The 144179-nt window shown below is 38.1% G+C and overlaps 1 protein-coding gene and 1 long non-coding RNA gene across 2 annotated transcripts in view; both read right to left on the bottom strand.

Annotated features, from left to right (window-relative positions):
* The window catches only part of LOC139719401 (uncharacterized), an 18460-nt gene extending 9623 nt beyond the window's left edge, over window positions 1-8837 (bottom strand). Inside the window, exons 1-2 of the long non-coding RNA XR_011710101.1 lie at window positions 8722-8837; window positions 4207-4251 (exon numbers count right to left, since the gene is read on the bottom strand). This is a non-coding gene — a long non-coding RNA (uncharacterized lncRNA). The remainder of the gene's footprint in view (window positions 1-4206; window positions 4252-8721) is intronic.
* Window positions 8838-31169: 22332 nt separating this feature from the next.
* Window positions 31170-128468, bottom strand: LOC139719412 (dual 3',5'-cyclic-AMP and -GMP phosphodiesterase 11-like). The gene is made up of 3 exons (XM_071630828.1): window positions 127327-128468; window positions 51905-52072; window positions 31170-31286 (listed from the first exon to the last, which is right to left on the bottom strand). The coding sequence occupies exons 1-3, from the start codon at window positions 128107-128109 to the stop codon at window positions 31170-31172; spliced, it is 1068 nt and encodes a 355-aa protein (XP_071486929.1). The 5' UTR covers window positions 128110-128468.
* Between the last annotated feature and the right edge of the window lie 15711 nt (window positions 128469-144179).

Here is a 144179-nt window from a genome sequence, read left to right as displayed (position 1 = left end):
TTAAATAAATGACAGTCATGCCTTTTGTGTGCAATCAAGATTATATGGGACATACCTGTATATAATCAACCTTCTCCTCCCCCTCTCCTCACACTGTGGGAATTCAGCTAATAATTTTGCAAAACTAGGCCTTTAACTCATCTTCACAAATTGATTCACTGAAATCTCAGTACCTGTGAACCCTCTTCCAGCATGCAATCATCCATCTGTTCTTAAGACTTTAATTGCAATTGACATTCACAAGCCACCTCGATTACCTGCAGCTGAAGTCATTATTGACAATTACAAAAGAGCTGTAACATCTTAACCTGCAATTAATTTCATGGGGAAATACACACATTATAGGCTTACTGATTATCCCATTCATTTCTCCCATGGCATTGTTAGGGGAAATATATGCATGACAGACTGATTTCCTTCAAACTGAATGAATTATTTTTGAAGTACTTCCCATTTCATCTGCCGAGTATGATTATCTGTGAATTCTTTCATTTCACAGCAATTTCACACATGCAGCCACACAGAAGGTAGCTGCTTTGTCACAACCTCGTTGTAAAATAATCAATACTACTTCACAATTACTGTTGTCACCACTAGTATCTCACCAAAACAAAAATTCCAGACATAAACATTTGGTATTGTGAAATATAGATTCAAGTAAAAAATGGGGGATTGAACTGCAACAATATACAAATTTTGATAAGTCTTGCAGATCGCTTCAGTTTGGAGGTTTCTATCCTCTTAGCTCAGACCTTGTTCTCTAGCTCACAGTTTTTTATCTTTGAAATAAAGACATCATCACAAGATACACTTCTTCCTTCAAGACACTGAACATATCTAACTATTGATCATGCCCACCATTGCTCCTAAGCCCTTGTGTAATTAGAGCTGAGGTATTGAGGTGACACCCCTCCTTTGATAATCAATTGATCAGCAATGTCTGGAAATTGATTTCCTTTTGATACTACTATCTCCTCTATGCCTGCACTGGCCACAGAACCACTCCACTCTCATGGAGCAAACATCTTGAGAGATGGAAAGGTAGAATCTACATACAGTCAAGGGAAAGCCTATGTGAGGAAGTCTGAATTCTATTTGAGATGTCTCATGTTATACAGATTAGGCAGTAATTCAAAAAGGAGCATTCTGTGGTAGAATTCATTATGTTTGTCATGCCATACCAATGGAGACTTGTGTTGCACTCGGTTTTCCAAGCTTCTGTCTTTTAAGGGATAATCTGAAAATGTCTGTGAAGTTCACATACATTAGTCACATCAAAAGAAAAAAAGAAAAAAAGAAAGCAATACTTAATGTTATGGATGTATCTGAATGACATGCATCAATAAAAAGTAAAAATGCAAACTCAACTTCTTGACATATCCTACAGCTGTTTTCATAATAGGGGAGTTTACAAATGGTAACAATCTATAACTATCCCGACAAAAGGAACACAGACCTACTGTGAGTCCTTGGAACAACAACCATGGCCTTAGGATGGATGTTTGTGTGAGAAATCAGACTTTGAACATGTGTGAAGAAAAGAGGGTCCTTCGAAGGTGTCATGTGGTAACTTTACAATCATGCCACTGTCATGCAACCAAGGTGTCATTTCTTCACACCAGTTGGAAACCTATGACTTATTGCCTGGACTAATAAGCAAGTCTTACCTGGACAAAAAGGCAGCATGTTGCATAACTGCTTACCATTTTAGCAAACAGTTTTAACCATTCCTATCATTGTGTCATGACCACTGCATCTCTCTCTGTTCATGACCAATGTACCACCAAACTGACCGATTCCACTAGGTATGTGGGACAGATGACAAACCTGATTTCTACTATATCTGGCCCAATAGCCAGGGTCCAGTAACAATGGTATGAGACCCATAAAATGACATGTAGGGTCAGTTTTGTTGATCCACATCATGACAGTATTTGAGTTATGTATTCAAATCATGATTATGTAATCTAGCATTCACTCCACAAAGTTAACATTTTGAAGGAAGGCAGATGGAATTGCCTTCTTTACCAGCATTAGTAGGGAAAGTTAGTTCAAGCACTTATTTTGCTGGATGCCATTAGAAGCGGTTTGAATAAGATTAGGCTCAATGAGCTCTGACACAAGCTGCTACTTCACAACCAGCACATATTTTTACCACCAGCCACTGGGGTGGATAGAACGGTGACACTAGTGATTAATACCAGCTGATATTTAAGGGTAAGGGTCAGATGAATCAGGTGCAGTATCACATCATCATATCCATGTTATTCAATGGTCCATACAGGAGCTTGTGCGATCAAATTGTTTGTGGATTAATCTTCCCACGACCAGTGCTGCTGCTAGCTGAAGCTGCAGAAAATAGTCATGCTCATAAATGCCTTCAAATGTGAAATGTTGGAAACACACACACCAGGGATGCACACCAAACTTAGATATCCATAGTTTGTTGGCTCATTTTCATGGTAGAATGTGGCTTGACACAATAATTAGAATCAGAATTTATTACCATTTGTATAGGTTTCAAAAATCTACACAGGCAAACTTGATTCACAGGATGAATTTTCTGATTTCAATCTGATAGCTTGAGGGTTATCATTCAAAAAACTAATTTTTACCTTTTGCCTGCAGTTAAATGGTTGGTGTGAAACCCAGTCTGTGAATATATCCTCATTTGAAGGCCTTTATAAGTACTTGTATATTTGTGTATGTGTCTGCTGTGAAAACATGCATTATTGTACACACTTCCAATTACACACACACACACACACACACACACACACACACACACACACACACACACACACACACACACACACACACACACACACACACACACACACACGCGCACACACACACACACACACACACACATACACACAGACGCATGATACGAGAATCACAAGCATGGACTACGCATTCCAAGAGCATTCATCTATGATGTCATTCTCTATTCCCTGTCTATCCCACCAAGGAATCTGCACAGGTGGCACCAAACTTTGCCCACACACGAGTACGTGTACGGTGTATGTCAGGCGCGCAGACTGACAAGGCAGAGGTTAGTCTGGTTTGAATTTCCAGGGGTTGCTAAAAACAGAGAACTCAAAACATGCTGCTCAGTTGGAGTGACAAATTTGGGTGGACTGTGGATGCCAGTATGAATTGTGCCTGCACAGTCAAACATAGCTCACTGACAAGCTTTTTAGGTCATTGATAGATCATGGCCATCTTCCCACCAAAGAGTGGGCAGAATAAAGAAAAAGAAGTTATTTCAACTATCTGTAGAATGTGGCAGCAACAGGACAGAATGTAGAGATGAAAGCATTGGTTGGAAAGGGGGGCTTGTTAAGGATAGAGGAGGCTTCAATGGTTGGATGCAAAGATTGATTTCGCTGCTCCATCTCACAGTGGCTATTTCCACGATGGTTGGTAGCCAGTGAACTCAGACAGGGGCAGAGCAAGAGAAGACTTTCAAAAGAGAGAAATAGTTTCTGGGACTGATTCTACATTTTCATCAGACACAAAACCAATCCCCCCCCCCACACACACACACATACATACACACATACACTGTCTCACTATACAGTAAATGTCAATATTTTCGCAGGATTAATTTTTCATGCTGAGAGGGTCAAAAAAGATATTTGCGGGTTCTTGTGTTCGCGCTGTGCAATTGTCAACCCATTCAAAGTATGCAGGGAAAATTGTCAAGATATTTTTGCGGGTCTTAATATTTGCACTAGCCAGAAGTAGCGCGAAATATGTGAAAATAAATGTACCACGAAAATTTATTACATTTACAGTATGACTCATTCACTATCCCACCATGTCTCTTTCTTTCTCTTTCTCTCTCTCTATCCTCACATTATACTCACATCATAGTCTTATGTTCCTCTTGTCTTATCCTCTCTTTTTTTCTTTGTTACCTCTCTCTCTTTCATCTTTATCTCTCTCTCTCTCTCTCTATCTATTTATCTATCTATCTATTTCTCACACACATATGGCAGATTTTTTTTTTTTTTGTCACTTCCTTCTTCATGTTGCAAATCCTTATCTTCCACTTTCACACAATATACCAAAGCCCATTTGCGGGGTGGTTCTAATCAAGCGATTGGGGAATGAGAGTAGAGGAAAGGCGAGGAGGCAGCTGTGGTGAGGCGACAGGCCAGGCAGACTTTGGATGCAAAGTTTGGCGAGGAGTGGACTTACCCAGTCCTTCGTCTCAGCTTCCAATCTCATTTTGGGCACATCAACCTTGGATGAACGGAAGTGGGGGGAAGTAACAAGGCACACTCATCAACATCGAGGGGAAATAATAACGTCAATTATTCACTGCCACGTCTCGCATGCATTCAATGGCAGAATATTCCAAAGGTGTAGGACTGAACTGATACTTAATAAAATAAGGTAGCTGTGTTAACAGTGAAAGTTGTGAAATGCTGAAGGGAGAATACAGATACAGCATTGTATATATGGGTAGGAATTTGGCACAAATATGGCACTTTGTGGGCATTTTATGCTCTGCATGCACTTCTTTTCAGGGTAACAGCAGTGTACAACAGTAGCATTGCATTAAGAATGCCAATACACAACTGGATTATAATAGAATAGTCAGGAGCAAAAGGGCACTAATTCAATCGAACTTGCATTATATCAACACCCTTTTTTTATTCAGCAAGTACAATGTACTCATATCTTATATTTTGTGGCACGGTTCAAGGAATCCAAATTTTCAAGAGAAATACGCTGTAAAAATAAACACAAACAAAATACATCACACACAAGAAAATGAACGGTGAGATATTGTATATCAAAATGAGAGATACATAACACATCCATCAAATAAATATGTAAAGCATGCTTCATCTACTCTCTGATATCAATATGTTCAAATTCTAAGCCCTCTCGGCATCCCGTGTCATGGTACGAGGTACACACCAATGTACTCTCTTTGTCTATTCCACTTTGAAACATCACTCACTCCCCCATCAACAAATTATTTGAATTGAAAAATATTACACTCTCTATTACTGCAAATCTCATCCTCATCCAAATCTCAATGATCGAAATAAAAAAAATGCTTTACCATGCTTTTTGAAGAATAAGCAACAGAACATTCTCTTGAGTGTCATGACAGAAAATAAAGGTCAATCCTGCATGTGCAGGCATCATATTCAACTCATATTTACTCCCATTTTCAGAAATTACATGACATTCCCCATGACAAAAAAGAAATCATATCTTTCATTTGACTTGAATATGTTCTCATAAATGTGCAGATTACAGTTCACTGGTACGGTAGGAAACAAAAGTACAGTGTATGTGTCATCATTTACAGGCTTGCAATGCACAGTGAGAGCTTGGTAATAAAAATCCCATTACCAAAGGAAGTCATTCCCATCCGGCGTGGGTATATATCAGCTATCACTAACACCCACACAAAGAACATTGTCGGACTAGGGGCATCAGGAGGGAAGCATAATATATGCACAGACACTGTACCATTAAGGGTGGATGGGTCAAACAGGTGAACATTTCATAGTAAGTTAGGGTTTTGATAATGCCCATGGGGCTAGCAGTCATTTCTAGGAGTGCTTCATTTGAAATGGAATCTCATCACGTCGGGCAAAAATTGTACCCATTACACTCCGGAATAGAGATTGCTGCCTAATACTGGGTACCTCTTGATTCTGAACTTCAGCATTTCAATATGTCATCACAACTCATTTTCAGAAGTGTGATTTTGATTTTTAGGCTCAGGACTGCCAGTAGTTACAAACCCGAGTCCTCATCTTAATGAGATAGCTGCATGGTGCTATGTAGGATATCGATAGCAGGGTGCAATTAACTGTGTCTGGACAGATGCATTCTTCCTCATACCTTAAAATGAAATAATACTTGAAATTCTTGAACAATGATTTGCGCAAATAGGCTAGTTTTCTAGTGAATTCAAATTCATGGAGATTTTTCCTCTTCGACCAAGTAACAAGCTATCCAGTCTACATGTACATACTAAATGCACTTCAAAGTATTTGGAATGCAAAATGCCTACATTAGCTGTTGCTAAACCAGGCAGGCCTTGAGCAAGCCTTGGGCAAGCATGCTTGTCGTTAGGAAAATTCCTTGTAATAAAGGTATGCGTAAAATTTGAACATGTCAATAAACTGGTCTATATGTTGAAGATTTCAGTACGAGGGAATTGAGCATAGTTGAAGGGAATTGAGGATACTTGCACAAGTCAAAGCTCAAAAGAGAGAGTTCAATCAATATTACTGTTACCTTTCAGTTGGCTTATTCTATCCACTAATCCTAATCTCTCTCATTCTCACACATGTACACAAACACACATACACACACACACACACTTTCAATGTGTCCCTCTCTCACACGAACACACACACACACACACACACACACACACACACACACACACACACACACACACAAACATGCATACAAATTAATATGATACAACATCTCTTTGTAGATGTGATGGGTAAACTGCACAAGGTCTCTTATCTTCTCTCCTTATCACTCATTCTCTCCATAGGAATTCCACTGGCCCACAATATTCATGTCAAACTCACTAAATTGTATGTATGCTGGCTCTTTGGATTGGGTGTATTCACTGGAAACTTACTGTTCAGAGTCCAAAATTTGGATATACCCCATAGAAAAATGATTCAATTCTGGCAGGCAGACACATTATCTCAGGTAGGATCACATCAACTTCGACAAAACACACTTTTTGATATCATTTTGTGGAACAACTTTGGACTTTCTCTATGAGGTGATGATACGATGTACATTCCCTGTCTAAAGTGTAAGCCATAATTTCTCACTGGAAAACTTTGAATAGAATGCATACTTTTGGAGAATTAAATATGGTTCTTTACAAAGCAAAAGAAAAAATAGTTTATCTTGTATAGATTCTAAAAATTCCAAAAAGTCACATAAGCACTACAAGACCACTTTTACTTCTGTCCCATGTTTACTAGCGAGTATCAACAGAAGAGAAGATGTCTAAGATAAGAAATGATGTCACTGTAATGGCAGGAAGATGAGATAAAATACATAGAATACATTTTGCCCAATATCCAAACCATCCATGTAAAAACTTCCAAAAATACTATTACATACCATATGCTGTACAGAAGACTCTTGAATGAACACATTTCCATAGAATTTAGGGTTATAGTGACTGTCTATAGCACACACCACTCAAAATGGACACTTTGATACCTTTGTGCATCATCATTTGAAGAGTGTGCAAATTCTCATTAATCCTTTTAACCCTTTTTCCCCACAATTTGTATGAATATAAACATCATGAGCCAGAGATATGACATAAGATGAATCATAACTAATTTACATCCTGACAATTAGCCAGTGACAAGATTATCCTTTTCTCTTGAAACACGGACCCCAATATAAAACTTCATTTAAAAGTCCTGTGCATCAATAGTCATTTCAGAAAGGGTTAGATGTGAGTCTCTAGACTTTGAGGAAAGGAAAGGGGCAAACATTCTAATGAAAGTATCTAGTGAATCTCAACTGGCGAAATAGAAAAATCTTTGCACATGGATAATATGAAGACAAAGAAATATAGAAATATTTTGCAGGATGATATGCATTACATGTGGTGAAAAAAAAAGTAAAGGGGCCCCCAAGTGGCACACCTGGCTACATATATCAAATATATCCTCTCTCTCTCTCTCTCCATGCACAGAGTCTGAAGAGAAAAGTTCTCAACAAAGATCCAGATTAGGATTAAAGCTCTTACTGTCTGAAAAGCTTCAAACTTGCCGAGTTAGATTGGTGCATAGTCCTTCCTCTATGTAATGCACATTCCCATTTCTTACCTCCTTGTACTGAATGGCATTCAAACATATAACCTGAAAGCCCATTAAATCTGTTAGCCTGACAGATCACCATTTTGTTGTTAAGTAAATTCTATTAGTATTGATTTTATTGACTTGGGAGAACCATGGAGGGCGGCTTGCACATTTGGACATAAATGGCATGGAAGATTCTTCAGGCAAGGCAGGAAAGTTCTGTGGTATTCTTTCTCGTATTTCTTTTTTATTCTTACTAGACACTCTATTCATGAAAAGAAGAAGAAAAAAAAAAACATTTCTAATGTGCTACCTAAGTGAGTAGCTATCAAAAAGTGATCATTCAAAAACCTATTTTTGCTATCAAGGTAAAACTAACAAATATATCTTCTTCATGATCTAGGATTGTCTTCTCACTCTTTTTTTTTTCAAAATAGCTATCATTGCCTTTCTGTTTCAAAAAAAGAATGAATAAATAAATGTCATTCTATCACAACATTGATGGTTCTGCCAATTTTTCTCTTGTTTGCATTACAACAGTTTTGAGAAATCACCTAAACCACACAAGAAACTAACAATTATTCAAGTAAGGGTTTTATTCATCTTTCATAACATCAGACTATCTTCTGATGTAACAATACAATTGCATGAGATATCAGCGATAAAAGTCACAAGCACTTTAACGACCATCTTTTCATGGGAGTAAAAAAAATAAAGACAAGCAATGTACAGTATCGCTGGAATATCTCCCTGTAACCTGAATATGGGCATGAATTTGCGCCAGGTTATGGCAGCTCAGCTGGAAACAAGATGAAAAGGCAGCCAAGAGGACAAACAAGTTTTGAGACAGCATGAGATACATGGTGTGAGCAGCGCCATGGCAACCTACCTTAGATGACTCATCCACCATGAGGATGGAGCATCGCTCGCATCTCAGCAGAGAGAGGAGGAGCTCCATTATCCGGCGGACGATGCTGGACAGCGTGCTCTGCTCCTCAAACAGTGTCTTGGCAAGCTCAAGCAGAACCTGAGTTTCAACAAGCAGATAGGTTTACATTGGTAAGCACTTTAAAAATGGCAGTGATTATTGTGAACATAATTCAATCTTGAGAATTTACTAAAAAAAAAAGAAGACCATTCCATGTGGCACATAGCTAAAAAATGTTGTTCCCGAAATACATTAAGCTACAGACTGGACAGCAATGCATATATATAGGACATGAGACATTAATGAATAAGATAAAGAAGACATCTGAGACATACAGTGGCAGCTTCTTCTGTTACATAAACATCTTACTCATTAATAATGCTAAATACATTTGATTATGATAGATGTCTGATAACAGACACAAAGAAACTGACATTGATTAACAACAACAACAACAAAAAAGGCTTATGGTACTTCGAAGATGAATACGCCATGTATAGAAATTTGATGCTTTACAGATACTGACTGCATGAGAAAAGGTGAATGTTCAGTATCCACTTACACTACAGTGCCGACCGCGGGAAACGTCACGCAAACCCCTAGGGCAAATGCGGGAAGCCCTTTCGTCCGGGCGTACTAGTTTATACGCGGGCGTTTGGACGCGTACAGACGAGGGAAGTCGCCCGCACTTTCACGCTCGTCTAAACACCCGCATTTGCCCGAGCGCTCCAGCGCGGAATTAATGATATGAAAATCAAACTCTCCCGTCAACCATCGGCTACATGAAGGAAATTAGCTGAAATCGATCCGCGAAAATCTTCTGAAAAGTATCAGTAATTTGCTTTTACGTTCGAAAGTAAAATAATAACCATGACATTCAGCTCCCGAATATGCTAAAGCAAATGTCGAATGATCCCTTTGACGTTTGGAAATGAATAACAATAATACTCCGTACGATGATTAAATAAATGTCGCATGTTTGCTTTTACTTTCGGAAGTAAATAGCAATAACATTCATCTCCGGAAGATGCTAAAATAAATGTCGGATCTTTGCTTTGACGTTCGGAAATGAATAACAATAATATTCAACTCTGTACGATGATAAAAATAAATGCCGGATGTTTGCTTTTACGTTCAAAAGTAAATAACAATAACATTCAGCTCCGGAAGATGCTAAAATAAATGTCGAATGATCCCTTTGATGTTCGGAAATTAATAACACTAATATTCAACTCCGTATGATGATTAAACAGATGTCGGGTGTTTGCTTTTACTTTCGAAAGTAAATAGCAATAACATTTGGCTCCGGAAGATGCCCAAAAAATGGCAGATGATTGCTTTTTACGTTTGGAAGTGAATAGCAGTAACAGTCTGCTCCATATAATAAAATAAATGTCGGATATTTGCTATTACATTTCGAAATGAAGAACAGTAACATTCAGCTGCGTTTGATGGTAAAGTAAATGTCTGATGTCTGCCTTGACGTTCAAAATGAAAAACAGTAACATTCGGCTCCGTACGATGCTAAAATGATTGTCGGATGTTTGCTTTTAAATTTGGAAATGAATAACGGTAATGTTCTGCTCCGAACGATGCTAAAATAAATAACAGATTGTTGCTTTTACATTTGGAAATGATTAACGGTACTAATCGGCTCAGTTAGATGCTAAAATAAATAGCGGATGTTTGCTTTCACGTTTGGAAATGAAAAAGGATATCACTCAGCTCCGTAAGATGCTAAAATGAATGTCGGTTGTTTGCTTTAACATTTGAAAATGATTAACGGTAACATTCGGCTCCGTAAGGTGTCAAAATACTAGTAAATGTTGGATGATTGCTTTTACGATCAGAAATGAATAACGGTAACTTTAGCCTCTTTACAATGCTAAAACAAATGTCGGATAAATCAGATAATTTTGCTTAACATTCGACGTCGTGCGATACCAAGTTGATTGCATAAACCTTCGACACTTCGTTGCTGCTCAATTTTATTTGATCTCGACATTATGGACGCTATACCTATTTGATTTAATTGTCCTTATTTTATCAACCTTCGACATCAGCCGCTACTTTATAGTTTTCTCGATCACTGACGTCGGACGGTATGACCTAATCAACTTTGGTCATTGGTCGCTATTTAATAATTTCATCAACCTTACACATCGGTAGCTATTATTCCGATGTTCGTTATTCCGAAGGCTCTCTAGTCCGAAGATTCGTTATTCAGAAGGTATATTGTTCCGTTAATTTCATTTTCGGATTCATGAATCTTCGGAATAACGAACCTTCGGAATAACGCCACAAACGTTCGAATTAACGAACCTGTAGGTTTAGGGAATTTGTGTGTTTCGAATTTAACGACCCTTCGGAATTACAAACCTTCGGAATATTACGAACAGCACCCATCCGATTATCAACCTTCGACATCGATCGCTGCTTACTGATTTTATCAACCTTCGACGTCGACCGTAAATAACGTATTTGATTGACACTTTCGACGTCGATCGCTGCACATTAGATTGGCAAACCGTCGAAGTGTCGATTGCTGCCTATTTATTTACTGGTTCCCCAATATCTGACTTAGTTACTGATTTAATCTACCTTCAACATCGGTCGGTCATTATATTGTAAGTGGCCACTTATTGTCTCGAGCTTGATATTTCCCAATGGCGTCCACGTCCACACACACACACACACACAAAAGAAAAAGATCTGAGTCTTAAAGGTCTAACGAGGCGTGAAAGTCTTTGTGTGATGCTTTTAATTGTGTCATTCACAATAGTGTCACGGTCCCTAAGATGGATGAAAGAGGCGTAGATCTTAAGAAGCCACTTGAGTTGAAGTTTAACACTGTCTGTCTATTCTTAAAGTACACGATTTGTAGGGAAAAAAGAAAAAGACAAAGAGAGGGAGAAAACAAAGAAAACGTAGGAGAGAGAGAAGGGTATGGCGAAACCACCAGAGTGGCATTTTTAATCAACAAAGCTGCGTTTAACCATGGAGCTACTAACAGAATAGCTCCATGGTTTAACTTTACTCGAGTCCCCGAGAAGTGGTACTACACGTGCATGCATAATGTTTATCTTGGATACATGTACTGTAGGTACCCTTCTCTCCTTTCATGATAAATTGTTTATACGTATCACATAACTATATCAATGCATGTTTACGTCGCAATTTGTCCAATCGGGGTTTTCCCTCTTTAAGGAGTGCTTGCTTTCCAAGAAAAAAAAAAAGGATGAAATGATTATGAGCAAAACTGAATGCATTTAAGCAGCGGAATCGCGCTACATCAATAGCACTCCAAAATCTTCGAGTGATCCCGGAGGTCACTCCGAGTGAAAATGAACATTTTCACTCAAAATTCACTCCAATTTCACTCTAAATTGACTCCGTTTTAAATGTATCCACCCCTTCAAGTGTGAATGTTTTCATTTTTTTTAAGAGAGAGAGAGAGAGAGAGAGAGAGTAGGCCTACTGTGCATTGGAATACGAATCTCTGCTGTGCAGCGATATTATGATCGCTATAAAAACGATCAGTTCGATGAGCAAAGCACGTGCTTGCCCTGCCAGCAGTGAGTGCGCCATGTGGTTCCAACATACTCATCTTGTGTGCCCAGCGTGTTTTTATCACAGAACTCTTGTGTGTAGAGTTCTGTCGTTTTTACGTTATGGTCAATTCATGACGTGTGAGTGCTTCGACTTGAGGCCTGTGAGATTGACAGGTGCCGTTTACAAGAATAAAAACTGTCAGTAGTGACTATCAATCCCAGAATCAGTTGCTATAGTAATCAGACTAATTACTTAAGTGTAGAGTTACATGTAGTTATGTATTTCGAATGACAATGCGCACATCCCCTTTATCATCACACTTTTGATACGGCGGACAGAAGGCCGTTAAATTTCATTGCTCTCAATGATTCGATACAATCATAGCTTTTAAAAGGTCCAATTAAACAAATCGGATATGAAATCACGGTTACAGCTCGTTATTCCGAAGGTTCGTTAGTAAGGTTCTTTAGTCCGAAGGTTTGTTAATCCGAAAATGAAATAAGGTTCGTTATTCCGAAGGTTCGTTAATCCGAAAATGAAACAAAGCTCGACTTACTTCGAAGGTTCGTTACGGACCCTATATTATTTCGGATCCTATATCATTTCGGATCAACGAACCTTCGAGATAACGAACCCTATTTCATTTTCGGATTAACGAACCTTCGGAATGACGAACCCTATGTCATTTTTGGATTAACGAACCTTCGAAATAACGCCGCAAATGTTCGAATTAACGAACCTTTTTTCGTTTTCGGATTAACGAACCTCTATGGTTTAGGGAATTTGTGTGTTTCGGATAAACGAACCTTCGGAATAACGAACCTTCGGAATAACGAACAGCACCCGAAATCACGTCTTTATCTTGTTAAGATATAAGACAAAAAAAAAAGGTCTTTATATGGCAGTGTCAAACATTCTTTACGAGACGCTGTTGCCCCGATTTCGTTGCTGTTCCTACGGCCCTCAGTTTATGAACTTGCGATGTTTCTTTATTGCGTGTGTTTCTAGCTTGTATTTGGCACTCACGGAATGAATGCGCGTACAGTATGGTAGGCTACATACTCGTGCTCTTGTTGTTGCTGAACATTTCCCCTTCACAGTGATTGTGTGGCATGATCGTAGAGTATGTTCAGATGGTGTTAGTGCGTTGATTAAAATGTTACCACAATAGATGCACGTGTGCTATATTTAACAACGATCTGAGGTCTTTGCTCCGCGCTGCTTTCTTGTTTACAAACATTGAATCTTGGTGAACTTAATTCACTATCGTCCCCATGCTAACATGCAAAAGAAGAAAACGCTTTTGTTCTTGTTTATGTGTACCATGCAGTGAACAGAAGGTAGACCTGTAAACTGTGCCGCTAGGCCCTAGCTGTAGTTTGCACTTTGACGGATTGTCACTGCTCGTCTACTATTCGAAGCGAAATGAAAATCAAACTAGAACCGGAATTTGTCAACACTGACAAATTAGGTGATCCGATCTGTTCGGAAATCAACTGTTTGAGTCTCCTGATCCCAATAGGCATGACCATACCGGTTTCATCTGTGTTTAGTGGACATTGGCCGTGTGATGTTTGGATTCTCATTTAGAAAAGGAAGTCAGATCTGCCATCTAAGGTGCACAATTACGTGTACACTAACGAAGATACAGAATGAAGTATATTTGACCTTTGACCCCACTTTCCACGGACAAGATGACATCTGAGCAAAAAGTGGTTATTGTGTGAAATGATCCTTGAAACATGGTCTTTACGTGTACAAAATATGGGAAAGAAAGAACATGTACTCACCAAGATACAGGATGATACATTTATGACCTTTGACCCTAATTTACATACCCAAGATGGCGTCCGATCAAGTAGTTGTTATTTTATGAAATAATGTACGTGACATGACCTAAACATGTGCAAAATATGGTGGTGATAGGGTATGTTTTTCTTGAGTTATTGCAAAGAAAATTGCAAAAAGAAAGGAATATGAAAATACATCGAAGATAAGCTTTAATTTCAACCAAGTTTTTGGACGTGATCCCGACAACGTATGAAAAATTGAAGGGCACATTAACGATAGCCCAAAGTCTCAGCTACAACATATCAAAATCTTGGAGAAATTCACCGAAGCATAAGTGAGCTAGTGCTCGATAAAAATAGTAATGTCAATTTTCATTTCCATAAAAACTGCACTCCCATAGAGATTACACGTAAACTGGTCAAATTTGACAAGGTTACTTTTAATCCACTTTTACGAGGTGATGCCGTCATCCAATTAACATTATGTTTTCATATTTATGAAAGAACATTTCATAAGCTACAACATATTGAAATTTGGGTGAAAATTGGCAAAGGATAAGTGAGATACGCTCGAGTGAACTTGAAATTTGATGACGTCATTTTGAAAATTTACTTTTTTTACTTTATTAAGAAATTTGATATCTTTTAATCATTTTTCTGCACAGCCAACCCATGAAATAACATGTACAACTCATCAGCTTTCAGAATATGTCAAGAAAAGGGGGGGTCATCGTCCATCCTGACGAGTAAAATCCGATTTAAAATTGGCGGTTTTTTGGCATAGTTGCACTGTGTATCCCCATTGACGCACGCGCGGAATTTTGAATTTGACGGGCCCGTATGACGTCATATTGAGTCGGATCGACTTGAAACTTGGTAGAAATATTCCTTGACATTTCAGACATCCGATCCGTGTAAAAAAACTGAAAATGTCTATTGCATATGAGCTGTGTGTGCGAATATGTGTGCGCGCGTACGCGTCCGTCCAATTTTTTTCAATTTTTCAAAAAATACTCTAAATGGTCTGAAACGTGTGCAAAAAAATTTTGAGCTCGATTTGAGCATACAAATATTTCAACGCGCGCGTACGCGCGCGTTCTAGGATAAATATGAATTTTGACAATATGAGTAGAATCCGCTTGACTTGAAATATATGTGACGTAAATTTCATTGAAGAATTCTATTCTGTTAATGAGATATGGAGGAAAATGTGTTTTCATATAATGACGTCATAGTGACGTCACGGTCGACTGATCACTATGATTTTATAAAATTTTTCGTCTTTGGGACATGATACATATATGGTATGAGTTTGAAATTGATACTGTGAGAACTTTCTGAGTACGTAGATACACAACTTTTGTCCAGAAATAAAGAAAGAAGAAGAAGAAGAAGAAGAAGAACTAGACTTGGAATTTGTCAAGACTGACAAATTAGGTGATCCGATTTTTTTTAATCAATGATTTGAGTCCTGATCGCAATAGGCATGACCATATAGGTTTCATCTGTGTTTAGAGACATTGGACGTGTGATATTTGGATTCTCATTTAGAAAAGAGAGTCAGGTCTGCTATCTTTGTTACCAAATTCGGTATACACTATAACGAAGATACAGAATGAAGTATATTTGACCATTGACCCAACTTTGCACAGCCAAGATGGCATCTGAGCAAAAATTGGTTATTTTGTGAAATGATTCTTGTAACATGTCCTTTGCGTGTGCAAAATATGGGAAAGATAGGACATGTATTCACCAAGATACACGTTAAAACATTTATGACCGTTGACCCTAATTTACATACCCAAGATGGTGTCTGATCAAGTAGTTGTTATTTTATGAAATAATGTACGTGACATAAACTAAACATGTGCAAAATATGGGGATGATAGGGGCTGTTTTTCTTGAGTTATTGCAAAGAAAGTTGCAGAGAGAAAGAAATATCTCAATACATCGAAGATAAGTTTGATGTCAACCAAGTTTTTTGACGTGATTTCGGCGTCGTATGAAAAAATGGAGAATCAGTGATGATAGCCCAAAGTCTGAGCTACAACATATTAAAATCTGGGAGAAATTTACAGAAGAGTAAGTGAGGTAGTGCTCGATAAAGACCGTCATGTCAATTTTTATTTCCAGAAAAATTCCCTCCCATAGAGATAACACGTAAACTGGTTAAATTTGACAAGGTTACATTATATCCATTTTCACGTGGTGAAGACATCATCCGATTAAAACTTTGATTAACCAAACTTAAAGAGTATTACATTGGCTACAACATACTCAAATCTGGAAGAAATTCACTGAAGGGTAATTGAGCTAGTCGTCGATAAAGACAATCATGTCAATTTTCACATCTAGAAAAATTCCCTCCCATAGAGATAACACGTCATAATGAAGATAAAGAAAGAAGTACATATGACCTTTGACCCTACTTTGCACAGACAAGATGGCGTCTGAGCAAAAAGTGGTTATTTTGTGAAATGATTCTTGTAACATGGTCTTTACGTAAGCAAAATATGGGAAAGATAAGACATGTATTCACCAAGATACAGGATGAAACATTTTTGACCTTTGACCCTAATTTACATACCCAAGAAGGTGCCCGATCAAGTAGTTGTTATTTTATGAAATAATGTACGTGACATAAACTAAACATGTGCAAAATATTGGGCTGATAGAGCTTGTTTTTCTTGAGTTATTGCAAAGAAAGTTGCAGAAAGAAAGGAATATGAAAATACATGGAAGATAAGCTTTAATTTCAACCAAATTTTTGGGCATGATGCCGACTCCGTATGAAAAAACGAAGGGCACACACACGATAGCCCAAAGTCTCAGCTACAACATACTAAAACATGGGAGAAATTCACCGAAGCATAAGTGAGCTAGTGCTCGATAAAGATAGTCATGTCAGTTTTCATTTCCAGAAAAACTGCACTCCCATAGAGATAACACGTAAACTGGTCAAATTTAACAATGTTACTTTTAATCCCTTTTTACGAGGTGATGCCGTTATCCAATCAAATTGTTGTTATTATATATCTGAAAGACCATTTAATAAGCTACAACATATTGAAATTTGGACGAAAATCAACTAAAGAATAAGTGAGATATGCTTGAATGAACTTGAAATTTGATGACGTCATTTTGAAAATTTACTTTTTTAACTTTATTAAGAAATTTGATATATTTTAATCATTTTTCCAGCATTGCCAACCCATGAAATGACATGTACAACTCATCAGCTTTCAAAATATGTAAAGAAAATGGGGGGTCACCGTCCATCCTGACGAGTAAAATCGGATTTAAAATTGGCAGTTTTTTGGCATTGTTGCACTGTATATCGCCATTGACGCGCGCGCGGAATTTCAACTTTGACGGACCCGTATGACGTCATTTTGAGTGGGATTGACTTGAAACTTTGTAGAAATATTCCTTGACATTTCAGGCATCCGATCTGTGTAAAAAAAGTGGAAATTTCTATTGCATATGAGCTGTACGTGCGTATATGCGCGCGCGCGTACGCGTCCGTCCAATTTTTTCAATTTTTCAAAAAATGCTCTAAATGGTCTGAAACGTGTGCAAAAAAAATTTGAGCTCGATTTGAGCATACAAATATTTCAACGCGCGCGTACGCGCACGTTTTAAGAGAAAATATGAATTTTGAGAATATGAATAGAATGTGCATAAATTGAAGTGTATGTGACGTAAATTTCATTGAAAAATTCCATTCTATTAATGAGATATGAATGAAAATGTGTTTTCATATAATGACGTCATAGTGACGTCACGGTCGACTGATCACAATTATACATTAGATTTGTCGTCTTTGGGACATGATACATATATGGTATGAGTTTAAAATTGATACTCTGAGAACTTTTTGAGTAAGTAGATACACAACTTTTGTCCAGAAATAAGAAGAACCAACAAAGAATCCGTACAGATACAGAAGGTGATCCGAGAGGATACTCGGATCACCTAACAAAGAATCCGTACAGATACAGAAGGTGATCCGAGAAGATACTCGGATCACCTAACGAGAGATCTCGTGCTGTATACTTTCTCGTACTGTGCACTATATACCATATTTAAAATGCAATTTGTGGTAGTACTTGTCAACGCTGTGTTTTTGGCTCAAACTTTTCTCTCTCAAACTTACTTGGTTACGCAGGGGCGGATCCAGGGAGGACCGCAACCGGCGCCCCCCCCCCCCTTTATATATTTTTTGTTGTTGAAACAAAAGAAATGTAAAAAAAAAAATGGGGGAGGGGTGCGTGCGCCCCCCTTTAATTTTGTAAACGCGCCCCCACTTTACGGAATTCCTGGATCCGCCCCTGTTACGGGATAATACCTATCAGAATCTTCATGTAGTATTTCTTGTGATTTTGGTGCAAGCTGCATGGCAGTATTGATTTTGAGACACTTCTATGGTCCGTCAGCACCTGATTCTCTTTATGCGACGATGTGCACGTGAAAAGCATTCAAGCTTTCCCATGTTTTTGCTCTTGCATTAAAGGCGTATTAATTCACCACGTACATGAAACAAAACCCCCATAGTTCTGAAATGTGAGTTATAGGGATAGAAACAACCGCTGGAAAAAAAAAAATTGAATCCGTATGATCGAAAATACAGTACACAATGTGAACGGTTACAGTTCGCTATTCCGAAGGTTCGTTAATCCGAAAATATGAGGTTTGTAACTTGTTATTCCAAAGGTTCATTTATCAAAAAAAATGAAATAAGGTTCGTTATGCCGAAGGTTCGTTAATCCGAAAATGAAACAAAGGTCCTAATTCCGAAGGTTCTTTACAATCTATAAGAGAAATACTGATATCTCCTTATATTCTAGGCTTTATTACAAAAAAAAAAAAATATGTAGGATGCTTTGCACAACGGACCTATTATGCATCACATGTGATATCTAAAACATCTTTTAAATCACTGCTCCCAAAGGTAAACATATGACCTTTGTGTATCTATGTGATCTGTGTGTATGTGTGTGCGTGTGGGGGGGGGGATAGTTTCCTTCTTCTTTTTTGTTAGAGTTTATCTTAGTTGATCTTGATACAGTGTACCTCTTTCGGTGCGCCCTTTCTCTTGTTACGTCACTTCATCTGTTTCTACATTTTGAAGCAAAGTAATTTGTTCAAGCATTGTGTATGTCCTCGTAACCGTAATGTGTCATTTTGCGGCGATGAGTTGGTTCTAGTAGGCCCTATTATCGCTGAGATGTAATTTTTGTAATAACGTGTAGAGAATAACAGATTTTTGTTTCTGAACGAAAGGAAAATGACGGAATTGTTTTGATAACCAATGTGGATGACGTGTTGAGAATTCTGATTCCTGTTTCAGAACGAAAGGAAAATGACAGAATTATTATTTTGATAACCAATGTGGATGACTACCTTCTAAGTGATTTTGGTGTGAAAAGAGAGTTTGCTCAAAGAAACGCTTCTCATGAATGGTCAACGAAACAAAATACATCATACAATGCAACGTGACTCGCGTGCATTTAGCAAACGAAATGTCTAGACCTTTAAGTTCAAGTAAAATGCATAAAACACAGAATAAGAAAGCAGACAAACTAACAAATACGGAATTAATGACCGCAGACGTAACGTAGGAAAACCTGACACCTATGCTTGAAGAAATTCCCAAAAAAGCAGAGCGCGAGATAAAAGAATATAATATGTGCGTAGTCCATACAGGTCGTGATGCGCTCGGTCGAAATGCGTATGTCGCAGTAAACGAAATTTTAGGCATGTCTACACATGTATATATAAATACTTGAATTCTACATACATTGTATAGTTTTATCTTTACAATAATATATAAAACAACCCCTTTCCGCATCCCTAGAAGTCATAAAAGAAAAAAAAAAGAAAATCGCCCTTAAAGTTCAGGTTATGTTCAAGCTCACAACCCGTTCCCCCCCCCCCCCCCCCCCCCCCCCCCATGATGCAACAGTCCTGCTTAGCGACGGCGTTAACGCTTCATCGCACACACATAAATGGCGACAGCTTGGGTGTGTGAGAAAATTCATTCTTAAATGGATGCACCCCCATGGCACTCAGGATTATCACTGACCCTCCTATGCCTTTTGTCTATCCACCCTCCTGCTTTAATCCCCCTCCCTTCACCTGTTGGCCTCCTTGCCCATGACCTCCCATCCTCTCCTTTTGTTTTCTTTGTTCCGTGTCCCTAGCCTGTCCCTGACTGTTCGTGTTGTGTGAACTTCTTTATAATGTGATTGCTTTCCCTGCCTGATTATCATTTTGCCTCTGACGAATATTCTTCTGGAATCAAAAGCTCAGGCCCCTTTAGAGTATAGACTCCATTTTACTCCTTTGGCACGCCACTGATATTCGATAAGCAGTTTTCAGCATTTTTGTGTTTGTTTGTTTTTGTTTTTGTTTTGTTTTGTTTTGTTTTGTTTTGTTTTTGCTACAGATAATTAGTCAATCACAAGACAGATATAATTCGATTCTAACCAATACCAAAATACGGTTGCCTGAATGTAAACTTTGGTGTGTTTGTGTGTGTGTCGGCTGCAGTGTAGTTTGAAACAACAGAAACAGAAAAAAAGAAAGAGGCACGCAATGTGTGCTATATACGAAAAGCCTCATTTACCGAGAAAGTTGATCGCTTCCATTCTCCTCCCATGTTGTTGTCAATGGAAGCTAAAGAGAATGCTTTTAGCAAGTATACCATACCTAAAGAGGACCTGAGGAACCCGTTGTTTTGAATGCTGTGCTCGGTACGAATTCAAAACGCAGTCGAAGTTATCAGAATGCCATTATAATAGAACTGATAGCTCTATAGAAAACTTGTTTAGGTCAGTAAAGGTTGCCGTAATGCAATCTTTGTGGAATTGACTCATTACATCTGAGCATTTTGAAAAACGTGTAGAGTACTTTCGTTTTGCATATAAATGTTAAGAAATAGTTTGAACTATGAAAATAAAAAAGTATGGTTACTTCAACGATGTTGAATAGTTCGATTAGCCGTGATGCATAAAGTGAATTCATGAATTCATCTGACTAATCCTTACCGATTGATGATCACTTCTATAAGCCAACAGTTAAGCTGAACTGCTTTGGAGTGATAAGACGCCAACTAACGAACAAAATGCCACATAATCGCGCGATTTTCAAACATTTTTGTGAGCGTCACCCGACCAATTTCAAGTGACGAATGTAACACTATTATATTACTGTATAATAGCAGACTGCTTTACAATTTGTAAATATTACGATCAACTGTTAATAAAAAAATAAATAAAACGATGAGGCAAAGATGAGGCAAAGTACGGGTAATTGCGTAAGGGTGTATTCCCGCCTTTTCTAGACAGGTAAACGATGAAAACTTGGTACATGTTGTATGCTATTATAATTATTATAAAATCCTGTAGCCAGAACTGATTTTACGATCATCTTTAACCTTTCAGAAAGTTCCAGTTTTCAACTTAAATAGTAGCGATAGCTTGTAAGAGTAAATTAGCATCCCTCTGACTATTTTTGGTCAATATGCATACTCTTAACCCTATTTTAACTGGGGGGGGGGGGGGGGGTCAAATTGACCCCCCCCCCACGTTTCGCGCCACGATTCTGCAACGCGCAAAGATTTTGCCGCGTCGTTTCACAACTTTTTTCATTGAAGTCTTCTGCATATTTTGAGACCAAATTTGCGACGTCTGAGTACACCGTTCTGAAGTTACGTAATATTATGCAAATGCATGTCAACCGGAAAACAGCTCAAATTCATGATATCGTGTGCAAATTGAATGCAAATTGTGTTTTTTGGGTTAAATTGTTATAAATTAGAGTATTTCATCTTTGAACCATTGAAATTAATCAATTCTAGTGTAGATAAGCCTGAAAAAGTGCCTGCAACAAATTTTGAAAAACAACAGAAAACAAAAGGTCGAAAAAACAATAAAATACATAAGAAATTAACAAAACAATAAAAAACAAAAGAAATTGATTTTGATTGTGCTTTATTTTTAAATGAAAATTGGTTTGTATGTCTTGAGGAATTTTGACACAAAAATTTAGCAATACTTCAGTCTTTTTTATGGAGTTATAGGTGAAAATATGATTTCATGCACAACTTTGCATAATCAATTTATTAAAAATAGAAAGGCAATATTTTTCTATTGTATGACCATGTAATCTTGTAGTTGACATCCAGCTCTATCTTCAGGAAAAATTTCGCAGCGATCGCGCGATCGGTGGCCGAGATCTGAAGGGGGGGGGGGGGGGTCACCCCCAGTAAAAACTCCTCCCAGTTAGAATAGGGTTAAGCCAGCTGGACAGAGCGATCAATGGGCGCGATTATCACCACGCGTGGTTAACCTAAACAATGCTCGGCTGGCTTGTTCGGTTTCAGTGTTGTTTTTTTGTTTCTATTTTCCCCTTTTAAAAACGAAGGTTCCTTAGTCCAGCTATTGTTTTCGCTTCCTGCTCAAGACATTGAACAGTTCAGCAAAGCTGAAGTTTAGATCACTAAACGGCGACATGAACTCATGATGATAATAGGACTTAGATCACAGCCGAAAGTGCGCTCCTTCATTACTCTAGAATGAGAAAGAATACCCTGTCTGTGTTCAAAGTTGGGTTACGGACGATGAAAAAAAAAGGTTTGAATCATGAATTGTCGGATGACGTCGACAGGTTGATGATATAAATATTAGCGTATCATGGGAAAGATTAAGTAATGATGAGCCCAATGATATCGCAGGGCTCCAAACTAATTTTTATTTTTTGACCACCAAAATCATTGATTTCTATTTTTTTTTTTTTGGTGGCCAAAAAAATCAAGGAAAACATAGGAAAAACTAAATCGGTCCTGCTAAAAACAATTATTAAACATTACTGACGTGACAGGTACCCATGTCTGAAATAAATGAATACAAAAGTAGATCATCTTATCACCATTATTCTGAATTCTAAGATTTAGCAAATAGGCTTATAGATAATTATAAAAGTTGATGCCTATTAGGTGGTCATAGCTTACTTTTGGGATGAGAAAGTGGGAGCATTTCCAGATAGTTTGTTTTAGCATTGTAAAGAGCCGAAAGTTACCGCTATTCATTTCTGATTGTAAAAGCAATCATCCAACATTTACTATAGTATGTTAGAACCTTACGGAGCCGAATATTACCGTTAATCATTTTCAAATACACTGTATAAAAGCAAACAACCGACATTCATTTTAGCATCTTATGGAACTGAATGTTACCCTTATTGATTTCCGAATGTGAAGCAAACATCCTCTATTTATTTAAGCATCATACTGAGCCTATTTATACCATTAATCATTTTCAAATGTGAAAGCAATAATCTGTTATTTATGTTAGCATTGTACCAGAGCTGCCAACCGTTCCGAAAAATTCGTATACGAAAAATCGAAGGGAATACGACAATATGAAAACGTCCTTAGAAAGTACGAATTCACAGTGGGGAAAAATAATGGGTAAAAATATAGCAAACGCACGTCGCATGTGCCATGTTATCTGTATTCAGCTGGGATATCGATGCAACGCGTACGCACCGTATGTGGAAAGCGCTGAATAGAAAAATGTGCGCACACGCATATCGCTGCTTGCGTACTGTGTACACCGAACAGAACTTCGCGCGCGTGAATCCCTGTCGCCTACGGACCCTGGATGTTTACATGGATCGCCGTGGTATCCCCATGTGTGGGGCTGGGGATTGTCTACACACTGTAGCCAGCTGCCACTACAGTACCGTATGAGGCGGGGTGAAAGCGTCCCGTTGTGCAATGTCTGCTTCTTTTTCTCTTCTTTTCATCCTCTTGTCCCTTGCCTCCCAAGTACGAAATGATTTTTAGAGTGTTGTGTGTTTTTTTTATAACGCTATTGCATCATTTTCTGCGAGGAAGTTGTAGAGGTGAGTTTCTGTTCGTGTATTGATGACTGATGTGCACTGCCCTCTGCAGTATATATGTGCAGGTGAAAAGCGTTCGAACTTTCTTTCCCGAGTATCGTGGAAACTCGATTATTTCTAGGCCTTTAAAGGAGATCTCATATAACAGAATACTTATAACAAACTATTTTCCGGTCAAAATGAATCAATTTCCTTTGTTTTGTATCGTTTATTGACTTGATCCCATAGGATCTCGTCGCAATACCGAGTTTTATATGTGTGTTTATTTTCGCGTAGCTTTCGGTGCTGCAAAACTTTTGCTAGGGCCTAAGCTTACTACTAAACTTCGTTTTATTTCCGTCGTTTCTCACACCTCGTTTAGTACGATTTCTTCCCTTTTATATCACTTTATCCGCTCCCTTTATACTTTGAAGTATTTAAACGTAATTCTCTTAGTGTCTCGCACTGTTATTTTCGTAACGGCGCTTTCTCCGCTTCGCTGCAATCGAAGCGACGGAGTTTGATCCCAGCCGCTTCGATGTGCTATTTGTTGTCTTTTCTAAATGTTTGTGTCGTTGGGAGGTGTTGATACTTTGTATTTATTATTGAGTTTCCTAGATATTTATCTCGAGGGATTATGCGTGTTTCTTAATGTTGATCATAGGAAAAGGCTAAAATGATCTTGAGTGATGTCTGATAGTGATGATAACTATGCTGGTGACTGGTGTAAAAAGACGGCTTCCTGTGAATGCTTAGCGTACGTGACGTTTGTTTTATTTCCCTTTCCCTCTAGTCTTCTTTCCCCCTTACTCTTCTTTCCCCTCTCAAGAATGATTTAAAAAAAAGAAATTACGTACACCTCACAACAAAACGAACCATGTGCTATAGCAACTTTCGTAAAGTTAAATCTAAATGTTCAATATCAGCAAAGAATAAGGCGAAAACACGAATTACAATAAATAAAAGCGAAGAGATTGTGTATGCAGTCTCTTCGGCTCGAAGAAACTTGACACCCCACCCCTCTCCCTTGTGGAAATTGCCACAAAAGCAGGTGCCACACCCAGGTGCATGCCAGACGAAAGAATGCGCGCATTGGAATAAACAGCGTGTAAGTATCCTGGAAATATCGATCGAAGAACCAGCTCATTAGTTGAATTAAAGGAATAATTCCAAAGATATCATGATTCTATGTCTATAGCCTTGCTTTTGGCGCATAGTAGGGAACATCGAACAGTCTATTATAGTGTACTTGATCGAATATCTAATGTTCCCTGAACAATAAAAAAAAAAAGGATTGATTATTCAGTCAATTAAAAATGCAATCACAGAAATACATGAAAGGTCTCGTATGCCCAGACAAATTCACTACGAGAAGGTCCAATGAGATGCAGTCATCACCTGGTTAGACAGCAAAATACAACGTGTAATGACAATTAATTTCAGTTCACGCGCATCAAAACTGCTTATTACTTTTCAAAGTTTTGGCTATCAACATTCGTTCGTGGGTGTATTTTGTTTGTTTGTTTGTTTGTTTTGTGTGTTTTTCCCTCGTGAAAGACGTAATGATTTCTTCATATCGAACGTAAACTGCATGTTTACCGTAAACAAGCCATTCAGCTCAGCTCAGCTATGGCGCATTCGATCCATCGAACTTGCAGTAACCTCTTATAGGCAGGAGCACATGGCGCATTCATTTAAACTTGAAAATGAAGCCACGTGTTTGCACCACATCGGCGCTTCCACACACAGCGCGGCATTTTGCGATCATCGTTATAGCAGACTTTCCGATTCCAGTCAGGGGAAAAGGAATTGGAATACTTCGAAAAATACTGATGTTTAAAATCCAATAAAATGAAAAAAGCCTGAAAACAACGCATGATTATGTTTTGATAGTACATAATTGGAAACACAGAACAGAGTTTTGCATCTGCTCACACAGAAGCTCTCTTGAGAAGATCAAGCATTCCCCGTCCCCTGCTAGAAAGTGGAAGCTTCCATAATCAGCCCAGAAAGTTTTTGGAGGTACAAACTTGCACTTGTACACATTGCGAGAAAGCAATCAATCAACGCTGAACATTGCGTAGTTTAGAATCTTTATCGTGCTGGTGACCAGCTGGATGCTTCGGCATGTGTCATAACGTTATGTTTAGAGCCTGTAGGCCTCATAGCAAAAAGAGGGAGATTGAAAAAATACGAATTCTGGTGGAAAATACGAATTTTGGAGCTGCTGAGTACTAATTTGTGCTTCGAAAGGTTGGCAGCTCTGTCGTATACGGAGCAGAATTTAACAGTTAGTCATTTCCAAATATAAAAGCAAACATCCGACATCTATTTTATCATCGTACGGAGCCGAATGTCACTGTTGTCCACTTGCGAAAGTGAAATGAGTCATCTGACAATTATTTCATCATATCGTACGGGGCCGAGTTTTGAACGTCAAGGCAGACATCAGACAGTTTTTGTGTGTGTGTGTGTGTTTGTTTTGTGTTTTGTTTTTTTTGTTTTGTTTTTTTACCATCAAACGCAGCCGAATGTTACTATTCATTTCGAAATGTAATACACATGTAGCAAATATCCGACATTTATTTTAGCATAGTACGGAGCAGAATGTAACTGCTATTCACTTCCAAACGTAAAAGCAATCATCCGGAGCCGAATGTTATTGCTATTTATTTGCGAAAGTACATAGCAATACAAATTATAAGCAAGCATCCGACATTTATTTAAACATCGTACGGAGTTGAATATTATTATCATTCATTTCCGAAAGTCGAACGGAGCTGATTGTTATTGTTATATTTCGAACGTAAAACTGAATATCAGACATTTATTTTATCATCGTATATACGGAGTTATTTTGGTTATTCATTTCCGAACGTCACAACAAACATGCGTTATTTATTTTATCATCTTCCGGAGCTGAATGTTATTGCTATTTACTCTTGAACATAAAAGCAAACAGACATTTATGTTATCATCATATACACGGAGTTGAATATTATTGTGTTCATTTCCGAACCATCGAACGCAGCTGAATGTATAGTGTTATTCATTTCGAAATTTAAAAGCGAACATCCGACAGTTATTTTTAGCATCGTATGGAGCAGAACATTACTGCTATTCACTTCCGAACGCAAAATCGTATATACGGAGTTGAATATTTTTGTTATTAATTTCCGAACGTCACAGCAAACATTCGACATTTATTTTAGCATCTTCCGGAGCTGAATGTTATTGCCATTTACTCTTGAACATAAAGGCAAACATCAGAAATTCATGTTATCATCGTATACACGGAGTTGAATATTATTGTGTTCATTTCCGAACCATCGAACGCAGGTGAATGTTACTGTTATTCATTTCGAAATTTAAAAGCGAACATCCGACAGTTACTTTAGCATCGTATGGAGCAGAATATTACTGCTATTCACTTCCGAACGTAAAATCGTATAAACGGAGTTGAATACTTTTGTTATTCATTTCCGAACGTCATAGCAAACATTCGACATTCTATTTTAGCATCTTCCGGAGCTGAATGTTATTGCCATTTATGTTATCATCGTATACACGAACTTGAATATTATTGTGTTCATTTCCGAACCATCGAACGCAGCTGAATGCATACTGTTATTCATTTCGAAATTTAAAAGCGAACATCTGACAGGTACTATAGTATAGCATCGTATGGAGGAGAATATTACTGCTATTCACTTCCGAACGCAAAATCGTATATACGGAGTTGGATATTTTTGTTATTAATTTCCGAACGTCACAGCAAACATTCGACATTTATTTTAGCATCTTCCGGAGCTGAATGTTATTGCCATTTACTCTTGAACATGAAAGCAAACATCAGACATTCATGTTATCATCGTATACACGGAGTTGAATATTATTGTGTTCATTTCCGAACCATCGAACGCAGGTGAATGTTACTGTTATTCATTTCGAAATTTAAAAGCGAACATCCGACAGTTATTTTAGCATCGTATAATGGAGCAGAATATTACTGCTATTCACTTCCGAACGTAAAAGCAATCATCTGACATTTATTTTGTCATCTTCCGGAGCCGAATGCTATTGCTATTTACTTTCGAAAGTACAGGCAATCATCCGTCATTCATTTTATTATCGTAAGAAGTTGAATATTTTTGTTATTTATTTCCGAACGTCAAAGGGATCATTCGACATTTACTTTAGCATCTTCGGGAGCTGAATGTTATTGCTATTTACTTCCGAACGTAAAAGCAAACATCAGATATACATTGTATATTTTATCAACGTATATACGGAGTTGAATGTCATTGTTATTCATTTCCGAACATCAAAGCAATCATTGAACATTAATTTTACCACCGAACGCACCTGAATGTTACTGTTATTCATTTCGAAATCTAAAAGCAAACATCCAACAGTTATTTTAGCATCGTATGGAGCAGAATATTACTGCTATTCACTTCCGAACGTAAAAGATCTGACATTTATGTTAGCATTTTCCGGAGCCGAATGTTATTGCTTTTTATTTTCGAAAGTAAAAGCAAATATCCGTCTTTTTATTTTATCATCGTACGGAGTTGAATATTTTTGTTATTCATTTCCGAACGTCAAAGGGATCATTCGACATATAGCCTACTCAAGCATCTTCCGGAGCTGAATGTTATTGCTATTTACTTTCGAACGTAAGAGCAAACATCCGGCATTTATCTTATCGTCTTACGGAGTTGAATATTATCATTCACTTCCGAACGCCAAAGCAAACATTCGGTATTTATTCCAGTATCATACGGAGTCAAATGTCAGCGTGATTCATTTCTAAAATCAAAAGTAAACATGCGACATTCATTTTTGCGTCTTACGGAGCCGACTGTTACCGCTGTTCATTTCCAAAAGTAAAGGCAAACATCCGACTTTTTTTGTAGCCCGATTGGGCCACCGAATTTTCAGCAATGAAATTTTGGTGGCGCAGGTCGTTAAAAGTCGTGAATAGCGAGATGATCGTAACCGATGTCGATATGTTCTAATAATTACTGATACTTGAGTGATGAACGCATGTGCACAACTTCCGCAGGTGTACTTCTTTAGAAAGTAGCGAACAATCAAGGCAGTGGACATCAGAGTGTGATTAAATCGAAAAGAAGCCCCTGAAATCGGAATTTGATGAAAATGGGCAAAGTCGGAACTCCATGAAATGTATTTTGATTGAGCGGTCAAAATAAAGCTTAACGGGAATGTGCCCTTGAATACCCTCGTCCACCCTCGTCCACCCTCGTCCAACCCGCGTCAATCGAGACGCATATTCCCGAGGACGGATTTTCCGTGCGGGCGGATGGACTCGTCCACTGAACGCGTATACCCGCGGGTACCCGCGGGGATACGCGTCAGTGGCCTCGTCCAGATCTCGGAAAAGCGTGACGTTTCCCGCGGTCGGCACTGTACTTTAACACCTCTGCAGAAGCTCACGCTGAAAAGATTAATTGAAGCTTTGATGCATCTGGATAATTATTAATATAGTGCATTTTGTGTGAGTGGAGAGAGAGACATAGAAAGCAATGCTGACAACTGTTGCAACATACACATTTGCTGTACAATTCTATACATTATACCATTGCTCTGTATCTTAGATGCAGAGAATTTGTCTTATTCTTCGTCATCATTCCTGTAGACATAGTAAACTACATACCATTTCAGCAACTATTGAAAAATGTAAAATATTTGCTAGGATCTCGACATTCTCCTTACTGATATGAGGATCAAACCAGATGGCATTTACCAATAAACAGCCTCCAGGGCATTCAAAACACTGCCTCTATATCACAGGCTTCATTAAAAGAAGGGGGAATCTTTCATCAATCTGAGATAGCCAGTGGACCATGCAACGCATACAATACACAATCTATTGATTATACTACCTTATTACATTGGGACACATGCAATCCACACAACGCACAATTTATTGATTACACCATTTCATTACATCCGACCCAGTACATATATTCAACATGGAAAACAAAACACAACCATACAAAAGAGTGCATGTCGTGTTGTATAAGGGAAGATGACCATGTAGAGAGAGCTGAAAACGGAGCAGAAAATGTGCAGTACATTGTTCCTCTTGTATTCGTTTGATGTTTTCACTGGAAGCAGAAAAAATAAGGGGCAGAGCTGTTGACGATTTGTCACATTCCAGTGAAGATCTCCTCTGGCATTCTGGGTAATCTGTGCAGCTGAGACTGCTCAGGCATATAATGCTCTTCTTCCATATAAGGGAAAGTTTTACATGCAGACATACCCTGGTAGACAGACAATGTGCAGAAAGAAGATTCTCTTATTCTCTGTGCTGCTGCTTCTGTTTTCTTTGCCACTGTTCTGCCTTGCTTCTTTCCTTCTCACTTTGCTACACTCTCATGCTTTCATTTGCACACATGGGAGATATATCAGAGCCCAAAATCAATACTTGCCTAATATTTATAGTACCAATATCAATTCAAAATAAAAGAAATTCTTTCAGCAGACTGAAACTATGAAATGCACTTGATGATTCAAATACACAATGATTAAACCATTCATCTAGATGGGAAACATTTGCCATGTTCATCAATGACTTCATTGAAACATGTACTGTATATGCCATATATTTTGCAAGTCTAAATTTTCACAAATCGGGAATTCCCAACGATTTCGCGAGTGGTTTAATTCGCGATCATGGAGTCCTGTACTGAACGGAGAAGTGCATGTACGCACGTACGTCACATTAACATCGGGATCAGAGCCAATATTTTTCGAGTGTCTTTAATTTCGCGAATAGCACCTGACTTGCGAAATTCCTGTAAACAAAAACCTCGCGAAATATTTAGTACCTTTAGTACCTATTTTGGTACCAAAGGTTTTGTTTTGTTCTGTCTTTTTTTTGGGGGGGGGGGAATATATTGAAAAATAGGATTCCATCTTGTTCCTTCCAATAAATGATGTGGGCAAAGCTTTTTTCAAGAGCATTCCTTTCTAACCACTGGTTTGATTGAAAGCTAATCTTTCCATGAGAGTCAGATAATTCTATGGTTTTATTCTGTTATCAGTGTGTGTGTGTGTTTGTAGATTTGTTTTGAAAATACAAAAAGCACACTGGAAATCTGCTGTGCAAAGTCTACTGTCTTAAAGCATATTCTCATATAAGTGTAAAGATCATTAATAGTTCACTGCCACCGTCTTTACCTGGTTTCTCCTGATTTCTAGTGTTGCTCGTTCATATAGCCTTGCATTGTTGATGCCAATCCCACAGAACTGGAGATACTGTGCAAACACCTGCAAAGATCAAAGTCAGAAACAAAGTGAGCCTTGGAATCAGGACTGGAATCATAGATGGGTGTGTCTATTCTAAAAAAGCGGTGAGAATTGATACATTAATCTGATGGCTACGGTAGGGCACAGTGATGAGGTAATTAAGGCTCTGTGATCAAGAACAGTGATTTAAGACTGGGAAATTTAATCCAATAATCTGGTTCCAATGCTAATGTTAAAACCAAGTTTAATCTGACTGGGGCACAAAATCAAGGTGAACCTAACTGAGGCCACTGACATTTTCTTTCCAAAGTGAATCATAAATCAAAGTCACTTCATGAAACAGAAAATATGGTATAAGCTGGAGCGACAGGATGGAGGGTATCCACTTCCTATTTTGACAGAATACTGTGTGACAGAAATAAAGTATCTGCCACACCTTATCAAACAGCTTTTATTTACTGATGTCCTTTCAGCATTTCATTTGGTAACAGTTCCACATCCAAAGCTAAAGGTCAAATCAACACTATGTCCTAAGTTATTGGATAAACACAACTACAAAATACATACACATGTACAAATAAAAAGAGAGATTTATTGATAAGTGGAGACATATTTCTACTTTTTTGTGTGTAAAAGTTGATCATGAAAGAAATACATATGCCGGCTGATGCAAAACGCTCTAGGGAGGGACGACCTGGACAGATTTTACTGTTAATTCAGTGAGGGTATCGTCTTGGCCTAGGATGTCAGCACTGCGGTCTGGTTACCAAGAAACCTGACGATATAACTCATCAGGGCTTAAAGAATCACTGCCGGTAGTGGCTGGGTTTATTTACTGGGAGGTGCTGAAATTATGGGTCCTGCCCACAAAATGTCAACAATGGCAAGTACAAAATGCTGCTATCAATGACAAAAAATAAAGAAGAAGAAAGGGAAAAAAAGTGACATCTCTCTGCAGAGTGGACCTGGTTTATTCCCCCAGGATGTGGCCCATTAAATGAGGCTGGAAATTTGGGGGAAATCCCACTGCCATAAACACTTCTGCCACCTTGCTACCTTCCCAGCGCCAAATTGGGTACTTGATTTGATAACGCTGCCATCCCAGATCAGTTTCACATGTGCTTCTGGCAGTCGAGTTCTAATATTGCGGCTCATGGGAGGAAAAAAAGGCTTAGAGCTTAAGCCCAGATACCAAAACATTGCCAACTCCAGCCCCTTCCCCCCCCCCCCACAAAAAACAAACAAACAAAAAACTATGATGCTTTGACAAAGTTGACACAAAACACTTGCATATAATCTTATTTTCCCCCATTTTCTTTCCCATCAAGGAAATTTGTGGAATTGTTTTAGCACTTTCTACTTTCCAGTCTCTATCCTACTGCTAGTCGCCAAAGGAATTGTCAATTAATTCAGCACGTTTATCTTGCATCATGGCATCATTTTTTACCTAAATTCTTCCTTTTCTAAAAGCTCTGCCATTTCGATTGATTAATTTCAAATGATTAATTTCAAGAATATGTGATCAATTTTCCATGTAACAACTCCTCTTCCTGGATGTAGTTCAGCTGATGTCTTCCTTACTCACATCAGACCAGGAAGATATTGCCTTCATGACCCATGTCACCACCCACAGATACCTCTGAATCATTACCACTGACAGAAACATTTCTCCCTGATTTTAGTGTAAGTGTAATAATATAGAGCCACAGCACATACTTGTATTTGCCTAGAAATTTCACGCATAAAGTGGTAAATGCATGCAGTTTTCAGCAATCCAATATTCTTTGTGTCAAAAAAAAAATCTAATTGTCTTTATTGTAACAACAGGCACAGTTTAAAGAGAGCTCCCTAGAACTTTAAATTACATCATTTGACCATTGGCCTTTCATCAACAACAACAACAACAACAGCAACAACAACAACAACAACAACAACAAATGATACCCTGAAGCTCTGCATCTCTGTACTTATATAAACGATCCTGTCTGCAAGCCAAATAATAATCACCTTGGTGATAAATCCTATATTCCAACAAAGATTTTAGACAACATAATGATGGCACTGTTTGGTGCATCACTGGGTAAAAACAAAATTTAGTTGATTTTTTTTTTGGCAAAAGATTCCAGGAGGCCTATATGTTGACTTACATGATAGCAATAGCTCTGCCCTGCCCATGAACCTCTTTTTCACTCGACTACTGTAAAACGAGGAATGTTCGCGTGCATTTTAATTACGCGAATTTCGCGAGCGCCAAGATTCGCGAAATTAAAATGCACGCGAAATTTCTTGTCTACACTATTATGCATTGAACGCCAGTGGCAATTTGCGAAAATTTCATGCCACGAAAAAGGCCGTCGGCTCCAATTCGCGAAAATTTCGTGCCGCGAATATATCATGTTTTACAGTATGTTTGGTATGCTTTCAATTTGCAGGCCTAGAAACACACTCAGGCACAAATAACACACAGAGGCCCCAAAACTCACAAAACACTATGGAGTCTGTGTATTAAAGAACAAGTTCACCTTCACATGCATGTGGATTGAGTGAATGCAGCAATATTAGTGGTACACATCAGTGAGAGTTTGGGGAAAATCAGACAATCCATTCCAAAGTTATGGATTTTTAAAGTATTTGCGCAGTCCCTGCTGGATGAGAAGATTACTACAGTGTATGATGTCACATGCGTACAACGATATAAGGAAAATAAAAAGAGAATTTCACAAAACATTACTTTTCGAATAAAGTGCACATTTCTTTGACTTGTTACTGACGTATGTTAAGGGTAATATTATTCCCCCTGCCTTCTGAAAGAGAGAAGTCGAGTGTTCTTTTGGTATGCCAAAAAAGTGAAAACATGTTGAATTTTCTATATATTCTTTCATTCGATCGTTGTACACACGTGACATCACAGGCTATAGTAGTCTTCTCATCCAACCGTAACTGAGTAGAAAGTTCAAAAATGTATAACTTTTGAACGGATTGTCCGATTTTCCTCAAACTCTCACTGATGCTTTCTACTAATATTGCTGTATTCACTCAACCCACATGCCTATGAAGGTGAACTTGTCCTTTAAAGTATCACATCATCAGCTGAGAACCAGAAGGGTGCTATCACATTCTAAGATTTGAGCATAAATAAAACTGAAATATTCAATTTTCATGAAAAAAAAAATCATTTAATCAGAAGTGGGTAGATTTATCAGCATTGTTCCAAATATAGGGTAAAAAAACACCCTTGTGGTCTTTATTTTGTAACATTTAACTGAAAATGAAAATAATTCAAAATTGACACCATAATGTAGAAAAGATTGAGCTCAATACAGCCAAACATTGTGATAAAGCCCTTCTGGCTTTTAGCCAACAACATGTGAACTTCCCCAGGAAAATTTGACATTTTGATTTCCTCTTGTAAAGTTGTGACAAAATTAATTGAAGTTTGATAATACTTCACTTAGGTCCTATTTGCCTTCACTTGAAGTAAGAGACTGATACAATATATAATACTAGTAATGGTACATACACACACAAACACACACACACTTGCATCATATAAGACCTTCCAACAAAGAAATGATACACTGTATAATAGCAAGCACATGCCAGCTATACTCTTGTAGTGCATAATCTCTAACATTATTTAAAAAGTTGAATTGCTGAACATGACCAAATGTAAGAAGACTGCATAATGCTAAAAAAAAAAAAAAAAAAAAAAAAAAAAAAAATCCTTTACACAGTGTCTACTATGCTGGCAAACAGTGGGAATGAGCTGCCAAAGCCTTCACGATCATCACACCATGTCTTAAAGGTGCATGGTCCCAGTGTTTTCGTCAAATGCGTACGCGGGCGCACGGCGCAAGTTTCCTATAGAGACCCATGCTATCGACTCCTCTTTGGTGATTACGCTGTGGCCCACTTCCCCGAGTCCGAAAAAGTCCGATCCACTGTAGTCAGTGGTCCGATCACAGTTTGGCTCATGATTCGGCTGAGGGGGATGACAGCTTTAGCAAACTTCTTTTGTGATGTCATGATAAGAAGCACATATGCACGCAACCTGGCATTACTACAGACTGCGTGATGCGCAGAGAAGACAACGAAGGCAACATTACTTAGCAACACCTATGCGCTTTACTCTTGATGACAGCTCAACTTCAGCAATCTTCATATCAGTGCTAATGGTGATTGGCAGTATCATCAACAGCGCCCTCTACACTACCGGGACTATGCACCTTTAATACAGAAGATGATGCCTGCCATTCATGACATGGGTTGCTATCAGCTGTAGATGTAAACATACTTTCAGGAATGGCTGAGTTAAGTCAATTAACCCTTTACTTGCCAAAGGTGGCTTTATGGACATCATCACTAGCCTGACTTGCAATTGTCAATATGTGCACAGATCATGAAATTGGCAATGTCATAGTAGATAAATATAAGTTATCTACATATTGTGCATTCAAGCGTGTGAGTATAAGTGTGACTGTGTGTGTATAGTAGAAAACATAGTGCTTAAGTCATTACTGCCCCTGATCTGCTCAAAGACACTGTTTAAAAAGAATAGTGGCATAATCTACAATCATGGAACTTTGCTGGTTGAGCTGTGTAATGATGTTCCAATAAAAAAAAGAACAGAATATAAAGAACAACACCTGAGAATACTTAGACCTGGCATGATATGCTGTACGAAATGTACAGGTGTAATTATCAATGAACAAATCATCATGGTATGTGCCTAAAAGAATGATGCGAACGCACAAGAGGCGCGGTAGGTATTTCACGTGCCTCACATGCAGTCCTAGGCACACAATTACATATCACAAGGCCATTAAAATTTAGGTAAAAGCTTATTCTGATACTATTGTCTGTAGTTCTCCATTACCATGTTAAATGCAGTCACTGACAGGTTGCATACTTTCTGAAAATCCATTGCCTCCCATTTTCAGACAGTATTGGAGGCCCTGGTGGCATGCAAATTCATGCAGCTCAGATACTTACACTGGCAACATCACTGGATTTTAATGCCCCTGTCCCCTTCAAGACTGAGGCATTACAGTGCCTTCAAGTTTTGGTAAGTCATCATCACCCCTTGCCCCTTCTCTATTCTCCTTTTATTTAAGATGTGTTCATGCATTTATGTATACCCTGTGTCTCCAACACAAGCACACAGACACACATAAAATGTATTGTTACAAAGAAAAATATGTTGTAACTCTCTTCCTCTCTATGTGTGTGTCTCTGTGTGATTATGTATCTATCAGTCTATTTATCTGAGTGTTTATCTTTCTTGATAAATCCACATTGTCTGAAATTTCAATATTGGCTATCAAGTGCGACAGAAAATGCTGTGCAGAGAAATACAAACAGAAAAATAGCTACTAGTACCAATGGAGTAGACTCCTTTTCTTGAAAACTCTATAAAACTGATGTGAGGATCACTCAGAAACAACCATGGCATATGATAGTGGGAAGAGGGCATGAACAGATTCTGTGAAATAATTGACAAAAACACAAAGTTGCCAGAGAAGATATCATAAACATAAAGACACCTCTAAGGAGCTAATGAAAAGATTTGATTTTGTATATCACACACTGAAAAATTGTTGCCATAAATTTGAAAAGCTTCCAGCAAAGGGACTGCTTGATATGAGAGGGTTGTTTTGCACTCAAGAATTTATTATCCAGGTAGAACAATCTGCAGGAACCTCTGCAAAGGCTGCAAACGACACGCATATACAAAAGGGAAGCTCCGAGACGGTGGAGGCAATTTGTCATGGAGTGTATGCCTGTCGGTCTCCAGTCCTCCGCGACAATCAATATTGCATGTCCCTGGGCTGTGTTCACACTGTCCTTCCCAACGCTCTGATTCACTTTCTGACATGCCCTACACAAAGGGGTCTATCTCTGCCTGCCTAGCCTTCTTACTAACCCACTTGACATATTTCCAGCATGATTATGCAATGTTTAGCCATTCCATGGTGAACATGATCTGTTTGTAATTAATTCTAATTGACATGATTTAGGCAGAGATTAAAGTAACATATTGTCTGAGTTTCCCACATAAAAACATTTCAAGAATAGTCACTTGACCCATCCATATGCCTCTTTGCATGTAAGGATGTTACTAGCTTCAAAGCAAATCAAATATATTCCTTTGTTTCAGTGGGACTTTCTCATACTGCAAGCATCTTTCAAAATGAGCATTTCAGTTTACTTACGAGCTAAGCTCAATATTTCCAGCATTCTTACCAATTTTGGTTGAAACATAGGGTATCTGTTGATGGAATTATTGCTACAGACTGAACACTATGATGTTACTACATACAAGCTTTACTTTTTAAATTATCATTAGCTTTCATTTATGTCACTCTGACAATGTTGTCACAGATTCTAACTCTATTATGCAAGCACAGCATAACTCACAAATTAACAACCTCTTATAAAATGGGTTCCAGAATGTAGCCAATAGGAAGGGCTGAAAGGAGTCATGTGTGCTTTTGTTATTTTAGTCCCATTGCACTGCGTGTTAAATCCTATTGCCGATCGTCTGTGCACGCGGCGGCTCCTTTGAATTGCATGCATACGCGCTGTCAATCCTGTAAACAACAGCCTAGTTCGGGCCGCCAGCCGGCAGGCCTTTCTTGTGCATAACATGTGTGGTGTACGTATACTCTTATCCGTACAGTACTTATATGTGCGGGATTTTGGGACGAACATCTTCGGACATCTTGACCCACAAAGGTACGTGAAAAATGCTGTTAGTTTTCGACCCATTTTATAAAACAAATTATGCACAGGATTATTTCGTGGCGTTAGTGGAGATGCAGCTCACTCTCGGGTATTTACAATGTAGTGCAACATGCACTCGGCTTCGCCTCATGCATGTTTCACAATAAATTGTAAATACCCTCGAGTGCGCTGCATCTCCACTAGCGCACTCTATCCTGTGCATCATTTGTATAACATCAAGCAGTCTGACTCATGAAGGATTATGGCAAGAAATCAAGGAATCCTCCGTATTGCTGACATCCTACACACGATGATTCTATGTGGTGATGGCAATGTGATATAAGCCTGAGAGTCAAAACAGACAATTGTTCCACTTGGCCAGTTACAGACATTGGCTGCATGTCTGCAGGCAACGAATGCGTGTGCGTTTCTGACTTGGATTGCCCATTCACCTTGTGATGGTTGAGACCCCATTATATCAATCACAAATGCTTGATCCAGAAGACAGGGATTCTAGATGGAAATAGGAGAAGTGGAAGTCTAGAGAAGAAGTGTGAAGCAGATAAGAGAGATAAGAGAGGGTGCTGAAAAGAGAGAGATACATGTAGGACGATAAAGGATAGTTGAAAAACATATAGGTGAAATATATGAGTACGGTATAGAAACAGAATAAGGAAATTGTCACAGATGGGAAATGACATGGAGAAGGAAAAGATTGTATGATAGCAGGGAGGACACACATGTACGCAGGCAAATGTGAAAACGTATGGTGCAAGAGCGGACGCAGAGAAACAGCGAGGATGGGGGAAAATAGATATGTGAGAAAAAAGGGTGACTTGAACGAGAGCATGAGAATATCAGCTCATCTACTGGGCTGAAAGGAGGCACGCAAAGTTGACGCATTATGTGGTCGATATGTCAGGACAGGTCGTTTGGGCAAATTTATCTCATGCCGAAAGAAGAGGGAGCTCCTAGTCTAGGATGCACTGCGACACCTGTACCTGGCTCCTCGCGGCAGTTCGGACGTCGAACAAGAAGTGGCAACACTGCCCTCAAGGCTGATACGTTGCAAGTACTCGCAACTTCTGGCCATCCATCACTGTCCCTTCCCTGTCTTCCACTTCACAAATCTGATTAGCTGTGCTGGGGAAATTTGAAGTCCACATGTATATAGTGGTAAGTTGTATACCAGCAAAAAATGCTGATCACACTGAACGGTTTGGTGGTCTTGCAATACAATCAGTGAGAAATTACAAGGACAAACTTTGAACATATTTGATGAAGGTTCAATGCATTGATGCACTAGTGTATTTGCCTTGATTGAAAATTTTATCTCCATCATTAATCCACTTTAGTGCCAGGCTCTTGCTTCATAATTGCTTGACATTTACACTTTATCAGTCTTAAGATACGATAAGAGGCAGTCACGGGAAAGAAGCTATGTTTTGAGCTGGTGACCTTCACACATTATGATAGAATGGGACACTAAAGCACACATGACATCAATCCTTCCCAGCAAGGTTCTTACAAAAAATCTACTAAGAATATCTTCGATGCCTGCCTCCCTCCTACTAAACAGGAAGGCCAAAACAGTTGAGCAAAGGGTTACAGTTTCCATAATATGCTGATTAATTGAATGATGTCATTACAGGATCACAATGACAACAACATCGCGTAAAACATTGTCTGCAATGGTGTCATCGCCTAAAGTTCTCTGGCACTTATCTTTTGACAGCCAGTTTGCACACAAGAAGCCAAATCTGTGTGTAATGTAACCATCCTAGGGCTCTGCTTTGATTAGTACTGTAAAACGGGGTGAAAAGGGACAATTTTAATGTTCTCGTGATTGTAATTGTTTTCATGTAGCCCAAACACTCAATCTTATGTGGGGATTTCATGTCCACCTAAAATACCTTTAATTTGGCATTATGAAAAAAAAATATTCAGGGGAAAATCATGTTTTTTAATAAAATGGCGCTGTCCCTGTTGTTCCCGAACTCGGGGTCTAAAGGGACAACACTAGTTTTGATTTTTTAAAAAAGCTGTTTAGAGGCAGTTTTTCCAGTCCATCCAATAGATTGGATTAAGGGAACACCTCGAGAGTTTAAAAAGATATACAAACATTTCAGAGTAATTTATTCCATCATTAAATCAATCTTTAAAAAAAAAATTGCAACAGCCCAACAAAACGAACTGACACACAAAAATGTGACCCATCAGGTCAAAGGTTAAGATTGGAAAGTAAGTCAAAACTCTACTAATCCATTGAATTGCACTCAAATATCAACCCACTTCTTCTTCAAGAGGCAAATCATGATGTGCAATGTTATTCATACACTCTAGATTCAGTGATACTTAACTCTAATGATGTTGGGGTATTTTGAGAGTTCTTACAGTAATTGTAGTCTGGCACCTGAAGTATGGGTCTGACCCAAACAGATGTGTTAATGGCATTAAAACATGTAGTCGACAGAAAAAAGGGTCATGAAATACAAGTGCAAAAGTCCTAGCCTGTCTTAGGCAGTGAAAAAATTTCCCAGAGGGTGGGGGGTGGGGTTCCCAGACCCTTCCTGCTCTAGTTAGGGTTAAGACAGCAAAGTTCACTCTCGTCTATGAATACAAAAGTGAAGCCACATATCCCAAGATCTTATTGCTCTCTTGTCAAGAGATTTAGGGAAAAAATTCACACTTTTGGAAATAGCTGGACATAACAAACATTTCAGGGCAATTTATGACATCAAAATAATTAATCATACAAAAAGTTTAAAGGGCCAATCAAACGACACCATGGTGTCCCTATTCACCCCAGTTTAACTGATTTTTTGCACAAGAGAAAAAAAAAAACATATTGTCATCAATTCCTGTTGGAATAATTATTTCAAATTCAAACTCTAAGGTGTGCTGTAGGACCTAACAGGCTAGGTTCATGCACATTTTCAGCAAATTTCATTAATCAATGGCCACAGAGCAGAAAAGTTTTGACCACCCTGATTTTTTGTGATATTTTTGAAAAAATTTTATTTGGACCTCCTGTACCCTTCAATAATTTTTTTCACTTCAGGTGGACCACTTTCTGGACACTGTTGGATAGTCCTTCCATCCTATGATAAAAATAAGAAAAAAAGTTCAAGCATATATGAAACATGCAGATTCAAAAAACTTTCCTCGGTTTTGCCCGTATTCACCTCGCCGTCCCTGTCTATCCCGTTTTATGGTACCCAAAATTAAGTTTTCTTTGATTCTACAGTAACTGGCATACTTCATATTTTGTTGAAGGACACTACGACAAGCAGAAGACAACTGACTGACACCACAGAAAACCAATAATGTTAGATGCAAGGCACAAGACATACACCAAAATGTACCAGAGGGACTATTGTACTGTAAAGTGAGCTCACATCTTCACAGTAGGCATGCTGTTTTTTACCAAGAAATAGCTCTCATCTCCTCACCATGATTCCAACATTTTCCCAACCCCTTAACTGCACTTTTCCCTACTCTAACCCCCAGGAGTTCCATCCATTACTTATGCCAAAGCTGCATTTATTGCCGCAGAAATTCAATCTCCCCCCGAACACATTTCTTGGCAGTGCCACAAAGGCTCTTAAACATGCACACATACGGCGAGTCGCTGGAGAATGCTCGGAAGCAAACAGAGCCCCAGATTCAGGCACGACAAAACGCTCATTCAACAGTTACCCATGATGCTGTTTTCATAATGGACTCTGCAAATATTCCAGACATTTTCTTGTCCAGCAATGTGCTGCACCCCAGTCAGATTTGAATCAGCATCCTCCCCTGTCTCAACAACCAGCCCCCCCCCCCCTTTCCCACCCCCTCCAGTAAAAAATGAAAATTGAAATGAGAGGAGGAAATAAGGGTCTCGAACATCACTGAGGCTCTCCAGTTGAGCCATGATGGAATCTTGCACTAAGCAGTCACACACAAAAGCTTTTGAAATCTTGGACAAGTGCAGAGACTATTATTTGAGCAATTGTAGTAAATAAACCTTCAATTCTGAAGAGAATCTATAAACTTACGTTTCATGTTTCTAATACTAAATCCATACAGAAAAAAAAAAATAGCAGTCAATCTGAGACAGGTGGCATAGATTTCACCATGATTCCTGCTGATTGTACATTCATGTCCTTGGCTGTTTGTTGGTATAACATTCCTGGCTTATTCCATGAAGAAACAAGTCCTGCTCTTCAACCTTCCCCCCCCCCCCCCCCGCACTCCTAATCCACCACACCTCTACATGCACACATGCATACATACACTCATATTCATAACAACACCTACTGTAAGCCACATCTAATCATATAACACATAGCACAGCATACATAGACTATTGTTTTTTGTAAGTTAGTTCTATGATGGGGTTCCACTATGTAATACTTACAATTACAATATACAGCCACATCAGTTAGCTATGAGTAAGAGGTCATACAGTCATCTTTATTCAGGATATCTGTGCAGAATTTTTTTTCCCCTTTGTGAGCATCAATTTGACCTTATCATGCTGAAGTCATAACAAGATATCTGCTTCCTGGACAACTGGGTGGATTTATTCTTTTTGACCATAATAGATGTTACAGGAAAAGGATGAAACACTTCAGAGTGAGTATCTTTCTGAAAGTGAGTGAAATTTTTGAGTCAATATGTGAAGTTGAACCTAAAACTTGTTACTTAAACTTGTACTCTTTAACAAAACTAGGCTCAAGATTAAAATGAATGACCGCGCTTAGAATCATTAGCAATGATTTCCGGTGGATCTGGTAGATAGTGAGTAAAGGTCATGCATGGATTTTACATTAAGGCCCCATCGCACTAGGTTGTATCAAGCCACTGGATGTCCAACGAATTCAAAAATTTCGAGATGTCTTAGCATCCGTTGCTAAAACTAGAATAGGCCATACATGCTTGATGTTCTTCATATTCATTAGCTATTCATAGGGAAATGCAGAGACATGCTGGAGTCAAGTTTTGATTTTGGACATGTTCAAAATTATTTAAAAAAATCACCTCCCACATACTTCTGCAAATCTCTACGAATAGCTAATGAATGCAAAGAATGTCAAACATTTAATGACCTATTCCAGTATTAGCAAAAGATGTGAATGCATCTTGAAATTTTTGAATTTGTTGGACATTCATTGGCTTGATACGCTCTAGTGTGACAACAACTTCAGGCATGAGTCTCTGGCATATAATGATAATGGTATAATATCCAAAGGAAAGTTAATTTGTTCAATTTAGCACTGGTACTAGTATAACATGACTAGGGTCTATCTAAAATGTGTTTTATGCACATATATTCAAGTTGGTAAATCAATATATATATTTTTTTTAAGGAATGCCTCCAGCATCCTATAGGGTAGAGGCACTGGGAATATTTTCTGGGGATTTTCCACAACAATATCCAGGATATGATTAAAATTCCTACAGCAGCAACATTGATTTCTGTGACTGCAATGCTATGGCCCCTTTTGAGGGTCGTTATGTCATATCTAACTATTGGATTATAGAAAGGTCTGGTTCACTTGATCCCGTTCCCCCTTTCTATGTCCATAAGCGTGAATGTTGAGGCTGGAAGGACATAGCGTGGATGGAGAAAGTGCATGTTGTGGTGCAAGATTGTGTGTAATGTATCCAATTAACAGGAGTTATTGCAAATTGTAGGTTGTGACTGATGCCAGGGTCTGATCAGGGAGGTGCTAGAGAAGGAGAGACAACTACTGCTCTCCTTTGAAGTCATGCGTTCAACTACAGGTGTTACCCATGTGCTTCGACAAAAGAGAGCATCAATAATCGGGACTAGCACTCTCACATCTAGAAATACTTGCCCCTACTGCAATTCGCTCTCTCTTTCAATGTGATATGGCAACGATGAATTCGTGTTCCTTGAATTGGAGCAGCGAATCAAAATGCAGTGTAAAACTGACAATTTTAACAGCAATTAGTTTAAAAGCACGCTGGAACACGCTTTAGCAGAGTACTTTATTTGAAAGATCAGAATATACCAGATTAAAAGATAGAAAACTAACATGGGGAAATGTGCGTATTATAGAAAATATTAGGTTTTTAAGAGGGCCTAATTTTCATTTCATTTCGATTTGCCCATTATGAAGGAACTAGAAATACATGTTTATAATATTGAATTCTTTCCTAAACTATTCTAAATCAATTTGAGCATTTCATTTAAAATTTTACGGTGATATAAAGCTTGTAATTCAATGAAAGAAGAAATGCGTTCTTTATCTCCGAACTTCGTCTTGCAACTAGAGCGGTGCCGAGCATGACTTCAAAGTGTAGTGGAATGCTAGACATCCCATTGTAACGCCTTGAACCCAAACATGTGTTTGCATGAATTAAGAAGAGTTGTCACTCCATCTCTGTAACACCTCCCTGGTCTGATTAAGTAAAACCCCATTATAACCTATGCCTGTAGCCTGCACTCAGGAATGGAAACAGATCATACAAATTCACCATCCTTAACCACATTGTAAACAACAGTGTCGTTGATGCTTTTGTTGTTGGTTTGTTTTTGTTTTTGTTTTTTAGGGGGATTTTCTTGGGGGGAGGGGCAAATCTATTTTGAACATCCTGCATTTGTAAATCACTGTACATTTTTTGGTTTTTAAATCCAGGAACCTAAAAGCTCATACAGACTAACAATTTGGACATACAAGAAACATTTAATTCACATATTTGCCTTTGAAATTCTATACAAAGACAACTGTGGGAGGCATGTGACTGTATGCATGCTTCTAAGATCCATGTACCTTGAAGTGCTTTGCATGCTTGGAGGGAGCTTCTGCTAACACAAGCACATGAAGGGAGGGTAAAGACACCCATGGGAGTTCATGTCTCAAAATGAAACCATTCCCCATCAAGGGTTGCCCAGGTCAGAAGGCTCAGTGGGTATGCCCTCATACAATAACCCTGGGCTGAGAAAATACCTTCATAGCAACCACACCATTTCTCGTGCCATGATTGGCTGAATGAGCCAGCTTGATAAGCTACACACTTTTTGCAAATATTGAATCCCATTTTCTCAATCAGTTTTTTTTCTATGCAATGCTTTATAATTGATGCACATATACTAAATTAATCTTATCTTAAACTTTCTAAATGATATCTTGCTATGAAACAGAGAATCAGAAACATATTTGATTATCACCATGCCAATGAAAAAAAAAGCAGCACACAAATGAAGATGTTCTGAAGAATTTCACATCTTGAACAGTCGTGTGTTGGGCTTTATATGGTGCAACAAACACACTGTGACAAACAGAAAGTGTTGTTCACTTTCGCAGTTTTCCCTCATATATCATGGAGGCATTTTGGGGTACACACTTCCCTACAGCTACACCGTCTGTCCGTCGCCAGGTACATAGCATGGGAGATGCATGCACAATGTGTCTATCACCAATAAGCTTATTCTGGGTTGACAGTTTGAGAAAACAAAATTCCACTGCACGCATCTCTTCGTCAATCTTCTGACAAAGAAAGAAAGGCAATGATATTGCATTCCAACTAGCAGTGAAGGAGAACGAAAAAAGAATGACGGCATGATTTTTTTTTTCTGGGTCATTTGTAACTCCCACAGGGCGAAATCCCATTTATGGAAGTTGCCAATTTGGGCATGGGGGAAATACGGTCAAGCGAAGGTGGGTGTCGGAGCGCGAAGGCAGCACCACCTTTGGTGAAGATGAGAGCCCCCAACTGTGTAGCCAGCGGCACAAAGAATGCCAGCATGGCCACGATTAAAAGCGACTTTGGATCACACCCAAGCAGTATTCGCCTGCCTCTGGTACACCTCCCTCTACCCAAGCTGGTGCTAATTACCACGATACCATGGGTCCTAGGCCCGCTAGGATCAGAGACACCCACACCTGAGTCTGTGTGATGGCACTGCCTGCATTGAGCTTAAAAAAGACAGAAGGTTATGTCATTTCTGGTTCAACTTTCATCCTTTTATTTTGTTGCCTAAGACACCTTAGGTACAAATCTTTAACACTAACAAGTCTCTACAATCATGGCTGTATCAATGTACTTCTGTTTTACTAATCTCTTAGTAAGTGTAAATGCACCAAAAGACTTTAGGTTGAGTACAATTGTAACAAAGAATGAAAAAAAAATCATAGTTAGGTTTATTATTTTTGTGGGTTTGATGGTTTCTTGTTTTTTTCTTATCAAGTACAAAATGCTTACAATACCCTGGCTACATTTGAAATCAGAACTGGAATTGCTCTATTGATGTGCAAGGATAAAAGTTTGGACATTAATTCCCATGGCAATCCTTTTTTTTTTAAATAAAATAAAACATAAAATGCACATCCCTGAGCTGAATGCCTGCTCGAGGCTGCTATAGGAGGCTTTAGAGCCCCCTTTTTTTTTGCCCAGTGAGGTGATGTTGTCAAGCAACTTTACAAGATACCACTGAAATGAGATTCAACAACTAAGACAGCAACTGAAGTATTCAGCAAGCTCACCATCTGCATGAAATCTATGCATTATTCAGGTGCATCATACTTGTGCAATTTTTGGCTGCAATAGTCAACTCTTTGCTGCATTCATTGTTGCACACTTGCCAAGTATTTTTCACCATGGGAAAGAAAAGCGTCAATAGTTAGCACCTCCAACACCAAGACAGGGACAGTTATTCCTCTGGATTTTTATTCTATTCACCAAGCTTCATTCTTTTGCTTTCTACAAGGTATTGTAAACAGGAGCAAAGAAAACACACTGCCATGGAAGTGACAAGTTTTTTGTTCACAATCAATTGAGAAATAATATAAATTGGTGGCATATCTTCTCCTCATTGAATGCCTGGTTGACTCACAAAAGAAAACATAATATACACTCAAACACAATTGAAAGGCAAACTTCTGTGGGTTTATGTTACATGACAAACCACCATAGCACCCTGTTAACACACACACACAAAGCATACAATGTCTCTGAACTGTAGGTAGTTCTTTACATTCTCAATGTTCTCCACTAGATAGACCCAACAATACCTCTGATGACTTACTGACTCTTCAGAATCCACGACCTGACATTAATGGGAATATCTGTCCCCTTTTGCAAGCCTCTAAATTAATATTGGTCCTGATCTGCAAAAATATCTGTTTGTCGCACAGTTTGTAATTTTTTTTTAATACACTGTACATTGCACTTGGTAATAGGAAAACACAAGTATCACGCCCTTACAATATATTTCAAGGTTGTTGGCTGTTCATTCCAGTGTCATGTAGCAAAGTTTTTGAAGTAATGGGGTCTATATGTGAGTTTAACTTGTGGCACTCATGAACAATAGCTATCCAAAATTCTGAGAATACTGAATATAGTAATGAAGATAGCACTGATATTGAAGACTACATTACAATGGCAGTATTTTGATCATAACAATGATGTCTAATGATCTTCACCATCATCAATTATTGCATTACTATAACCACCAGTATAATCATCGCTGATATTTTTCCTTTACCATAAATATCACCCATCACTGTTTTCAGCATTATCATCACCATTCTCATTGAAATTACCTGACAATCATATAACAAGGCATCACCATCCCTGGTGATATCACTCCACATTCTCATTACAAGCTATCAGTGCCACTAACTGATTGGTGCCCACAATGTTTATGATGATGGAGGCATAAAAATTGAGCTAAAAATGATTGAACCTCAACCCACTCCCCCCCCCCCCCCCACATAAACACATACAGCTAGCATCTGTAGAAGATGAAGCGGCTAAAATCATTGAACCTCAAACCCCTCCCCCACACACACACTTTGCGCGTGTGTACACACACACACACACACACACACATACACATACAGCTACTATCTACGGAAGACGAAGGGCGGCTAAACTAATTATATTTCTTTCTGTAGAAGATGAAGAAAGAAGCTAAAACAATTGAACCTTAACCCACCCCTTATAACAGAGACACATACAACCAGCATCTGAAGAAGATGTAAAAGCAGTGCAGCCCTCCTTCACAGCTAGCTCTGCCGTCATCAGTACCCGGACAGTGGCACATCGTGTGCTTCAGTATATCAATTCTCAGCACAAGTTTGGAGCTTGCATTAAAAGATTTCCCCAGTGGACAAAAGAGATATCATTACTTGCATGGGATGAAAAAAGGTGTCTATTCCAGGCAGGAAGATTTACAGGATGGCTGGGTCATTCCATGTATACTGACCATCCCCTCCTCTCCTTTCCTGTCTTTCCTTCTGTCTGTCATCCAGATCTGCCCTTCTCTATTGTCACTATCTCTACATCTTTCTTCTTTTCCCTCACAGTGTCAATCTCATTGTACTCTTCTTGAGCCATCTTAAAATTCTCCCTTGGAACGCAATTATTGAAATTGCTCAATGTGTCCCAAATTGGCAGTGTGGTAGCAACGGCCAGCTGCAATTGCGTTATGTGCGAATATGTGTGTGCATGTACGTGTGTGTGTGCGTGCATGTGGGCGTGAGTGTGCGTATGGAGTGCAGGTGTGAGTGTGTGTGCAGGTGTGCGTGTGTGGGGGAGGGTAGGTGAGTGTTTATGTGTGTGCATTTTCCACAGAGTTCACTTACTTTGGAGTGTGACCAAACTTGCCTCTTAGTATAGCTTTGCTTCATTTCTTTTTGAAGACTACTTTCCAGCATTTTAATCATACAACCAGCCATTAGAAACATACCAACAAACAAACAAACAAACAAACAAACAAATCAACCGAAGAAATTTGTCACCGCATAAGCAGCCAATAAGTAGAGTATATAGACATATATATCATATGTTCAAAAGCTACATTCACACTAGTCCCAAAGTGAAATTTGCCATGCACAAAAAACCACTAGAATTGAAATTAAAATTGGCAATAAAGTAATTACAGAATTTCTATGTGCTCTTGAAGAACACAGGACAGCCAACTGCAAATGTATCCAGCTATCATATTGTCTCCAACACAATAGCGTGATGGAAGTATCGCCAGTTTAAATTTATTGATCAGCAGAAGTCTTGAAAGGAATTGGGCTACTTTACACAGTAATCCAAGTGCTGCATGTACCCACTTTGGACTAGTACTGCACATTGGTAACTCAGGCAATATTTATTGTAAAAAACGTACACCCACAAACAAAGCAGAACATCCTGTATGTGAGTTGGACATCAAAGCAAGCTTTGATACCGCAAGGATCTCCAGGCACATTTCCGCATCACTTGCTCAGACCATACTCCTATTGAGTAAGTCGTAAGACCCACCAGTCGTCCGTGAGGATAAAGTGTCTTAAAGGACACCTCATTTCATGACATCATTCACACTAGCCATGACTATCTCCACTTTTAGAATAGAGACCACCCTGGGACTGACAGCATGCACTAACCAATGCACTATGAGATTTTGGAATCTACATTTCGAAGACTTATCACAAGAACAAAAATTTTGGTAAGAAATGGGTTGATTATCTAGTCCAAGAAGTACGTTTTTATGATTTAGTGCTGCAGCTTCTTGTAAGAAGATTATATCATTCATTACTACTGTTTTATTAGGTAGAATACAAATTTTACTTCAATTGAGCCCTCAGTTCTTTACATTACTTCTTTTTTTTTTCTTCAATTTAGGTTCCAGAAACTGAGATAGCCTTGTATTATCTGGACTTGGACCTACTGGTAACCCATTGTAGAAGATCAGAATTCCTGTATCTTTTTCAATGTGACAAATTTATGAAGAATTCGAATTTCATGCATATTAATGGATTTTAGATAGTTCCATCTTAGAATCTTTCTGTAATATGATATACGAAGAGAAATTCAGAAAAGCCAGTTAAATGACAAGATGAAAATTTCTGCACCAAAACTCTGCCCAGGCAGGGTAGGTTAGTAAAGAAAAAGAAAACAAAAACAAAATAAATCCTGGTTTGAGAAACTCCAAATTGCTACAGTACTGTTGTGGTCATGAAATTTGAGTAGTGCACAGAGTAGTACAATTAGTTTGCACTGGCTATAACTTTTTCTGTTGTCACTATTCCCTCAATAAGATATTTCAACAAAGTAGTAGCACAAAGCATCTTTGCACTATTCCATGATCATTCATTCAGCTATGTGTATTCTATCATATGGTATATTTGGACACATATTTGGAATTCTGGGTTCCTTGTATTACATTTTCTTTTATTACTAATTAAAAGACACACAAACATGAACAATCAGTGAAAGCAAAAATAGACATATTTTGACAAGAATGTTGAAATATAGCCAAAATTTTTATGATCAAATTTAAAGCATATCATTCTATCTCAGTAACATATTACGACACTCATGCCATCCATACTGTAAATTGGGCTCTTACAGTCAGCATGCCTGGTCTTTTGTAAGTTTTGTAGTCTGTTTGTATTTTTCTCATCTGAAAAATAGATAAAGAGAAATTAAAATATGCTGCCATTTAGAAAAAGAAAACACACCCAAATCTGCTTAATGACAGGGTATGGTGGCTTTATTTGTACTCTTCTAGAGAGCTTTTCTCCATACCTTTATGAAGCTAAAAACTTCAAAGTAACAGGTTTCATAACACTTTACTGAATTTGCATAATATTTCTGCCTACAGGAAAGAAAAAATGTTACATGAAGTGTTGTGTGTCACCTGAATGTAAACTGTAATGACTGCTACATCATACTGTAATGGCGGGTTCATTTTTGAAGGCCTTGTCGGAAGCTTCATAGGCACACGGCCATCTCATGCCAGGTAAAGTCACTGATGTATGGCTTGGAAAGCGTATGGGTTAAGGACGGATGTCCATCAAACATGGGCATCACGACTGGGAAACTCAGACCTGGTCTCGGAAGCACTCTTTAGGGAACGCTTTATTCGCGACACGGGTCATGATCAGGTGAAAGAGACCACAAATTAGAGAGGGGAAGAGGACCGGTTGGACTGGGCAAGGACACCCCCGGGACTAATTGGATAACAGATTCTTTCCTCTTTCAGATATGTGCTCAGCTTGTGAAGAACTCGTGTGAATATTTGATCAGAGCTGACGGAATTCTCTCCACCTTTTAGCAGGCAAATTTGCCTTTTTACCGCCAGAGTGTGGGACACTAATGGGCCAAGGGATAGATTTTTTTCCCTGTGCACTACTTCCTTGCTTCCTTCTTAAAAAATGTCACCTCTTCTGACATAACAGACAGGCAGGGCAACACTATGGAATCCTTACAGAGCCCACCAAATTGTGTGACAATGACTACAGACAGTACTATGGGTGGCACAAGTTGTCTACCCACGAACAAGTGATTAGGTTCCAATAGGCATAGTTTTCTCATTGAAGTACTAATGCAAATGAATTGCAAATGTGTGACTATTCAGTCATCAGTTAACTACTGTTGAATACAGCAAAGAGAACTTGACACCAGCAAAGGAAATGATGACAACAGGTATAGAAAACCTTTAAAAAAAAGTTCACCTATAGTTTACTGACAATTTAACCTTCACATCCTTGTTTATTTTGCTGTAATTTGCCAAAATTCATAATAGCATTTGGCCAGTCTTCACAAACTTGACCCTAATAAACTATACAAAGTAAAGAATCCCACTCAGGTGCAATACTATCACAGTCTGACATAAATGTCACGGTGATACAGTTAAGGTTAAGGAAATTACTTAATTCCTTTTCATCGATGATAATATTCACTGTATATACATTTTCTGACTGGCAGAGAAAGCAAGCCAGCAGATGTGGAAAATGATAATAGGAGCAGCATGAATTTAAAGGCAACCTATCCACCAGCCACTTTATAATCTTATTCAGTTTTCCATCACAATTACCACTGGATATGTCCTTTGTCTATTCTAGTTCACCAAGTTCCATCATGGGAAGGGGGGTAGATATTGTAAGGGAAAGAAGTCAAAGGTTCACCTTCTCATCACTTTCGTTGAATGCCTCATGCTGGTCCTTGCTGCCAATCTTGTTGATGACTTGAGCCACACCCAAGACCTCTCCACCGGGCTCCTTGATAGGCATGGACAGCATGCTGCGTGTCTTGTAGCCAGTCTGTAGGTCGATCTCACAGTTGAACCTTGGGTCCTGCAGGATGGTACAAACAACCAACAAACCACAGTAAGGTAATCAGATCAGAGACCACACAAATTAGCAAAGAAAACTTGCAGCAAGTCTATTGCTCTCTCTCTCTCATCAATAATTTGTTCATATCAATGAGTGTGACTCCATATAATGGCTAAGTTACTGTAAATGCAGAAATTTTCATGGCATAATAATTTTCGTGTATTTCGCACTACTTTTGGCTAGCGTGAATTCTAAAACCTGCAAAGATATCTTCAAAATTTTATGTGCACATTTTGAATGGGTTGACAATTGCAAAGCGTGAATTCAAGACCCCACGAATATGTTTTTGAGCTGCCCAGTGCAAAAATTAATCATGCAAAAATATCAATGTTTACAGTAATCAAACATCATCTTAAAGTTCACTTTGTCTCATGGTACAAGGAACATTACGTGACTGTCAGAAGGGTTTGATCACTTTGTCTCTTCTTGCTGGGGGGGGGGGGGGGGGAGAGGTTGATTCATTGATATACTTGATCTTCCCTACATTACAGTATTACCCAACTCTTATGCTAATACTTGAAATTACCAAAGAAAAGATCAATAACATTTTGCTAGCTGTCATTTTGAACCTAGACAGAAAATAACCCTGACCATTTTAAGCCAAATAGGCACATATGATATTGTACACAAAATATGTCAACATAAATCACTATAAAAATGACACTGTAGTACAAAAAAAAAAAGCACCGATAAAAATACATAAATTACATTATCATCAACTCAGTTGTTGGTTGTTGTTTTTTTCAAACATAGAATTGTTTCCTCCTCCAATGAGGAATCATTAAAGTGAGGCAGTCCTCACGAATTTGAAAAAAAAATTACTTTGCTGTTGGTACCTCTAATGAACTACTTTCACCAAAAAAAAAACTTTCAAATCACCAAATAAGCTCGTAAATTTTGGTTGAAAAAGTGTGAATCTGCATGGTGAATATGCTAATGAGCAAGTCTTGGCGGAGAGTCAGACGTCACTGAGGCACAACAAAATCTCTTTCTTCCCAGCCGTGTTCTGCTCGTTATGCATACACTCCCTAGTTACCCGGATGTATGAAGAAGGCGATGGCTACTACAAGTAGTATTTGACGTTGTTTTTACGTACTGAGCGTGTGAGAGTGTGTGTGTGTGTGAGTGTGTGTGTGTGTGTGTGTGTGTGTGTATTGTGTATTGTATACTTGTACAGTACACATGTGACGGTACTACTAGATCTATGGTAGATACCCCGTTTGCCCTTCGCGTGTTTACAGCAAAGACGCTTATCTTTGGTTTCCAGCAAAGATAGTAGAGAGTAGAGGAAGATAGGAAGGCGCGTGATAAAAATGGAAACAAAATGGCTACCCTACATGCCGATACAAAAGAGAGCTAAGTACAAACTCAGTACACCTAGAAACATCATTCATTTCAAAAGGTAGTGTATCTTTATCATCTTAAAAAGATTTAAAAATTATAGTCGTAGCATTTTTTCGATTAAGGGGATTATTTTGAAGAACGAGATTTTAAAGCGATAAGAATTATATTGTGGAGGTAAAAATTTGGCAACAACATGATCTAAAAACAATCAAACACACTTGATAAACAACAACAACTTCAAAGACAGCACATCTCCGGCAAAGACGCACATCACCTGAGATGCGCTGTCTTTGAAGTTGTTGTTGTTGTTTATCAAGCGTCTTTGAGTGGTCTCAGGTGATGTGCGTGATGTGCTTGAGGACCGAGCACTGCCCATTTGATTTGTACAAGATTAACGTGCAGTTTCCTGTCTTTTCAGTTAAGCATCTTTAGTTTCCAGTCTATCACAGCGCAGCTCCAGCGCTGTCGCGCAGCCCTGTCGCCGTGCATGCAATTACTAAAGTAGCTGTGTATGTTCTAGTACGTACATGTATGTACTGTACGTAGAAACGGTTCTACACATATATTTACACTAGAGGGGCAACCACATTCGGCAGCGTCCGTCTGGTCGGGCTATCATTCATCATACCGATGTGTCAAGCAGTATTTTGCTCGAATCATAGCATAAAATTGAAGAAAAATTTTTTTTTTCCATCCAGACCCAAAAAAGGATCGTGAAAGGTGCACCGTATGGCTGAGAAATCTCAGTACTAGAAGCCTAACATAAAAACTTACAAGCATTCTCGATATCGTGTTGTAGGCCTTATATGCGAGGACCTTTTTGAGAAGCATTGTTTTGACGTGGACAGGCAGGCTGTAAACTGAGAAAACTCCAGAAGCCAGATGCAATCCCGACCATATTTGCTCATATGAGTTATAGGCCCTAAAACAGAAACACCTCGAGCATCGACTTCAAAGAGAACCCAGGAAAGGAAGCGTAGAGAGGTAAGGAAAGCGGCTAGCTATGTTTCATTTACGGTGGGGCTGCAGCCAGGAATCGACTGCAGTGCCACTGCCAGTACCGACTGGACCTGCACGGCAAAGTGGAGCGAAATCATATCCCTGCAACCCCCTGTTTTTACCCTGTCCGGTAGAAGTCATATTCGTTTGAAATATGAGTACTTACAGATATATCGAGATAGAAACAATATTTTCTTTGAAGAATTCGAGTCTCTTATGCCTAGGTAATCTTCTGTTTGAATGCCAAACTCAGTTAGACGGTGTATGACAAGAATGCGCGCGAGAGTGGTTTGTACGCAAAGTAGTATGCGACACGGACGGAAGCTCGAAAAGGACAGTGCCTATTTGATGGTAAATTTGATTTTTAAATATTTATGAATTCATGTTTACAGCATTATTTTATATCAATTTTATGTAAATGAGCTTGACATATTTGTTTAAATAATAAAGCCATATATTGTCACATTTTATGACAAAATCATATATGATCACTTTGAACACTTAAATTGGTTTTCTGAGGCACGGCTGTCGAATTGGTGAGTTGGGCATCACTGACATTGCACCTTTTTGCAGGATCTTACACAATCGCTTGCAGGAATTATTTTTCAAAAATCGCGTACGGAGACAGTGTTTGATTTCCACACGTATAAACTGGTGAAAGGTTATATTTTTCACTCTTCTTAATTATCAGTACAGTGAAAATTCTCAGGACTGCCTCCCTTTAAGTTCTCATCAGCACTACCACAAAATATTCCAACTTTAATTCTGTCTGGACCATTGAGAAAGTCATCTATATGCAATGCAAAGGCACTCTGAGATTGCAGACTGAAGTTGATTAAACATGTGTTATTAGGGTCATTTCAGCTGAAAATATACAGGTGCTTTTTTATGTATGTGGTGCAGTGTGTATTAAAAATAGAGAATGTATTACTTGATTGAAGAATACATACTCAATCATGTCATAATAATAATAATAATCTATAGCTAGTTGTTACATTTGCTGGTATTGATTCGTAGTGTGAGAATACATTCAGTGGCTGACAGGCCAGTTAATGTTTTCCCCCCTGGTGGCCTCTGTTTAATGAACAGCTCTCTACACAGCTATTCCCCGATCAACATTTGCCTGGGAAATCGGGGTAAAGCGGTGATCAATAACTCGGGAAAAATCTCCTGCAGTCTACGTGGTATGAATTCTGATATTCTCCATCACACCACAAAATACATCAGAAAAAAAATATCAGTGGATCACTAAGTTGAACTCCAAAGCTATTCAGCCGCTGAAACCAATTCATATCAGTCTATTTCTCCATATTGCCAGTTTGATGAGCTTGCAGAGTATGTTCACAAGCGTTTAAACTTAGAGGAGGTATTCATATATCTTTGAAAACATTCATTTCAATGATTTCTGTTGATTGCTGGATAACTCGCTTTCTATCCACTGTAAAAACCAAACTGCATACAGAATGGTCTTTTAGCAAACACAAATATTGCACATATATTCTCATATGCATGCAGGCACATAACATACATTGATATCTATTCTTAAGTACATATTACCTTAATGAAACTAATGGTTCCACACCTTTCCTCTTTTAGTCATATAGTTTTTCACGATCTTCACCCCTTTCCAGAACAGCATATCTTGTTATCTGTTAGTCGAATGCTGAGGTATCACTGACCAATATCTTTTTATTCCCCGTTCTCATGGTTAAGTTCGATAGCTCTATCAGTATTTTATCTTTTTGCACTGAGCTACCATATTGTTTTAGTCTGTGTCACTAAAAGAAGCCCTCCCCCCCCCCCCCACACACACACACACAGACATCTGTCTACATCGGCCTCCCGCAGCCTTCAGCCGCTGGGGTGGGGTTGTTCAAAGCCTCTCTAAACACACTGGATAGACACTTGATGGGATTCTACTGTAATGAACTTCCACAGAGGGACTGCACGTTCCAGCGTACGCACAAACACTGGAAATTTCTCCATCGACCTTCAGTGTTCATTTAATATTCTTTCCCTGCAATCCACCATTCTGTCTGCATGTCTGCTTGTTCATTTCATCCCAGCGGCAGTCTCATCACTGCCCCCCCCCCCATGTCTCTTGGTCAACAAGCCACTTTTTGATTTCTTTCTAATGTCTGTCTGTCCTCTACCAAGCATTCCATTCTTTGGTTTGAGTAACCATCCTCCTGCTTTGCAATCTTCTCAGTGCATTGTGTGTTGGTAGGTGTGTGTGTATGTGTGGTGTTTCTTCTTGTGTACTGTCATTTGAGAAGTAGAACAGCATTAATGTTGCAGACCTTGTACGATGTTATTGCCCTGCTGGTTCTCATCTGACAATTCTACAGCCCTGCAGCATCATTAAACCTCAATTTTCTCAATCTTCCCCATGCATTGTACATCTCTACAAGACAACAGAGCATTGCATTGAGGTAAAAAGTTAGGTGTGTGGGAGAGTTTGACTACTTACTTGTTTGTTTGTATCGGTGTCTGTATCAGTTATTCTGTGGCCATATGAATGTGTAGAGCCTTAAAGTCTGCGCTGTTCTCTAACTTTGGTTGGACTTGAGCTGATACTACTATGGTCTGATAGTCTTGTTTTCTTTTGTTTTGTTTGGCTGTTTTGTTATCACACTCTCTCTATCCAATGTGTGCCCTCTCTGCTCTTTCTTACACCAAATCTCCCACCTCAATTGGAAAAGTACCGGTATTCTCAGCCTTTCTTTCTCCGTCACTGTCTGCTCTTCTGTGTTATTGCTTCTCTATTTTTGTCCCTTTCCGTCTTTCACTAAGCTCTGACTCACTCCGCCCCTACCCTGGCAGCAGCAAACAGAGGGAGGCCTGTGCTTCCCGAAATCTCACTAAGATGTGAATAAAATCCTGCCACGCAGGCTAATTCCACTCAAGTTACCCATTCCCGCTCAGAAATCACATTACAGACTGTAAAGTAATTTACCACAGCTTGGCCACATCTTTCTATCTATTTCTATCTTTCTGCCCATTACTTCCGTCTGTGACAGGGTAGCACATAGCCGTCTAGCTGGGATAAACTGGTGTTTGCAGCCATGTGACCTTTCTTGCAAGGTTCAATATTGCCCCTTCTATCTTCTTGCCTGAGATTGACTAATACCCTCCCTTTCTTAATGTGTAGGACCATTTTATGAAGTGGATGAAATCGCATTATGCTCACGCAAAGTGAGATTGGAGAGGCGACATCACGAACAGCATGTGAACGTTTCTGCTAACTACGCCACGAAGTGCATTTGCAGCACTGCTACAAGCGCTTCTCTTCTGCACTAAATAAAGTGAGTTTCATATTAAAGCACCATTCCCAAGTGGAGCAAATAGGCACGCTGATTGAAGGATTCGATCACAGCTTCTTGGTTTACAAGAGAAAAGACATGCATGAGTGATTAAGAGGGCAAACACGACAAGGTGTAGCGCTCGATGAAGTGCACTATTAATCAAGGCAATCGAGACAAATCAATGTTATTGGTTGCCCTGGAGGGGAAGCAGGTCCCAGGTAGGATGTTGACTGGACAGAGCGCTGCAAGAATGCAAGCATTGCCATACCCTGCGCAAACAAAGGCAAAATTGTTGCCATTTGCAATGCTAAATATGGAACCAAGAGATGAGTGGAAATGGAGGAATTCTAAGCAGTAGAAAAACTCTATCCAGCACGCTTCTCTCCATGCCAACGTGCCACTACGTAAGCTTGCAAAATCCCTTGAGGAACACTAGATACATCCGACCAAAAATGCAGCAAAGCTCTCTACATCTATCTGGTAAAACATTCATTCAATAGACATTCATTTTGTGAGGTAAAATGGGAAGAAATTTCCCTCTCCACAGCAGGAATGCATCAATTTGAAGACACAACACTCCAAGAAGCTTAGATCTGTCGCCCCCTTTGGCAACTCATCAGCAGTGGGGCTTTACTTCCAGAGCTGCTGCTAACTGTGTTACTGCACAAGACTGCCAAAATGAACTATGATGAATGCACCATATCTGGTCCTCCTCAATTCTCATCTCTCTTCTGGCATGCAAAGCAAATGGTGCAGTTTAGAGTTTGCACAAATGCTTCCTATTGGCGCGCAAGCTGTCGCATTGGATTACCCATGTAAAGACGCAGTATTCTAAGATTTCATCCCCCCAGCATAAGGAATACCTTGATGGCTTATGAAGCTGCCACTACCAGACAAAGAAAATCCTTTTCCCCTTTGTTTTGCCTTAGTTTCAGGGGGAGGTGGATGGGGGAATCAAATAAAAAGCGAGCTATATGTTGCTGTGATTTGATACAAATACCAGCTGGTGTAATCCATCATTTAGTTTACCAACCATAAACAGATAGTGAGGTACAGAGTTTAAGATCATGTCACCAAAATTGAGGCCCCATGCAATTTCCAGCAAAACTCTAAGGTCCACAAGGGATATGCTACGGGGCAGAAAAGATGTTAATATCACAAATTGAGAGAATATTTTTGTCATAGTCCAATCACAAACATCTGCAGGAATAGCATGAGACTATTGATATCCTTGTTGGCAAATTTCAGCCTTGCATGATCGTCTAACCAGCATCTCCATATACAACATCTACACTTGTGGAGCACAACTGCAGGTTAACATACACAAATTATTACTTAGGGTTCTTCTCCCTAGGAGGACATTAATGTGTATAAAATTCTTCTGCTACTACAGATATTGCTTCAAGTTAAGAGAGAAAAGATATTTTAATCTACACCCTTCAACACTAACATGAACATTAGGCCACTTCACACTTATAAGGAAATACTGTGCGTACTATTTTGTGTGGTAATTTCGTAATGTGAATGCAAGTACTTCAGAAATACCTCACAAAATACAGTGTATAACTGGTATTTAGGGTGGTAATTCAAATTTCTGCAGAATATGATGCAAAATTTTGAGTGTAAAAAGTGTCAAAATCCAATCAAGTTGCAAAAGTCCTCCTGATAATGAGTCCTGTGGTTGCACATCTGACATTCTAATTGAATTCAGGTTTATGGAGGCAAAACAGCAGCAAATATTGCCTAAACTTAAATATCATCTACTTGCTTGATACACTTTAATCATTCTGTAGAGGCAGTATCTAAGGGACAATGTACAACTTTGCTTTCCTTTTTTACAAAGAATCAATCAAGATTGGAATGAAGAGCAAACCCATTGAACTTTAGTACTTCCAATACCCTCACCTCAATTCTTATACCGCACAAAATCTGAGCCATCTGATTAAAAAGAAATAGTACAAGTTGAGCACATTTGCCTTTATAAAATGGATGAGGCAAATAATATTCACAATCCCATGATGTGCCTCAAATTAAATTCAAATTGTCAAATGAGTTTATATTCTCTGGCTGCTTAGTAAAAGATGCTTTCAGTATTGCAAGACAACAATTTTTTCTCAATGCAGACAAGAGGTACTTATCAAAAGCAGTAATTTTTCAACATTTTTGCATACTGGCAGTACAGCAACAATAACTGGATAATCCCTTTGAGTGTGGAACAGTTCTATTTGTGTCATGAAAATATATGGCAGATGTTCACATCTACACTTTTGCAACTTGCGTGTCAAAATGGGGGTGGGGTGGGGTGGGTACTGGTACAGAGGTGAATTACATGGCGCCATCAAAAAACAACCCCAGGAATGAAACTTAGCTGGTGTGCAGGAGGCGCGGCACAGCTCTGCTTTCAAGGAACTGCGCCTGTTGCGGCACCAACCAATACACTCAAGTTTCGCCCGACATCAAATTTGGTCTCAGCAAACTCATCAGCCATGTAGACCAAATAATTCGGGTGAGTTCTCCTATGTCAAAGACTCAGGCCTCCCCTACCATCTGGGATGGAATCATCTGAAGATAGAATGCACCAAGAGAATTACAGATGTGCATTTCACATTAAAATATCTGCTACTGTCACACTGGCCATCTTTTGCAAAGCATTGATCCTTGTACTAACTGCTCAAATACTCATTAAGTGTGAAGAGAAGGAAAACTGATTTCAATTCAGCAAGAGCACTTGTCACTGGGTGATGACAAGGAGTGGACAGCAGCCTTACAACAAACAATACATTGAGAATGATTTGGTTTTCAAACTAGCCACTTCTCGCAATCACATGCCATGCATTTTCATTAAACATTTAGGCTTGTTCCCACAAAAAGAACTGCCCTACGGGAAACCTAAAGTACATATTGATTTCTATGGCATTTGTCTTGATGTTACTTTCTGGCAAGCAGAATCTACATGACTCACAAATCATAAAGACCCCTAGAGCCCCGTACAGGGGCATGCTACTCCTAAAAACATTTATTTTTGTTCTTCTTTTTTCCCCATCTCCTTCTTCACTTTCTTTTCTTCCTCCCCATGAAACTCACAGGTATGCACCCATCCATACACAATCACCCAAAAGAGGCATTTCAGACTCACACTTGTCCATCATGTATCTCACATGCACTCAAAATAGCCTTAGACCAAGACATCAGATATTTTACAAGGAAACCCAACATCCCCCATCCCTCTACAGCCTGCATTAGTGTCACCTAACATATAGATCCTTGTACTAGTCAACACACAGACCCTTTTCCTTCATACAAACGATTTATGTTTGAAGTAACCTTAAGATGAAACACACACACACACACACACACACACACACACACAAACATAGTTTGATGCTGGTCTATACCTGCTTAAGTGTAAAATCAAAAGTATCTTTTTAAGCTGGTATCATGTCTTCCTGTTTAGACTACATTCAAAAGGAGCATACATGCAAACACGAATATAGACAGGTAAGTCACAACAACCAATACATATCAATCCGAACATCAAAAAAAAAAAAAAAAATACACCCGCTAGTAATAACGATATATAAGTTATGCTGAACTATGCCAAAACTGATGAATTGAAAACACTCACCCCATTCCACAGTTTATGTTTAAAGTTTCTGCGCAAGTTATATCATACTTTAAGAAGTTCTGCCTGTGTTTAAATACGGTCTTGTTGGACCATGAGCCTATCCTACAGATCAATATTTCAATAAACGTGCCAGAGACATCTGCCACATGTATTTGGTCAGCTGCTAGACTTGTTTAGCCTCTGAGAACACTTGAGATTTGATGGATGAACAGCTTGGCACAACCTCACCCATGCTGTGACATTGGGACATCCACAGCAGAAGCCAAATTGACCAGTACATATTACTGGACGATAACGATATTACTGGAAATACAAAACACTATGAAGATGGACCAATTATTCAATTGTGAAAAGAAGACCATCCTTTCTAATTTAAGCAAGTTTGGAAGTTATATATCTACACATATTTGAATTATCTATTTCGTTTTTTCTTTTTTGGTTCAAATGTATTTAGATGCCTTTTAAGGCTGTGCCTCCTTTGCAATCAATTTAGTTTGTTTTTCTCATTCTCCCCTCTTCCTCTCCACTTCTCTTTCTCTTCACAGTTTCCTTCTTTTTTTTATACTTACTTTATGTTTGTATTTCTGTACATCTTGCTTTTTTTTTTCTTTTTCTTAACTATATTTTGTTCATATTTGTTTTATTGTACTTATATTGTGCATTTCAGAAAGCAATTGGAATATATTATTAATTGCTATTATGAAATATATTTCAATGTATCTGTTTTGGACTCTAATACCCAGAATGAGTTGATGAGTATCAAAATAAACTTTCACACTTTTATGTAACACTCAGATAGAATAACCATGCTATACATACATGTAAGTGTTAACTGACTGTTCCTGGTTATACCATACCTACAATTGAAACACAAACCATGAGCTCTTGATAGGAAAAATAGCATCCACTGCAAGTCATAAGGATGGTAATCAATAATGCATGGTTTTAGGTCAAACGTTCACATTGTCTTGCTTGTTCTTGGAATTCTATTTCTCAACCACCATGAATACACAAATGCAGCCACAAGTTCACATTTTGTATTTAAAAAAAAAAATAATAAACTGCACAGAGAATTAATATCATGACATAAGCAGCTCTCTCTTTCTCTGCAACAAATGGTAACTGCTCTTGCTCTAGTTGATCTCGGGGTACGAACACCCCGCGGGGGGTAAAATGGAATACCAGCATCCCACGCTGTCAGCAAATTTCAAGGCACCAACAGATGTGAGGGTACTGCAGCAAGAACCATGCTCCATCAACATAAACAGGAGGACATCCTGTGTCAACGGAGTCCAGCATCTGTTCCTCCCTGATTACCGCAGCATGGAGACTTGTGATGCCATCTACACTGCAATACTTCTCATGCAATCTGAAGACGCTCATACATACACATATCAAAAGATGGCTCGAAACTTTTTGAAATGTTCATGTTTACCTCTCTGGATGAATTGATGATACTGTAACAAGATGAAACTTCCACACAGAGCTGTAAGATATTCACAATGACTATGAGAAACAGGCAAAGGGAAAATTTTCTTTACATCATGCTTCTTACTATGATCTTGAATACTTTCGATTATTCCTTGCTTCTGAATAACTACCAAATTTAAAATGTATAATCAACAACAAAAAAGAAACATGTGTTCAAGTATGTGCTGCAAGTATTTTGAACCCGTTCATTCATTTTAATCAAGTTTGGTTTACCCTGTAAGGATCTTAAATAAGAAGGGGCATTGTATTCCAAACTCAATTTCTTCACAACCTGATACACAGTAAGTCCAGAATACATGTCTTGGCACTCTATCAAATTGTAATTAAGCCTGAATAGGAAAAATTGCACAAAGGTAATTGCAAAGGTACTACAGTTTCCCTCCCCCCTTCCATGCAAACCAAATTTAAAAAAAAAAGCTTGTGGATGAATAGCATTGGTTGAATTTTCTTTCACAAATCTCACAATCAAGTGCATATGTTCCTTGCGCACACTACATGTTAAATCAGGATATACATAGAGAATAATTTAATAGTGCAAAATGATTCCACCAAACCTAAAGCTGCTGAAAGTGTACTCTTTCACTTGGGGAAGTTGAAGTAGAGCATTTTTCTTACAAATGAAGTATAGAAGGGTTGAAAATAATGAAAAAAAAAACCCTTCTGAAAAGGTGTCCTTTGACATTTTCAGTCAAACAGAAATTACCCTTTTTAAGACACTATATCAAATTCCCTCACTGCCCCAGCAAGCATTTCTGCTGAGGGTTTTTTTTTCTGCGTGAACAAAGAGCTTCACTTCCATGTGCATGAGCGATTATCAAATTAAACCATTCAGCAGGATTAGACGGTCAAAATTAAATTATGCCTTAAAATTCACACATTTTGCATGTTTGCCTAAGAGACTATAAGTGTACATGTGTGCATGCGTGTGTGTGTGTGTGTGTGTGTGTGTGTGTGTGTGTGTGTGTGCATATATGAAAGTGTGAGTGCATGTAAATGCTTGCGTGTATAATGAATGTAGTACATACGTGTGTGTGTGTGTGTGTGTGTGTGTGGTGTGTGTGTGTGTGGGTGAGTGCATGTGTATTTGACAAGGAGAATGTGAGTTTGTGTGTGAATGTGTATGCATGAGAATGTGAGACCTAGGGTGTGTGTCACCTATGCAACAGTACTGCAAACTCTGTGTGCCTTGTGCTTCCACCAAATGACATGCTCACAGCCCCTTGCTGCATTATACCACATCATTACCAGCCTGCCTGGTGGCGGAGTGTGTTGAACAGAATGCGGTGCCTTCTGGTAATGCAGCCATGCCTCACACACATATACATTGTATCACACCAGCATGGTACCAACACAGCCACTATCTTCCAACCTGTCCTTCTCTCACTCTCTCCCTCCACTCCCCCTTCCTTTTCCCTTCTATTTCTCTTTTGCTCTCTGTCTCTTTCTCTCTCTGTTTCTTGCTTTTTTGATATGCTGTGAGGTATCTGTAGCTAAGATGTTTGGGGTTTTATAAATGTATTACCTTTCCTTTTCTTTCTAATTCCATTTATCTATTGCTCTCTTTCCCTCATACATCATGCATCCTTTTCTTTGTCTCTACATCAGAACTTTTCTTTAAGAAGTATTATACTGTTCTTGTTTTCCAGATTTTAGCTGTATCATCAGACGTATGTTCCATTATCCTTCACTAGATGAACATTAGAGCCCAACCCTTCCATACCATACCATACACATAAATATGCACACACATTCAGATTCACACATATCAACTCCATACACATTGCACAAAATGATGTCAACGTTGATGAAAATTTCTCAAAAGAAAATTCCTGAGCACTTCTTTCCACTCTAGCTCAAAGGTAAAGTATAATGTTGCAATGACTTAAGAGGGATTAGAATTTTTAAAACAATGCACATTGATTCAATGCTCTGGTTTAAAAAAGAAAAAAACAATCCTCTTATGACTTTGTATTCAATGCCACAGTTTCAATTCAGTTCCTAGAATCTTGCATGAACAGGAGAAACTAGTTTCTTGCTAAATACAATACTATTTCCATTTCCACACCATTTGAAAATGCAACAAAGCAGCCATAAATTTGAGTACCCTACACACAAAATTCATCACCAACATGACAATGCAGAATGCTCATACACATTTGGAAGGACAAAATCTTACAAATGGATTTGTCATGTAAATCTAACACATTAGAAAGGAAGGCAAAACTACATCTTGCCTGGGTAAATAGTAAACCATTTAATTGCTTTTAACTATAACATTGGACAGGTCACATAATACATTTGCAAAACTGTAATAGAGATTTTGTCTTTAAGGCATATTACGAGTAGCATTCACCTAATGAAGCGCACACCAATCCCTAATAGCTGCCATTATTAGTGTAAATATTGTTTTCTGAAAAAAGAAACTCATTAACTTGCGCCAAATATCAATAAGTCACTATTACATTGGCATTATTCCATTGTGGAGCTATTCTAAAGAGACAGGTTTTGGGGGATTTTTTTTTTTTTTTTTGGTCAAGAGGCCACTTCAGATAGCTTTTCTTTTGTGAGATGATGAAAAACCATTTATATAATTTTAAGAAATCTAGAAAGTGATTTGATTTATTCATTTATTCACCGTAAATTCATGCAGAAAAAAAGAGTACAGTAAAAGTATGACAAGCAATATCACAACATATCATCAACAGAAGAATATATGCTTAAAACATAGAATGGCATCAAATATGGAAAAGGGATGAAAACAAGAGAAAAAATAAGCAGTGAATATGTACGGTTAGGATAGCCCATTCAGCTCAGTCTATGAAGACATGGCTATATTCTTCCATGGGGTCCTAACATGAAATTGATATTGATATCAGGATAAAAAGATTCACACTGTAAAAATATGTATATCATTGACAAGAGAAAAAAAAAAGTATATTGACTGAGCTACAAAGAAATAAACTTCAACTATGGAGGGATTATAAAAAATCTGGAACAAATGATATTAACTTACTAGAAAATAAAGCAAGACTACAAACAACTTTTAAATTTGGAGGGAGATTGTTATATTGCACAGCACCCCTATAATAAAGAGTTCTTTTACAATATTCTGTCCTAGGTTTTGGCAACGTTTAGTTACCTGTTGACCTAAGTGAATAGTTAAAATGACAATATTGAAATTGATCTTTTAAATACGGAGGTTGCAAAGTCATTTAATGCCTTAAAAACTATGGTGTGCAAGTGGCAACAACGCCGAGCTTGCTAATGACTTCCAGCCTTGACGTGCATGCAGCTCTCTGACCGACATATGTCTATACTGACTTTGAATATTCCTAATATTATTCGACATGCTCTGTTTGGAATTTCTGTAATAACATTGTATGTTTAGCACTGGTTGCACCATATATGATATATCCTGAATCAAAAAATAGGAAGAATAATTGCATTATTAAAAAACGTTTAGATTGGACGAATTAATTGTATGTCGTAAACGGGATAACAACCATACCAAATTACTTAATTGAGTGCACATTTTATCATTATGTAGGTTCCATTTCAGACATGGATCTAAGATCATGCCAAGATATTTCGCAGAATGTACCTGACAAATAATATTTTCATTTACCAATAAATGCAGTTTATTACACTTTTTTAACTTCATCTGAGAGCTGAATAACATACAAATAGATTTATCTTGATTGAGGCTCAGCTTAGATGTACACAACCACTGAAAATGTTCTGTAGTCAGAATTCAAACAGACACAATCATAGTGATGTCTGAATGTGAGAAATAAATAACAGTATCATCAGCGTATAAATGTATTGAACAAGAATGTACTTGTTTGACTATGCTGTCAATATATATGATGAACAAGAGCGAGCCCAAGACTGACCCTTGCGGAACACCGTAATCGATATTGGCTTCCATTGATGTTGATGATCTAAAAGTGTAATATATTCTGCAGTCAGTTAAATAACTAGAGAACCATGGCAAACAACTCTCAGCAACACCTATAGCAGATAACCTTTTTAACAGAATGCAAGGATCAACAGCATCAAACGCTTTGCGTAAGTCTATAAAGACTGCACCGGTGTACTGACCGTGGTCTATGGCGGTCAGCCAATCATCAGTTTACTTTTAGTAGAGTAGAAATGGTTGAATAGTTTTTCCTAAAGCCCGACTGAGCTTGGGATAAAATGCTGTTATCTTTCCAATAATTAGTCAGTTGGACTTGAACAAGCTTTTCCAATATTTTAGATACCAAAGGATTTCTTATTACTCATTATTATAGATTTCTTATTACTCATTCCCAGAAATGTCTTCATTACATCATCTTCCGTTCAGGTACTAGATTAAATTCAAACATGAGTGCACAAAATTAATTTCAACAGTATTATTTCTGGAATCAGGAATAGTAGCTGCTAGTTCAGATCCTATATTTGCTAAAAAAATCATTGAATTGATTATCCAAAACTGATCAGTGCTGTTGTTAACGAGTTCTTTTGACGGTAGGAGTGGTTTAAGTACCGACCAAACGTTTTCGCTGGAAGAGCAATTAAAAGCATTTGATAACTGTTTCGAGAAGTAATCTTTTTTTACCAATCTGCATTGCTTTGTCACTAAGTTTCTGATTTTGTGATACATATTCATAATATTTTCATTATTATATTTTGAGGCCTTTCGTTTCAGATCATCTCTCTTCTCATTAACGTATTAATATTTGCGTTCATCCAAGGGGCAGGCTAATTTCGAACGCGTTTCTTTTTAACAGGGGCAAATTTTTCAATCGATTCCATCAAATATGTTTCCCAAAGTTCAATTGCTTCATCAATAGTTGTGGCTGCTGGTATTTCATGCCAAGGGTGATTAGACAGATGAATACGAAAAGCTTCCAAATCTACATTTTTGAGATTTCGGTAACTTATAATCCTAGGACTTTGCACAAATTTAAAATTCAGAATCAAATAACATAAATTGTGATCACTCAGTCCAACATTAATTACATCATGAGCTTTACTATATCAATCGCATTTGTCAGCATATGGTCTATTAAACTCCTAGTATTATGTGTGACTCGAGTAAACTGCGTGGTATTTATTTGCTGCAATGAAAATAATGTATTAATTTCTAAACGCTTCAAAACATTCGACTTATATTTCTTGCGAATATCACAATTTATATCTCCCATCACAATAATATTTAATCTGAAAGTATCAACAAAGGTTAAAACATTTTCATATATATTCATAATGTCAATTTTGCTGTCAGGAGGGCGGGGTACCAGGACATAAACAAAAAAGGTGTACAAGGTTTCGGTCGGACTCTGATCAAAATAAGCTCCAGCGAATCAGTTACATCAGAATTTATCACCTCATAAGGAATTGAACTGCGAATATAAATAGCGACACCACCGCCATTAAGATTCCGATCTTTACGGATTATATCGTAATGTTGAATACATATTTCATTATCACTTATAGAATCATCCAAAAGTGTTTCATTCAAGGCTAAAATATGAATATCATTATCACATAAAAAGAGTTTTATTTCTTCAGCATTATGATATAAACCAGGAATATTAAGATGAGTACATTTAAAATCACTATTTTTAAAGTGGTCGTGTTGTCGTGATACATCAGAACTATCAAACTCATTACCGAAACTCGAGCTCACTGGAGGTGTGATGAAATCTCTAGTAGCAATATTTGACTTATCGGGTATACAATCAGCAAAAGGTAAGTACTGAAAAATGCATTTTGTACATCTCCAGTCCAAAAATTTGTATTGTACATCATCATAATGTTCATTTTTTACTACTGCACATATTGTGTGTGACCAGACTGAGCATTGGGTGCATTGTAATCCCCTTTGGTTGTTTCTGACTGCTTTAGTGCATTTAACACAAGGGTATTGCACAGTCATGTAGCAAAGATATGAATTAAGAGATCTGACTGAAAAAGGAAAACACACAGAAAAGTATTAAAAAAAAGATTGAGGTTACGCAAGATTTGAAAAAAAAAGGAAACACAGTCAATTTACTTAGTATATAGAACAGAGTTGAGAATGCATCATAATTACTATTACATGTATTGGGAAGCAAGCTCTATTACAATATGTAGTAGACATATTGTAGATTTTCAGTTTATGCCTTCTCTAGATAATGATTATAGATATCAAAGTATGGGTATGAATAATTTATTGCATGATTATGTATTGAGAAAGTTAACAATTCAATGTTACTAAACCTTAATTTCCCATTTCTGAAGCAGAGATCAAAGTCATGTGCTACATCCTTGGACAAGATGTTTTTACCCACCATGTCCCTCTCAACCCAGGTGTAAAAATGGGTACCTAGCAACGCTATGGTAATAATAATAGAAAGGCCCTCTGGTAGAGCAGTGGCAACACTGGAAAGGTTACCCTGGATAAAAAAGACATTACTATTATTATCATTATTATTGCCTCTAAATAAATTGGAATAAGAGTCAAGAATTAAGTGCGATGAAAGGTAAGTCAGAACAAAAAGAAAAATATTTCACAGTGTGGAAATTTACTCGAACTTTGCATTCCACTAGAAAAAAAAGACAAAAAAATTTGTGGAAATGTAAAATACTCCCATTCAACCAAGTGAAGTTCACTGAAAATGGCCAAGTGAGTGAAAAAATCAATCATGTCAAACAGTCACTTTAACATAACCACCTTGATACATCATAATCAGAGTCTGAGATGACTGGTGGAGAGGTATGTTGTGTAGGGATGAAAAAGAGGTCCTGGTACTTATTGTAATGAATTCCTGGGACACAATTATTGTACAGCATGTTACTATGTACAGCACATTTTTGTCTCTGTGTCGTATGCACGTGTTTTGTCAGCGGCAAGTAGATAAGTATGGGTGATAGAGGGGAGAGACAAGGAGAGAGAGAGAGTCTGCCCAAACTCCTTGGGGAGTGATTTGGAAAGTCTGAACCACGATAAGAAGAGATGTCATATGGTCAAGGGGTCAAGAAGGCTTATATAGCGGGTGGAAAGAAAGCTGTTTTGGCTCACAAAACGCAATGACACAACCGCACTGCGAGTTGAAACCGCAGATGGTGCTTGTCACTTTATCAGTCGTGTTGGTAGATTTTGGAAATGTTAACATACAGACTGTAACTGCTACAAATTTCTGCACACTAAACTTGAAATTTTGTGATCAATTTTAAACTTTCGTGTGAAACTAACAAACAGGGATATCAACATTTTCCATCCTAGGAGCAGTGTCATTCACTATTCTTCAAATCACTGGCAAGTTCGAACCCTTACAAGACAACAACATTATGTCCTATTTTAAATATTCCCTCACAGTGTTTGCATGATTTTTTTTTTAATGAAGTATTTACAGAAGTTTCTCATTCGTGAAATAAACAGCCAGTCAACTGACCAAAGAGGGCTGAAATGATTTGTTACAACATCAATATCGTTATTACCAGATTTTCAGTTGATTTATTTTGCATTGCTGTCAACAGTGTGTGTTTGTATATGTTTGTGTTTGTAAAGAGAAATGGATTTGTATTACCCAACACAAAAGCATCAATGTCATGTGTGTGACACATGACAGTGTACAGAAATAGATATGCAAAGGCTGTTCACAGCTAGATCATCAAGAACACATTTCAAGCCGTAACACAGCACCATGGCATAATAATATATGGCTTGTTGGCTGGAAATGAAGCCTTAATTATAGGAAAGACAGGTGCATGGCATTGATCATGCCACAAAGACCAATGTCTGGTTCTGGTCAAAAGAAGTCTAACAAAGGTTTGCTAGGCCTGTCGCACAGGAGGGCGGTTATTACCTCTCACCTGGGCTGCTCTGTGCTTGCAGGGAGACAGAATTATCTCATAACGAGTTCAGATGTGCCAAAACAGACACCCAAGGTTGACAAACATTTACTGTCCTACCTCGTGGTCTTATTAATCTCTCATTTACTTTCCAATTCCAAGTTTCATCTAGACAACATTGTCCAGGATGTTACTACTCCCTTACTGCTGAGATTATCTGTATATTTTCATTGTCATCACTTTATCATCATTTTCACTCTAAGTATTACCATTTCTGTCATCATCATTACCAACTCGAGGTAAATCATCATGAATTGTACTTGTTTTGTATAAGCTTGTATATAATCTGTATTATGTAATTTTACCTTTTCACATTTATAATACACTGTATATATATTTTGTAAAATTATTTGTAATTCAGCCTCTGGCTGCAATGAATGATTGGAGAAAATAAAGATACAATCAGTAATAATAAAAATAAATGATGATATATTGTTCTACAGGGTAATTGTAAGTTAGACTTAGAAATGAACCATGGCTTCTGGATCAAACATCCAGCTGATCTATAGTAGATATGAACACAATGTAGAACAGGGCTAGTCATCACAGCTAACTCTGGTTTCTATCTCCTTTTTTACTCCTCCTATTGAATTCCATCACTTAAGATTTAAAAAAAAAATGGTTACTTGCATGCTTCAACAGATTTGTATTACTTCTCCCTTCCTGGGAATATCGTATGAAGTGACGCATTCAAACTATCCCAAACCCATTATACTATATGAGATCCTTATGCTTAACCACTTTCATGTATTATGGAATGCCACTTCACAGGCAGGGAACGTTATCCAGTAATTGGCTTGACTAGTGCATTATGTGGCAGCCAACAACATTATTGATAGGCAGCCACCATCCTCTCAAAGAATGATGAATAAGTTGAGGTTGCTGTGACATCTCCTATAGCCTCCCCTCCAGTCACTCTGTGCAATTTCCAGCCTACGTTCCCCAGAACTGAATTCCACCTGTCCTCCGTAAGCATTGTAATATCTATTCCCTCAACAACTTTACAATGTGGAAGTACTGTTGATACCAACAACTGAAGTACTGGGTATTTTGTACAGAAAATTGTGTCAAAATATATTGTACACATCATCTCTATTTTATAGAATAAAGATGGTTATCAGAGAAAATATACTGTGTAAGCTTTCAAAGTCCCCTTCCATACTACTCTGTGTAGGTACTGCTGATCAAAAAGCCATCTTTTTCACAAGCACACAGAAATGAAGTGCCTGCATACAAAACATTCATTCTTTTTTTTTCTTTTTCTTTTTAATGATATGGCAATCAGAGCTTACTTCAGAGAGAACATACAGTCTGCATCTGTTCAAATGACACGAACACTTCTCCATTCTGGGGAAAATGATGAATGAAACGCCAGGACCGAACATGGCCCACAAAAAGTGCATGTTCCACTGCTCAAATTACTAAGCAGATGCCATGGTATTCCACATGCAGCCATCTGAAAATATTTGAAGTGGGTAACCCAAGCCTGGGAGCCTACATCCATCAAAGGGCAGACCAGTAAGAAGTGCTCTGGCTCTAAGACTTTCATTCATGTAACTCTACCTAGTAATGGGTCAAAAGCAAATAATATGCACACCAGGGTGGGGCATCTAGAACTTCCTCCACCATCATTCCAGTCTTCCCCTTTTTTCCTGAATATCTCGTGTTCTCTTTACAGCACATTACAAAGTCAATTTCTTCTGGGTCTACTTCCATAAATGACTGAAATACTGCAGTTGAAATTTTCTTCCATCGAAAGTCAATGTTCAAATATGTATTCAGCTACACAAAACAATGAGAAAATATATCAAAGAATCTTTAATCAATAAGGAAAAAATAATCTACGACACACTTTCAGGGTTTGACATGGTTCTTTCCTCACTAAGGTAAAGTCTGAAAGTGCATTGCATTATCACACAGGCATGAAGTGAACCTACAGACAATGACTCACTGCATGTGCAAGGTCTGTACCTAGGATCTGCTAATGTTTGCAAAACAAAAAGATCGTGCTGCTTTTTATCATCAAGAAAGAGAGAGGAAGGGACAGGAAAGGACAATGATGACAACATGCAGACAGACATACAGACTGACACACTAAAGGACAAAAGGACTCAAAGAGAGTAAATGACACAAAAGTAGATAAAAAATTAAAAGTTCTGACTATTGATTAGTATATGTGACCCGCTACAACAAAATGATCCTAAAGTCGGGTGAGGCCGATTATTTGAAAATTGCATGACACAATTCCCTAATCTTTCTGCTTTAAATTGATATATAACACATCTTGTAAAAATAATCGGCTGTGGAGATATCGATGTTTAAAAGAGAGCATGTCGAGACGTCTGGGAAATCACTGTTTCAAGAAAAGCGCCCTAAAAGTTCTCCTTGCGACGCAATCACGATCAAGGGACACGCAAGTCAGTATTCACCTCTGGACAATAGAAGGTAAGCCCTAGCAACCCCCGAAATGCTCATTCAAACACAGCTTCGGCGGTCTCCTCACCGACCAATCAGTGACCAGGATGCCAGGAGAAGCGGCTGGGCATAGCGCACCCTGCCAGCACGCACCAGTCGACTAGGCAGTGTGCAAGCTTCAAGCTTCGGTTAGCGGCAAGCAGCAAACTGACCAATGAGATCACTCTGGTCGTTGTTAGGGGCGGAGCCTATCTGTGGCGCTCAATCCAAATGTTCGAACCAGTTTCTGCTTCGTTGAAACACCAAAAAACATGGCCCAGAAAAACGCTATTTTTTGGTCTTTCCTTTCATCATTTTGCTTCAAAATTTCGACAGACGATAGAAGACATGTCAGACTCTAATAATATGTCAAATTCAGAAAATCGTAAGTTTTGACCAATTTTGATGCTCTGACTTCAAACTCGATTTTCACGGCTTTGACCGTGCACGACTTTAGGACCATTTTGTTGTAGCGGGTCACATATATTGCAAGGATCACCTCTTAAGATAACCTACGTGTCTCCCTTATCCAGCTAATATATTGTATTTTCTGCATGCATGAACACTGCATTTTGTTATTAATATCTTATTAGCATCCATGCATGCATATAAAAGCATTATTCATATTGAAAACATCTGCAAGGCAAATTTACGAATAATATCAATAGGAATACATGCAAGTTCTCTATAGAGACAGAGTGATAGAGAAAGACAGAAAGATTGGGAGATCAAAATAAAAGGAAATGAAGGGGGAAAAAGAAGATGATCGGACAATGAAAATCAGAAAAAAACAGAGAACATAAGAGAGGTGACAGATGAGGTGCTACTTAACACAGCATGAAGAAAGAGAAGAAAAACAAAAGAACTGCCAGACGATTCATTTCATCTTAGCTGGCACACAGCTTTTGTTGCATTTACTATGGCTTCCAGCAAAGCCATAGTGGTTTGAAGCAATCGAGGACCTATCATCTCAAAACCATCACTGGAAAGTGATTCCATATTCTTGCTCCAACATCACAAGATTTGACTTCTGTACATCCGGGGTAATTCTTTCCTCAAGCAGGAACAGTCATCATACTGTCAGCAATGTGTCGTTCAAAGATTCTCTCTCCCTTCCTCTCTCTCTCTCTCTCTTTCCAAATAAAGCATGGCGAAAAAAAGTAATAATCACTGTAAAGTAAGATATATTCATGGCTTAAAATTTTCGTGAATTGGAGCTGAAGGCCTTTTTCACAGCATGAAATTTTCACCAATTGCCACTGGCATTCAATGCATATAGTGTAGATAAGAATTTTGTGTGCATTTTAATTTTGCAAATCTTGGCTCTCGCAAAATTCATGAAATTAAAGTACATTTCTGGTTAGTGGGGCAGATATATGAAAAACATGCTCACTTCCAGCAGAGAGTGCGAAATTCTGTATATACAAGGGTATTTGGGGTACTGATTTCAGAAATTGCTGAATCTAAGAGATCTGACCACTGAGTCAGCCATCATCTTGAATTCAAATATTCAAATCAAATATTAAAGGACAAGTTCACCTTCATAGACATGTGGGTTGAGTAAATGCAGCAATATTAGCAGAACAATTCAATGAGAGTTTGAGGAAAATCGGACAATCCATTCAAAAGTTACGAATTGTTGACGTTTCTGCTCAGCCACGGCTGGATGAGAAGACTACTGTAGCTTGTGATGTCACATGATATAAAGAAAGAATAAAGAAAATTCAACATATTTTCACTTTTCTCCCATAACAAAAGAACACTCAACTTATCCCTTTCAGAAGGCAGGGGGGATAAAATTCCCCTTAACATACATCAGTGACAAGTCAAAGAAATGTGCACTTTATTCCAAAAGTAAAGTTTGGTGAAATTCTCTTTTTATTTTCCTTATCATTCTACGCATGTGACAACATACACTATAGTAGTCTTCTCATCCGGCAGTGGTTGCACAGATACTTTAAACATTCATAACTTTTGAACAGATTGTCAGATTTCCCCCAAACTTTCACTGATGTGTTCTACTAATATTGTTGCATTCACTCAATCCACGTGTATATGAAGGTGGACTTGTCCTTTAAATCAATCCATTGTTGAATTTAGCATGTCAAAAAACCCTTAGGTACCAAACATCAGTGCCATAGGTCATTTAGAACCCAAGATAGGGATTTTTCATGTTTTGTCATGGTGGCCATATTGGAATTCTACGTGGCGCCAACCCAGTGGTCAGATCTCTTGGATCCTGCAATTTTTGAAATCAGTGTCCCAAAACACCCCTATGTACAAAATTTCATACTCTCCGCTGGATGTGAGCATCTTGACCAATTTTTGCTACAAATCTGCCTCACTATTAGCATTCAGAACTCATATATCACAGTAACTGTAAACCTTGGTAAATTAAAATGCCCTTTAAAGAAATCTCTTTCCATCAGTTTAATTTACCTAAGACGGGTAAGATTACAGTAGTACTGACAGCATAAGATAAGTTTAAAACTGTCTTAAAAACATGAGACAGTACACAGACCCACACAATGGGGCCATTTCTCACTAACATGCTGCCAGTCATTCCCATTACTGCAAATCAATAGCAATGATTAAACTCAGCAAGGCTTCTCACCATCTCATTAATTCCTTGCAGATGACAATCAATGTGCTGATAGCTGATACAAACTCATTCTTGGTTGCATTCTTGTGATGGTTTGGTTCGGCATGTTTTTTCTTTTCTGTCTTTTCAGACAGCTCTGTAAAATCTGGGGAAGACATTTTCAGTTCAATTTTGATGCATTAAGTTTGTTATTGTTGTTTTTGTTTTGTTATAGATAATCATTTCCCCCTTGATATTGTGCATTCTGCACCATTCATTTTTTTTTTTTTTTTTGGGGGGGGGGGGTTTAACCCCTGAAAAACTCCAGTATTTTTGTTTGTTTGTTTACTTCTTGGCTTGGATTATGCAGTGTCTAATGCTTGCCACATTTGTATCAATCGATAACTTAATTTCCAACTCATTTTTTATATGGCCAATTGAATAGTGCTGCTGGAAATATGTAGTGCTAAATGAATGAATAATTAATAACCTCCTAAAGAGATTTACACTACAAATTCAGACATACATTTTAGACATATGACATCAATAGGCTCATTTACACGCACTGAAAAGCATAACTCGAATTGCATTTTATATTGCTCTTTTCTGTCCTCTGGTTCACACTTACACTTAGCAACAACAACAAAAAAGTGATCCAAACTGCACCAGTTCAAGAAGAAAAATCTTGACCCAAATCACGCCAGTGCAAGAGAGGCCAAACTGTGCATGTGTGAGTCTCAGAGTTTAACCAGACTTTGACCCAACTGTCCCAAAGTGTCCAACACATGTCTCATATATGACACATTATAATATAACATGATAAATTCAAAGAGAAATTAAGACTGATCAATGTTTGTGTAGATAATATATACAATTACAAGAGCCAAGTCAAATATCAGAAGCTTTCAGTATCTTTTTTTTTTTTTTTTTTTGGGGGGGGGGTAAAAAATAGTACTAGACCTCGCCAGTAACATACAATAATCTAACAAGCATTTTAGCTATTTTTTTTTATTAAAAAAAAATCATCATTGATATTTTTCATTCCAGTTGTTGAAGAAGAAGTAAATGACATAATAAATATCTTAGATATGAAACAAGCTTGTGGTTTTTATGGTATAATACGTTTTCTTAAGCAAGCTGTTCATGAAATTAGTTTTCCTTTAACATATATCTTACATATGTCCTTACTGCAAGGCATAGTTCTAGATGATATGAATATCGTATAAGTTATTCCTATTTTTAAAAAGGGAAATTAAAAGAATTTAGTAATCATCCTCCAACCCCAAAAATATACTTGAAAAATAGTGTACTCATGCACATTGAGATTTTAAAATGAAAACATAGTTTTTATTAATATGCAGGTTGGTTTTAGAAGAAAGATTCTACCATGCATGCTTTACTAACTTTTATGGATAAGATCGCCAATGCGATCAATGCTCACTTTCAGTGGGGCGTATATCGCAATTTGAATCTTACTGATTGTTGTGATTATTACATCCACTCACATACCCCCCCCCCCAAAAAAAAAAAAAAAAAATGGTTTTTGCATCACGATTCAAATTGCAACACAAATAATCGCGACCATTGGTGGCTGTGTGAATGGGGCTTATGTGATCCATTGGCATAACTGTCAGCAAAACGGAGGGATAAGAGTGGGCAAGAACTCAAAAGAGGTAAATGATGGAATAGTTTGAGTGAGATGGAATGACAACCAGACAGACAGACCAACATACAGACAAACAGACAAAATACGAACCGAAGAGTAGATGACAGAAGGAGGGGAAACCCAATGCCCATAGGCAAATGGTTCTGAGTCAATTTTCATTCCACAACACCTCGCCGCCTTGATTAATGTGCTCACATGATGAATGTACTGACCCTACATCAGAACAAACCTCTCTTCTGCTCGTCCATCTTGCTAGATGGGTGCCTATTAGGCTAATGACAAAGACAACACACACAGCTATAGTCAGCTGTGCTTTCAAATGGCTTTTGATGTGTTCATTGTTTGACCATACCTGGGTAATGTCATCAACTTGGCACCTCCCAACAAACTGGACTTAGTTCTTTTGCCAATGAAAATCTAATGCGTCACATGTAGCTAAATGCATACATTGAAAGGAAACATAAAGATGTGTTATATAAATGTACACACAAACATATATCCATGTACAGAGATAAACAGACAGATAGACAGACTGAAGACATACATACACACACATATATATATATATATATATATAAACATAAAATTAAAAAAAATAACTGCAGCTACATATCTATCACAACCAATCAAATTCCTAAAAGTGTATTGTCATCTTATCTAAAGAACAGTATTATGCTTACGTACAAAATAATCATGAAGATGGAGAAGTGAACAAAATTTTCAAAATGTGATTCTAATTTTGGTACAGAATGAAGTATTACTTCATAACCTTGAATGAAATAGGAAAAAGCTTACAGGGAGAAAAACTACAGTAATTGTAGTGGTAGATGTAATATGATGCAATTGTAACGGTAATGATACAAGCAATAGTGGTAATACTAACAATAAAATAAATAAGAAGTAGTACAAACAGTAGTGGCAGCAAAGGTACCTGAAGCATGGTATTGGTGTACAGTTACAGTAGTAACAGCTGCTGTTGCAGTGCAAAGTGTGGTAATAGTAGTAGAAATGGAAAAAATAGTAGTAGTAATAGTCATAGTAGTAGCAGCAGCAGCAGCAAAGGTGGGAGCCATCTTTTATTAGGATCACTTTGTTTTACTTTGCCTTTACGTATCTCAACCATTTCAAAACTGATATGTCATCAAATAAACTCTGAATTCCTCTTAAAATTACATGCTCTATAAGATTTCACAAAGTGGATTCTATTAGGTATTTTACAAAAAGTAAAAAGCTGTGTCCTCACCTCAACCAATACTACACCATTCCATGAACTGATTTTCCTGAATGACTCAATCCAGTGATCACTATTCAGCAATATGGATATACATAATATATCAGTTCACTGTAAAACTTAATAAAATATTCACACAAACTTTCTTTACTCTCTATGTAATAGGAATCAGATCAAGCTTACACTAGAACTCAAATAAGGGATTAGGCTACAATAACAATTTTTTTTTCATTTTGGAGTAGTTTTGCAATATTCACAATACATGGAAGTCTACTCAAACTGGTTGACTATCAGAGAGCAACTTTAAGAGTTGAACTGTCTTTAGTCTGAAACATCTCTGTGCACGTCCTCAGCACGTAAATATTTATAATTGACACGTTCACAGTCTGATCTTGGAAAGCCAGGCAATTCACGTGTCTCATCCTCCTCTCTGCCCAAACCACACACTGATACTAACACAATGGCTCTCTCCTTTAGTGCAGGCACCACGAGGCTAGTATATATTGTGCTGGCTATTCAGTGCTAAAGTTTACATAAGAAATGTTAGAGAGAATTAATGTGGTGTAAATCTATCAGATCATGAGATGACTATCTTGATATTTGCTTTGGGGAGAGTTACCTTCACTCGCAGAAATGCCGTTTCAAAGCTATAGACTATATAAAGTAGTTAAGTATAAACACACACACACACACAGAGCTAATTGCAAAGAAATTTAATTTGTCTTACCCAGTCTTCATAATGCTCAGTACACATGGACTTGTTCAAAAATGGTCTTTTCTTCATGCTTTAGTATCCTTAATGAATGTATTATAGGTCAAGTTCTGAGATACCTCTCTTAACCTTTTCACTATGCAATTTTCAAGTTCCCACTGATTTATACAGGATTATTCATGTTTCCACAGCAGGGGTTAAAAATAAAAACTAACATGCGACAATATCATACGCAGATACACTCCAGTAGTTCCTTTTTTTTTTTGTCCTTCAGTGTACCCACAATTCCTTGCCATGAATCCAAGGGGGCTGAATTCAAACAATTCACAAATTACATTGGGCTTGAGATATTGGATTTTAATGCTACCCCCAGCAATTTCTCCTCTCGGATTTGTTTTCCCTCTCTCCTTGCCAAGATAATTCTGGGTGCTAGCTACTTCGCTGTTGTTTCTAGGTTAATCGCATCATTTCCGGGAGGTTTATTACAACACCACCACCTTCCTTACAGGCATCTTTTACCCCTTGGGGTCGCACACACACACATGGTATGTGAAGAGCAGATTGTCCACTCACAAACACATCCACAGCAATGCTATTGTCCCATCAACGACAGACTGAAACAAAAAGACACATACAAACACAGCCATACCGATTCTGCACCACAAACTTGTCACCTTGTAAATGTTTCTTGCATCAATAAAACTTCAGTCTCCATCAGGTAACATCAGATTTCTCTCTGGATAAATACAGAGAGAAGGGCTGTTGGTCATGAGCAGTACGTCAAGGCTATAGACAGTTATAAGTTCAAATCCTACCTGGTGCTGATACCTTTAAACTAAATATTCTACCCATAATGTTCCTCAATGTCCCAGCATAAAAATAACTACCTAGCAATGCAGGGTAGTGATATGGAATCATTATCATCATGACTGATATAAGGGCACTATATCTTGGGGAAACCTCATTCATCCCTGTTGGAATGGATTGTCAGATTTACTTTCATTGCATTGCGGTATACTAATAGTGAACACAAATTACTCAAGAAACTGCTGCATGTCAAGGTTAACATTACACAGCTATAAGGCTACAAAACACAACTATAGCTTCCATACAGGCAGTATCATAATCACACTGTGTGCATTACCATATTTTGTGGGCATTTCTAACATTGATATATTTCATGAAATGAATCGAAGGCACAAAAAAAAATTACATGAGAATTGAATGGATTTTCCTAGCATCCCAAGTCATATTGTTCTACTATTTTAAAAACAACGCTGATAACAACAATAACAATTGAAATAGTGATACACTTTGAGCATCTCCTAAAACTATGCAGCTCTACAGCATCACTGAATTCTGAAGTATACATGCAAAGAAATACATACCGATAGCTGAAGAATTATCATTTCATGTATTTTATACCTAACCCACACCAGTAAACCTCCATGATCACATCTTCTCTAACCTAAAGGTCCTTTCAAAAAGGAAATGATTCACAAGTGACCTTCTTACTAGTGAGGAATCTTAGACTAAGCTGTTTAATAGAGAGTGAGAGTGATTGCTGTTTGTGCTTCCTTCAATGTCCTTTACCTGAGGTCCAGAGATAACATATTGCAATGGTTTTTATCGTAATGGAGATATGATTAGAATGATATCATCATTCTTGCATATTGCATCATGCCTTTTGGTTTCGTGGATCAAATAGGAGAATAAGACAGTGGCAGGTGCAAGCAAAGACGACAACTGCATGTAACAGCATGGTGATAACACACATTCTGAAGATGAGGTTTACCGTTAAACTCCTAAATGAACCACTCACTTATGCTCATGCGATAGTACGCACTTTGTGATTTCTATAAAGTATTTGGGAACAAAGACACCATCACCAGGAAGGATCTCTATCAGGGAATAGAAACAGTGATTATGTAAGGTCTCTCAAAGCATATTGATGGGGGAGAGTATTAAGAGAAGCAGCCAAGAAATCCCATAACTGTTGCCCTACCCTATACTAGCTTGATGGCAAACACACAGGGCATCACTGGGATGATAATGGGTTAAACAAAGTGAACCCATAATTTGACCTCACCTGTCAGCTCCTCTTGGCTCTGCTGACAAAATTAAAACAAATGCCATATGTGTCTATCACCCTTTGAAGGAAGAATTCATAAAGGAATTTTGGGAGGGTTGTCAAACAAGAAATGTGCCAGGCACTTGCTAGCCTAAAAGCATCTTTCATGGATTTTTCGATGTAGTATGACATTTAAATCCACCTGAACCTGATCATTGAATCTACTCTGAAAATATGTTGCATAAAACAGAAATCAACCATAATGGAACTTACATGGTCCGTCAAGAATACCAGGAAAAGAAGCAGAAAATTCACAAACATATACTCCGAATCTTATTGAATAGAGATATGCTTTGCAATCCATCCTGACACACATACACACACAAAAAGAAGAGGAATATTGAGCAATAAAAGGAAATGAGGGAGAGATAGAGTATCACGAATGATCAATGGAGCTAAATAAATGAATGACGGTGTAGTCACAGTACACCTACACCTTGTGGACAGGCATGGCAGAGAAATATTGGGGTTGAGCAGATGAAGACTACTCGTTTTTGGTTGGAAGACACGAAACAACACTGGGAATATTCTATCTACGTTGCCTTGTCCTGGACCAATCCAGAATCCTAATCAGTGCCTTGATTACTGAAACAGCATGATAAATTGTCAAGGACATGGAGCAGCATGATGATGGCTGCCTGGCCGGAGATAATGAGAATATCCCCATGTGGTCCCATGTGGTGCAGGTATCAATAGCGTTATTGGGAGAGAGAGAATGGAGAAGGAATGAGTCCATTTTTTTCTCATGCAAAATTAGCCAGAGACACGATGGAACATGACGGACTCATACCAATTAAATCTTCAATTCATGACACGACATGGCAATCAAAATATAACAAAGCATTTCGATACCCTGAGTAACCATTCAATTTCACACAAATCTATTGTCTGATGAGCATTGCACATTTTCTTCCCTCGCAGATAACAGAATATTAGAGGGGTACAGCAGGGGGCAAGCTCAAGTCACAGACTCTGAAGAATTGGATGAGGTGTGTAAATATAATGTACAAATGCAACATTACACAAGTTCCACATACATAATTCTGTGTCAGCTTTTTTTTCTTTAAAAGAGGCTTGCTGTGGTATTCGGGGAATGTGAAAACATACCCCTACACACACACACACACACACACATTGCATGCCAGCATAACACAATTGGCTTGCCATGAAGGATAATGAAAATACGTGGTGCTGGAAGCAATAGCCATGAACATGGCATGAATTAGAACACACATCATTCCTACCAAGGCAAAAATCATTGCTTGCTTCAAGTCTTATGAGAACCATGTGTGTCTGTTTTCATAACACCTGGCTTACATCACGATCGTGCGTGATCAATATGTCCAACATTGGTTGATTTCTCTAACTTGTACCGGAGACAGTGGGTGCATTGAAGCGCTCTCCTACAGAGTACCGTACCATACCATACTCACACCAGAGAAGTGCTAAAATGCTTCCATACCAAGCCAAAAGTGGACCACTCCCCGATGTGCTCCAAAAGCTTACCATGCTAATGCCAGAGAGAGCAAAGTGGACCAAAACAGCTGGTAACATGAGGAGAATGCGCATAACACGTAATGTACTACCGATATATTTATAATACAAGGAATTGATTCTCTTACTGTAGTCGCAAGAGGTGAACATGTTGGTTGCTACAAAACACGTAACCTCTCTCATTTAGTCCAAAAATAGCTCATGAGGTACGCTAAATCCTCCCAATCTGTTTAATGGTATGGTATGGTATGGTACGGAATGGTTTGCTTTGCTTTGCTTTTGAGTGTATAAGTATGTGTGTATAGGTAATGATGATATTGGTAGAGCGGGACTTGACTTCTTCTGCTTGGCTGCTCTCTAGTCTAACCCTTTTTGATCTGGTGGTTACTATCATGAAAATACATATGTAACTCAATATAAGCACTGATATGGGTTGAAAGATACAATTTAGGAAAAACAGGGTTGTCAAACGTATGGAATAAACTCATGGCTGAAGATACTGTACTGTTTCATACCTTCACGAGCAATATGTACACTGGAACAGATTATACACTGTATGCATTAACGATACAACAAATTATTATTTTGGGTTTTTTTAAGTATTGTGGAGAGTAGTCCCACTTGCCAAAAGACAATGTATCTTTATGCCAGAAAGTCTCTGTTTAAATACTTATGAACAGTATTCCCACTTAACAAAGGAAAAGACAAGAATTTCTAACATGTAAAACAGTAGCATTTATATCTTTCATTCATACAATCCTGTTCAGTGATTGGTCCATGCACCAACTTGTGACCAAATATAACACTGCTATAATGTTCATGAGACAAAATGCCTAAGGAGAAATACATGCTTTATCGTGACATAATATTCATGGTGTACCGGTAGTACATTTTCACATGAACATTCTGTCACCGATGGCATAGATTGATCAATGGTTTTTCATTACCATTGTGTGAAATAGCCATTGGTGTTGAGTTCATAGACCTCTACGTATAATAACATGCACCTTAGTACACTGATCATCTGTGCTGCAAAATGGGGGGGAAAAGTATTTGAACAGTTCTATTATTTCTTTTAATGGAGGGATTAACATCAAATATATCATGTATTGTTTCGAGCCACTAGTGAAATTATGGATTCCTCAGTGACAGAAATTGTATAATTTTCTCCAAGGGTGCCATTCCTGCCATCTCAGAATCCATAATTTTGACTAGAGCCTCTCAGTGCTTCCATTCAATTCCACCACTTATAGCATTCTACGAAGCAGGATATAAATGAACGCATAGCACCATATCAACATTTATGTGTAATTCTTCCCTAGTACACTTTCAAACAAAAAGTCATTTCAGTGCAGAGCAAAATTTTGCCATCTCTATCGTGTGCATTCTCTTTTTCATGTGGGACTGCATCTGAAAATTGCCACAGATAAGATGCATGCTATGCAATGTACGCATCACCTTTCTAAGCCAGTTGGCTCGCTGGGGGTGATTATAGCTGGAGATGTATTATGCATGCTGTGTATCATATTCAAGGACATCCCCTAGTTCCCCTTTCCTGAAATACAGCTAGAAGTGCAGCAAATTTCTCACAAAACGACCTGTTTGACAAGTGCAGTGGTATTACAGACACAGTGGTCTGGTTAACCTAATAATCCCCAAGTCTAATAACATGCCTTTCTGTTGGACGTTAATTATGCGACACAAATTTCTTCTGACCTCTATATGTTCATACACTGACATCAGCTTCCAATAAAAATACATGTAGCTATTCTGGGGATGAGTTCGACGAATTGTAGCAGTTAAAATTGAATGAGACTGGTTAAAGTGAATGACTAGACATGGGAGACACGGGAGACAAGGGATTCCGTTAGTGTCAATGGCAGAGACACATTGACTTACAATCGATGTGTGTTTTTCACTGCCATGCCCTGGAATGTGGGCCCGTTTACTTGGCTGCCAGGCCACCTCTTCGCGCCTGAAATTTTCATTAACAAATGCTGACAGATAAAGTAATCAAATATTAATGGACTCAAAAGCTGGTATGCATGGACGAGGTTATTACACAAAGATGAGCGCACAAGTGTAATGTAATAAACAAGGTCAGATGTGATGTCATGTCACTGATATGTCTCTCTCTCTTCCCCTCTGCCATATGATTACATTATTTCTGGTTGGAGCAACAACAATTTCACACTGAGACAAGTACAAGTACACTAAGTCTGGCTTTCTATTAACAAGCCATTTTGGGGATTCCACCCATATAGGCAATTAACATTCACAGTACGGTTCAAACATCTAATTTTCACCACACATTGACATCCTGGCTGTATCCAGGGTACAATAACACTTCATTGGTTTACCATCTGTGATGCCTGCTTTTTAAACTCTCACTTCATGTGTACATGCATTTCACAATAACGCCATACTGTAATTCACCAGCTTTGGCAAGAAAGAGTTATTCAAGTAACCAGTTTAATGGAATATTCCTTAGATGACTTCGATAAAAAAGTAAAACATAATCCACAGCAAAAGACTCGCCTTTTTCTTTTTCTACTCAGAAATGTACCCTTTAACAGCAAGCCATCAGCAAAGCATTACTCAGAACCAAATGGCAATAACAGTTTTGATTGCATATGAAATCCCTTGCACAGAAGAATACCTATGATATCATTGTATGGGGTCAAACATTTGCCGTATCCACACATCCAGTGAACTTGACTGGTGTAGCACTAATTGATTCAATATCTACTACTAATGTGATTCAGTCTGCACTGTCTTTAAATTGTGTCTTCCGGGAAGAATTGTGTGATCCGGTTTAAGACAGCCAAAGTAATGCTTATCTACAGTTGTATCTTATTATGATTGACATGTTCTCTCTCACTTACACATTTTTTTTTTCTCTCTAAATCTTATGATGATAACATATGTATTATATACTCATGTTGCATCTGTGTCACATAATTTGGGGTTGGTTTTTGTTTTTGTTTTTTGTGTTTGTTTTTGCTTATGGGTTTTTTCATTGTAACTTTCTACTGAGTACTTCAGTATTTGATTTTTAGACACCTTCTTTTTTTTTCCTGTGAACATGTGGCAAACCATTACATAGAATTTTTTTTCAAGTCACTTTCATGTGAACTACGTAATGGTGACATTTGACCCCATAGCAGTGCGAGCATATGCACACATACACACACTCTATAAGCCATGTCAAAGCAATGCAGCCCACACGTTTCATTCACCACGCGCATTTCATGCCAACTGCCTCCTCTGACAGTCAAACAGCTCAATGCAGTTGCCTGTAATTACAAGTTGCCTGCCGAGTGATGTGTAAGTGTGGCTGTACTTGTCATATTACTTGCTACAGATTGACAAATATTTGTAGTGTGCTTCTACTCCTCAGCCAAATGAAGCTCTCCACACAAGACAATATGTCTGTGGTGCGCTCCCGCTAGCTGATGTAACAGTTTCTAGATATCCACTATATACCTCTTGAATATTGGCCAATATTTTTATGGCTGATGAGTTCTTTTTGCTCCTATTCATCACAATATTTGTACTGTAGAATATGTGACTGTGAATGACTTATTGCCAGAGAGAGAGAGAGACAGAGAGAGAGCTAAAATGTACATGTACTAATAAAAAGGGATATTTGGACAGTCATGATAGAATTTCTGATTATTGATAAAGCTTTGTAAACTTCTATCATAAAAGTTGTTACTGGCTCTTTGTTGTTGTCATGGCTGCTGTTCCACAACCTGATCTCACCTCAAACAACAGGAAAAGTGTGTGGTAAGAAATAATCAACCACTGATATCAGTTTGTCATGCAGAAATCACTTCACAGAGACGGAATATGAGAGAAATTCATTCAGAATTCATTCATTCATTCATTCATTCATTCATTCATTCATTCATTTTTTCCCTTTCCAACAGAGACATATAAATATCTTACAGAAATTGAATACATAAATTACATCACAATACATGATAACAGATGAGTTTATAGAATATTTTAAGTACATACAGAAATTCTGGAAATTGGAGGAATGCTAAAAATCAGTGCTTGTAGGGTTAGAAATATTATCTCCTGGTAAGTCATTTTTTAAGTGAAATCTTGAGAAGATGTAGACCTACTACTTTTAGCCTGATATCATTTTAAAACTCACTGCTGTATTGCAAATGCATTTATGATAGATAAAAAAGCTCACATCCAGGAGCATAATGGGGTACCTACCAAATAATGATTTATATCCTAATCTGGAATTTTGTATTGGTTTTATTTAAATTTTAGATGTTTAACACAATTCTATCAGTCTCCACTGGGGACACATTTGTGGCCTATCTATTTGTTATGAAAATAGGATGGGCACTTAGTAACTGACAGAAAGTATAAGATTGTACCATTAGCAATATTGTACAAAATGTTAAGTGTAAATTTGCATGGTGTTAATAACACATACTGCCCTTGATTTTACTGGTGATGCAACTGCATCATATGCACAACTGTCAACTATGGTACATGTATTAGGCAGGTCTTTTGTACTGCTTTCTCTCACATAAATATCAGCTGTTACCACATGGGATTCAACATTAAATGTTGTACAACACCAAAATCATTCTAGCTACCCAATTGGTTGACTAATAATAATATGACATTCTCTAAATTGCATCACTGCAAGAGCATGCAAAGGCTTTCCTATAGTTTTGGATACTGCACTAATAAGTAACCACCAACCATGTACAGTACTCAATGGGCTCTTTATCAAACTCACTGCTTGTAATTCACCTTGCCCTGAGAAATGTTGTTGTTACTGTACTCAGGCCATGGCTTAGAATCCTGGTAAGAGAAAAATCTAAGTTCATTTGAAGCTACACTAGAAGAAAAAAAAAAGACCAGTGATACCGACGGATGGCTTACTAGTACCATAAATGTGACAAAGATAGAGCTGGATGACTCATCTGATACCTAATTATGAGGTCATTGGATCATGGACATTTCATGAACTTTATACTGAACATAATTTCATGGATCAACATTTTCTGGAAGATCTTAATTTCTCAAGTAGGGGACAAGAAAGTCACTATTGAAAAAAAAAATATATTCTGCTCATGTACATTAAGTCAAGGCTGAAGGTTTGTTGGGCAATAACTCAACAGATAATGATTGGGGGAAAAAACAGACTGGACTGTTTATTATGAATATGACATTAGCTATGGTTGGAGGGTGACTGATGCACAATGCACGCATCATTAGATGAGAAATGGATTTTACACTGCTCCGTCAGAGCATCAGGAGGACAGTTAGCATATAACACCCAGGAGTAACCTTCAACGAGGAGTCACACAGCCAATAGGAGTCAAGGAAAAATATGAACAGTGTTGTTTGCTTAACCACTAAATGTCAACATTTCTCATTGCATACACACATGCACAGCTGTATTAACATTTCATATTCTGATGGTTGATGATTTGCATACTGGAGGAATGACAAATTCAAACTCTCAAATATTTCATAGAGAGGCTACAAAATACATTACATCCTCTGTATTACTGGCCAATTTTTTTTTTTTTTAGTCACTAGCAGAGTGAGGCATTGCTCTATTTCAAACTGACTCGAGATAGATTGAAGCCAGATAGACAAGAGTAACTACATGTCAGGACCTCTGATTGATCTGAGTTAGTGGTCATTTGTATGCTGTCAATCTCGACTGTCACTGTCGCAGCCACCGAGTGACCCTCTATGCCTCAATGGTCATCTGGGAAGTCCCTGCTTTAGATGGACCATGATTTATGCTATAACAAACATTTGTATTCCGTCCAGCCAGCCGATCACATTTGCCAGGTCTGGTCAGAAAGACACTGCACACAGAGTTTGATTTAAAACAATGAAATCTGATACAATTCACTGAAAACCAAAGACTGCTTGGAAAATGAGACAGATTGTCGTTAACCTACAGTCAAAATTAACTATCTATTCATCTAATATTTCTGCTTGAAACCCCTGGGATATCATCTTACATGCTGCACATGCATGGTCACTGCAACCCACTTACTGATCCCTATATCAAACTGCTACCATAAGGATTCTTCTTCTTTTTAAATAAACTTAGTCTAATCAATTTTTCACAATGATTTTCTGATGGAATCAGATAAGTGAAAGGAAGTAATACCAAAGGGTGAATAATACATAACAAATATGATGAAGAATAGCACTATATGTAGTCATAACCCCAAGCAGAAAAATATCAGGCATATTAGGGTGCGAATTACACAGTAAGTACTATGTACATGTGACAGTAAAAGTTCACTGATTTTGCTTTGGTAAACTAAGAACTGCACTCAACTATAAATCACATCTGACAAATCTACAAATACACATTTGGGCATAAGGATTAAGACTTACAATAAGTAGCATTAACTCAACTGGTGTTGAAATCTCCTCTGTAATTAAATCTAATAGGTGAATATATGTCTGCATCATCAATTTGGATGAATACTGTGAAATTTATCTCATACCAATGCCAACTTCATCTCATCCAAATCTACAATCAATATAAATAATGCTTGGGAGTCAACTACACATGGCTTGAGCTCTTCAGGTACATGAATCTCTCTTCAAATGTGGCACTTTCATCTCCTTTAAACAAGCCGAGTGGGAAGGGGGTAGACTAATACATTTCCATGATTCTATCTGCCATGCATTTTATTTCTTCCCCATGCCTTGGAGTGAGCAAAAATCAGCAAGCCGTGGAGTCCCCTGATACCAGCTAATCAATATGCACCCGAGCCGGGCCGATATTTTTGACACCTTCCATACTGCTGAACTCTCCTAGTGGAGACCAGAGAACAGAGCTCCACCATAAAAGCATGACTCATCCCGTCACCATGGCAACATACTTGACGGAAACATTTTGTTCGCGAACAATATTAATAGGACCAAAACCTTCTTCATCTTCAAGCTAAATATTTGCTGATGTATTCGAAGAGGGGACTGATCATTTCAATTGGAGGAGGATGGCACGGCGAAATGTCACCTCTGTCTACAGATGCTATCACATCTCTGCCTTCTATAGGCAAATAATTTTTGTGGCGTCACATAGCAAGATTGTATCTAGACACTTCTAACCAGGATTTATAGGAAAATTTTAAAGCTTCAAAGATGAAAACTCAAACTACACTAACAATGCATCTTTCTCAATCTTTAGCACTACATGATTCCTTTTGATCGTGGCCAATAATGTCTCTCACAAAACTTTGAAAGGAAATAAGAACAAAACAGCTGGAGTTCCCTTTCCTTTTGGTTCAATTCCAATATCCCTTTTGTATTTTTATGAGAAGAAATCTCAACCCTATTTTCTATAATGCTTCTTTCCATATTGTTTTCTGAACCCACTTTCAAAGATCTGAATTACAGTTCCTGAAGATATACATCTACCTTCTCAAATAAAGTAAAATTACTTTGTCTGAAACCAAAGTTCTCCCCTTGTCTGGTTATCATATGGGGTCGATGTATTTCTGTAAAGTGTAAATGTATAAAGTCACTGGTAAAGTGGAGAAAGAGGACAGGAGAGACCGTATTTTATCATGTTCCTTCCTTAGTAAAATGAAACTTAACAGACAATAAAAAGTTCTTGGTTTTCACTTATTTCATAGGTAAGGCTCAAACCATGACCTATAAACCAGCTACTTTTTATTTTACTCAAAAAATACTCTACACTATCAGCAAAGTTGAATGACACCATGGAGCTATACAGCTCCATGGTGACACCATGTAAAATAACACAGAGTATGTGGGTTTACGACCATAGCTCAGACGGTGGCACAAACAATGCTTTAGTTCCATGCGCTCCAGTTCGCCCCCAACCTTCCAAACTGTGCCCCATACGCTCCATGAATAAAACACAAGTATAGACTCCAGTCGACAGCAAGGGGATAGTATAGATGGCTTTCTCTGGGACCCAGCGACGGGTTCATTTCAGACAAGCGGTTATTACAACTACCATGGCAACAGCAAATCAGGTCAGGCCATTTTTTGTTGTTGCCATGGCACTTGCCATTATCAGTGAGCTACAATTGCCAGGGTTTTTTTCTTTTTTTTTTTACTACTGTTGCTTTTAATGTTACAGATAACATAAATACATCCTCCTGTGAAAAAAACAACAACAAACAGATGTTTTGAGTGCATTTCCAATGCACAATCTTTTATAGGGAAAGGCAGCATCTTATTTGCTTTGACATTAAGAGAGCAATCAACACACATAACATAATACAGCATGCAACATGAAGTTTAATGTTGACGTGTAATGGTGACATTTATGATATATAGCATTTGCAATGAAGAAAAAAATATATAGTCAGTACTGCCAGCACATGTACAACAGCACAATGCTTGATTTTGCATAATTCATAAGAATGTTGAAAATATGCCATTCTGTTTTAGAAACAGATGCACACATTAATACTCAAATGGGATCCAACATTTGATAAGGCCACAGCAGCTCCCCACAGTAAGTAGAAAGGCCTGCAAATAATAATAATGACGAGCAGCATATGCCGCTCTACTACCCGGTCTCTTCCATTCCTACTGGCAGAGAGTCGCCTGGCGTGTCTTGGAGACAAAAATAAGACAGCCAAGAAGAGTAAGTGAGAGTAGGAAGGAGAGAGGGAGAGGGAGAGAGTAAAAGCAAGAGGAGAAAATGGTTCCCAAACAGCAAGTATCATAGCTAAAGGTCACAAGCATGCTACAGGCCAGGCTCTGTGATCATTCAAACATATGTGCCATCAAAAGCGCATCTCTATTTCTTTGCATGTTCTATGGGATGGCGAGGTATTTGTCTATATGCATGCCAGCATGTCGGGGAGTGCATAATTATTTCTTGGGATGATCACAGGCCGTTCTCAACGCATGGACACATTTGTGGGGTGTGTGTGAGTGTGTGTGTGTGTGTGTGTTATCCTTGTTTGTGTGTGTGTGTGTGTGTGTGTGTGTTTGTGTATAACAGAGCGTGTGTATGTTTGTGTGTTTTTGTTTGTGTCGTGTATGTGCGTGTATGTGTGCGTGTGTATGTGTGTTAGATATTTTGTCAGGAGATTGTACGGACATGTGTGCCTGCGTGTGTGAGTGTGTGATCGTGAGCCTGAAAATTGACTGGAATAAACTGTTGGTGAACTTTGTATCCTCAGCATCGCCTACAGACACCGGATCCTGCAAACAAGATGAGCACCACAGCACAGATACACCCACAAGACACAAACATATCCAATGGCCTGAATTTTCTGCCGGCTTTCTCTGCGGCATGCGCTGTAATAATGCAGTTTGAGGGTGGATTTACCCAAAACATCTATGTGGATAAAGTGAATGCAGAAATATTAGTTAAAGAGTAGCTACTAATACAGTCAATAAAACAGAAATATAGATTTTCAACAAAATTTTCATGCTGCATGCTGTGAAAAGTGTAGATATCAAAAAGTAGGAATACAGCATTTGGCAGGTGACTGAAGAAAAGATTCCTTCCCTTCATTTTGAAACCAGCAGTGCACAATTTGACTGCATCATGAAAAGATGGTTCTAGTAATAACCTGCACACTTTTGAATTTGTATGTCACATAATTCAACTTCTAGCATCAAACACACTTCTTGTGAGTAAAGTGCACTGCATGCTGTTGTTCCCTTTTCCTGTAAATATTACAGATATAGGTATTTATGTGTTTATGCATGTATGTATCTGATAACATATATTATCAAAGATGTTAGAGTCAAATAAAAACATGCAGGAGCCAAAAATGTGTGGCTCCTGTGTTGTTTTCACTTGACTCTAATTTCTTTGATATCTATCTATTACACATGAACCCGTAATTTTCATATTTTGTTTAGATATATTACTATTTATTAAAATGATGAAACCGATGGGACTATCTACCACTCAGCTGGATAAACACTCTGCCTTTATGACACTCCACCGGAGGCAAATCATTTCACAAAACTTCAGATTTGAGGACTGCTACATGCTGCTTGGGCAACTTAACCACCAAATTTGGGGTACTTTGAGCCCCATCCTAGGGGTACCAATTTGAGTATCAACACCATAATGTACAAATTATAATCCTCTGCCTCTACTAATGATTCCTACAAAGTGTGTTCCAAATCCAGCCACCAGTTTTTGGGAAGATGAAAATGTCAAAAATTACAAAAACATGCTAATTTGGGAAATTTGGGCCCAAGCCTGAGGGCTCCCATGTGGGGCACCACTACCATAATTTGCATTAACTATGATTCCCTCCCTACTGAAGATTCCTGTCAAGTTTGGTCAAAATCTAGCCATCTGTCTCTTAAAAGATAAAAATGTCAGAAATCGTGAAAATTAGCTCACTGAGGATAGGATATCTGGGCCCACCTAAGGAGCTCCCTGGGGGCACCATCACTTTTTGCACCAACTATGATTTTCCTCCCCCCCCCCCCATTCATTCATTATTCCTGCAGCATTTGGTCAAAATTCAGATGACAAACTATGAGCAATCACAAGAGCTCACATGAATCATTCAGCACAGGTGAGTTAAAAAACTTATGTGAAATTAAAACTGAACACCCCCTCTACATCTTTGCATTCATTAAACTTTGATAAAACTGTTGTTGGCATTATAATTTTGATTTCTAGTAACACTACGACTGTTGTTGTTCACACTGTTGATTGCGTCATCATCTGTAGGTAATTCACAACACTTGGTGGGTTGTTGCCGTTACCCTGTGGGAATTTCCCTGCCACTTTGTCATTAGCTTGGCCCTCATGGCTGGCTCAAGTACTTCACACCAACAATCCAGGCACAAATCCTTACTCGCTGCTTGCTTGGGGCTTGGGGCGATTTCATGCTACATCTAAAGAGGAGGGGAAAATAACATCATTTGAGCTGGGGAAACTGCCACAGTAGCACCTGATCAGACCAGGGCTCTTCTTCAAACCTCTTTTTGGTTTGATTTTCTCAAAGGGGCAACAGCCACAACTATCCCTTCAGGTGAACCGTACTGAAAGCTTTCCCTATAATCAGAAATTCCAAAAAAATTGTGAGTCCATGGCACTTGATACAAATAAGACTGTTTTGTTTCAATTATAACATCAATTAACATGAAGAACAATTATGGAAAAAGATACCAAAATCACCTCATTTCATTTTTATTTCTTCAGCTTAGAGCTTTTTCTATAAGAAAATGTCTTATTTCCTTGAAGTAAATGCTTATTTATTTTAAAAATCAGTCAATGATGGACATGCTATCCTATTCTTCTCTGGAGTCATTAATGCCTTAATACCGAACTTCCAGTCTTTTTCCTCCCTCTCTGTGTTTAAAACCATCATACTGTTTTACCTGTAAAATTAAAACAAATTGAATAACAAAATCTCTGAAGGTTTCCACGGTGGTAGAATGTTTGGTGGTAGAAGGGCTTTAGAGAGAAGGGTAGAAGGACTTGTACATTACTACTATGGATCTTTCTTAGATATGTATGAAACCCTGAAAAGGGTCTACCCACTCCCAACATTTCAGTAAGCATACATGTGCTTACCCAGGAATCCACACTAACTTTTTTGTTTGGTGGCCCGATGGGGCCACCAAAATCGTCAATTTCAAATTTTTGGTGGCCCGCGAGAAAAATTTGGTGGCCCCCCAAAAAAACAATAAAACACATTAAATGCTCTTTTTTTTAAATGAGTCAAATATGTAAGTTTTATAGTAAGAATTGGAAGTTAGACATATCTTCTCATAAATAAACCTCAACAAACTCCCAACACTCACTCTCAGGCACTCATTCAGTCCTTTCCATCCATCCTTTAAAGAAATTTAACTGCTAATTTCCGCCGCAAAAAGTTACGAATTTATTGACATACTTTTCAAAAAATATTGTTGGCCCAAGGCGGGCCACCAAATTTGCCCTTTTTAGAAATTTGGTGGCCAGACTTTCATTTTTGGTGGCCCCGGGCCACCGGGCCACGGTTAGTGTCGAGCCCTGGCTTACCGTTTTTCATTCTCTCTACGAATATCTTAAGATCCTTCTGTTATTGTTTACAGTGTTTTTGTCCTGCTGTAGGCAAAAATGATAGTATTCAACAATTCACTCATAAATCAAAACTTTAGATGTAGACAATATACATCAATACACAAATCTCCCTGTGGTGGTGATGGAAGGTAGATACACCATTTAGCCATCCTGTATACGCCATACACTGTATATTTCGCGAGTCTAAATTTTTGCGAATCAGGAATTCCTGACGATTTCGCGAGTGGTTAAATTCACGATCGTGGAGTCCTGTATTGTACAGAGAAATGTACACGCATACGTCATATTCACATCGGGATCAGAGTCAATATTTTTGCGTGTCTTTAATTTCACAAATAGCACCCGACTCGTGAAATTTGCGAAAATAAAAACCTCGCGAAATATTTGGCATATACAGTATTTATCATGAACTTCTATAAAAAAACAAAAACAAGCAGCTATGTTAAAAAAGCTGTTTTATATCTCAAATGTCAAGTGCTACAGTATTCTCTATCTGACCAATCCCCGTCTTCCATCCCAACACCCCCCTCCCCCCCCCCAAAAAAAAAAAATAATAATAATACAATAAGCTGAAAATCCTAAGGAAGTTATAACAATATAAAAAAAGCATGGTTTGAATGACCAGAACTCCATGTTTGTAACCAATAATGACGATTCAGCTACACTGTCAAGTGGAATACATGGTGCAAATGCACACATTGCAGCGTTCCTTACAAACATGAGTAGTACACTACTATATCCCTCATGTAAAGTTTCTTCCAATATGATTGTACAGAGCATGAAAAAGGGGTAATTTTACTAGAAATCTACGAGCAGCTAAATGCGGTGCAAAGACTTACTATCTAGCGTGATATAGTACATTTGGGAATTCATGATCTGCACGCGATAGTGATTCTGTGATCGATTAAATTTTTCACATTAGATTGTACGCAGTGCGCGTAGTAGCGATAGCTAGCTAGCTTCAATGCCAATGGCATCACAGAAATCTGTGGTGCGATGGCGTGTGTGTGTGATCAATGCAATTCAGCTCAATTGACAAAGTGAATGCTTCAAGTAACGGAGGAATTTCGTAAATTGCAGCAGAAATAACACATATCACGTACGGTTTAGGAATTATTGTAGGAAACTAAAACCGCTTTTAAAGATGATCTGGACAACGAAGCCGCTTTAGGCCTACTTCTAATCCTAGACCTTCTCTCACAGTTCCAACGTTACGCAGTATAGCTCGCTCAGAGGAATCAACAACAAAACAATGAATACAGTACCGTATCGTACGGTGGCCTATTACATTACATGCAGCGGTGTGGCTCGCTACACGCTGCATGCACTGCTGTACTGCCACAGCCTAGAACTAACGTTAAGCCTACACGTTTCCAAAAGGGAACCTTGTCATCACTCTAGTAAAATGCTCGAGACGGATATAAAACAAATATCGACTGCTTTCTTTCGGGTCATGGTAAAACTAGGCAAATAGTTTTACCATCCCCTCTGAAACAGTTGATATTCGTATGTCTCCAAAGAACCAAATATAAAAGTCTTCACAAACCATGGTTAATTCCCTATGGAAGCTGGGCCAAATGCCTAGAATTCTAAACCATGATAGGCCAGAAGAAACCAAAGGAAAGAAAATATCATCACATCAATGTCGATGGCCCAGATTCCAAAAGGTGGATCAAATCAAATCCACGATTCAAATTCAGTCTGTGGTCTAAAATAAGTGTAAAATAACACTACCTTATGACGAGGCGCATTCATTACTGGGACCCTGTCAGCGTACGTTATGAGCCAAGCCCATTTAATCACTCAAAATTTACATGAACCATGATCTACATGTAAATTTAACACTCATTTGTGAACTCTCACAGACGACTCTGTTTTTGTTTTTGTTTTTGTTTTTGTTTTTTATGGCAACATTAACTATTTTGTACCAGGTCTGCACATACATGTAAACTGACTGTCAAAATTAATCCTGTACTGATGTCCTTCTGTTCAAATCTCAATGTCCAATGCTCATACACACCTTCAGCCTTGGAAATAAAAGCCTTGGCTATAGCCTAAATAAGACTGCCTTCTACTCTCATGCAACATAAAGTTCCTTCCTGGCAAATTATGACTATCAAGTGTTGGCAGCTGACATTCCAATAGATAATGTATCCATTCAAAGTGTGTCTCAGAATGAAAATCTGCTCTACCAGCTACTCAGTGATATTGTCTTATTTAAATACCGCAGCAAGACAGCCTTATATGACAATGTGAATGTATCAAAATGATAAAAGCCATACGAGATATATCTTGTAACACGAGTCCTACATCCCAGCAGAGTTTCCATACCATCACACACCTGCTTACCTGAAGCAAATTACAGCAAAGCTATTCGATTACAGTCAGCAATCATTTGTGAGGGAACAGATCTCTTCAGGTAAAGAGAAAAGGGTGGGGATTACATGAACAATCAGTCAAATCTTCTCTTACATGACACACAGTTTTTCTGAGATTTTGCCAACAACACCAAATGTTCTAAGCTCAATTAGAACAAAAGATCCTACCTAAACACAAAAGAAATCACAGCAGATGCACACACCACCTTAATTTCAACTATGAAATAATCATTTCTTTTAATCTTTTTTCAAGAATTCATGTTTCAGAGTTGCAGGACATGACACTATGTGCAAAGCAAAAAGGCATAAACTCCATTGTTGAGTGGCATGGTGTATTTGCTCTTTGCTCCTAAGGTGACAACATGATCTATTTCATTGTTTGACTACCTGATGAAACACTTCACAGGTCAATTTGTAAATACATATTGGAGGGACATGAGTGGGGAGATATCAGCATGAAAGAAGTGAATCTTTTGGGAACTCAGGAAATGACAGTACTTGTGTGTTAAAGGTTCCTTGTATTTCTAGAGAGAAATTCAACTTTTTTGCCATTAAGTTCAATGAAAGTGTGTTGAAAGTTTAGATACTTTCCAGAAATCATGCTGAAAACATATCAATGGATATCTTCTAAATTAATGATTACCACATAATACACAGGGCCAAATTGATCTTGTTGTTATCATCTACACCTGTCATCAAAAGGAGATAGGTTGTTAAATACAAACAAAACTCAATGTCAGACAGCACATTAAATTCCTTCAAATTACACACTGATACTGGCATTCATTAGAGCATGAAGGCACACAATGATATCATTGAAATACATCCTTCAACATTCCAATGGCAATTTCTATGGTCAATCAACATTCAAGGGGATAATTACAGCATTATAACGTGATATGCCTTGTTTGAACTCGGGGCATATTCTGAAGAGAATTTCAATGGCGCTCAACATACAAAGAGAAGTGTGCAACCTGTTCAGGCTGCATTCCGCCAGCAAGGCACAGCCTACACCTTACAGAAGCAGCCATTTATTTCATTCTCAGACATATCTCGTTGCACTGGCCACAGGCATGAAGTGTGCCACTGCAGCGCTGCACGAATCGGGAATTTCCTGGTAAAGCGGGCAAGGGAAAGGGCTCAGTGGAGACTGAATGAGGATGTGATGGACGGCGAGAGAAGCGCAAGACGCCATGACCGACGGCTATTGAATGCTAGAAACGGCACAATGGCCTCCGTCTAACCTTCCCTTTCTCTCTCTCTCCCTCCAATCCAATGAGGCTGCAAACTTGCCATCACCTCAAGATACAATATCCTTTTAAAAAAAATCTGAAAGGGACTAGCATCATTTCTTCCACTGTAATTTTGGTGAAGTGGTCTAATTAATTACCCTTTGATCACATAGCATTAAACTATATTCTCATACAAAATTGGGTTGCTTTGTACATCTCATTCTTGTTAATTTCTTAACATGAAAATATTCATGACGAATACATCTACAACTGAATATTTGGCAACAAGTACAAAAGGTGTAAAATCTATGTAATTACCACCATTCCACTGGCAATTTTTCATACTTCCAAGTTCATACAGATGTAGCTAATCTAGTTGTCTTGGAACATACCCTTTCAACTGAAATGCATGAAAACACAACTCTGATACCAAAACTGTGTGTCTTCTCTGAAGGAAATTTTTATTCCATCTTCCACATATTTGATCTTGATGAGGCGACAGTTAATCTATATTTTAATTTCCAAATATCAAACAAAAGACAATACTTTTACACACCTAATTTGAGACTTAATTGCCAAAAGCCCTCTATGGTCACTTTGCATTCATTCAATAGCTTTCTTTTTTCTTTGAAATCAAGGCCAAATTTGGGGGGATATCTACACAAGATAGACTTTTTTAATCTTCTTTAGTGCATGATGTCTTACATTCACAGAAGTTTACATTCAAATAGATAAAACAACTTATCATAATTTTGTTTCCATTTCAGAACCAGGACAAAATTTGATAGCTATTTGTATGCACTTAATAAATGTGATCCCTCATTAACTGCGGATGAGTAGTCAGCAAACCTTGACGAGTCCACACAACGCGCCTACTGACGGTAATACTCTCAACAAAAAGGTCACAGATTTTTTTTTTCTATCCATCCACTACAAAAAAAAAGAAGAAGAAAGGCAAGGGAGTGTTTCAGACGGTTTTTCTCAAGATCAACATAAATGTGCCCTTCATCTATGGGCAAACATCCTTTTCAAAAGTCTGATGTCACATGGTCCATTTCCTGTTACATCAAAAACAAAATCATTCAGAGTGAAGGATTAGGATTCTATTCAGGATTAGTGGTTAAGGGGTACAGTAGGACAAGCATTGGGGCACAGGCTTTGTCTCGTTAAAGGACGAGGGTTATGGTTCAGATATTGAATTTGAACGATGTTTAGGTTTGGATACATTCATATTGGTGGCATAATGGAGCAGAGAATAATGCAGATTAAACAAAGTAGGGCAAGACCAAATTGCAACAACAAAATACTACATAATATTATCTAAATATATCCCTGTGTATCTTCATTAATCTACAAGTATCCTGTGGATAAGGCTCAACAAAACATTTGCTCAGATTTCATCACATCATTACACAATAAACAAAATACAAATATCATATCTTCTTCAATTATTCACCTCTTAGGAAGATTCACTCTGCACTCCTTAAGAATAAGTTGGAAGAAGAAAATTCTGAGAATGCATGGGTCATACACATTGTATACCACCTTTCATTATGCATACCACAACCTCTGTCCCTCCACACATCTTACAAAATCCTCGACATCAAACATTTTGTTCTCTCTCCATCACACATGGAGATGGGAAAAGGCCAGAGAATGTCAGAGAGCATGGTAATACCCACTCCACATCATCTGGTGCTTAAACCTACCTACCAGGACTCCTTACCTTCCAAATAGGGGTACATTCCTGCTTCCCTCATGAAGTGTGTTCATCCCCCAAATACATGCTACCATTCCCCCTGGGAAATGCTTTCCATTTCAGGTTACATCCCTAAATCCTCCCATTTCCTGCTCCATCCCGCATCCTAATTCCATCCCCCGTCGTGGAGACTGTTTTCATCTCTCTACCTCATCATCATCGTGATGCACCTCCCTTAAAGGAGAAAAGAAAAATTCTTACAAACTGTTTTACTCCTCTGTAGTTTTCAGAATTTCTCTCCTTTACGGAAACTTCTGCTAATTTATTTTGTCTGTTGGATTGGCTTTCTTAATTTGATATGAACTTATTCCCTCATCTACTTCTTTTTCTGACCATACATACATTATATACCTCTTGCTAAAAGTCATTTAAAAAACGCCCTTCATATATGATATGGCATAGAGTATAAAAAGCATTTAATATGTGTGTAGAATTTACACAGACTATACATAGCAAATGATATATGCTGTATTTAGTGTTTGTGAGTGTGTGTATATGGCATAAGTCATAATAACTCCAACTTACCCCATAGAGAATCATTCCATAAACAACCCTTTCCTCCTTCCCTGTATCCCATCCCCTGCAAAATAAAATATAATGATAATTAACCTTCTTGTTTTGTGTACATATTCATTCAATTGCCCGATGACTTCTTAATGCATCCCCAAAATGCATCATTCATTAACTTACAAAGAGAAATGAAAAATGGAATACAGATTACATGTACTCAGCCACTTAGCAGGCCAGATGGAGCTGTACGGACGTCGGCCATGCTGCCTCTTATTGCCCTTGCACCAAATGAAAATTAATGTGCCTCAATTTGTGCTGAATTACTTCCTTTACTTCTGCTTGATTCAACTTGCTGAAAGCAGAGCATGCAGATACATCTACTAAACAAATAACCAACCTTTTCTCCCTCGCTCTCTCTTTCTCTCTGTCTCCTGTTTGTCTCTCTCTCTCTCTCACTCTCTCTCAATCTCTCCCTGTCTCTCGAATTGCATTCCCCACAATGCAATACGTGCAAATACACCAGCACCATGGAGCAACAGGTAATGTGTTTGAGAGGCTTGCCGAAATGAAATCTGACACAATTTATTCATGAATTTTTTTCGGCATGCAAAGGCAGAAAAGCAGATATTCATCACGGCATTCTTATCTTCCATCCGCAATTGTCTCTCCCAGCTCTTCCCACACACTTTCTCTCCACAAGCTGAGGAGAGGTCTGAGTTTGCGTCCATTTTGTTGCACCGCTGATCACTAGAGGAGTAACACAAACCAATAAGAAAAAAAACTCGCGAGGTGAAGGGATGGAATGAACGAGATTTCGCTGTTAATACAAGATGGCCGATGGATGTTACCACTAACCAAACAAGATTTTGCTACCAAAGAGATGAGAGATGATATAGTGAAAGAAAGATGAATGTTCAGTAAAAAGCTGGGGTAAATATACAATGTATATGTAAGGAGAGGTTACAAAATGATGGCAACATCTTTGCAGTATATCTGTCAGTGCCAGCACAGTAGGATACATTGCCAGTAGACAAATAGGATAAATCATGATTACTGCTATGCAAACTGTCACAACGAGTCAGTGATAAAAAGTCGGTCTGTGTTTGATGTGTGTGCACAGGTTTTCCAGTAATAAGTATGGTCCAAACTATTTCAATAAAATGTACATATTTCATGCACATTTTGCACAGGATGAAACTTTTAATGTTGCAGGAATCTCTTTTTTCTAATTCTATGACACTTTTTAAGACAATTTTACTTCAATATTTAACGAGCTTCACTGCTGTTTATTTATGCTAGATGTTCCCCCATCATGTTTAGTGTGTCAGATATACCAATAAAATGTTTGCAATGCAGTCAGAAAAATATTTCAGAACGTCACATGAAATAATTTTCTCCATTGTAATTCCAAGGTTCCAATCTCCAATTAGTGCAGGATGATAAATACCAGTATTGCAGCTCACAGCAAAGGTTCTCATAGCACTGCATGTTTTCAAAATCAACAGGGCAGCTACACAACTCCCTAAAGACAATGATTAATCTGTTTTGATGTATATCATTAACCCATAAATTCAGGTACATTAGCCTGCGCCCCGGAGTGATGGGCTGGCTTCAGGTCGAGGCAAGCAGGAGGAGAAGGAGGAGGAAGGGGGAGAAGGATGCCAGAGCAAGCTACAGTCACACTCCTCTATGTCGCCAAATTGTAATCTCATTTATTAATTCACGTTGCCATGGCCTTCAAAATCCTGACAGACAGACAGACAGACAGAAAGCAGACAGACAGAAAGACATTGATTAGATACACACAGACAGAAAAAAAAAGGCAGGTCTATGAAAGACACTCAAGCCTAATCTTCACTCCTTCTGTACATTTTGTAAATTAGTTTCCTGACTAAACAATTAGAAAGAGCACATTTAAGCTCATTAAAACCTTGTTGTGAAACTACAGCACAGTGTGAGCATCCTATTAATGAGCTAATGCACTCAGGGCAATGTTCAAAGTGAAGATATCCAGGCGAAGAATTATTAGCATTATTTCAAGGTAAAGGTCAAATAAGTACAATAAACAAATGTGTCTATCTACCAATGTGCCTTTTTACAACAGTTGGCTTAAATTTTGAAAACTTTGACATCTGTCTACCCATGACAAATATCAAAACAAGTTGCATTTCATTTTTGTAGTCATAAATGTAACTGTGTTACAAGTAATTGAAAGAGAAATTACTGATATTTACCACTGACAAAAATGGGAGATGAGTTTTTATTCTATTACCTTTGGATAACCATAAATACAATTGTCTAACATGAGATCAAATGAACTTTTGTTGGCATTTATGATGGCTAGACAAGGCATGCTTCTTGCAACTCTAAATTTCTTGACAAAATGACAGGACACACACATTTGACCGAATATGGAAGCCAGTCTCAACTATACTCCATAGTCCCACAGATTAATATTGGTGCAATTGCTCTGAAAGGTGCAATAGCAGACTGTATCTGCAGCTCACCTGTAGTCTGTATTTCTATGGAAGGCACATCACCAGTGCATGGGATACAGCTGAGCTTCCAGTGGGTAACCACTGACAGCCAAGTTACAGGGTCCGGGAAGGATATAGGCACGCAGTTTTTGGTCTGCATCATCGATATCCCATTACTACAGACTGGTATCAATGCAAGTCTGCACAGCTACACATTTGTATGTGCACTGCCTCCATTGCTGGATAGCATTCCAAATCACCTGACTAAAGAAAACTTCCATAACCCTCAATGATATCCATTTAGTCACTATTACAAGAGATGCATGCATATTAGACATCTGCCATGCTTGTATGCTTTGGTGCCATGGTAAACCTGAAAGACTATAATTTCTTTACAATAAAAACAAAACATGGCATGAACTTGAAAATCAGAAGGGGGCAATGCATTGCCCGAATTCTCTGATAGAGAGAGCCAATGTTTCCCTAGAGCTATGATTCATGATTAAGAGACATGCAAGATGCAACGATATGAGTAACTCCAGATAGATTTATCATCTATCAGTATGCCACATGTAGCCACTGCATAAAACATCTTCAGATGTCATGATGACCTATCACTGAAAGACTTCGGTTGGTTTGAAAATATTCATTGTTTAATCACTGTTATAAGAAAGTACCAATGGTTATTAACCATGCACAAATTCAAGTGTTAATCATACACAATACTGGACAGGGATTAGAGTATCAGAATTTCCTTATGTATTTCACCAGTACTTTGCAACACTGAAGAAGTACATGTAGATATTATGAAATAAGACTTTATTTGTCATATTCTTACAGTGATATCATGTAGTTCAAAGCACAGTACTACACTACACTGCAGTCCAGGTTAGACATGAAAGCTGCAATGGGGAAAGAGAATTTGCCCAGGCATCGGAGCAATATCCAAGTGTTTCCCAGGGACCCTTGTAAAATCTTCAAGACCTAAATCCCTTAATGCAAATACCATCGAGAGAGCAATAATGTCCATTCAAATGTGACCAGTTCAATATATCATACAGCCAAGTGCACACAATTGCATGCACTGAAATGAATGCTCCTTCTAGCTGTATATTCTCTATGAAAACTCACCATGGTTACAGAAATATCTGACCCGAGATCAGTCCCATGGCAAAGGATTGCAATGCCATCATCTTTTCAAGTAGAATCAGCATTTGTGCAACAACAGTAAAAGCTGGAAAAAAAAGAATCCTTTTAACCTCTTTGCACTGAGCAGGCAAGGAATGAAGATGGCAGCATAAATCTTCATCTCTTGTAAGTAATTACTATCTCAAAGTCTACAACCTTTAATTCTCTTTTTACTTTTAGCTACTGTGGATACATATGTGCTGTTGCCACGACTTTTAACTTCAGAAAGCAATGAAAATTTCACCTGTTACCCGCAGCTATGCCACCTGCAGATGAAATATGCATGATGAGGGCCAGAGTGCACTGGATAACTTCAATTTGACTTTGCTTTCCACATCTGTATTTCGTGTCACAACGTCCACTGGAAACTTGCTGAGATAGACTAGAATATTTTGATTTCAAATGAGCTTTGTAATGGAAGATACTTCACTTTCTGAGGATAATAAAAGGCATTAAAAAAATCCAATATCTCAGAACTCAACATCATCTTGAAATGTAATAGTTATTTTTAATTTGGCACCCAGGGGGATCTTGGAAAATTTTACTGATAAATCACTAATATTCCATCAATGATTACTATTGAAAACTAATGAGGAAGAGACATGAAAATGCATGTACGCATTGCAAAGGTATGCAAGAAAATAGTGAGATGGATTTGTCCCCCCATAGCCACCTCAAAGGGGCATAATTTTCATCATCAGTGATGTGATATCCTCACAACTATCATCATTTATAATAATCAGGTGTTCATTGTCCAACAATTTAGAAAGATTTACACATTTAGCACAGATCCCCAACATATAGTACTTCAAGCCATTCATCCAAGATATTTCAGACTGTGTCCATCTAAGAATAGTATTACCTGTAGCTCAGAATACACTGCAATTCTGTATTTGACTATAATAGTGATAAAACCATCAAAGCAAGGAACAACTTGATTACATTTAATCATATGATTCTATTTCACATTCAAAGCCTCTCATTTCTTATTCCAACATTTGTATTCAACACTTAAAAATTTTATGTACTTCACACCATTAACTTTCTATTACCACATCACACTTTGTCCCTCTCCACTGGCAATCATGTTTTCATATCTTTGTAAGATAGTCATAGGGGTCACCTCTGATGTATGTGTGTGAGTGTGTATGTGTAGGTATTGTGAACATACATTTGCGTCTACATATATGTATGTGTATGTGTGTACATGTAGGTATGTTTGCAAGTGTTGATGTGCAATGTATTCATATGTATGTATGTATGTATGTATGTATGTATGTATGTATGTGTGCATGATGAATGTATATGCATGTATGTATGTGTGTTCGTTTTCAGTAGGCAATCACACATTTGGCTCCATGTAACAAGAGCGAGGCAGGTGCAGTGCAACCTGAATTGACATTTTGGATAAATGGGGTATAAAAAAGAATAACAAAATCTCACACACACAAACAAAAAGGGCCAATCTACATTTGTACTTGCTCAGCCACAAAGAAAAAGAGTGACACCATCCACTCTGAAAGAGAGATGGCATTAAAAAGAAAATGTTTAACAGGCCATTCCAGTTGACTTCACTTTTACTTCTTCATGACACACCTCTCTCTCTAGCATGAGGTTTTTTTTTTGTTGTTTTTTTGAACGGTCAAAAACAGGAAGGGGGAAATGGCATTTGAAGTTCCCCAATGTACGTCACTAGGTACATTGATAGTGTGCATGTAAAAATAGCTTCTTTTGGGGGCTTGAGACATTTCACCTATGCTTGTAAAAATAACCCCATAGTCCTTGCTATCCTTTGTTGCGCATCACGGAACAGTCAGCCTGATCCTCACTTTGATCTCCATATCCACTCTTTACAAATTTATTCAAATCCAAGAGAGTGACGGCAAAAGCCAACTACAGATGTCACATGTGATAACTGTATCATGTTGTTCCTCTCTCCGTTTGTTTGCTCTCTCTCTCTCTCTCTCCCTCTCTCTCCCTCCCTCTCTCTCTCTGATGCTGCTCTTAAGCCAGGTGATAATGAGCTGCGATCTTGCCAAATTAATCATCAGCCAAATTTGTAATTTTGCATGACTGCCACACGTGAGATGACTGGATGTGCTCTTGTGAAAGCTTTGTTAGCCTGGGCTGGGAGGATGAGGTGAAAACAGCCTGCTTGACACTAACTAAAAACATCTTTTATACTGCCATGGATTCAGAGAGCTATAGATGACCATAGAATGAATAAACGGGACGGAGAGAAGGGAGAATCAGAAAGAGATAGGTGTAACTGGAAAGGGACTAGGTTATTTAACCTTTTTTTTTTTATAATAAAAACAAACACGCACGGTAGTCAAACTTTACATAAAATGTGTATCATAAAAGCACATTTTTTTCCTCAATTTCTTTCTCTCTCGTTTCATTCTCTCTTTTTATTCTTTATATACTTTTACATTTGTTTCTCTATATTGTTCTGCATAGAAAATGGTTCAAAAACCTAAACCCCATCTTGATTCAAGGGCAATCTACATGTAGCCATATATGTATGTCTTTATACCTATTGTGACATATATATGCACAGTTCTGTAGAAAGAACAGATATTATTGTTCTACATCATTCAAATTAACATAGCATTTCAAGGTATACTGATGTGGCAGTCAGTTAAAATTCTATAGTACAAAGGGCACAATTCAAAAAATGAGTCATGTCAACAAGACTTAAAGTAACCTCGTGGAAAGAATGAAAGCCAGATATACATGCACTAAAAGACAGATGCATATACTCTGCCCAAGCCTTTTTTTCTTCTTTTTTCTTTTTCTTCTTCTTTCTTCTTCTTCTTCTTCTTCTTCTTCTTCTTCTTCTTCTTCTTCTTCTTCTTATCCTTATTATTATTATTAGTAGTAGTATTATTATCATTATTATAATTATTATTATTATTATTATCATTATTATTATTATTATTATTATTATATCATTATTATCATCACCATCATCATTATTTCCAGTCAAGTTGATTACATACAACTAGGCACTGAAATACTTATTTGCAAAGTATTTCACTTTGAATCATACTGTCACTCTAAAGATTAATTACTTGATTACAAGGGTTTTTTTACTTAAAAGCCTTTTTTTTCAGAATAATAGTTTGATAATAATTACTACTAATAATAATTAATAATAATACATGGAAACAATGGAGTTTTATCATGTTTTAATTAACTAAATAGATCTATGGATGACACTGTGAAAGTCATGCTCAATGTTCTGATTTTCCTCTTTAAATACTATACAGAAAGACAAGAAATCAAAATGCCAAAGCCTTTGTCCTCTCCAAGAATGAAAGTATTATGCCCTTAAACCTATTTAGCAACATGTTTAACCCTCTCCTTATCATACATGATCTGTTTGCATATAATGCCAATTGCATTCTGAGGTTGCCATCTTCAGAAGGGTTAACTGACTCTTATCTATGTAGTGCTACAATGTCTATGCTCTATTAATACAAAAGCCACCATTGGTCAGTGTTACCTGCATGGATTTGCTATTTGATTTCATATCCATTCTCATCTTTCATCTTGCTTCAGAAGCATGACAAGCAACAGCAAAAACTGAATTTAATTGAAATGTGACAAAAGCTCATTTCCCAAGAAAAGACTCGGTCTAGTTATAAAATTGAATATCCCAGCCCCAGACATTTTGTAGAAAGTTGACATTCACTCTGCAATTTACATCACTAACAATTAAGCATGATACTGACTCATGTGCCAGTATAGGAGTCACAAGCTAAAGTAAGAACCCCTTTAATTCAGAGTTACGCCCAGTACATCTTGCCCTCCTTCTTCTTCTGACTTCAATAGGATTAATTAACCTTTGCGTGGCATATGGCTCACGAGGGCCGCGCAGAGATGTGATCTGATATGATTGAATCGCGGAGTTAGCAAGGCTGCAAACGAAGCTGATCGCTTCAAGAGAATTCTTATTATGTTGTTCTTCCTCAATGGCCTATTAATTAACTGGGATGATGACAAGTGTGTCTGGTTTCAACAGAGATGCTACATATCAAACATGTCCTCCTGCTCATCACACATCAAACATCATACCCAGCAGAGTCTGGCCGAACCAAAGGACAATGATCCACAGTATGTCCTTCACTGGTCTCTCATATCATAATTCTTTCTCCTGTCTGTTCTCTCATTTCAAGATTTTAGCAGCTTTGTCAAAAAAAAAGTATTCGATGCAAGACCAATCCACAGTTGCTTTTGCTTTTCCTTATTAGGTGATACGCTATCAGCGTATCACCTATTGTGATTGTCAAAATTTCTCTTTTTTTTTATTCTTCTTTCTTTCTGCCACATTTTGTGTCGTCAATATCTCAACAATGACATTACGGAATAACATGACATTTTCAGTCAACATGTCTCATAACAATATCTAGCCACAATAAGGTTTTCATGACAGTAACATATCTATGACGTCATCTAGGCGCCATTTTGTGATTTTCGGACCTTGTCACATGATCGATCATAACTTCATAACCAGATATCATTTCTGTATCATTTTTGGTGGACATAAAGTTCAGGTCACGCTCTATCTTACATTTTAACGCTAGTTACCCAGGTCATCATTACGCGCGCAAACGCGCGCGTCAAAATTTTAAAAGGCTCAAAACGACTTCCCAATGGGAAATCTCGAAGTTTCAGACAATTTTAAGCGTTTCAAACATTTTTTCGCGTGCGCGTCCGTCCGCGCAATTTCGCGCGCAGAGGGCGTAACTAACATGAAAATGCAATTTTTTTGACTGATTTGGATTTCTGATACTTTGAGTAACAATATCCATTGATTTCCGATCGATTTTGACCTATAACAAAGGAATGCACTGGCGTCAAAGTTGAAATTCCGCGCGCGCGTCTTTCTGCATATATAGTGAAAAAACATGTCTTTGTTTATTTCGCCATAGCTCTTTAAATCGTCCTGTGACCCTATATTTCTATTGCATATTACAAAAGCATATGAATTGGAAATAACGTTTCAAGTACCAATATTTCCAGGAAAACTCATGACGTCATCATATCATCATCTGAAATCAAAAAAGTGGAATTAATTTTTTTGAGGTACTGTTTCTGACATTCATTTACTCGTATCTCTGTTGTTTAAGCTCAATATTATCCCAAATTCAGATATGTTGTACTTTGAACATTTGCCTTTTAAGTCCATGTCATGCTTTTGATATTTGATGACGTCATCATACCTTAAATTGTGATTAAAGGTAAAGACGCAAAATCGGACAAGTTTACGTGTATTGTCTATGGGAGGTGATTTTTTTTTTAAACCATGCATTGACTTAACAACGTTTAAGCACCTTTATCTCAGCTGATTTTGCTTCATTTCCTCTGAAACTTTAGTATGTTGTAGCTGAGACAGTAAGCTACAGTAATCATGCATTTTATTCTTTGAAATCTTCTCATCAGATTGACAATTTTGCAGTTTAAAACTGAAAATGAAAATGGAATGTGGACAAAACGATTCCTCATGTATCTTTCACATACATAAGTTTACGTTCCCCATATTTTCTCGTCGAGACGTATGGCCGAGTGGATAAAGGCGACGTCTCAGAGACTTGAGGTTGCGGGTTCGAACCCCACAAGATCACGAAACAAAATACTTAGCTATTTTACTTTTTTTTTCTTCAATTTTGTATTACATATTCGTCCATGTAGAAATCACGTTCGTATATAAACGCACCTATACACACACACAGACACACACACACGCCATATCCCTCTTTTTTGTGTGTTGGAGACCACATTGCTTCGACTGCAGCAAAATTTTGCAGGTTGACTTTGTCAAACCGATCATAGTATGTAATGACGACGACTGAGGTGTTGTACTTTGAACAATTGTCTTTCAAGACGATGTCATTGTTTTGTAATTTGATGACGTCATTACACTGAAAATTGTGATTAAAGGCAAGGTATCAAAACCAGCCGATTATAGGTTTTATGTCTGCGGGACGTATTTTTCCCAAGTTGCCAGAAATGGCATAGCGACCTCAGTCGTTACAAGGCCGCTTTTCCGTCTAGCAATGCAATAGATGTTCACACGGCCACGTTGGTTGAGTGGGCATTCACTTTCCCCCTGTTATATCTATACATTGGGTTTTTTTTTGTCTTACCATTTCCGTGGATGACCCGTGGCCGAGTGGTTACAGAAACGGTTTCGCATGCACGCTCAATATAACTTCAAGGTGCCTATATCACATTCTTTTCTTTGTCGATCACAGATGACTGTCATCTGATGACCACAAGCGTATCACCTAACTCGTCCTCAATGTGACGAGTTTTCATGTCTCGTCTTTAATGATACTTTGTCATACTTTGAATCTGCTGTGAAGCTGCAATTCTCAGCTGTAATAGAAACAGCACTAGATGATGGATGTTAACCGAAGTACATGTTGATAGGTGGAAGGTACAAAATTCTCGAAAGGGTTCATATCAATATTTTGCCCCTTTGTGTGTACTTCTTGTTTCCTAGATGCAGTATGACCCCTAGGACTGCTTTGACCAATAGCAATGTCTACAGCAGACAAGAAAGTATTTTTTTATTAATACATCTCTTTACATGACAGAAAGACATCCACATCTGCATTTACCATTGCCAAAATCCATGTTCATTCTGCTTTAGCTCTTATATTTTTTACATTTTTTAAGTGTAAAAAAGACCGAACTTGTGAAAAGTTTTCTTTCGTTGATCCCCCTTTTTAGTTCTTATTTCTATACCAAACCAGATATTCAATCCAGCTCTGTGTATAAGGAGGTTCCAATAATCCACCATTACTTTCTAGTTTTCCCTCTTTCCATTTATTGATCCATCTAACAAGTGACTGTTCTTCTCTAGTAATCTAATGATTCAGCTCGGTTCCATGAGTATGTATACATGCAACCTATCTTTTACTTCCTCCACATCAATATAGCTTTAAATGTACATTGTGCCTTTACCTCTTTCTTACATCTTTTCTTACCAGAACTTGTTTTAAATATAATTGCATGTAAGTAAATAACACATAAATGAAAAAAAAAAGGTCACACATCTAATCCAGAGCTCTTTCTTTGTACCTTTCTATTTACCTATCTAGTCATCTATCCTTTGGTTAAACTTCTTTTCCTAATGCCAGCAACAGCACAACGAGGAGAAGATGCAAGACTGGTAAATGGGAGGTATTCTGCGCAGCACAGTCTGATTGCAAATATGCGCTCATCATTCGGAGTGTGCATGGTATGGCCATTTGATATGTGGCCGGGGTAGAAAGATGGGGTCAGGAATGGTGAGCATGCACATGTATGATGAGGATTTTCTGCACATTGCAGGAAGCAACATACAGTCCTGATTCTTGGACCCATGTGAGTGGAGGAGAGGTCTACCTCTAGCTGACAAATTGAGAATGAGATTGTGTGTGTGTGTGTGTGTGTGTGTGTGTGTGTGTGTGTGTGTGTGTGTGTGTGTGTGTGCGTGTGTGTGTGTGTGTGTGTGAGACAGAGAGAAGGGGGAGATGAATATTGCAAATACTATGACATAAACAAATTGCCCTACATCGACGTAAATAAGCACTGAATTGATCAGTATTTTAGTAGTAGCCATGACAAAAAATCATGGGCGTACATACTCGAGCAGGATTCGAACCTACGACCTCCTGATCACCGAACAGGCGTCATCTCCACTAGACCACCAAGCTTTCACCCGACAGCAAGTGTTGGTTCTAATCCTTATAGCATGCAGCGGGTACTGCTTTTATTATTCAAATTAGTGAAATTCTTCCGTCGATGATGTTTTTTCATTGCAACTGATTGACAAATTGCCCTACATCGACGTAAATAAGCACTGAATTGACATAAAGAAGGCACAGGAAGAAATAGAAAATGAAATGAAGACTGGTGGATAGAATGAAGACTTGCTTACAATAAAGACTGGCAGTTTGTAGCAAGAGTTTGTGTGTATGTGGTATACAATGTGCGCATGGGTATGTGTGCACGTCGAGGGGTGTAGGTATGATATATATGAGAATGCATGTTTATGTGGTGTCTGTGGGTGTGGGTTTGTACGTATGTATGTTTGTTTGTGTTTGTGTGTGTATCAGTGTCTGCAGACTTGCTGTAAAGGTAGCTGAGAATTACACATCTGTTGAGACAAATTTTAACGCAATTATGGCAATACACAGCATCATGTATTCAGGTATATGAAATATTCTGGTCGGTACGAAATAAGTCAAAATGTACATTCCCACCTTCTACAATACAGGGAATAAAATACAGAAACATTACCCAAAAAAAATTGAAGAATTCCAATTTCATCTTCTGTCGACATCCATACAATGAGCAAATGTGACAGGATCAAGACATCATTGATGGATATATATATATATATGTCCCCACTGCACTGTTTCATTCAAAGTGTCTCTTCTGAATTCCTTTTTTTTTTCTTTCAATAACTATGCTTTGGATTCTCTCATCTGGATGAGAGCCAATGATTTCAAAGATTATCATTACTGCCAAATGCTTTGCCTTAACCTTTGACCCTTCACCCTTGAGACTATGATCCCAAAACCCAATTATTTGATCCATGCTCATACATTCCATCCTCATGGGCAGAAGGGGGGAGGGGGTTGCACATCAAATCTGAACAATCATGACCATAGCATTGATTGCCTTCTGTTGATATTTCTCCCTTCCCTCGTACCCCATTCCTTCCACCTCCCCCCCCCCCCCCCCATCCCTATGCCACCCTAAGACTGTGATCAAGATGACTCAGAGAGAAGATTACTCCCAGCCTAGGAGGATAATTGCAAATCACTGAATGATAGGACTGGAATCCTTTGCATTCCTTGTGCATGCTGCTAGCCGCATCCCTTGATGTAGGTTTGGTGGTAACCCAAATTCCTAGCGGAACCGGCTCCACAAAGATTGGTATACACTGCCTGTGAGAGTCAGGGCCAGAAACATGAGATGGTTCTACACACAGCTTTTCATTTTGACTATGAGAATGCCATATGTGCAAAGTATTCAAATGCACGCCTCAAATCATATGTGAAAAGTGCATGCATTTGAATGAAAAGTGCATGCATTTGAATGAACACAGTGAAATATTTGAGTCTTTTCATAAAGCTCCAATTATGATGTAAGTAATCACCATGTAATATGCATACATAATTGGGTGAATTATGTAAACATGTTTGTAATATGTATAACTTGCAAATCCACGCATGTGTAAATCTTAATATTAAAGTATAATGTACATGTATGATATGCACATGTGTATGTGTGTGTATCACTGTCTGTCTGTCTGTGAACTTGTAAGTGAGCAAGCACAGGATGCCTTGATTTTCAACCCAGCTTTTAACCTCCTCCCTACTTTCATTAATAGTACAAGAGACATTTACGAGAGGAGTAGACATCTTTATGAAAGTAGATCATGGTCTTCATTGTGCATCACATAAGCATTCCTCTTCTCTCTTCATACAAAGTGCTACAGAAAGGCTAGGTCCAAAATAATGTGTTGAGACTGCCTTGTGGACCACTCCAATGATCAAGATTTATTGCCAGCAGTGGTGCACACAGTTGCTATTCCAGTGTGTGATAAGAGCATGGAGCTATGTGCCCTTTTCCATCCACACATCATGTGCTTCACGAGTCTAGATGAGGGATGATGTGTCTTCTTCTCTGATCTTGCGTCAATCTCAAGAATCCCCATCAGAGTAATGTTACCTGTTTGCTTTTACAAGTAAATATAGTTTTACAATCATTCAACATTATATGCTCATATAAATACAATTCCAGCTTGCACTTCTTAATTGATGGACTGCTCTGCCATATTGCTTCACATAGGCCCTAAAGATATTGTCAGACAGATGACAGTTGGTAGGGAGAGATACAGAATGTTCCTCCTTGAGAAGTGGGTCTGAATCATGAAAGGAAGGGAGATCAGAATAGTCAACTAACAGTCCATAGAAATCTACTAAAAAGCAAATTTGCAATGCTGCAATGCTTTTTCACTCATAGTAACTGCATCCCACAATATTCCTGACAACAAAGTCAAGATGAGTAGAAACAAAGAGGATATGTAGCACATCAGTAATTTGTCATTACACAGGCAGAAATTCCTCATTCAGTGAACTGCCTACAACTAACAATTTCACTGTTACTTCCCACTTCTCATCCCAAGGTGGAAGTACCCATGTAATACTGTATACGCCATATATTTCGTGAGTCTAAATTTTCGCGAATCACAAATTCCAGACGATTTTGCGAGTGGTTAAATTCGCGATCATGGAGTCCCGTCCCAAATGGAGAAGAGTACACGTGTACGTCACATTCACATCAAGATCAGAGTCAATATTTTTATGTGTCTTTATTTTCGCGAATAGCACCTGACTCGCAAAATTCGCGAAAATAAAAACCTCGCGAAATATTTGGCGTATACAGTACTCCCTGCAGAAGAAACAGACTGTTTCATGATTCTAACAATTGTATTACCTATAGGAAGGAAAAAGAAATGTCAGGATGGATATCAATAAGTGTACAACACCTGCTTTTTGTCAGTAGACATATGTATTGCAACGCTGAACACTGACGGGAAATTGAACCAAATGAGAGAGAAGGGAAATGGGCTACAAGGGTCATTCGAAAGCACTTGACCCTTGCTGACCAGTAAGGAACAGATGTGCTGTATCACATTAAGACTGTCAATATTTCCTTGTGGGACTATGAAATCAGGTGAATGAACATACGTATGTACTGTATGTACATTATTACACTTACTATCTTCTACAAAGAAAATGGTAGTTGTTTATGCAGTGGTAATAATACTTGAGATTTATTCATTTTCCATTGTAGGTTCCATCTATGTGTGTGTCCTGGGTTACTCTTGAATTCTTCTTCTTCCTGCTTAGGAAGAAGGGAACTTATCTGATGCAATTTCTGTCCATAATGTTCATACATTTCATAACCAGAATGGAACAACAATAAAAGATATGACATGATAATAGGTACACTCATGTTGTATGTGATAGTGATACTTTTTGTAATATGTATTGCATCACAGTCTGTTGCACAACATGCAATCATGATACACATGATACAAGAGAGTGGTGATGAAACAAGGCATAACATCAGACAATGCATTGACTTCCTCTGTTACATTTTGCATCACATAGAGAAATTTGAGTGCCACAATTTGCACAACCAATAAAAAAAGGATACACACAGCTATATTTGCCTCAACAACAAATTTCCACAACAGATGCACAGAGACACATACTCATATTTTCCACAATCTCTCCTTGTTTCTACCAGAGATTATCTCTTGGCTCACGATCCTCTTGATTTGGGTTGGCTAAAAACAAACTGTGGAGGGATCTGTAAGCATCTAGCCAGCCTAAAGAGACCAGTAAGAAAAGGAAGCCTAAGCATCACGAGAGCTGCTGTGTTATTTCTCAATCACGACAATGTTGGACGAGAGCCGTGTGCTACCACTAAAGAGCTGGCTGTAGTGTAAAGCATGCAGTCACTGAATGACTACATGCATGATATTATGGGGTGCAGTCTTTGCTTTGAGGGTTACATCACACATAAGCATACACACAGCAGGTTTTGGCTTCGTCTGTTTTATAATCTCTATCTCACTCTCTCTCTTTCTTTCTATAAACAACAAATGTGTCTACCTACCTATCTATCTATCTATCTATCTATCCATCCATAGTGTCTATCTATCTCCCCTCCCTTTGCCCAGTGGCTTTTTCTTCTTCAGCTTTCTTGTTTCTTTCTGCCCTGCTATTTTATGCTACATTGCATGCATCATTTGCGAGGAGTGTACTCAATGTTTCCAGTACTGCCAACTGTTATCTGAAGGCTCTAAGTATTACATATCAGAGTAAGGGAAAAGGAATAAAGGTATTAAAGAAGGATGACAGTGCTAAGATCTTACATACTGCGCACATTCTCTGCTACATATTGTAGATGCCATCTCAGATGCCTTTTGGGGGGCACAATGGTGTATCATATTAACTACGTGTAGACAGGGTGATATGGTTTGCACAGCACTATCATGAAATGCTGTTAAAACAATTGAGTGCCCATGATGCTAAAACAAGGTGTGGTTAGTTACCACAAACGGTTTATCACACTCTTATGATAAATACAGGTTGCAGTTGGACAGTTTGTAATGCAAAAACATAGTATGTACTGGTGACAATGCATGTGCCATTCATCATCTCACATTACTGTCCCTAAGATCAAGATATGATAAAAATCTCGATACTTGAAGTAAAATTATGTGAATTTGGCATGGTTTACTCCATTGAGGACGGTTTGATTTTGCTACAACACGCATTTCCCATAGACGCTTGCCCAAGTATTATACTTGGGAGTCGTCCTCAATGGGTTAAAAGTTAAATCTCTCCACATAGTGTAAAATGCCTCATGCCACTGGATATACTATAAATGTTTTTTTTTATTTGTGTAATTAAAGTTTTGCGCCGAGCAGCTCAAAAACATATTCACTGGTTTTTAAATTCACGCTGTCCAATTGCTTACTCGCATGTTTTCATCTACTACACATAAGAGTCAGAATTTGATTTGACATGCATAAAAATTGTTGTACTACTGCACTGTGTAACATGCATACTCAGCTGTATGCATCATATATCACTTTATACCATGAGTGCCATAAATTATGCATTACACAAGTACACACATTTGACTACTATACACACAAATGATCTATTTGAATGTGCAACCTGCACAGACAGCTACTAACATACACCTATACACAGGTATATGAATACTACAATATGAACACACACACACACACACACACACACACACACACATTACTGCTGTAGTACATGTAAGTATTTATCAGCTGTCCAGGCTCACTATTCAACTCAATCAAAATATCCATGTGATCTAGAAAATTATGAAGATATTTTCGCAGGTTTTAGAATTTGTGATAGCCATTAAAATAGCTTGAAATCTGTAAAGATTTATGTACCACAAATATTTCTGCATGCTTTTACAGTATTCCACGCCTTTCAGATTTCTCCTTCTCATATTATGTAGGCCTATTTGCATACACACAAAATAATTTAATAAAAATATGTCTTCATTGTTATACTCCCAAATTGTAGATTAATTATTCAACTTCAGTATGTCACACATTGTTGTTAATCAAACATGATTTGAAAATGAAGATGTATATGTTTGATGGATAAAGCATACATTGTGCATGGGGCACAGAATTCTATCACTATAAGTAAGGAAATGTTTCTATGACATTGAGATATCATATATATATGCAGAAGAGTTTCATGACTGAATCATGTAAGTCTTTGTAATTTAATTTCTATCGATTGTTTCTTTCAGTTTACAAGACTAAATTAATGGGCATTGTTGCATATGTTCAATAGTCAGTTGTAAATCTGATAAGTTGTTATACGTGGCCCAAATAGTTATCCTATAATAGCAATAAGATACAAATTCATGAGGAAACCCTGCAAATATTTGCCATTTCTGATTTTGATCAGATTAACTCGCCTACAAACATTAGCAAGATGGAAGTAATACAATTATTTTGCAGACCACACCTGCACACCATTTTAGTGAGCAAGGTTTCAACATGAGGTATCATCACATTCTTTACTTGCTAATGTTACGTTAATACTACTGTAAAACACGATATATTCGCGACATGAAAATTTCTCGAATCGGAGCCGATGGCCTGTCTCACAGCATGAAATTTTCGCGAATTGCCACTGGTATCCAATGCATACTGTGTAGTCAAAAATTTTCGCCTGCATCTTGATTTCGCAAATTTTGCCGCGCACGAAATTCGCAAAATCAAAATGCATGCGAACATTCCTTGTTTTACAGTATGTTCCTGGTGGCCATAGCAATTATGTTTCAGGCCACCATAGAAAAAATCAGGATGGATGTGAGACAACCAGGGGGGTGGGATGAGCAAGCATGATATATTGTAATTGCCGTAGATGCCCGACTAGATTTTTAAACTGTTAAAAAAATTGCTCCCGCAGTCACGGTGCAGGTGAGAAATCTAGGAGGCCAAAGCAAAATGGGGTGAACACAACAAAATTTGACAGTACGTAAAATTGTAAACTGTAATAGGCCATTTAACAAAACTTGGAGGCGATCCATGGTGGGATGGAAAGCATACAAATTCCCTGGTATCTCACGGTTCTTTCAAGTATTGTCACATGCTGCCTTGTTTGCTAACAGTTGCTTCATGGTCGCTGAGTGTTTTGTCCAAATATGCTACATTTTGTTGAGGTTCTGATGGCATGCTATGGAGTATGGTAGCCATTACGTCATGTTCAATCATATCACGTCCCAGCATATGATGGTTTACAGGCCAAGTCTACAATGGCTCATTGCAATGTACCACAGTTTGACACGACAGGTGCTGGTCTGGGAGAGCAGTATAGAAGCCAGGCAAGGGAAATTTATTTCACTGTGAACATTAGATGACACAATCCTGTACCTACAATATGATGAGAGAAAACCAAACTCTGAAGAAAGCATTCAGGCCAAACACCTATAAGAGCTGTTATTTTCATGTATCCTGGTATTTTCGCAAATGAAATGGTCACAAACATTTTCCTGGGATGGTTTTTCTTTTTTTCATGATATGACAGCGAGGCTAACTGTACTAAATAGTACTAGAAGTATACATACGATAGCATGCACACCCAGCAACCAAGATCACTGCACAATTTTATCGTAACTATTGTTCACATTTTGCATATTTACTATTTCACCGTTTGATTGATATTTTTACATTTGTTTCCATCCCTGACTCACAATTGAGAACTATTTTGATGCACTAAATCTGGGTTTTTCTTTCATCTGCAAATGGTATTAATGTCTTTGAGAGAATGCAGCAATATTTGTAGAGTACTATCACATTAGGGAAAGTTTGCGGAAAATCAGAGAATCTGTTCAAAGCTGTGAATTTTTGAAGTTTCAGTGCCGTCATCGCTGAATGAAAAGACTACAGCTTGTGATGTCACAGGCATAGAATGATATATGATAAAGATTTTTTTTTTTTTAATTCTATACATTTTTACTTTTCTTGCATAAAAAAAGAGAGCACTTGACTTGTCTCTATCAGAAGGCAGAGGGAACGATATTACCCTGAACATAATGTCGACATATCAGGTCTAGGGAATATGTACTTTTTTACAAAACAAAAAAATGATATGAAGTGAAATTCTCTAAATATTTTCTTCATGTTGTTCTATGCATGCAACATCATACCCTGTTAGTAGCCTTCTCATCCAGCAGTGACTGTGCAAAAGCTTTAAAAAGTCATAATTTTTGAATGGATTGTCAGATTTTCTTTAAACGTTCACTGATGTTCTACTGATATTGCTGCATTGACCACTCAATTCATAGTGTGTATTATATATGAACTTGTCCCTTAACCCTATAAAGGGGGGGCACAATGTGCCCCCCCCTACCAGATTTTCGTTTGCCACTCCTTCATCCTTAATCCGATTTCAACCAAATTTGGTGACTTTTCCTAAAATCTTATTGCGAACATTTTGATATATAATTTAGCTATATTTGATGTTGCTGGTTGCCATGGCAACCATAAACTGACAACCATGTCAGTCAGATTTTGCATCTTTTTTCTGTTCCCATTTCATTTAACAGCATTACAGTGTATGAAATGGGTGTTTCTTGGCTGAAATTTGTTGAAGATGCAAAATTTGAAGTAATCATGGTCCTGGAAAGTTTTTCTTATTATTTCCTTTGTTTTTATGTGACAAAGGCATAAAACAATAGATATAATAGAGATAATTGAAAACAATAATATTTTCTACAGATTGCCCTTATATTTTGAGTTATTTTGATTCCTTCACCCAAGTTATGCCTCTAATATCATTAGTTTATCATATTTTCAATTTGCAATCTCAAAATTCCACTATTATGCAAATATGAAATGTCATAACTATACGTGTACCCATCCCAAACATTTCATCTGAGGTTTCATAATGTATCACTATGTTGATATGAATAGCGCCCCCATGTGGTGACCTTGAGAAATTTCAAACACAACAAACAATAAAATTCCACTTGCTTATCATTTGTTGCAAATATGAAAATGATTGGTCTATAATAAGACATATATAATGGGGATAAAGAAATTATACCAAAAATCATGTTTTTAGCATATTTCCTATGTATTTCTTTATATTTTTGTAAATAGCGCCCTCCATGGGTGACCTTGTGAAAATTCAAATGTACGGTCATGTAGAGTATGAGTTACTCTACCCACGTGCCAAATATGACGATGATACATCAAATAATAAAAAAGTTATATAGGGGGGGGGCACAATGTGCCCCCCCCCCCCCCTTGGGCCTGCGAGGGGTCAAAATAGCTTGGGCTTAATAGGGTTAAAGCTTGAGATGTCATATGGGTACAATGATGTAAAGAAAACATAAATATAATTCACATATTTTCACTTTTCTTGCATGATAAAAGACCACTTGACTTGCCTTGCCTTTTTCAGAAGGCAGGGGGGGGGGATATTACCATTAAACATACGCTAGTAATATGTCAAGGGAATGAGTACTTTTTTGAAAATATGGTATTTTGTGGAATTCTCTTTATATTTCCTTATATCATTGTACACATGTGACATCACAAACTGTTCAGTCTTCACCTATGGGTGCAATAGAGAGGAAACTATTACTTGGAGTGGAATCAAAAAAATAAAAAATAAAAACTTCATCAATCAACCCTTTCCTCCAAGATTCAGAGGTTCCAGTAGAGTTTGCACCAGACCCACAGTGGGCTAAAGGCATAAATGAAAGTATTGATTATATGTACAGTGTGATACAGATAGGAATTAGGATGTATGGGAGAGTTTTTATTACATGAATGTTATCTGAATTCTTGTAGCATCTGTTAGACATCCTAAGATAAGGTAGGATCCTTCAAGTGATGTCACTTCAAGACAATGGATGGAATGTTGTGAAATACTATATTATTATGGAAGGAGATATAATCCTAAGCCACAAATACTGCTCAAAAGAACCCCCCCCCCCCCCCATGCCATATGCTGTATGTCTTGCAAGTGAGGGTTACTGCATTTAATACAGTGTGGCTAAGAAGTACAAATACACCAGACATGGTTTTAGCTCATTTCAAATGTCATACTCCCACTCTACACAAGTAGCATTCTGTGTGGGAAAGGATAATGCTACATATTATGCATCTAAAATCAAAGTGAGAGAGACTGCTGATGTTTGCATAGCATAAGAGTGGTACAGGAGTAGGGTGCTTTTTTTCTCCTATCTCCTTCCTTTTTCTTTACTCTGATGTACCAGGATTGTGTAAACACATGGGAAATGTATTTTTTCCTCTCTCTCTCTTTCTTCATAAAAGTTGTTGGAATATGCAAATCGCTGCATGCAGGTGCACGCCGCATTCGATTTAAAGAAAAGATGGTTAAAAAAAAAATCAAAATGCCTCATGCCCACAGGTTGAAATGCAAATATGCTCCAGCCAAGTATAGATTATGGCAGCTCATATTGATACAATGATGCAAGGTGTGTTGACACTGGAGGGGAAATCTGGACAGTTTGAAAGCAAACCAAGATGTTGCCGGTCTTAGTGGCTGGGAAGCTGTTCTCTCCAGCACACAGCCACTGTAGGAGCATGAGGCTTCACTCCCTAGAAGACACACGCAGAGCTACTAGTCTGACACACTGTCTCATAGTCAATACATAAAACAAGTCAGGTAGTGGCACTGAAAGATGCATATTTACACTGGCGAAATACCAACTTGAAAAATGAAAAGAAAAAAATACTGAAGTATTTTTTATTTCATTTTCATATGGCAAAATAACACATACTATACTTGGAATTTATCTGCAATTAACATCATAAGTAATGAATATGAACAACACATAGGCGATTCATGAAACATTTAAAAAAAAACATACAGAAATGTTAAGTTTTGCTTTTGAGTGAGCAGTATGTGAGCATTAACATTGGTGAAACCTAACAAATTACTGAAAGAATTGTCCTCTTTTTTTAAACTGCACTTTTGAGATGGGTCTATCAATAAGGGACTTCTACTAAAAAATATATACAAATAATCAAGCAACAGCTTTCAGCAACAGTATGAAAAGTGAGGGGGAAAAACATACTATCTTTTTTTTGTACCGTTTGCACCCACTGTGTATCTTGGTGGATTCTGCTACGCTCCTCCAGTTGAAACCTTGCGAAGACTTGAATTCAATTATCATTCAGTGCATGATTGCAAGGTGCTAAGTGTATTCACAAGGGGAATGATCGATCTATCTCTAATCATTTAAAAAAAAAAAAAAATCATGGAATCCTTTGACACAAAAGACTGCAGCAAACACATAGCCTTTGCCAACATCTTACTATATATACGTGATAAAGCTTTCCAAATACACAGTACCTCATCCAGTGAATTCAATTTGCTAACGCTGCCTTACAAGTAAATGGTTCTAACAGCAATTGAAACTAGGGGTATATCACCTTTCTTACAAAAATGCTGGCAATGAAATTTGGTAGACATTTGTCAGTCGCAACCAGGATATTACATAACAGGCCTCATGCATGGTCTTGTTTTAGATTTGTGTTTTTCCTAGAATTCTAGTGCCCATAGATATTGTAGATGCACCGTTGGATATGATGTATTCAGTATTGAGATGATTTACCATAAATATGTGTATAGCATGTGCACAATCACATGATGACATGTTAGATGAGACATCTACACGTAGAGACTCATATGAATCATAAAATATGATTTCAAAACCCTCACATTTCAACAATTTGACTACACTTCCCCTGCTAATCCACACTGATTTCCCTCAATAAAATAAAGTATGATTTCAAAACCCTCACTTTTCAACATTGTGACTATACTTCCCTCTGCTAATCCACACTGATTTCCCTTAATTTATAAAAACACTGGAGAGATGTGGGTCCCTTAAACAATCAACTAAGATGCCTGACTTTCTCAATGAATGCATTCATGCCTATATCTCATTGAAAATCCATACTCTCATACAGGGCTCTAGTCTTAAGACTTTGAAATCATGGTGATCTTGTTATTTGGTATCAAATTGTGTTTATACTATAAACTGATTTCAACATCCCTTGATAGTCACGAAGTCATGTCTTTAGACCTAAGAGACTGTAACCTGAACTTTCAAACATGCCACATAAGTTTGCTAAAAATCCACATGCTACATGTACGTCGTACAGTCAACCAAAAATGTTTGGCACATGAGGTAGTTAAGTAGTTGCAGGCACTTGCTCAGCTGGTCAACCATTCCATATTCAGTCTAGCAATATTTTTCTAACACAAAAACGATGCCAGAAACAACAAAAACATGTATTGATACATTCAATCTATAGCAATGTGCAAGAAAATAGACTAACAACTTTAGAATTAAGGTTTCAACATTATACATGTATACTACTGCATTATCTACTTTCTATTTTCAACAGATGACTTTATAATCAAGGCAATCATTGATAGATTCATTAACTAAATCTATTTTGGAAAAAGCATATCGCAGCATTATAGATATTTATTATCTCAATCAAGTAGGAGAATGCAAATTAATTGAAGGGGGTTCATGATTAATGACACCAATTATAGATGTCTTTCCCTCTCTCTTTCTCTCTTTCTCTCTCTCCATCTCTATCAATCTATAGTATATTTCTTGCTCTCTGTTGAAACCTCTCCCTCTTTCTCGCCCTCTCTCTCTCTCTCTCTCTATCTCCATATCTCTGAGTACCGTATGAACAATCCTTAGAATCAGATCACCCCTCCTTCTTCTATTCATTAAAGTATTGTGATAAAGTAACCATTGCTCGCTCTCACACTCTATCATGATGGACGACTGCATCATTACAGACTCATTGACTGCCAGTTTGAAATTTAATGAGGAAGTCGGCTGGGCAGCCACACAGACAAGACATACTACATGTTGTACATAGACTCCCCTTGTTATAGTCCCCTATCCAGAGTGACTCTTCTTTGAACAGAATTTCCCAAGCACATGTTATGTAGCATGATCAGTTACATATTAAACATGATTAAGTATACAGGAATCATCCGTCATGTGCTAGTACCCTCCACTTTGCATTTCATGTTTAATAAGGCATGGCAGTGAATAAGAAAAAAAACTTTTGTTGTTGTTGTTGTCTGCATTGTAAATGGACAAAACAATTATATACCATTGTGACATGTTATGTAGCTGGTTGAAATTTGAGTTTGAAGCCCTGTTTTAACACACCTTGTCTGGACAACATCCTGACAATGTCCAGAGAACAAACACGGGTAACATTCCTCTCCTTGGGCAATAAACACACAGAAGAGAGCAAGAGGTACTGTCTTAACAGACACAAATCATAAGCCTTGTCCAGGTAGGTTTCCATAGCAACCTAGCTGTTCATGCATGATCCAATCCAAAGAGTGAAAAATTGGATTGACGAAGAGCATTGTCTATCTGCGCCATTTTCTAGCAAAAACTTAGCATTGTCAGATTTGAATACATTCATTCAAAACATGCTGTATTGACAACCCATTCGTGTTCAGCATGGATTTGCATACAGTAGGGCTGCACGCTAACCCATTTTTTCTACTAGTCCGACATGTCTGTCAAACCAGTAGGTACCTAGTTTTTCCACTTTTTACTAGTCTATTCCTGAAAAAGTTACTGGTCCAACAGTGATTTTTACCGGTCTGGACCATCAGACCAGTGCCAGTGTGCAGCGTTGTCTATAGGATGACTTTGACCATAGATGCTATTTTTCATGTACAGAATTTGCAGTTGAGAAACACATTTCACATCATTTAAGAATAGTTCAGAGTAATACCAGAAGAAAGATTTATAGATGCAGAGAACAAACACTGATTTGAAATGTGTACATTTAAACAGGCAACAGTGTTTATAACAAGACAGGATTGTGATCAAAGTAATGTGTTCGGCACGCAGTGTCATTTTGCCTGGATTATTGCGAATGCATGTTGTGTGTGTCGGCCGAATCTTACCTCAAGAGCAACTTAACAGTAGGGCTGTTGTCCGGATGTTGTCATAGCAATGTCAGGGTATTCACCCTAGGTGGCCTCGGGTAGACAACATTTACGCAACAGCAAGGGGATTCTTAACAGGCAGAGCAACAAAAAAACAAAAAACAACAAAAAATGTCTGTACTTTGTTGGGGTAACTGATTAGAAAAGCTCTGAAGACAGGAGTTTCACTGATGTTGTACAGTGATCTGACTTTGACCAGGGAGGTGGGACCACCTCCCTGCTTTCACGGAAAAACTTGTTTGTTTGTTGTTTTTTTTTTCTTTTACCAAAGATACCCGTAGATTGCTGTGTAGCAGCAGTCGGGCATCCACGTTGTCTTCTCTACTTTGTTTCTATCATCATCCCACTTATTGGTAGGTGGTTACTTGTCCAGTCTAAAAAGGAAAATTGGTTAGTACTTTCTGGAGGCACAACAGGATAGACAGGCATTGTAATTTCTGCTCATCACGAGTATAGAGATGCCTATTGGGAATAGGAAGACAGCAATCGTAGGTTAAGAACAATTGAAATAGTTTGTAATAAAACTGTTTTAAAGAATTATTGTTACAAACTGTTTTTGCACTTTATTCTAGTCTCGACACTATCACCTGAATAATTTAAATTATTACATCTGAGGGTTACATCTGAGGGTACACTTTGTAAATTGATTGACACAGGAATACTCATTCCATTATGTCTACAATTTGCTTTTTTTTTTAAGACAGCAGATTGTTAATTTACTTGAAATCACTAAGCACAAATTGACATTTCAAATAATTTCTTTTTGATTGTTGGAATTTATCTAAAGTTGAAACAATTTAATGATGCATTTGTGCATATCAAGCACTCATGGCATATTCTGTGCTGTTCTCTGCTTTAAGATGGATTACCTTCTTTTCCTTTCCTTTGTTTTAACAAGTACACTGTACATTGTAAATTAGACTTTGTTCATCGATACTTTTCCCTTAATCAGAAATAAAAATGCACTGAATCATTAGCACACATCACGGCCTGTAAGTCACCTAAATGTACAGTATATGTAGCATCACATATCCTTTTCATCCTACAATTGTAGGTACTAAAACTACCAATCATAACACAAAGACCTAACTAGTGAGATTTCATCATATTTGCCTACTGCTTCATTAACTTCCTGACCATAAACATGCACATTGCTCATCTCATTATTATCAAAGTCATGCTGCTTACATCAGACAGTCCATTCGATCCATTTAATTAGATGTAAATAATTTTCATGTCGATAGCTGGCACTTTACTTTTAGTTTACTGCAGATAGTCAACATTGTCTGGTATTCTTCACTACACTGGTGAATGACAGTCAATGTTTTTACGTTTGTGTCTTGTAACACCTACACTTGCCTTGCAGCCCTGTCAATTGTATCTAATCACCAAACATCTAATGGCAATGCTATTTGTATTGTATGGTTGTGTTAATCTGGGGTTAGAATACAGCAAAGCAATTTGCCTTACAACAAGTTGAATTTCTTCTGACAAATTCTTTAACAATTGTGTTTGTATGAAGTACAATAGTTCTATACACCGAGTACCTGAATGACCGGGCAGTAAGCTGTACTTACCTCATATGCATTCGCTATGTTCACCGTTTCTCCAGTCTCTGCTACATATCCCACAATGCCCTTTCTCCATGGCACCCGAATCTCTTCCCTCGCCTGCTCAACGGTTGACTGAATCGTCACATCAAAAAGCTTGGTTGCCAAGCAACATTTCTCCGTGCCTTTTCCCCGGACCAAGAACAGGGACCCCCGGTCAGCCTTCGTGAGGATCAGAACATTTTGCAGGATTTTGTGACACAGGGTGCTGAGTTCGAGCTCATTGGCAATATCCTTGACGAGTTCGATAAGGACAGCTCGGTCATCCAACTGCTTCAGCTCGTTTAAAGACTTCCTGGATCGGGTTGGTGAGGACTTTCCCTGGTTGAGCAGGTAGCTGGGGGTACCAAGAAAGCTTGGCGAGCCGTCTACTGTCTGAACCATGCGTCCCAGCGATCCTCCTGTACCCTGCACCTCAAACTCTGAGGCAGAGACTTTACGAACTGGCGTGTTGCTACCGGACGAGCTGTTTGGAGAGTGGGGAGATTCAGCCACTGGTGGTTTGGTGCTCTGTGACACAGCACGAGCAATGTACCAACCGTCAATCATAGATCTAGTAGCTTTTCGAGCAAAGTAATCATGTGCAAATGCTGGGTGTCCATCCAACCAGGTCTCCATTTTCTCATACTCCACTCGTTTCAGTTGCGACTCGCGATCCGCCTTGTCCCTCTCAGCCCTGGTCGGCTGCTGCTCCACCGGAGACCCCGGTAGGCTACCCGTCTTCTCCCGGTCACCCGGCGACAAGGCCATGGCGGCTCACACTACTCTTAGCTCTCCGCCTCAGCAGCTTAAAAACGGGGTTCCAGATCAATAATGTTCCACGACAATTCCTACAAGTTTTCTCGCTTAGTTGCATGAGAGTGATATTCAGCCCTAGTCATTTATACAGTGTTATGTATCTCATAAACAGGTATATTTACAAGATGCTTTCCTACCTTCACGTCCAGTGTAGCAACACATCAGACGGCCTTCACACGATAATTCAGCATATGATGGGGTGGTGGTGAACACGCTACTGATCATACTGTACGCTTTCTGCACAGCGTAGTGTATGCATAACACACACAATACACACTGCTAGGCTTGAATAGTGAGCTGAGAATGAGGACTGAGCCAGCTACCCCCATCCACCGCCGTTGATCGCGTGCGATGTGCGAGGGAGCCCAATTTCTCACTTCGCTAGGCTAGCCTAGTCTACACATCAGAGCTCCACTTGTGTTTATCATCTCTTTTTTTTCTTCTTTTTTTCGGATGGCAGCTATCAATGGCGTGATGCTGTTGGCAGTAGCGGGAGGGAATGCATCGCGATGCTGGGAGTGGAGATGAAATCGGTGGCGGAGATGGGGAGTGATCACTTGTCCTGTGGCCGTCTGTTCAACCCATTAGTGGTGGCGGTTATGGCAGTGGCAGTGGCGGTGTTGCTGAACTGGATGGTTGTGGGGGCCGGTGAGAGTTGTAGCAAAGATCCTGGTTGTAGTAACATCTTGAGCTGGATCCGAGATCGAGGACACACACATGCTCATCGGCAAATAGTTGTCAAGTCGATTGGGAATGGGATTGGTAGCTGATAAAGGGGAAAGTTTAGAGGTGGGAGAAGGTGGTGGAAGGATGGTAGTCGAGGTGGTGGCTGTGGTGCTGACATTGTGGCATATGTTACGTAGATCAATTAATGATGAAGCAATCAATTTTCCCACGTTAAAAAAAAAGGTACAGGGAATGTGATCATCGGTGAATAAGTTGCCATTATGATCCGACTGAAACGTTAGTTTTATAAATATACGCACATCCAAAATATTCCCGATGACGGTTCCATTGTGCAGTGAGACAATTCTCACACCGACAGGTAATGACAATGAATAAGAGAAGAGAAAAGAGAATGCTAGAGTTGATAAATTGATCACGTGATCGGTGACGGCTGCTAATCCCAGCTTTGAGTGGAATTCTGACGTCAGCGTAATATCTGAAATGTGTGTGTGGTGTCTGTGTCTAAAAACTACTCCGTAACAGCGAATTTCTAGTAACCTCTGTTGCTTTTTTTTTTTCATTCCATCGATCCCGAAAAACAAAAGGAGTACGTCTAATCAGCAGCTTGCGTGTGTCCTGTCCCTGAATGTGCAATGTGGCATTTCAGTCTGGTCGCAGTTGTTCACTTTCTGAAAGAGGAAGACCCAATAATGTCTTCTTCAACTTGGCAGGCTAGCACATAACAAATATGCTTTGCCACAATTTGATATTATCTTAAATGAAGAAAGAAGACAAAAACAGGACACTTGATATTGTGGAGAGCCATGCACCCCACCCCCATGCACCCTTCCTCCTTCCCAAAACAACACTTCATGTACCAGATTCCCATGAAGATGACGTCATTTCAGGACACATCATCGCAACAAAACATTCTCGCTATTGACAAACTCTTATGAATCTCTCAAATGTTGGGCTTTTCCCCCCTGAAATTGTTAGACAAGATGTAAATCGTGTGAAAATGTGTGATTGATTCGGCTTCCTCAATCTTAAGAGCATTTTACATAAAATTTCACACATTTGTCTGTTGTAGTTAGTGTGTATAAGATATGCAGATTTTGTTTTCTGGTATTGTTATACAATGTGTATCTATGGTAAAAGTGTTTTTTTTTTTAACAGATTAATTGAAAATAGTGAAAATGTGGTTCAGTTTTGTATTTTGGCACGTGGGACCACCATAGTATGTAAATGTGCAGACAATGTGCCCTGTGTGGCTCAGGTTTTATAGGCATTTGACTTAGGGTTTGGTATAAATATTATGTCCGGAATAGTACATACACAGTAGGTTTGTATTTTTTTTTCAGTGTTAAAGCAATATATTGTTATAGTAACTGCGTTTTTTGTATCCAAAGTATACAGTTAGTTGTGCGCTGAACACTCCCTCAGTTTACAGTATTTGAGTTTAGGTTTGATATATTATGTGGCTGTGTTCTTATGATTGTGCAACTTTTGTCACATGTCGGTGTTAGACAATGTGGCAACCGTAAAAGATAGGGATAAAATATATCAGTGATTTGCTCACTCCATTGGTTGGGTTTCTGCATTGAGATTTTGGAAAGGATGTTCAGGTTTAAAACGAGCAGAATATATTTTTGATCATCGTTGGGCATTGTGCTGCCATGGCACCACAATGATATACATTCATTTGTTTGTTTGTTTATTTGTTTGTTTGGGGGTTTGTTTGGGTTTTTTTTTTTAAACATCAAATCACCAGTTTTGCTGGATGAGCTAACATCAGCCCATCAGGTCAGGTTGGGGCATCGGTCATAATCAGTGATAGTTTTAGTTATATTTGTGTTTGAATTCAGTGCATTTTTGTGTTATAATGTATTATTTGATAATGTTTGTAACTGTTTTACATTGATATAGCTGATTCTGGGTGCGTGCACTGGTCGGGGAGGAAGGTCTCGAGCCTCGGTGATTATGTTTGCCTTTTCCTCCCCTGGCAACCAGCGGCATGCACGTGGAATCACCACAATTTTTATATCATGTAATACGATTTTCTGTTTGTATTTTATGTCCGCTTGTATTGTACATGTATGTTGAATTGCCGAATAAATAATAACAATAATAATAAACGAATGACGTTGTAATGATAATGGTACACACTTCGAACACTATTTTGGGTGACGTACAATAATTACAAGTTAATGTAAAATCGATACACCCTGATTTGATGAATGCGAATATAGGATATCGGCGAAATAGAAATCAGAATGAATCGCTATAGTCATAATAAGCACGATGTTTTTACTCGGCAATGTTTTAAGTTTCCTCTCTTTGACAACCGACTGTTAATCGTGGGCTTCCAGCCGTCTTATAGAAAAAAAGGGGGGGTTTCAGTAATGGCAGCACTGACGTAGGTGTGTTGATTCACTGGCCTGGGTAAACGTTTAGCACGAAGGTAAAAAGAAAAGAAAAGAAAAAAATAGCTTTGTATCTGTTGTATGACTTCCATTCCACACCTCCAGCTTCTCTCGTTCAGTTGGTCATCAACTAATTTACACCATTAGAATCCCCACGACTGCAACGTCCTGCAAAGTCCTTCATGCGTACAGGTTTCACTGAGAGATGGATGGATAAGGCGCCAATAAGCCTACATCTGTTGCACTGTTGAAACCTTATTTGGTGTTAATTCGTTTATTATGGGTCTAATCCTTCTGATTGTCATCTATCTGTTCATTTTAAAGACAACAGTGCATGACTCCAAAAGCCAAGACAAGCAAAAAAACGAAAATAGCGATATACCTACACTTCAAGAGCAGTAATGTTTTCAAGGAGAACATTCGTGTCGTCAGAAGCTCACTAAGTGGTATTGTCTTCTTAATCGTTGTTTATGTAATTTCCGTTTTTATGGATTGTTTTAAGGAGCAAAATTACATTCATTAACAGCATATCATTATAGACGAAAAATTATCATGGCAAAAACATATTGAGTGTGGAATTATAGAATTAGAAAACTTAGGAAACTTTTTGTACCTAGAAAAATATACAATTATGACATAACACTTTTACATTCCGCGTTATGACTTATGGACTAGAAGTTTAAGGATATACATACCATTCATATCTACAATCTGTATTTTTGTTATAAAAGCAATTTATATTTTTTGATTTATTATATTAGAAATATTCATTATATCTATACACTAATATTTACTTATTAGTAAATTTAGTGTATAGATGGTAGCCTCGCGTCCTCGAGTGCGCCCCCTGAAACATACCTTTAGTAAACCTTACATTTTCCCCTTCTTCTATGCTTTTTATAGCAATATAAGAATAATATGTATTGCTCGAACAATGCGATCACGTTTAAGCTTTTGACGAACGCACATTTCAGACGAATGGCAAAGTAAAAGTGGCTCGCTCGCTCTGCCCGTACATAATAGTAAAATGATTATTATGATGTGTAATATGATTACTGAAGGTATGATCATAGTCCTATTTTTTACTGCCTTTAATTCCCTAGACATTTGAATTAAAATGTTCTGTAAATGCGACTTTTATACTCTGTTTTTACAAAAAGTCCCTACCGTGATAACACCCTCGCTGAGGATCTCACACCACGTTGCAAGCACGGTCACATAATGTACCCCCGCATGTTATAATCGTAGTCCTTCACACTAATATTTTTTTCGCCATGTTTAATTTCCTAGAAATTTTCTTTTGAAGGCTCTATAAACGCGACTTTTGTACTCTGTTTTTACAAAAAGACACTACTGTGGTACCCCGCTCGGTCGCTTCACTCCCTCGCCGAGGATTTCACACCGTCACATAATGTGCCTCATCGAGATTTTGCCCCCCCCCCCCCCCCAAAAAAAAAAAAAAGTGTTCCGACGCGCTTGATACATATCTATTGCGGGTAGTATGATTTGGAGAGATATTCCACAAGATCTAAAGAATATAAACTTACGTAACTTTTTTCTCAAATCTTTACGAAAATATATCTGATTGAATAATGCTTGATTTATTGATCCCTCAAAATCCGGCAAATAACATTACTTCTGTAAATATTGCAATCACGTATTTGTATTACTGAAAGGACTAGCCTCGACTATAGTCTGCTTGGTATTGCTGGTTCTTTTTTACCAACTGCAATGTTCTTTAACTTTTGCATTTCCGTCTTTCTTGCATTTTTTTTTTGGGGGGGGGTTATTTGTCTTTTTTTCAAATCACACATTCTGCATGACAAAAGAATACATACATGTATAAAATAGCATTACACGACGCATAAGCTTAGCATACTGTCTTACAAATTAATTCAAAGTACATACATACATTAAAGGGTGTGCACAGTTCTGGTTGAGATGAGGATTTGATGAGCTTTTAACGTTTTGCGAGATATTCAGAAACCTCTCTATGAGATGTCAAAGAGAATGCAATTCTAAGGGATATCAAAAGTTTATGTGATGAAAATCGGTTTTGAAATGGCTAAGATATCTAAAAACAAGGTGAAAAAAAGAGATCCTAATAAAAAGCGTGGCCTGTCGCCTTTTATTATTATCACTTTTTTATATCTCAGCCATTTGAAACCCAATTTTCATCAAATAAACGTTGAATCCTTCTTAAAATTACATGCTCTTTGATATTTCATATAAAGAGGTTTCTCATTATCTCACTTGATAGGAATGTTAACCTGAATCCCCACCTCAACCAGTACTGTACAGTCCCTTTAAGAACATGACAGCATTCAATGTACATGTATAAGACATATAGCATAATATCACACACACACACAAAAAAAAGGTTCAGAAGGAAATCGTGTAAATAACAGTTGTATCTAAATGATGATTGATTGTTCATTCTGAATATGTCATGTCGTTAAGATAAACGAATTTTTTTTTAAAATCAAAAAGGGGATTTAAATAAATTGATTTTAGAATTGTGCATTTCTAGACATTGTAATAACAGAAAAGCAGGAGACCTGGATCGTAAGCAGCAGCTTGACATGGATCGAGGCCTCGCGGTAAATTCGAAACTTAAATTCGACTTCCATAACTGTATAACGGACGTGTCTACAAAATAGAATCAATAATCAACTCTAAAATATCGTAGTAATTTGTGAGGTAAGAAGATATAGACGGGAAAACTACAACAAAAAACAAGAGACCCGGGGATCACGCGCTCACCTGAGAATCGCAAGTTCACCTTCCATGCATTCTTGCAGACTCTTACCTGAGAACATTGGAAACTTATGGTGGGGGTAGCTTTGAGAATGGGGGTATGGTGTCCACTTACATATTCCATCACACTGGTAAAAATACCTGCCGAGTACACTGTACTTTATAGAATGTTGGATTATGCAGCTTGGGGGAAAAAAAGACTTAAAGCCCTATCACTTTTGATTAGAACTAGAGATAGATATTATTGAATATTCATTAATCTAGGAGGTTTGGACCCCTGGGCCCCCAAGGAAAGCATGGTGCCCATTCAAACACTTTGAGATCTTATCCCCATGGGAATGCTACTTGCCAAGTTTGGTGAAAATCCATTATGTTGTTTTCAGCAAGAAGATGAAAATTTAGGCCCGCATTTGGACCCCCTCCCCCCCCCCCCCCATCCGATCCCGCTTCCTTGGGTCCCAAGGGGGTGGGGGAGGGGGAGGGCACCCCTGATTCTCCCATGAACAAACTTGAAGCAGTGGTTATCAATATACTGACTTATTGTATTAACTTAGCTCAATCACTTCTGGTTCTATAGAAAATCTGTAAAGGTTCCTTACAGGAGGGGGGAGGTGGGACCCCTGGGGGCCCTCCAGGTTGGGTTGGGCATGGTTCCCATTTGATGGAACTGAGGTTCTATCCCCCTCGGGATGCTACCTGCCAAGTCTGGTGAAAATTTGTGATTGGGTTTTCAAGAAAAAGATGAAAATTTACAATTTCGGTCCAAATTTCGGCCCCTGCCCCCCCCCCCCCCCCCCCCCAGGAGGGGCATGATGCCCATTTGATGGGAATGAGATTCTTCCCCCCTAGGGATGCTACCTGCCAACTTTGGTGAAATTTCATTATGGCATTTTCAAGAAAAAAAATGAAAATGTACAATTTGGGCCCCATTAGGACCCCTCCCCAACCCCCTCCCCTGGGTCCCAAGGGGGGCACCTCTGATTCCGCAATGAACAAACTTGAAACTACAGCTATCAATGTTCTAATTCATGGTATTAACTTAGCTCTATCACTTCTGGTTCTAGAGAAGAAGATTTTTTAAGATTCCTTAATTTGGGGGGGGGGGAGGTTGGGCCCCTCTGGGGGCCCCCAGGTGGGGTATGGTGCCCGCTTGAACAAATTGAGATCCTATCCCCCTAGGGATGCTACCTGCCAAGGTTGGTGAAAATCGGTCGAGGGGTTCTCAAGAAGAAGATGAAAATGTAAAAAGTTTACGCACGACGGACGACGCACGACGGACGACGGACGACGGACGACGGACGACGGACGAAGAGCGATCGCAATAGCTCACTTGAGCCTTCGGCTCAGGTGAGCTAAAAACCAGTTATCATTTTATTTGTTTTCAAGATGCATTATTCACTATAATACTGTGCTTTTTGACTATTTCATTTTTATAATGGATATTAATATTTGGTAAATAAATTTCATTCCATTCCATTCCATTTCTATACCAGAGGGCCCTACCATTATAACTACCTTATTAGCGTTGCCAGGTACCCATTTATACACCTGTGTCGAGAGGGACATGGTTGGTAAAAACATCTTGTCTGAGGACGTAATCACTGGGCGGGAATCGAAATATTGTTATTATTATTAAATGCATAACAATATATGAAAGTTCTGCTTCTGTGTGTAATGAATAGATATTGAAGAAAAGGACAATTGAAGAAGGTCTTTGTCAGAAACATCAGTCCAAATTTTCGGCTCCTGCGTTTGTTTGTTTGTTTGCTTGTGTGTGTGTGTGTGTGTGTGTGTGTGTGTGTATGTGCGCGTTTGTTTGTTTGTATTTTACTATATGTATGTATAATTATACCGAAATTATTATGACCAGCAAAATAGGAAACCAAAGTTTGTCATCGAGTTATATAATTAAAATCTGGTCGTCTTCAACTTTGACCTACTAGCTTTCCATTCTTCTGAATAAAAACAACGCAAAAGAAGTAGAAGAAGAAAAAAAATAGACAGCGTAATCCCCCTCCCCTCATTGTACCTGGGGCCGCGGAGAGTTTGTTTTGTTTTGTTTTAAGTGGGGTGGGGGAGGGGGCGCGGGCCGGGGGGGGGGGGGGGAGGTCAAGGGTCAATGATAATGGACCCCCTCCTTGCCCTGCACTACAATGGTAAGAATCGGAAACCTCGGAAAGTCATGGATTTCGTTAAATTGTGACCAACCCCCAACCCCTGCCCATTTTTTTTTAATCTTTTTTTTTAAGAACCATAATTGCGGGGGCTGCAGACCCCCGGTTCTGTGGTCCCTTTACAAGACTAGGACCTGAACCAGATCCGCAATTAGACTGTTCAATCTCATGTGTGTATCACACTCTAATCGCAGCAAATAATGTATTACCTCGCGCGGACGAAAAACATGCAGACGCAACCTTTTCAAGGCCTCACAGTCTGAAGAAAAGCCGTTCACAGAGATTTACTGCGGAACGTAGCTGGCGTTATACAAAAACTACAGCCGTATTTACAAGAACCTGCCATAGACAGGTGTTAATACACTCGGAAGGGGGGTGGGGTGTGAGGGGATATTAGTTAAATGATTTAAAAAGGTTGAATTGCTTTGACAACGTACATAATCATTGATACACGCTGATGATTCGGATGCATTCTTGATTTCATTAGAGTCAATCATACTTTTATGTATTGTTTTGTCTTTTATAGGCGGTCTTTATAGGGGAAGGATTTCTTTTTGGAGAGGGGAGGGGAGAGAAGGGTGGCATACTGATACACACAACCCCAATGTTACATTACAAGTTTTTATCATTAGTATATTCATCTCAGATATAGGAGAAAAAAAACGGTGTTTGAGTTATGTCTAAAGATGTTGTCTTTATACTCTTTTTCTTTTCAGAATTTCAAATAGTATGACGGTTTTTGAATATCACTACTTCAAAACTTGCAATAACACAATATACGTTTGACATTTTTCATTTCTTTGTCACTGGTGAATAAAGAAATAATTATACAACTTTACTGTTCAACGCTGAAGACGGGTGTGGAATGAAACCCTCCCCCCCCCCCCCCACAACAACAAGAACAACAACAACCAAACAAGCGCAAGGAACCCATGGCATGATGAGAATCTACCGATACATTGCTGTGATAGACATCCTGTATATCATATAGTCATAAATCTTTTGTGACAGCACATTTCCTTCCTTCCCGCAATACGTGAAACAAAAACACATTACAACATGGAGTGAAATCATCGATACAAAATACATTCATGAACACTTCAGTTATTATTTCACTCGATAATTGAAACAAATCCAATATTATACATGATTATGCAATTTGTGAAATCATAATTATATTGTCCAACCCCATCAGGAGGAGTAGCTGTTGAAGAGTTTGACTGCAAAACAAGTTAAAGGGATGGTAAAGTTTCGGTTGAGATGGGGCTTCAGGTTTCAACAGTTTTTGATAATGATTTATTTATTTATTTGTTTTAGATAATGAGAAACCTTTTATCATATGAAATATGAAAAAGTATATAATTGTGAGTGGAATGTAAAAATCTATTTGATGAAAATTGATTTTAAAAATGGCTGAGATATCAAACAAAAAAGCAATTCAAATAAAAGGTGGGATCCACCTTTAGGATCGCTTTGTTTTATTTTGTTTTTGGATATTCATTATTCATTCATTTCATTCATTTATTTTTCATTTCCAACAAAAACATATAGATATATTACAGATATTGAATATAAGTACATAAATATCATCATAATACAAAATAAAAGATAAGTTTACAGAAAAATTGTAAGTATACGAAAATGTTGGAAATGGGGAGGAATGCTAAAAAGCTGGGCTTGTAGGGTGCATTCCCCCCACACGTAGGCCTAATACAAGAAATTATATGATCGACTGACTGATATACATTGAAAATGGATGAAACAAAGAAACTAAGACAAAAAGACCTATAACAAACTTAACTAATCCGAAACAAAAACCCTGAACAAATCCCTACACTACTTCAACCATTTCAAAACCGATTTTCATCAAATAAACTCTGAATTCCTCTGGAAATTGTACGCTCTATAAAATTTCATCAAGTGGTTTCCAGTTATCTGACAAAAAGTTAAAAGCTGAATCTTCACCTCAACCAAGGCATCCCTTTTACTCCTTTGCATTCTCGTTGATATTAGATACATGTATTTGCGATTAAAGATGCTGAAAAGCAAAATCACGTGAATGCATTCTGATCAATCACCGAAAAGCATTTATGTATATCATTCAGTTTTGTGCAATGTATTGTTCATCTGTGTGTACGAGAGAAAATTCCATTAAAATAAAAATGCGTCGATTTGTTTCCATTTTTGTAGGTGTACCACATTTTCTCACTTTTTGTTAGCCATTTTAAATTCTTCATCTTTATAATCTTTCATCATATCTATCATTTTTTTCTCTTGACGAAAGAGTGCCTTGTTTTGTGGAAATTAAATGATATAACACATTTAATTTTTAAAATAGACAGTTTATTATACATATTCTTACAGTTTTGCCGAATATTCCGATAAAAATGGATTTCCAGTCATCACTCTCAATTTTACAATTATCTCCTCCCATCTTGGGCCTGCAGCTGTATCCGCTTTATCTTTCGGACAATGGTATAAGATCGTGCGGGTTCTGTAGATTCACTGAACCTGTTTACAGTGCCATCTACTGTTCGGTTTGCAACAGTTTTTGGTAATGTTTACAATAAATCGTTCATGACAAAGAGCGTAACACGTAAACAGGTGTAGTAAGCCATGGAGCCCAACAGCGGCCATTTTAGGATGCAAACCGCTGGTTTATCGCGAGCGTATAACGCGTGACCTAAGAGTGAATTCTGCCTCCCTTTAATTTTGCTTAGGCTTGCAATTTTATAAAGTTTCTCGTATTATTTTTATATTTTGATAATTTGGTTGTGTATAACCGTTTATTCCTCATGACCATGGTGAAATATTTGGACAATTTTTTATCAAAAAAACAAAAGAAAAGAAAGAAAATCTTCATATCTCGGGAATTATGAGGAGGCAGGGGCTATTTTTTCGCTTTATCAACAGTTTTCTATTTCATTCTCTTTTTTAATTCAATTTTCTTGCTAAGGCTTGCAATTTTATAATGTTTCTCGTATTATTTTCATATTTTGATAATCTGGTCGTGTTTTACAGTTTATTCCGCATAACCATGGTGATATATTTGGACAATTTTCTATCAAAAAAAAAGAAAAGAAAAGAAGGAAAATCTTCATATCTCGGGAATTAGGAGGCAGGATTTTTTTGAGCTTTATCAACAGTTTTCTATTCAATTCTCTTTTTCAATTCAATTTTCTTACTTAGGCTTGTAATCTTATGAAGTTTCTCGTACTATTTTCATATTTTGATAATTTGGTTGTGCATTACAGTTTATTCATCATGACATTAATTTGTATGACTGCTCACGTGATCTGTCAGCGTCATTTTCTTTTTCATTTCATAGTGATGTTGGCCATTATGAGTGGTACGTTTTCATGTTTTCAATATGATTTGTGAAGGGGGTATTCATTTCCATTCTTCCTGTGAATATTATAAGTTTATTGTAATCTTATATTTTTCAGAGCGATTCGTAAAAGAGTATAGCAACACAAGGGATGTAGTTTTATTGTAAATATCATGGTTGTTGCTATAAAAGATTAATGTTAAGACTTGTTGGCTTAATTTTATCATTCCTTTGATCTGATTTCATCATGTAGAAATTTGGTTTTCGTTCTTTCAAACAGTGATGACACATGCAATTTTTTCATTTCATATTCTGTACGGTAAACATGGCGCATATTGTATCAGATTTCATCTTTCATTCATTTCCTATTCTGTATAACATGGTACAATACATGGTCTTAGATATCTGTGAATGTTTGTGTATTGGATTTCAGTTGGTGCTTGCTGATATTTTTCACCATGGTGGTGCGCTGGTGTTGTGGGGGGTTGGGTGCTGGTGTTGTCGGTGATGTCTGGTTCCTGGGTGTGTGTGCTTTTGTTGTGTATAGCGCTGGAGCGCGGTTCATGCGCGTCCGCTCATTGCGAGGGCCGGGGAGAAATCCGCCCAACCATCCAGGGTGTGCCTTTCTTTTATTGGGCCGGATGCATTTAAACGCTAGCAATTGCTTGTACTAGCCTTTTACTTGAATCCGTATGCATAAAAACAAGCAACTGCTTGCGAGCAAAAGCTTTTGTTAGCAAGCACAGGCAATTGCTTGCTGCCTGCAAGCAATTGCTTAGAGACCAACCATTAAAAATTGCTTAAAAACATACCTATGCATAAAACACACCTTTTGCTTGTTTTTGCAAGCAATTACTTACGAATTTCCAAGCTCTGTGAAATGAGCTTGAGCTTTTGCTTAACCGGGACGTTCCCTTTAAAGTATCATTTTCATATTCATAAAAGAAAGACCAGACTTGTGCAGGAGTGGTATAAATCTACAAGAAATTACTCATAAGACAGTATAGTGTAAGAAACTTTTTCGTTTCAACAACGGGAATGTCCAGTGGTTAGCACCAACGGCGTAATGTAATGTAACGGGTGGTGTTACATTTGGAATATTATTATGAAGCAGAAATGAAGGAGCTCAGGTACAGTTTTGGTACATTTCATCGATGCAAAGTGTTTATTCACAATCGTTCAGAAATATCATGATGAAGTTCAATGACAAGTTAAATGACGAGTACGTACATCAGAGTAAAATATAGAAGTATCAAGATGCAGGAGAGAGAGCAATATCAAGTAGAGGTTGACTCTCTGATGTCGAAATCATCATCTCCCTTGGGGCCTTGGAAAGAACACCAAACTTGGAAATGTTCAATGGGTGATGGGTGAGAATTTTGGTAAGACAACCAATCAAAAAGGGATAACTAAAAAGAGTGACCAAAGGGGTTGTCCTAAGGGGTGGTGTTTGACCAATTAAAAGAGGGGGATTCTTTTGTGGAGGAGGAAGTATTATAAGATAAGGGGCAGACAAAGAGTCTGGTGGTTCACAAGGTGTGTGTATATAATCTTTGGGTAATTAAACCAGGGACAAAGAAGGGTTGTTACAAGGGTGATTGAATGACTCCTTGATGTAAACATCAAGCAAGGGTAATTAACGACAGGAAATTAATATACAAATATCGACTGCTGCAGAGGGAGATGGTAACACTATTTGCACCAAGGTGATTTCTCAACAGTGCTTATGTCCCGAGACGAAGTCGAGGGACATGGCACTGTGGAGAAATCACCGAGGTCAAATAGTTTTACCATGGCCCGAAAGAAAGCAGTCGATATTTGTTTTATATCCCTCTCGAGCATTTTACTAGAGTAATGACGGTTCCCTTTTGGAAAAATGTGCAGGGGTGGTATTCTGAGACCGTTTTATCTCTGTTGTAAGTCTGTTGTAACAAATCGGTATTCTGAACACCGTTTTATCTCTGTTGTAACTTCTGTTGTAACTTGTGTTGTAACTAGTGTTTTATCTTGCGCACTCTTTGCCTGCGCATACCATTGTCTTAGGGTATGCGCACGCGCGTAACAGTGGGCGCAAACCTGAACACCCATTAGATTACACGGTATTCTGAAAACTGTTTTATCTTCTGTTGTAAGTCATGCCCCGTGCAAATTTATGCTTCTGAGATAAAACAGGGTGGAGGGTGTTATAACTCCGTTGTAACTTTCGTTTTAACTTATGTTAGATAGTGAGATTATTCATCAACTCAATATTGTGGTATGCGAGTTCAAAATAAAAAAAGATATACAAAAAATAAAAACAATGTATGTACAGATAGACAAATGATATAGCAGTTTGACAAAATGTAAACTCATTCCACAATACAAAATTTGGTAACAGTAACATTGCAAGTACATACGCGTAGCATAATTATGCACATAGATAAAAACACAAACACATGAACAGAAAGGTTACCGGCACCGTCGGCACTAACTTGTTTTAAGCACTATTCATTTCAAAAATATCTTTCAAAATATTAAATATTTTTTAATATGATTTCACTATCTTCACCAATAAGAATTCATTATCAGTACCTTTGGGTGTTTCAAAATATTTATTGCTGGGGACGGCGCGAATCCTAAGAAAAGTATTAGAAGTTTAAGTTAACAACAACAATAATAATAATAATAATAATAATAATAATAACATGGCATTGCAAGGGCTTAACTTAATTTAGAAGCGTCTAGTTCCCCATAAACCATGAAATTTGGGTTCCTCTTATGAACGCCAGATATCTTCTTATTTTTTAAACAAATTTCAAACAAAAAGACTTAATCTGAGATAGCTTTGCGAATCCCCTACTGCACCAACTATACGTCAAAACCGGTAAGAAGGCATAATGATCCAAGCTTCTGTTGTAACTTTGTTTTATCTCTGGCTCTCTTTACCTGCGCATACCATTGTCCTATTTGTGCGCACGCCAGAGAATGAGCGCTTCTTAAAACGCGCAGAGTTAAGCACGGCGCATTTGCCCAAGGGAGCAATCTTATTGGTTGAAATGTCTTAGATGCTACTTCTAACAATATTTCTTATTGGATATGATTATTGCGATGGGCGTGGTTATCATGACTTACAACACCGTTAAAACAGTTTTCAGAATACCGATTTACAACTGTTTTAACGGTGTTATAACTCACAGACTTACAACACAAGTTACAACACAAGTTACAACAGAGATAAAACGGTGTTCAGAATACCACCCCAGAGGTTTCTTGAACGATAAATCTACCGTTAGGCCGTAGCTGTGCAGCAGCAGTGCGTGCAGCGCGTAGCGAACGACACCGCTGCGCTGTTGTTGATTCCTACACACGAGCTACACTACACGTACACAGCGTGCAAAACTCCGAAAGATCGAGGAGGTCCAGGACTACGTTAGAAGTAGGCCTAAAGGGCCGTTCACATTGGAGCGGTTTTGCGGCAGTGGCAGCGGCAGCGGTGCGCCGCAAAAATCACTCACGTGTTGTACCTGTACAACCGTTCACACTGGAGCGGTAGCGGCGACTTTTCAGAGCGGCAACCGCAAGCGGTTTTCTCGAATCGCTCTGCTGAGCGATTTTTCTAGTCTGCCGCTGCGGCGAGGTTGCTGTTGACCAATCACACTAGATTATAGTTTGTGACGTTATAATGTGGGTGGGGTCATAAACTTTAGCTTGAAAAAGAGTCTCGCGAAGGTGCAGCACGTCGGTCGAAGAGCGGAACGAAGACGTCCAGAAAAGACAACTTTTGTACAATAAACTCAATTATGTTCACAAAAACACTCCCAAGGAAAATATCGAATTGGAGACCATTGGTGATGAAATCGGGCTAAATGGTAAGTTGCTCATTTGGTTTTCTCAAGGTTTTGCCATTTGTTTCGACCCTTGACAGCGGTCACTCTCTTGCAGAGGCTACATTGCAGATTGTAACTTTCCACGTATTTTGCCATAGACGCAGACTCGCCAGCGAAAGAAAGCAGTCTATCAATATCACAGTCCCATATACGCGTATCTATGTCTAGAGTATTCTGCCAACGTGGTACTGAAGCCTTGAAGTCTAGAGTAGATCTAGAACTACTAGGTCCAGTAGGAGCACTCCTACTATCCGACTAGTCCCACACCTACTAATGACCAGTAATGTATGGGGTCCATAGATGGGAAGGGCTTCTCATATGATAAATGGACCACAATATGGTCGATTGTATACCGGTAGGCAGGCGGTAGGGCCTGGCCCTAACATCCTCATTAAAAAAAAAAAAGTTACGTAGGCAGGCGTATACAACATATTCAACGTTACACAATATGCTTCTTAGTAGACTAGACACTCTAATGTGAGATATATTTGATATCATAGAGTATTTTTTAATTATTTCTAATGAAATTAAAATGATGTAGGCCCTGCCTAGGCTAGAGGGAAATTTTTTTTGAATTAGAAAGTAATTCATAAGTAAAAATTTGGCGTTAATTAGAGCTAATACGGGGGGAAAATGGTCAATAAACAGCAAATAAATTCAAATAAAAACAACAACAGAAACACCTAGCCTCTAGGCCTGATACTGTTATTGTTAACGTTAGACATACTTCTAGACTCTAGTCTTAAGTTTCTAGACCTAATGTGCATTAGGCCCTTTAGGTATGTTCTGGGTATTGACTCTGCCTCTA

This window comes from Diadema antillarum, unplaced genomic scaffold, assembly GCF_040938485.1.
Source record: "Diadema antillarum isolate AM-2024a unplaced genomic scaffold, OU_Dant_1.0 scf00000110, whole genome shotgun sequence".
Lineage (NCBI taxonomy): Eukaryota > Metazoa > Echinodermata > Echinoidea > Diadematoida > Diadematidae > Diadema > Diadema antillarum.
The sequence above is the reverse complement of the archived record's forward strand: the minus strand, read 5'-3'. Positions and strand labels throughout refer to the sequence as shown.

Excerpts from the sequence above, each read along its gene's own strand:
- LOC139719412 (XM_071630828.1), bottom strand. The coding sequence starts at position 128,109 with ATGGCCTTGTCGCCGGGTGACCGGGAGAAGACGGGTAGCCTACCGGGG. Across the intron at positions 52,073-127,326 it reads ACATAGCGAATGCATATGAG|GACCCAAGGTTCAACTGTGA; the intron begins GTAAGTACAGCT and ends ACCATCCTGCAG. Across the intron at positions 31,287-51,904 it reads TCAACGAAAGTGATGAGAAG|GTGTTTGCACAGTATCTCCA; the intron begins GTGAACCTTTGA and ends TGATCTTTGCAG.